Source organism: Rousettus aegyptiacus, unplaced genomic scaffold, assembly GCF_014176215.1.
Source record: "Rousettus aegyptiacus isolate mRouAeg1 unplaced genomic scaffold, mRouAeg1.p scaffold_m13_p_9, whole genome shotgun sequence".
Classification (NCBI taxonomy): domain Eukaryota; kingdom Metazoa; phylum Chordata; class Mammalia; order Chiroptera; family Pteropodidae; genus Rousettus; species Rousettus aegyptiacus.
This window is the reverse complement of record NW_023416312.1, coordinates 44,970,658-45,114,836: the sequence shown is the minus strand read 5'-3', so window position 1 is coordinate 45,114,836 and position 144,179 is coordinate 44,970,658. Positions and strand designations below refer to the sequence as shown.

Sequence of the window (144,179 nt, the reverse complement as noted above, 5' to 3'; positions counted from 1 at the left end):
GCAAGACCTTCCATCAGACAAAATATTACAATTTAGTGAAGGCTCAGATAATGGTTAGTATTTTTAGCAATAAAATATTTTAATTAAGGTATCAACATTGATTTTTTTATATATAATGTTATCGTATACTTAATATACTACAGTATAGTGTAGGCATAACTTTTATGCACTAGAAAACCAAAAAAATAATGTGGCTTACTTTATTTATGTTGATATTTGCTTTACTGATGTCGTCTGGAACAGAACGTTCAATATCTTTGAAATATGCCTGTAATAAGTATAAATATGCTGCAATCAATGAAGAGTTTATCTAAATTTTACCTATTAACATTGAAAATTCAGCAATTAGGTGATAATCCCTCAATGGGAATTCAAAGGAATTTTTAAAATATAAGGCATTCAGGCTGTTTCTGAAAGACAAAGGGAGTTATGATGTTAAAAATTAGACATTCATGTTCTAGGGTGAAGGCATGGTTTATATAAAAGAAAAGAATTATAGAAAAACAAAATAACAATAAAAATTGAAGCTATTCCTTCCTTTTTATGCAAATTCAATTAAAAATACGTTTTTTAAAAGTTGCACGACCTTTCTATTTGTTTTTAAGTAATATAGTGTGACTGAAAATTATTACTTTACAAATACTTTGCACAAGAAAGCTTAGTACCTAATTAAAGCTCAATTATTATTTTTATGAAGTAAAAATAATTTTGTAATTTGATATTTTCATAAGGTGAATTATTCATTCTTATTTCATCCACTTTAAAATTTGAAAGTTCAATGTATTAAGTATTCATGCATTAGAAGACATTGTAAATATGACTAGAAATATTTTCTTCTCTGCAGTTGCATAATTTTGTTATCACAGAATCGGAATAAATATCTTGTATAGTCCAGCAAAATAATTTAATAACTAGTTTACATAAGAGATTAAAGAGAAATTCAGAGCACTTAACCAGAGTTAGCAGTAGGTAAAAATACATGGAAAAAATTTGGCATAATCATTTTAGAATTAGAAATTTGGTGATTTTTATGCCATGGAAATTCAGCTATAACTCTCTTGTTTTCACTAAAGTGAATATATAATGATTTTGACATTCACATTTTAATCTCATCAATTGTAAATGTATGAAAACTGCCGGGCTACCCTGACTCATATTTTCTTACCAATATTTCTTTTTAACTTTTCTATTGTATTGGATGATTAAGAAAGTGTAAATATCAATATTCATAAATAACAAAAATTTTACTTTATAGGAAACCATACTTTGTTGGAGTAAATAAAGAATGATTCTGTTGATATTTAGGTTATAAATAAAACCTTAGTACAGAGGTTCCACAATTGATTGTTTACTCATTTATAAATCTTTGATCAAGTTGAACTTCACTCTAGTTGAACTTGATTTAGAGTTTGGAGTTTCCTTAAATAACTGAGCCAAGAGAGATCTTTTCAACCATAGATTGCTTCTAATCTTTGGTATTATAATATGTGTCTAGCATAGAAAGAATAAGTTTGTTATATTTTTAGGTACATATTCTCACTTAATCCTACTGATGGCATAAAATGGAAAAAAGCAAATCAAAGTTGGAGTATACAATGAGGTAAGAGGTCATCTCTCTCTGTGTTTGTGTGGGTCACTTGAGTCTAACACTTAGGGAATATTTGTAAAGACCTTGTCTATTAGTATTGCCAATGTAAACTATGTAATTCCATTCCCTTTTATATATTTAAATACAGTCAAATAAAACAAGATATGCTTTGAGAAAGGTAATAGTCTGTCACCTGACTGCTTTCAAGCCCTATTCTCGCTCTTATCCATCTACTGAAATCTCCACCTTAACCTCAGCCTCTAACCACCAGAAAAGACAAGCTAATCTCCTTTTTCCTTCTCTCTCAAGCTATTTTTAGATCAGCTTAGGATGCCTGTCCTGATCTCTCTAGAAAATCTCATTATGCAAATAATAAACTTTTACATATTCTCTGAGTGAGTGTGTGTGCACGTTTGCACATGTGTGTGGTGTTATCAGTCTTGACATCAGAACCAGATTCGGAAGTGGGGACAGGGAACTCGTCCTGTCTCTATGGGGTGAGCAAAATAAGAAGAAACCCTGATTTAAAAGGACATAGTTCTGATCAATATAAAGAAATATAGTGCTACAAGTGATTTACCAAGTTCTGATAATATTTTGATTTATGTTTTCCAAAACCAAAAGAGTAAGTAAAAAATACACTAAAAATAATCTGTGGTATCCACTAGATGGCAGAAGCCAACTTTTATAACTAGGAATAGAACCGAAAGTTTCCAGTTCAAGGAGCTTTTAATTAATATATAGGGGATTTAAGAAATGTGATTTCTATGATTGCTTATTTTTTTATCGATTAGTAAATTACCCCTAGTGACAAGTGACTTGGGCTTTTGAGTGGCTTAACTCTCTTCCACTTTGAAAGTAAGACTAGATTTCTGTCCTCGTCCCTGTTGCTGTTAGATAAATCACTCCTCTACATCATAGGCTAGATGTGAAAAAATTATGCCTTCTTCCACAGCAATATCTGACACTCAGATGAGTACTGCCTAGACACATTTTCAAGTCCATGCCAAAAAAGAAAAAAAATACTGTTATCTTATAATTGCATAGGTTACTTAAGAGAACAATTTGTTTCTACTTTTTACTTTCAGGCTTGAATGTTTAAAGGCTCCAAGGGAGAGTTTAAGATATTAAAAGGTGGAAACTATATCACCTTCCTCAATAGCCAATTCTGATCATGTTCCACTTTATAGATAAGTCAAGCTTTCCTGTTTCAACCTAAACCCATTTGTTTGCATTTTTCTTTTCAACTGTTCGAATGTCATTTTATATAAATTTTAAAACTTCTACATTATATAATTATATTACTCTCTCTACCACAAAACCATACCAATTTATTTAACCCTTCTTCATGAAATCTATTATTACAGATTGTATTTTTTTTATTTTCCCTACATCTTCTTGTTTCATTATATGTTTTCTGAAATGTAATAAAAAAGATATGTAATAATAAGTGACTAACACAATAGAGGAAGCATAACATTCATTAACTTATATATACATATCTTTTCAATATATTCTAGTTTTATACTGGCATTCCTCGAACATCTTAATTTTACAGCACTAGTAAAACAGCCTAAATAAACAACTTTGGCTTCCAGAAGATTTTCCATTATTTTAATGGTGGTGGTTTTGTCCTTAAATTCTTAAATAGGCCTAATTTCTCCAAAATTTGGTAGAACATTTGAAGCATTAACTGAATTATTGAATGTCTTCTAGGATATCAGCCAGAGCAGAAGCAGGAGTCATTATATTTCTTTTTTTATCCTTTTTTTATCCTGAATTTCTGTAAGCCCATGATTGATAAAAGTAAGTGCATGTAGGTGACTTTATTAAGCCATAAAAAATAAACAAAAGGAAAGAGATCAACTTGATGCTGATTGATTCACCTCCTCTCAAGCCTGATAATGATTTTATGTATATCTTTTTAATTATAGAAATCAGACTACAGGAAAGATGATGTACCTCTTGAAGAACGTTGCACAATAGTAGGTATTGTAATATAGTAAGTTAGAGAGAGAAAGGCTAAATGAAAACTTTATAAGTATATGATTCTTTCTCCGAAGGAAAGTAACAGATATTTTAGATATTTTGAAAATAAAGTAAAAGAAGGTGAAAAAATAAACTATAGTAGTATGCAAATTTGAAGGTAATAGAACCAATATGTTAACCTTATGGAATCTGTTGACTATAAATTCTAATCACCATAATGCTGGGATGCCAGTGTTCTGAAGGACCAGGAATATGATTACTAGAAAATTTAAAATTATATGTGTGGCTCACATTATATTTCTATTGTATAATGCTGATCTGGACCTTGGACTTAAGGATCTACTACGACTTACTTGTTTCTTCTACAATGTGGAGCCAAGTCAATTCAGAATTCAGATAGATATATAAAACAATCAGCCTTGGTATCCTACAAAAAAAATTGAAAAAAAGGAAAGAATAAGAGACTGTAAAAAAATGACTTAACAGAGAGAATTAGATCTTGAAATAAAAAGCCAAAGACCAGCTCACCAGGGTGGTAATGAACACAATTTTCTAGACTGCTTACTGAAGAATGTAGTTTGCTTAGCATGTGCCTAAATAGCTTTCTGCAAAGCAAATGGACCAGTGCTTTTATTAAACCAGTGATGGTAACAACAAACTCTTCTGTTAATAATTATATAGAGTTACTTCGAAATATGCAAACAGCTTTCAACACCATTAGGGCATTCAAAGCAGACAAATAATGTATCAACAAAGACCAGCAAAGGCAGTGTTTGTAGCAACATTTAATATATTTCTAAACCTTAAGTCATCTAATATGAACAACAATCACACATACCTATTATTTTCATTTTCAAAGCTCTTCAAAAATATCTAATAATAAATTTTTAAGCATTAAATTATTCAATGTATGGGCATCAGAGACCAGTATTTAGAATATGGATATTACACTTATGTCTTTCTTATTCTATTTTTTCCTCTCCTTGTCTTTGCTATTACAGGCAACCCATTAAATTTCTAAGAAATTGTCATGAAATGACACAAAGGTTAATAACATCTTCCAACTTATTTATAGAGCTTCGTAAAGTCTGGTCATTGTAATTTTAGCAATGCCTACCAAATCACTTATTCTTTCTGAGTCACAATTTCTTCAAGGATAAGAAAGAGGAACAGAGTGTCGGTACGTTGTAATGATTATAACATGCACTGAAATCCCTAAGGGAAAAGTTCTATAGTAATATTGGAGTTATATGCAAATATAGTTAGCAATCACTGAATTAAAAAAATCAAAAGTTTATATACGTTTAATAACATCCTAATAAAAATTTACTTGAAAAAATATTCACAAAAGTGGATCCATTAAAAAAGGAACTTTGATTCAGCTTGTAGTAAACTAGTTAATTGTAAGAATATTAAATAAAAACATGGTGGATAGAATTTACTGTTTTTTTTTCTGTTTAATTTAGACAAGGATGAGATAAATGGTATTCATCATTTGAGGCTATGAAAACAATTTAAAATGATTTGATATTTCAAAATTGCACTTACAATTTTTCATACTTGAAATAGAACATTGTTTGGGGAAGAGGGAATAGAAGAATATGAGAAGTAATATTTATTGAGGACCTATTATGCAATAGGCACTGTCCAAAGGTACTTTATATACATTAATTCATTTAATCTTCACAACCGTTCATTAATTTGACTAATATTTATTGAGCACATACATTGTGCCATGTGCTGGATACATTGCTGATCTATTGGGGAAGGGAACGAGAGGGAGAGAGAGAGAGAGAGAGAGAGAGAGAGAGAGAGAGAGAGAGAGAACTTGTGAAAACTTATGATCCATAGGGATACATACAGACATTATTACAATGATCACAAACAAAAATGTAAAATTACAAGTGTAACAAATTCTATGAAGGAGTACATGATGCTATGAGAGCTGATAAGAATTGATTAAATTAGGGTGAAGAGATCAGTGAAGGCTCTCCTAAAATAATGATGTACAGGATGAAGGAAGGACATATACAGAGGTCCTGTAGATGGATGAAGCATAGCATATTATAGAAACTAAAAGAAGGTTAGTGTGGCTGGAGTGTAAAAACCACAAGGGCGTATGTTATAAGATGTGACTTGAAAGTTATGAGATCCATATGGAGCATGGTAGTCCATATTAAGGAATTTATTCTAAGAGTAATGGGAAGTTATTGATGATTTTTAGCAAGTGAGAGAGATGGGAGAATGGAGTGAAGTAGTGCTAATATGATCAAATTTTCATTTTTAATAAAAGATCATTCTTAGAGTGGTAGACCGATTAGAAGGAAGCAAAAGTGGATGTGGAAAGATAGGTTAAAAGGTTATTAAAAATGTTCGGGTGGAAGTTGATAATAGCTTAGACTTGGGTGGAGGCAGCGGCAATGGAGAGAAATTAATAAATTTATTATTATTATTATTATTATTATTATTTATGCCTATAGCACCTGGTCTTCCTAAGTGTTCTTCCATCCAAGTACTAACCAGGCCCAACCCTGCTTAGCTTCTGAGATCAGACAGCAGGCTTGTTCAGGGTGGCATGGCCTTAGACCATGGACTGTGGCTCTCCACTGAGGTGTGAACCCAGGACTTTCTGCATGTAAAACAGATGTCCTAACTGCTATACTATGGAACTATGTCCAAGAAATTAATAAATTTAAGAGATATTTAGGAGATAATATTGGCCAGACTTGATATGAGTAACTATAGGAGTTGAGAGAGCGTAAGTTTGAGGATGACTCCTTAGAGGGAAATCACTGGAAGGCGACACAGTTTTGAGGATGGCAAGATCATAATTTTTGTTTTGTACACATTGAATGAGAAGTGCTTTTGAGATATCACAGTGGAGAGATCAATTGAATTTATGGATCTTCGAACTCAGAAGAGAATTTGGGGGTGTAGACATAAATATGTTACTTGAAGCCATTGACACAGGTAAAACAATCTAGAATAAGAGTATAGAATGAGAAGAAAGCCTAGAGCTGATCCCTGAAGAACTCCAACTTTTAATGATCTAGGAGAGTAGGAAAATCTTGTAAAAGAGCAGGAGTGGCACAAGTGGTAGGATATGTGAGAGGACAACGAGGAGAGATCAAATAAGATAAGGTTTGAAAATATCTGTTGGATTTAGTCACACGGAAGCTCATGGTAAACTTATTAAAGTTTTTTCCAATGGAGAAAGGAAGGTGGGAGAGAGTTTGGAGATACAGAGGAGTGAGATAATGGAGACAGTAAGTATAATGAACACTATCAAGAATTTTGGCTATGAAAGACTTAAAGAGTTAGGGTCAAAGCTAAAGATTTCTTTTGAGCTCCAGACTTGCTCTCTCCATTGGGATAAATTAATGACACCTCACATTTAACATATCCAACAACAAACTTGTGTTCTGATTCCTCCTCCACAAAAACAAAACAAATCAAAACCAAACACCCCTAAACAACAACAAACAACAACAAAAACAACAACTAGTCTTATCTGCCTTTTATTTAAATGGAAAGACTTCAGCACATTTAAGTCTATGAAATGAATCTAATTGAGAGGGAGAGGATCAATATATAAGAGAGAGAAGGATGAAAACATTTGACAAATATTATTACCCACCTTGAGAAAATGAAAAAAATGAGTCTAAGAGAAATTAAGTAATTCGCCCAGTCTCTTGAAGCTAATAACTTAAAAGACTCTGGATTACAAACCGTGTATTTTTGGTTTCAAAACCATTAATTACGATGTCATTTCTGTAAATTATTTTTTAGCAAAACATACCATCCAGTGGTCTATTTCCTAACATTAGATATTGTGAACATCCCTTTATTTGTCAGAAATTCACTCCCTAATACTAATATGAAGATTAAGGACTATTTTAACTTAATGATAATAGATTGATATTCTTTCCTTCCTGGTATACTTATATTAAGGTGTGAAAACCAGTAGAGAGTTGGCTGTTTTAAAACAAACCAGTATCTTTTCCAATTAAAAAAGGAGAGTCCTCTAGAGTGTCTTTTTTTCCCACAGCCATCCCTTGTGTTTCCCATGGCCCAATTCAGTACAGGCCATTGCACAAAATCGAATTCTAGACCAAATAAATTGGTTTTCCTCAGAGAAAAATGAGGGGAAGACCCTTCTAAACATAGGCACTGCAAAAACAAACATAGCAATAAAAAGTTAATTTGGATACCATAGCAATTTAGGTTTTAAATGATCATAACATTTCACAAGTTTACAATAATTCAACGATCCCTCAACATTCAAAAAAAATTTTTCTTCTCACTATGAATGGCAATATCTTTACCTATTATTTGCTGTGGCCATTTGTATTGCTTATTTTAATGATCTTCTAGCCATTTATTTCCTATTGGTCTTTTAATCTTTATCTAACTGATATATTAAGGATATTAACCTTTTGTCTGTCATATATATTGCAGATACTTTCCCCCAAATATCTTCTCTTTTACTTTTATTGATGATATTTTGTATGTACATAAGTTTTAAGTATTTAGTTACAAGTATTAGTATTTTATGTTTTCTACTCTTAGCAGCATCATACTTAAAAGCATTTATTTTTTTTCATTTGAATCTTTAGTACATCTGAAATTATTTTTATATGTGATATAATATGGTGATCTAGGCATATTTCTCCTTTCCAAATTTTTTCATGGTTGCCCCAAATTATCTATTAAATAATCTATATTTTCCCTATTAATTTTAAATATAACCTTTATTATATGCTAAATTATTTTTATAGTAGTTTGTTTATGGATTTTCTAATTTATATCATTTAAATATTCATATATTTTTGTTTTTGCTAGTACACAATAATATGCTAATTATTATACATTTAGAGTATATTTTAGGATTTATTAGGTTAGATTCCCTTCTAATTAACTTTAGAATTTTTTATAGACATTTCTGATGCTTCCCCCTCCTCAATTCTAAATAAACCTTTAGCATTAGATTCAACTTCCAAACAAATCCTATTAAACTTTTAATTGACATAGTATTATATTTTACATTAATTTGAGGAAATTTGTCATATTTAAAATATAGAGTATGCTAAGGCAAGCACATGGCCATGCAACATTTCACAGACTTCCTTTGTTCCTCTCTGATAAACTTTGCATTTCCCCCAGGTATGACTTACACAATTCATATTAAGTTTATTCTTATGTATTTTATAATTCTTGGTATTTTAGAAAAAAAATTATATTTACTGGCTATTATTTTATTATTATTATATAATAAATACCATAAGTGGTTTTAATCCAAATACTTTGGGGTCTCTTATTGTATGTATAGGTAAATAGCTTATAACCACAAAGCTCTACTTAAAATTTAAATGATGTGATTTAAGTGAAAATAATAGCTATTGGATACAAATCAACTTTAATCTGTGAACAAGAGGTAAACAATATTTTAATAACATGTTGAGAGCAAAGTTAGGCTCCTTTTTCATCCTTTCAAAACATCCCAATCTAATAAACATGAAAATTTTGTCTCAAAGAACTTATATGTACTGAGTTGCTCCCAATGCATATATTACTTTTCTTTAAAATTTCAAGGTAAATTTATTTATAATATTACACATTTTCATTTAAAAATCAGTTTATATTATTGTAGTAATTATAATTGCCTTACAGCTGTATAGCATTCCCTCAAGTCATTTTTATTTGAAGAGTTTATGCTCAAAGTATGCCTCTTCATAAAGCCAAATAAAGCTATAAATTTTTTTCTATAGTAAGCTACTTCTTAAGAATGTATTACAAAAGCAAATATTTTTTCTTAGAATTTTAAAACCATGGTATTACTTGCACGTAGATCACTCTTCCCTTGTGTGAGTTCATGCAAATATAAATATGTGAAGAGTGTATGGCCTCTAAGATTGTAGTAATTTTGCAAAATTACGTCCTCAAATTATGGTCACTATCACTTCTTTCTACTGCAGAAAAAAAGGTTTTTGTAGATAAACTCTTCTTCAGAATGTTAGAACTACAGAAATTTTAAGCTAGAAGAGATTTTAGAGATCATTTAGCTCCATTCTTTGAATTACTTATAGAAAAAATAAAGCCAACAGAAGTCAAGTGACATGTGCAATGTCATCATTAGTTGGTGATAGAGCTTGACAGAGAATTTAGCTCTTCCATTATATTAGCTGCCTATCCCCAGTGAGATTGCTTAGAATTCTCTTTAAGAATTAGTATTGGTTTCAAATTAAAGATGAACATTCTAAAGGTTTATTAAAATGTCACCTTTAAAATCCAGGTCTTGTTCACTTAAGGCATGTTGCTTAAAATTATCATGAAAGTAAAAATATGTTTAAAAAATAAGATTTATCAGAAAGTAGGATTTTTATAAGGATGATCTCATCACAATGTCAAAAAAACTGTCTGAAAAAGAGGCCTCTAATGGAATGAGAGAAAGCACAGTGGGTTCTCTATGTGTGATGGTTGCTCTGTGTTTTACAAAAGGTGAAAATTAATGGATTATAAAAAAAATACGTAGGCACCTAACATGTAGTCCTGTTAGATCTTTTATTTTTTCTCTACTTTTTTTTAAAAAAACTTAATAGCGGTCAAATTATTTTATTTATCTTTATTTTTTAAACCTAATTTATTGGACCACGTAATTTACTCAGATTTATAATCTAATTAGCTGACACAAATGAATCAGTAAAGCCAAATCATTTATCTGATACTATCACTATAGATGAGTAAGGCCAGGCAGAAAACATAACAGCAGGTATGGATAAGTGGATAGTTGTAGTTGATAGTAATTCTTTAAAAAATTATTTATTTATCTATTTATTTATATTTCTAGGTGAGGCAACCCTTGGTTGACCTCACAAATTGCAAGGACCTTGTCAGCTTACGATCTCTTATTTTTTTTTATTTTTTATGCTTACAGCACCTGGTCTTCCTGAGTGGTTTTCCATCCAAATACTAACCAGGCCCAACCCTGCTTAGCTTCTGAGATCAGAAGGGATCAGGCTTGTTCAGGGTGGCATGGCCGCGATAGTAATTATTATATAATTTTAAATGTTCAACTTTAATTCCAGTAAAATTATGTTATGAAACTGGGATAATTTGAAAAATGACTGACAAAAGGAAAATATATGCACTAGACTAAAGTTGGAGTTATGTCTAATTTTTAGACCCCAGGTGTATACGTTCCTTTGGATGAACCATTGTTAACGGGAAAGTTTTACATGGCATGCAAATGTATAAATAAACATCTGCTCATGAAACTGTTTAACAAATTCTAAAACATCTCTGAGATATAAAATCAAATAATGTTATGCCTTAGCTCCTGAATTTAAGCAGCAGTTGAGAAAAAAACAGATTTATACAAACAGAAGGGAACAAAGCCAACAACAGAAACTTACAATTGAGCCAGTTTTGGGCTTTTGCCTCCATGAAAAAATGTATAAAAGCCTATAAAAAAAGGACATGCAAATTAACTAATTAGTTCATCAGGTTGAGTGTGTTTATCATAATTTTGTTGCTATCTCTGATAGACCAGGCAACGATAATATTTTAACTTCATTTAAAGTAATAGAAGTAATACATGAAAGAATAAAACTAAAAAGAATACAGAAGTTTTTTTTAAATTTAAATTAGGAGTTACTAATAACTGTGTCAAATTTTCTGTCTGTATAGAGTTGTAAATATATGAATTTTCTTCTTTAATCTTAATATGATGAATGAGATTAATAGACTTAAATCTATTAAATTTTTGAATTTCTGCACTAAATCTTATATTGGTATGCTGTGTTCTTTTAATATACTACTGGAATCAATTTGCTATGATGTATTTCAAAATTTTACATTTATATTTATAATTGACCATGCTGGTAGTTTCTGTCTTGTTTTATTTTTGGTCGCAAGGTTGTGCTAGTTTAAAAATAAAAGTTTATACAGCATTAGAATAACATATTAAAATGTGAGAAAATATGATTCATAAAAACTTTGTGCCAGCCTCTTTTTTAGGAGACATTTGTGGTCTTTTATATTTTTCACGAAAACTTTCTATTTTATTGTATTTGAAATTTTTATTAAGAACGACATGAAAAATAAACATGCTAGCAATAAAATCTAAAATTTTTTCTGCCATATACTCATCACCAGTAGCCACATTACACATAAGTAAGCATTATTAACTGTTTCTGCTTTTAGCTCTTTTTGTGGTTGTCTTCATACTCTAGTATGCTTTGTCTCTAGCCTTTATCTATCAGCTTCATACATGAACAATTGATTTCTAATTTTGCTAAAAGAATATCATAACACTTGCATTACTTTCTCTCCCTTTGCCACTTCTCCCAATTTTTGTTAGAGGTTGCTTTTTCTCCTAAATACATGGTTTTTAGACAGTCATCTATTCCTACCTTCAAGTTTTGTAAACTTTTGGTAAGTTCAGGATATACATTGAACCAACAATTTAACCATTAACGGTAAAATAATAAAAAAAATAAAACTATGGTTTAAATTTCATCATCATCATCATCATCTTCATCATCATACTTTTTTATCCAGACTAGTGAGAGGGTATATTTGACTTGTAATATTTGACCAAAACACTTACATATAGCTTAATAACTCATGTTATTAATCAGCCACATGTCAAGTTACACATATAGTTTACTGGATAAAGTGAAAATCTTGTTTGTGAACATGAAATTAGATCTACTTATATTTAAATAAATTAATAGGATATTTAGCTATATAGCTCTTAATATCACATAAAATTTTGGTGGCTAAAATAAATTTCATATTTGAATTTAAGGTTTTACCATTTTTAAAGAACTATAAGAAAGTGCAATTTTAAAAAATGAAATGGAGATAATTTTTGCATTATGATATCTACTTTCATTTTTCCAGATATTTCTGCATGTCAATGTTAGCAGTCCCATTTTAATTACTTTTGGAAAGATCAAATTTATTGATATAAAATTTTAAATTAGCAATTATTAATAATATTTATAAAGTTTTCATAGTTTGTCATACATTACACTTTCATATTCATTGTCTTATCTGATCATCCAAAAATCTTACAAAGTAGGTATAACAGATAATTAATCCCACTTTATAGATGAGAAAATAACTTCAGAATGATGTAGTAATTTGTCCAAGATTGCAAAGCAGAGAAAGCTATGTCTTAGATCAATATTTCTTGGTCTTTTGTTCAGTGATCTTTCCAGGTTAATGTACTATAGGAAACAATATTCATAATGCATCTAGTATTATACCTGACTCAGAATTGATGCTCAACAAATGATAGCAATTATATTTATTATTATATAAAACTATAGCAGTCAATAATAATAATAATAATAATAATAAATAAAGTCAAAACATGTCTCCATGTATCAAGATAAAAAGCCCAAATATGGAATTGATATTTTAAGTGATTATTGAATCTTTAAACAATATATATGCATAGATTTCAGTATATCATTATTCTGACGTTTTGAGAGCTCTCAGTCAGACTAAGTGGCTGTTCCTTGTCCCTTCTGGAATGTCTAAATCAGGATATTTGTGTCATGGAACTCTTCAAAGTCTGTTCAAGTTTGTGAACTCATTTTCAGAATAATTATTTTTAAAATACATAAAATAAAATACATAGGACTACAAAGGAAATTAGTTATATTGAAATACACTTTTCAGAATAATGAAAAAAGAATTTACAATTAACTAAAATAGAAGCAGGTTTAGTAATTACTGTAAATTTTAAGTAGCTATTAGTATAAATTATTTGGTTCCAGTGTGGTAAGCATCTCACGGGGAGGGAGTACAAAGCCTCATATAGGCCTCCAGTGCTAAGTTAAGTACTCCAGCACAGTTTACCAGTGGAAATAAATGTATGAAGTTGGAGATATACTGGGGACTTGCCCATTGTTAATAAAGTAGTGCTTTTCTCCCGCTTGGTTTTTTTTTCTTCTGTACATCGAGCTTCTTTAATCCCATGGTTCTCAGTCAGGAGTGATTTTTTTCCCTCCAGCGGCATTTGGAAATATCTGGAGACATGTTTGGTTATCATTACTTGAGTGGCACTTAGGTAGAGGACAAGGATGTTGCTAAAACACTTCATGATACACAGGACAGTACCTCACAACAAATAATTATTTGGCCTAAAATGTCAATAGTGTCAAGGTTGAGAAATTTCACTTTAGTTGAGGACTATAAAGGTGAGGACAGAGTGATAGAATTGCACAAGTACATTCGAGCCCTCAATAGCAGCCATTTTTCATTTTGTAGTTAGCTTAAAATAGAGACATCTATTTCTGGTTCCGATTCTGTGAGAAATTATATAATTTATTTTTAATGTTGTAGACTGTACATAATTACTTCTATGAGAGATTTAAAAATATCATGGATGTTTATCACCCCCAATTGTACAGGCTGTCTATGAGGTACCAAAGAAATTGATCGATTGGATTTTTCATTATATGGGTAGACTGTTTTGACATTTTATAGAGACAAGGACAAACTGAGAATGTGACAAAAGACTTCAGAAGCAAAAAGAAATATTGATTTTAGTTTCTACTTTTATTTATTTTTTTATTAAATTTCTTAGGGTAACAGTTAATCATATTATATGTTTCAAATGTATGATACTATAATACATCATCTGTATATTGCTTTGTGTGTTCACTACCCAAAGTCAAATCTCTTCTGTGACTATATATTTGACCCCTCCGCCTTTCCCCTCTGGTAGCAACTATTCTGTTGTCTGTGTCTATGAGGTTTTGTCTGACCTAAAAATAAGACCCGAAACAATAAAATTCCTAGAGGAAAACATAGTTACTGAATTTATAGACCTTAGCCTTAGAGAAGATTTTATGTATTTGATCCCAAAGGCAGGGGAAGTAAAAGCAAAAATAAATTAATGAGACTATATCAAACTAAAAAGCTTCTGCACCGCAAAAGAAACTATCAACAAAACAAAAAGGGAGCCAACTGAATAGGAGAAGGTATTCGCAAACAAAACCTACAATAAGGAATTGGGGGGATCATTTTATGAACATTATAAATGTCTAACCAATGTACTGTATACTTGAAACTAATTTAAATAAATAAATTTACAAGTAAATAAATAAACAAAAGCTTAAACAAGTGAAAAATTAAAAAAAATCTCCAATAAGAAGTTAATATCCAAAATATATAAAGAACTCATATAACTCAACAATTTTAAAAAATCCAATTAAAAAAATGAGCAGAGCTCCTGAACAGATGCTTCTCCCAAAAATATATACAAATGGCCAATGGACAAATAAAAAGACACTCAACTTCATTAGCTATTAGAGAAAGGCAAATCAAAACCACAGTGAGATACTACTTCACACATGTTAGAATGGCTGTCATCAACAGTACAAGTAACAAGTGTTGGAAAGGTTGTGGGGATAAAGGAACCATCACATACTCCTGGTAGAAATGTAAATTGGTACACCCACCATGGAAAACAGTATGGAGGTTCCTCAAAAATCTAAGAATAGAATTATCATATGACCCATCAATCCCTCCTCTGGGTATTTACCCCCCAAAAAACTTGAAAATATTTATGTGTAAAGGTATATGCACCCCAATGTTCATTGCAGCATTATTATTCATGGAAACAAAGAAAAAGTCATAGACACAGACAACAGTTTAGTGGTTACCATAGCAAAAAGGGAGGAGAGGTAGATTAGGGTAAAGGGGGTCAAATATATGGTGACAGAAGATTTAACTTTGGATGATGAACATACAATGCAATATTAGTTGATGTATTATCAAATTGTACATTTTAAACCTATATAATTTTATTAACTAATGTCACCCCAATAGATTTAACAAAAAATAAAAAATAAAAAACAAACAATGAAAAAACAAAATACAGTTTCTACTTTTAGAGTACAAGACTTTTCTTTTGACATATTAAAGAAAAAAAATGAAGATATCTCATTTGGATATTTGAGTCATTTAATTGATCAAAACATTTAATTTATTTTAAAATAATTTCACTAGACGACACCCAGAGAGGTTTAATTTGCAATTATAAAATTAAAATGGAGACCACTTACATTTTAGAAACTAAGTCTATTAAAATGTTTAATGGAAGCATGACTTAAATAAATTATTTTAGGAGTTAGATTTACTATTTCTCTTTAATTTTTAAAAGTATAATATAATTGGCTAGATATATTATACCAAGGCAGGGACAACCTAAAATACTATATATACATTTTAAACTGAGAGATTCAAAGAGTTTCATTGAAATTTTCACGTCTGATGTTGCTCTTTCATTAGATGTAATACATTTCTACAGCAATCTCAATTAGTATTAAAAATAAATGATTTAAGGAAAATTTATAAGTCCTGAGACTAAAAAACATCTATAAGAGGTCAGGCTTTAAATAGTTAGAAGCATCATTTTGAATTTTGCTAATATGATAATAGTATGAACAGTGGTTCAAGAAAAGTGCTTCATCTGGAATTTAAAAGATTCTGGTTTTAGTACTAGTATTATTTCTACCTTGCTGTGTGAGCTTCCATATAGCTCATAACTTTCTTTGTACATACTCAAGTTGCTCCTCTGTAGGGAGTGAGTTTTAATTATAATATTAAGGACCTAGAATATAATCTCTGGCAAAGTAGATTTTTGTTTAAGCAATGTTGTAGAACAGTTACTAAAACAGGACAGAAAAAATAGGTTTACTTACCTCTTGGGTTAGTTTTAGATAAAAATGTGAAGGAGATTTTCCATTCTTTGTCTTCCTTTCACTCCCGATAAATCATCTTTCTCTCCATCTGTAGTATTCATGATCCTACTTCTTTATTTTTTATTCTCTGCTCAAACACACACCAGGTCTGTTCTAACACTGTACCTTTATAAAATGTTCTTTCTCATAGGACAATAGCATCCCCTGGCATTTTTCAAAAGCTAACATAACTCAATTAAGTTCAACTGAAAAGTCATCTCTTTTCTTAACTTTAATCTTGACTTGGATATAGGGCTGGGGACATTTTTTGAAAACTCCAAGTGTCACATTTAAGTCTCCTCTAAATTCTGGTGGCAGCATTTTAAAAACAGAGCATGCTGACTTCTTGGCATCCCAACAATTTTAATATGTAAACCAGGTGCTGGCTTTAAGGATAATCCCCTTTTACTTCATGGACCTGATATGTCAATAAGAATGAAATTCAGTGGATTTAAAAGTGCTTTGAAAATTTAAATGCTTTAATAAATCCAAATTTGTATCATGCCCATGTTCCTGAGCCTGTCATATTTAGACTTCTATAACACAGCCCTTCTCCAGCCAATCCTGGTTCCCTTTACATATCAGTGGAAAAGTGGCATTCTTATTTGGACAGTTTCCTTATTGTCATCCCATCCACTAACTCTACTATAGCATGCTCATTTCTACTTCTCTGCCTCCTGAGATCCCTTATTGCCACTGTACTTCCTCCCAAATCCTATTAGTTAAAGGGTTTTTGTTTAGTTTTGTTTTGTTTTCAGCCTCAAGCCTATATCAAATTGCATCCTTTAATCTCTGTAATATCCACTTTAACTCTAAGTTTGGATTTCTAAAGTTAGGACTCCTGAAGAAGATGTTTTCCTTTTGTTATGCCAATAAGTGCATGAGAGTAGTAGGCTATGGCTGTTAAACAAATAAATAGACTTTTAATAGGCACGACTAACATATAAACATAGATTAGCATGCTTTTAAGGTAGTTTTTTTTACAGTCTCCATTCCTGCCTAACATTAATGGCTCTACCATAGAGAGTAGAGTAAACATATTTTTTTCTTAATGCTTAGCACATAGTGGTACTCAGTGTTTCTTTCATTGAATTTATTCCACAAGATGAGTTTTGTATATTCATAAAAGAATAATATATACAGAATTGCCATCCTTCTGTGTTTAGAAAAGTAGATACTATTGTATTTTCATTCTGAGAAACTTCAATTGATGTTAATCAATATTTATTGAATATCTATGGACAAACAATGCAGTGGTTATAAAGATCAATAATGTTTATTTATGTTGCCAATATCTATATTTTGATACATCAAATCTGAGATCTATTTGGATGTCTGAAACTATTTAGTTCAATCACCTCATTGCATATGTAGAAACTAAGGTTTGGAGAGATCGATTGCTTTGTCCAAGGTAATATACTTTATTGGCAACAAAATCAGCTCTAGAACCTGTGTCCCCTGAATCCAGGTCAGTATTCTTTCTCCTGTACCATGCTATTGCTTGATATTGGGGTTAGATGTGACAAAGGCAAACAATTATCAATGACACATTTTTCCTGGATATTTTGAGGCTTAGCTAGAGACTTATCTAGGTGCTAAATATCAAGACTTACTTGGGCTAATGTGTATAAGGAGGGTTTCTACAGGATAAAGGGGAATTGTTTGTGTAAAATGTATGAATGTGTGTGACCTCACACACAATGTTCTACCTCTTCCCATATAATCTGTGGAAAATATATTTCAGCAAGAGGAAGATGCCTTCTCAGTTTCATAATTTAAAACAAAAGTAAAAAAATACTTTAATACTTCACACCATGTTCAGAAGAGAATATACAGTTATCCTGTTTTCATTTCTTCTATACCTCTTCATCAAAGATATGTTTACAAACTTAATAGGAAACAGTATATTCAATGGTTTTAGATAGAGTATAGTGAATATATCGTTAGGAAAATTACCACTAAGATCACTACTTACCCAAGAGGACTAGAAGAACAATTACTGAATTCATTGAATATTAAACAAAATTTATCGGTACTGTGGAGGGAACTAAAATGAGGTCTCCTTTAAAGTATCAGATTATACCTTCCACATATCACAAAAACAAAATGCAATGCATCTTTTGGATGGGCAGAGTGAGTTTCATTAAACAGTAAAAATTCTTAGAGCTCCTAAATGTGATCTTGGCTAAAAACAGTTATTTGGATTTCCTTTATCTCTTTCCATTTGTGTTGCTGTGTGTTTGGAGAAAAATATGAGATTACTGCATATTTAATTTTCATTGATTTATTCTAATATCACATTTTACACATGCAAAATTGGATTAACTATGTAAATCTCTAGTATCTTACATTCCTGACTTATTAATTACATAAAAACAAATATGTTTTTAGTTAACTCTCTTTGGAATTTACATTTAAGAAAATACTTTTTGTGTTCCTGTTTTATAAATACAGTTCCTAAACATTTGGTAAAGTAAATTGATAAATATTTTCTACTAGCTGAATTATTATTTTTTAAAGCCCTGATACTCTCCTCTCTCCAATTAATCTACGATAAGAACTATACCGCAGGCAGAGATGTTTAAAGACAGAAGGCCATGGTTTCACTAAAACAAAGACTGAGATGTAGAAATTTATTTTGGCATATAAGATATACATAAAAGAGAGATTTAAACAGTTTTCAAATCACATACAAAAAGTTACATTAAGTTAGAAGAGAATTTGAGATATAGTTTGACTTTATTAATTAATCGAACAAATATTTTTCAATGTATAAATGTGCCAGACACTATGTGAAGTGCTGGAGACACAGTGGCAAACAAAACAATGCTTCTGCTCTCATGCTTTTAAGTTTAAGAGGAAAGAGACAATAAACAAGTAAATATGTATGGTTTCAGGTCATGATAAATATTGACTTTTTTATCTGGTGCTTTTCTTCCTAAATTAGATAGTCTGGTGCTAGTAGTCTTCACATTGAACATTTCCAATGGAAAGAAGTCATCTCATTAAACTATTCAGAATTCCTTCATCTTATTCATAGCTAATACTCAAAATGATGTTCCATCCGAAGTACCATGTCCAGTCAGTGCCCCAAATTCTGTCCTCAGAATTTTCCACTAAATAAAGTATGATCGACTAATTAATATCTGTTGATAGCAGGTAATGGATGTGTATGTTACCCTTTCCAAAGTTTAGTTAATGTGTCTAGTGTCTTAACCCCAGTGAATAAAGTTTTCAGGTGCTTTCTCTCCTCTTTCCCCATACCTCTCTCTTTTTTCTCTCTTCTTATTCTTTCCTTTGAGCTCACCTTAAAAAAAAAACATTTATTGAAGGCCAGCCTCATACAATGAAGGATAAAGGTATAACGAACTTGTTATTACTGATTTCTATCATTCATATTTATTCAAATTATTATTCAGTTCTCACTATATGAGACTGATAGTATGTGATACAGAAAGTTTGTCAGTCTCTCATGCAAATATATTTTGCTGAAATATTTTACATAGAAGCTCTATCCTTTATCAATATTTGCTTGTTGACTAATATATTTTTAGTTATCTTGGTACCATGATGATATTTAATTTTAAAAAAAGAACAAACATTTCTTAACTCACAATAGTGTTATATGTAGTATAGTTTATTTTTGTTGCATTAGGGAGTTACAAATTAAATTAGGTTTAAGAAAAATTAAAATTCAGACCATTTACTTTAGTTAAAATAAGGCTAAATTTTCCAGAGACATCAGTAAGATTCTACATGATAAATAAATATATTTATATACACTCAAGTAGAAAATAGCAAATATATACTTTTTCAGTTTATAATTCCATTGCTGGTGTTGGAAATGCTGTCTCTAAGGTCTTTAAGTGTTGAACAGGTTCATTCTTAGCTAAGCTTTATTTGCCTAACTTCCTTGGCCTCTTCATTGTTGAGATATAAAAGTGAATAAGTTAACTGGAAGAATGTTTATGGACAGCCAAATATATCTAAAACAACTGACTTTAAAGTGGCAACATTTGTTTTAATGCTGTGTTCCTTTAATTTAAAAAGTGGTTTATCTAAAAATTGTTGCTAATGCTAAATGCATTAGGTTGAGCATTTTTTCCTTCATATTAAATGAATCCAAAAAAAACATTAATTATTTGTGAAAATTCTTTCCTGAAAAAGATTAAAATGAAATCAGAATTTGAGCCATCTGTTGGAAATAGTTGAAAAACTTGTGAAAGAATATTAGAATGAGAAACCACCAAAGTCAAAATTAAAGTTATATTAAGAAAATTTTAAAAATTAGCTTTTCCTAGTATAGATACTTTTTTAGTAAAATGGGAAGTTGGTGATTGTATATTTAGTATGTAAGCATTGGAAAATTTTACTCCTTGGTTACAAATCATCTTCCCACTCCCTTCAGGTTTTCTTAGAGTACTCATGATATCATCTTATTCTAATTAAAACCTAATCTCAGGAAAAGATCTGATAGGTTCACCAAACATAAGTATAACTGGAAGAAGTTTAATTTACCATTTAGTGGGTTTATTTTCATTTGTATTGAAAGACAAAATCTCAAACTTAAGGAGAGAATTTGAATTAGAAATAAAACGGTTAGTATCAAGAAACCATTAGGGAAAGTATTTGGGGGGACCAGTATGTAAAGTCAGTTATTTTTACTTTAGAATCTGTAAATAATGAATATACAAATGGACACTGGCAAAAGCTATATATAAAAACCGAACTCCGATCCACAACCTCAGCAGCAATTGGCCCAGGAAGCCAAACTACAATCTCTAAGCAATTGGCACTTGGTCAATTATTGCACATAGTAAACATCACAGAATCATTTCATGAGATGAATTGTTCCTTCCATGTAGTTTCTTTTGTGTTTTCAGTACACACACACACACGTATATGTATCTATATACATATATCTATATGTGTGTGTGTGTGTGTGTGTGTATGTATAAATTTCTCACATTCTTTTATTTTGCTTTCTGAGAAACAAACTAATGAAAAACTCTCATCTCTTGATAAAAATAAGATTAACAATTAACAAAAAATAAGAGTAACAATTACAAATCAAAATTCAAATTATCACTGGTTAACCAAGTTTCTTATATTTCTGAAAACAAAGGGACAGAATATTCTTTGTGATTATAGTCTGAATACTAAGTACACTATTTGGGGGCAGTTAGAGACGTATAGAAATACTGGGGAAGTTTTAACCTTTCTCTGAATACTTCTGGCCTTGAAAATATTGCCTTCTTTTCTCTCATATCTAGTAGTTTCAACACTTATGTGTCTATTTTAAAAACATAATAACAAAAATTCACTCAAGGTTCTCTTCAGCTCATATTCAGCTGATAGGTTGGAAATTGATTTTCAAAGGACTGTACAATGATATTCAATATTAGAGCGATCTGAGAAAATGTTGATTTGTTTATTAATATTTTAATGCTTATATGTATGGCCTGAATTTGGACACCAAGATTCCCAGGGTTTAAAGTCCCTTATCTTTTTAGTTCATATTTTAGCTATTAAAATATTTTCATATTTCTGATAGATTTTATTCTACATGTCCAAATTTACATCTTTTTATTCTCATTGAAATCAAGAACAAACTTTTTATTAAACTTAGAACTTGATGTGGTAGATTGCATTAGGATTATATATTATAGTGCAAATGGCCACCAAAGACAAAATACTTTAAATGTTTTGCCAATAGATTATCTTTATTGAGTAAGAAATATACTGAATATATTGAGCTAAAGTTCATGTTGAAAGATTCAGTCTGATAAAAAGAGGCATTAACCCTTAGTAATCCCTTAGGGAAGATCTGTGTGACAAACAGCAAGCTTTAAAAATAAATATTAAAGGTTAATTTTGAGCTCAATATATTTATCTTTAGAAATTTGCCTGAATATTTTTTTGTAGGCTCACTCTTTCAGACCATTTATATATTTGTTTTCTCAGTATAAGGGGCTTGCTCCTATTTTCAAAATAAAATTTTTGTTCTTTTAAGCTGCTGGAAAACATGTGCGAATCTATACTACCTTGTTTGATTCATTCACTTTTATTCATATCACAGTGATTTTAACTGAAATTAGTCACAATAAGTTGATCTGAAAACATGATCACACAGAACCCATTTGAACTTGTTATTAGTGAAAGACAATGTTGTTCAAGTTGTCCAGTCTCAGTTTAGACCTAGTATCACCTTTCACATGTCATTTCATATCCCAGAAGGAACTGAAATAAATCACACAAGTCTTTCATTTTGATTTTTTAAATTATTAAAAATTTGCAATTCCAAAAAACAAGGTTCCCAAGAAAATGTATTTCTTTACTTGAGGCATGTAGTACAAATTGGTCATGTGAAATGTTATATGACCCCAGTAGTCAGATATCAGAGTGGTGAAATGGTCACTGCTTCTGAGGCATGTGATTATCATCATGTCATTATGTATGTTAACATCTGAATTTTAATTGCTTGCAGAGCTAAGGTAAGTACTTCGTGTATATTTAAGCACAGTTCATTGCTTCGAAAAAATACTAAAGAAAAATATTCTCAACTAACTTAACTAAGTGGCAGAGGATAAAACATTGAAAAAGCGGTGCATATTTTAGGACTGGGTATGAAACTGTATCATTGAAGAATGAGTTGAATTTAAGCATTGAGAGTTTGGTATTTAATTATTCTCTTCTGCTAATGATAACCTAAATATTGAGTATGAGGTCACATAAATATATTATAAAAATGGAGTGCTCTACTCTTCATAATAATTTAAATAAAATATAAATAAGTTTTAATTTTTTAAAAGAGCATAATTATTTTCCAGGTAGGCTTTCATTTACTTTGACTTGATTATTTGCACTAAAAGTTCGAAATGGCTTACTAGGCACATGAATCCCATATGTTCCAGAAGTGAAGATATGTCCAGATGTTTTAAGGCTATCAGAAGGAAGGAGCCCAAATATCCAGAAGATAAATTACCTGGGTAACACGCTAGTCTAAATGTCCTACATTGTGCTGGTCAAACAATATTAGTGGCTCTTGAGCTGAGCTACTAGTATGTTAACATTAACCTAAACACTTATAAATGAAAATGTCTATAAGTAGGTACAAGCATCAAAAAAATCAAGGAAAAACAACACCAAAATCCAGAAGTAATTCCTAAAAGAAAAAAAAATTACTTATAAAGTAAAAGGAAAACTAGTTCAAAATCAATTTAATTAATGTTCTCAGAGAGATTTAAGAGGATTTTGTATCCATTAAATTGCCTTTTCCTGACCATCAAAGTCCAGAATGCTATGAAATTGTACTTGAAAATTAAAAATACGATCATTAAAATGAAAATTTATATATGTGGGATATAAATAGCAAAATGTGTAGATTAGATAATCAAATTAGTATGGTAGAAGTTCAAGCCAAAGGATTTTCCCAAAATAATACCAAAGAAAAAGCTAAGGGAATCAAGTGACGTCAGAAACATGGTGGCGTGAGGGAAGTCCCCAGATCTCTCCCCTTGAAACAATAATAAGCTGAACATCTAAAATTTAACAAAAAATACCCAAATGCACACCATCACATCTGAGTGTGGAATCTGTGTATAAGAGCTACCATAGGTCAGAACCCCAGGAATCGAGCAGTTTCTCTTGGGAGTTGGGAGAAACAAAGAAGCTGCCTCTCACAGCTGGAGCTCCCTGTATGAGGAGGGGAGAAAGTGTGGTGAGTTCTCTGAACAGTCCTTCATGGGAGAGCCGTGAGCTCCACGCAGCTGGTGGCAGTGCCCAGGCATCAGGGAAGAAAGCAGAGAAGCTGGGATGGCAGAGAAACACCAGCTGATTATTACCAGCTGCGGTTGCAAAATGTGAGGCTGAGCCACAGCCTTCATTTCCCAATCCAGAGGGCCCATCCCCACATGTGTTCTGAGACCGAACACTGTGGAGCTCCAGGGGAATCTAAGAAAATGCTACTGAAAATGTCACTAACACTGACAGGGACTGAGACTGAGGATAGCGAGTGTGATTGAATGTCTATAAGAAAAAAAAAAACATTATCAAGACTTTAAATAAAGCAAGGATCCAAGAGGCTTAGATGCCACCTACTGGAAACCAAACGAAAACTTCCTTGTTTGCAAAAGCTAAAGAGAGCTCTTTATATAATGAATCTTCTTTAAAAAAAGAAAGAAAGAAAGAAAGAAATGGAAAAATACACTTCCATTACTTCCCAGGAAGAGAAATAGTCTATTAAACACCATGAACAACCAAGGTGACAGGCATCTCATAAAGAAAGAGAAAAATCTCCAGAAAATAACCTTATAGACCTAGACATATGTGACTTAAATGACGGAGAATTCAAGATGGTACTTCTGAGAAAACTCAATGAGATCCAAAACAATTCATATCAACAATTTTAGAATCTGAAAAAAAAAAACAACTAGATGAGCAAAATGAGTTCATTAGCAAAGAGATTGAAACCCTCAAAAAGAACCAAATAGAATTTCTGGAAATGGAGAACACAATGAAAGAGATGAAATATGAAATATCGAGCTTGGGAAATAGAGTCGACCAAATGGAGGAAAGAATCAGTGATATCGAAGATAGAAATCTAGAAATAAATCGGAAGGAAGAAGAGAGAAACCGAAGAATGAACGATAATGAAAGAGAAATACAAGAACAAGCTGATACAATCAGGAGAGGAAACAAGGATAACGGGCATTCTTCAAGGGAAGAAAAGGAACAACTTTAGAAAGCATTTTCAAACAAATAGTTGATGAAAATTTCCCAAATCTAAGGAATGAGCTAGTGCTTGGAATTCAAGAAGTCAATGGAATACTCAATTATCTCAACACAGAAAAAAGCTAAGGGAAAAATATTAAGAGATATGGACCCACAGGGCTAAACATAAAAGGAAACTGAAAAAACTTCCAGAAAGTAATAATAAGCTACTTTTAGAGAAATGAGAATGGTTATCCTTTTTGACATTTAGAGGATTTGGGAAGATGGCAGACTAGGTAAAAGGAGGGTGTGTCTCCTTCCAGATCTGCATTGAAATTACAACCAAATTATAAAATAATCAATGTGGAGAATCACCTGAAGTCCAGCTGATCATAACACGTACACTGATAATATAAAAAAGCCACATTGAAGCCATTAGTAGGGACAAAGTTGTGAGTCGGGCTCGGCCCGTACCCGTGGGTAGTGGAGAATCACTGGGAAGAGAGCAAGGCTGCAGAGGCTCTCTTGGAGATGGCGGGGGTCCTGGTCTAATCTCAGGATTCCTTAGTCCAGGGTCCAAGTCCAGAGAAGAGAAGATTCCAATAACTCTGATTGGAGAAACCAGAGGGGATTCCAGTTATCTAGGTGAGATGGAGTCCTATTGCCACTGAACTGCCACAACCCACTCCCTCCCCTGAACTCCTAATCCTCACAGGCAGCAAGCTTTGGCTAGCACAGGGCGGACACTGCAAGGAAATTAGTGGCAGGCAGACTTTTGCTGCCTGCAAGAGTTACAATATTGTGTCTGGGGAGAGCAGGGGTCTGTGGGACCACCCCAGATGGCAACTTGTTGCACTGTGATCTGTGACTACAGCAGGAATGCCCAGACAGAAGTTGCAGCAAAACATGCTGTGTTGGCCTGATGTACCGTGTCTCCCTGAGATCCTGCTTCACCCAACCCACAAAGTGCCTGTGGCCCATTGAAAAGCAGCTTCTTGTGCCCTGCTTGGCCCTGGAGTTGTGCAGCTAGTACAGGCAATAGAACTTGGCTAGCTCAGTGAGCCTACTTCAAGGTCAGTTGTGGACAGACCACTACTGCCTATATGAGCTGTAATATCTCTTGAGGGGATTGCAGGAGTCTGTACTGGCCTGAAGGGCCTTGACTCCCTAAACTCCTGCCCCATCCAATACACAAAGTGCCTGTTGCACATTGATAGGCAGCTTCTCCTGCTCTGGGATAGTGCATTTAGGCCCAGGGTGGGCAGCAGTTGACCTTACTATGAGTGGAAAATTGTACAGGGACCCACAGAGACAGCATGGGCACGTAAACTGACATTGCAATGGCAGGAGGAAATTTATTCACTAGACCCAGGAGACTCCCAGGGTCCATGCACCACCAAATATGCATATCACCTAGAGGCTCATTCAGTTTCAGAGACCTACAGGCAACTGATAGGCAGTGTCAGGTCTTGAGGATCACTGGTCCCTCTATTAAACTGAAGTTGCAGCAAAACATAGGTCAGGGGTGGGGGATAACTGAAAGCTGCCTAAAGTGTTGTCTCTTCCACTTACCTATAGATCCAGTATAGGCAACAACCATCTGCAGATCACTTTGTAGTTCTCATAGGGTAGCCCTGAGCAATCAAGAGCAGTGGCTGACCTTGGCCTACAAGGAGGCTCTCCCAATGGGTCATAGAACCAACGCATCTGGAGGCTGGCACTAGAAAACAATGGAGCAAATCCTGAATAGTTCCATTAGTGATACACACAAAAGGTGATTGCAACAAGTAAGCAAGCCTGCTAGGGAAAATCCACTCAGTGGGGTCAGCTCCCCCACAACAACTCTTACCCTGTGGGTGTAGCCAATTCCCACAATTGGTCAGCCTGAGTGTTAATCTCATCCACTGATCTACTAACAACAATAAAGGCTTGGAAACAATGGGAGATCACACACAACACACACAAAGATCACCTTTAGAACTCCTGGCATAAGGAATCAGTGAGAGTGTGCTATTGGGCCACACAGTACACCTTCCACATTAGGCCATTTGGCCAAGGCTGAGAGATGAAACATATATCGCTGACACACAGAAACACAGAGAGTCTAATAAAAATGAGAAAACAAAGAAACATGCCACAAATGAAACAACAGGAGAAAACTCCAGAAAATAAGTTAAATGAAATGGTGACAAACAATCTATCAGAGACAAAGTTCAAAATAATTGTTATAAGGATGCTCAATGAACTTATGGAGAGAATGGATGAGCACAATGAGAATCTCAACAGCATAAAAAAAACATAGAAACTATAAAGATGAACTAGATGGAAATGAGGAATACAATAACTGAAATGAAGAATACACTAGAAGGATTCGACAGTATATTAGATGAAGCAGAAGACTGAATAAGTGATTTGAAATACAAGAGAGCAGAATACACCAGATCAGAACAACAATAACAAAAAATAATTTAAAAATGAGGAAAGTTTAAAAGACCTCTGAGAGAACATGAAACATAAAAATATCAGGATCATAGGAGTACCTGAAGAGGAAGAGAGAGAGCAAGGGATTTAAAATCTATTTGAAGAAATAATGACAGAAAACTTCCCTAACCTGCCAAAGGAATTATACATACAAATTCAGGGAGCACAAAGAGTCTCAAACAAGAGAAATTCAAACAGACCTACACCAAGACACACCACAATTAAAATGCCAAAGGTCAAAGACAAAGAGAGAATCTTAAAGCAGTAAGAGAAAGAAAGCTAGTTAGTTACTAGGGGACCCCCATTAGAATGTCTGCTGACTTTTCAATGGAAACTTTGCAGGCCAGAAGGGAATGGCAAGAAATATTCAAAGTTATGAAAAACAGGAATCTACAACAACAAATACTTTATCGAGTAAAGCTTTCGATTAAAGCGAAAGGAGAGGTAAAGAGTTTTCCAGACAGAAAGAAGTTTAAGGAATTCATCTCCAACAAGTCAGCCAGCATTACAAGAAATGTTAAAAGGGTCTTCTGTAAAAAGAGAAGGGATAAAAAAGAAAATAGCAATAACAAATATGAATAATAAAATGGCAGTAACTATGTACCTTTCCATAATCACTTTACATGTATATGGATTAAATGCTCCAATCAAAAGTCACAGGATAGCTAAATGCATAAGAAAATAAGACCCGTGCATATGCTGTCTACAAGAGACCCTCTTCAATCAAATGACACTCATAGACTGAAAGTAAAGAGATAGAAAAAGATATTTCATGCAAATGCAAATGAAAAAAAAGCCAGGGTAGCAATACTTATATCAGATAAAATAGACTTTAAAACAAAGGCTATAAAAGGGGACAAAAAAGGGCATTACATAATGAGAAAGGTATCAATAAATCAAGAAGACATAACCCTAGTAAACATATATGTACCCAAAATAGGAGCACCTACATACATAAAGCAATTATTGACTGTCATAAAAAGAGAGATCAATAGTAATATACTCATAGTAGGAGACTTTAACACCCCATTGATACCAATGGACAGATCTTCCAGGCAAAGAATCACCAAGGAAACAACGGACCTAAAAGACACACTAGAACAGAGTACATCATAGATATTTTAACCCAAACCAGTAAAATATACATTCTTCTCAAGTGCACATGGAACATTTTCAAGAATAGACCACATATTAGGACAGAAATCAAGTCTCAATAAATTTAAGATTGAAATCATATCAACCATCTTCACTGATCAAAATGGTATGAAACTAAATATCAAATACAAGAAAAACTGGAAAATACACAAACACATGGAGGCTAAATAGTATGCTACTAAACAATGAATGGGTTATTAATGAGATCAAGGAAGAAATTAAAAGATACCTAGAGACAAATGAAAATGAAAACACAAAGACTGAAAAGTTATGGGACACAACAAAAGCAGTCCTAAGAGGGAAATTCATAGCAATATAGGCCTATCTCAAGAAACAAGAGACTCAAATGATCAATCTAACCTTACAATTAAAAGAACTAGAAACAAACAAACAAACAAACAAACAAACAAACAGCCAACAAAGCCCAAAGCGAATAGAAGGAAATAATAAAGATCAGAGTGGAAATGAATGAAATAGAATATAGAAAAACAATTCAAAAGATTAATGAAACCAAGAGATGGTTCTTTGAAAGGATAAACAAAATTGACAGATCCTTAGCCACACTCATCAAGAAAAAAAGAGAGAGGACTTAAATAAATAAAATCGGAAATGAAAGAGGAGAAATAACCATGGACTCCACAGAAGTACAATGAATCATAAGAAAACATTACGGGCAATTATATACCAACAAATTGGACAATCTGGAAGAAATGGACACATTCTTAGAAACATACAATCTCCCAAGCCTGAGTCAAGAAGAAACAGAAAATAGGAACTGACTGATTACCACCAATGAAATAGAATCAGTAATCAAAAACCTCCCAAAACACAAAAGTCATGAACCAGATGCCTTCATAGGCAAATTTTACCAAACATTCAAAGATGAATTAACACCTATTCTTCTCAAACTATTCCAAAAAATTCAAGAAGAGGGAAAGCTCCCTAACTCCTTTTATGAGGCCACCATTACCTTGATTCCAAAATCAAACAAAGACATTTAAAAAACCCAGAAAACTAAAGGCCAATATCTCTTATGAACATTGATGCAAAAATCCTCAACAAAATATTAGCAAACAGAATTCAACAATAATTAAAAATATCATACCCCATGATCAAGTTGGATTTATTCCTGGGATGCAAGTTTGGTTCAATATCTGCAAATCAATTAATGTGATACATCACATTAACAAATGAAAGATACATACCATATGATCTTATCAATAGTTGCAGAAAAAGCATTTGACAAAATCCAGCATTCATTTATGATAAAAATTTTCAGCAAAGTGGGAATAGAGAGAACATACATCAACATAATAAAGGCCATGTATAACAAACCTACAGCTAATATTATTCTTAATAGGGAAAGGTTAAAACCATTTTCCTTAAGACCAGGAACAGGACAAGGATGCCTACTTTTACCACTCCTCTACAACCTTGTATTGGAAGTCTTAGCCACAGCAATAAGACAAGAAAGAGAAATAAAAGGCATCTGAATTGGAAAGAAAGAAGTAAAACTCTCATTATTTGCTGATGACATGATGCTATCTTTGAGAACCCTAAAGATTCCACCAAAACACTGTTAGAATTGATCAATGAATTCAGTAAAGTAGCAGGTTACAAAAGAAATATTCAGAAGTCAGTGGCATTTTTATATACAAATGATAAACTTTCAGAGAGAAATTAAGAAAACAATCCCATTTACAATTGCATCGAAAACTATAAAATACTTGGTAATCAAATTAACCAAGAAGATAAAAGACCTGTTTTCAGAAAATTATAAGTCATTGAAAAAAGAAATTGAAGGAGATACAAATAATTAGAAGCATATACTGTGTTCATGAGTAGGAAGAATCAACAATGTTAAAATGGCTATACTACCCAAAGCAATCTGTAGTTTCAATGCAATCCTTATCAATATACTAATGGCATTTTTTTAGAGAGATAGAACTAATAATCCTAAAATTTATATGAAGCCATAAAAAAAATCCCAAATAGCCACAGCAATCTTGAAACAAAGTTGGAAGTATCATACCACCTGATATTAAACTATACTACAAGGCTACAGTAATCAAAACAGCATGGTACTGGCATAAAAAGAGATACATTGATCAATGGAACAGAATAGAGAGCCCAGAAATAAATCCGCTCCTACACGCTTACTTAATGTATGACAAAGGAGGTAAAAATATACAACGAGGTAAAGACAATCTCTTCAATAAATGGTGTTAGGAAAATTGGACAGATACATTCCAAAAAAAAAACTGGACCACCTTCCTACACCATATACAAGAATCGACTCAAAATGGATTAAAGACTTAAATGTAAGACCCAAAATCATAACACTTCTAGAAGAAAACATGGCCAGTAAACTCTGTGATATTACTAACAGGAATTTCTTTTCAGATATATTTCCTTGGGCAAGGGAAACAAAAGAAAAAAAGTAAACAAATGGGACTATATCAAGCTAAAAAGTTTTTGTACAGCAAAAGAAACCATCAACAAAACAAAAAGACAACCGACTTTTAGGGGGAAGATACTTGCTAATGATACATCTGATAAAGGATTAATATCCAAAATATATAAAGAACTTATACAACTAAAGAACAAAAAAACAAACAATCCAATTAAAAAAACGACAGAAAACCTGAACAGATACTTCTCCAAAGAGCAAATACAGATGGCTAATGGACATATGAAAAGATGCTGAAGGTCGCTAATCATCAGAGAAATGCAAAACCACAATGAGATATCACCTCACACCTAATAGAATGACTATCATCAATAAATCAAAAAACAACAAATGTTAGCAAAGATGCAGAGAAAAGGGAATTCTTGTACATTGTCAGAAGGATTTCAAATTGGTATAGCCACTATGGAAAACGGTATGGAGGTTTCTCAAAAAAAAATTAAAAATGGATATACCTTTTGGCCTAGCAATTGCACTTCTGAGTATTTATCCAGAGAAAACCAAAACAACAATTCAGAAAGATCTATGCACTCCTATATTCATGGTAGCACAATTTACAATAGCAAAGATATGGAAGCAATCTAAATGCCCATCAACAGACAATTGGATAAAGAAATTATGGTTCGTATCTACAATAAAATATTACTCAGCCATTAATAACAATGAAATCTTACCATTTGCAATGACATGGTGGACATAGAGGTTATTATGCTGAGTGAAATAAGTCAGACAGAAAAAGATAAATACCACATGATTTATGTGTATGCACAATCTAAGAAACAAAAAAACAAACTAATCAAAAACAGACTCAAATATAGTGGACAGTTTGGTGACGGACAGAGGGGGGTATTGAAGGCTGGAAAAATGGGCGGAAGGGTTAAAGAAGTACAAATTAGTAATTAGTATTTGGTAACAGGGATTGGAAACACTGCAGAGGGAATGCAGTCAGCATTAATATGATGGCTAGGTTGAGGGTCAGGGGAGGGAGGGAGCAATTTGGACGACTGTTTTTTGAACTATAGAGAAATCTAACCAATGCACTCTATACTTGAAACTTATTTAAATAAATAAACATTTTAAAATAAATACAAATAAATTAAAAATAAAATAAACATAATTATAGAGTACTATGAATAATTGTATACCAATATTGAGAAATTTCTAGAACCACGCAACCTACCATATTGAATCATGAAGAAACAGGACACCTGAAGAAGACCTATAACTAATGAAGATATCGAATCAGAAATGAAAGACCTCCCAACAGAGAATACCCAGGGCAAGATGGCTTCACTCTGAAATTCTATGAAACTTTTAAAGAATATCACTCCTTCTAAAACTCAAAAAAATAAAAAGTGGAGGGAACACTTCTAAATTCATTTTGTGAAGCCAAAATTACTTCAATACCAAAGCCGGAAAAAGATTCTACAAGAGAATATAACTACAATCTAATATCTCTTATGAATATCGATTCAAAACTTCTCAACAAAATACTAGCAAATGAAATTTAACAACACATTACAAGGATCATATACTATGACCAAGTGAGATTAATTTAGTGAATACATAGGTACTTCAACGTATGAAAATTAATGTAACACACTACATTAAGAGAATGAAAGACCAAAAATAAAAACACATGATCATTTCAATTGACGCATATAAGCATATGACAAAATTCAATACCCTTTCATGGTAAAGATACTGACACACTAGAAATAGATGGAAACCCCTTCAATGTAATAAAGACCATATGTGAAAAGTTCACAACTAACATTCATTCTTAATGGTGAAAGAGTGAAAGTTTTCTGTTCAAGATCAGAAACAAGACAAGGTTGTCCACTTTCACCACTTCTTTTCAATAAAGCATTGAAAGTTTGAATTATCTGGTTGCCAATTAAGCAAGAAAAAGAAGTGAAAGAAATACAAATTTGAAAGAAAGAAATAAAATTATCTGTTTAGAGACAACATGTTATAAAGAAAATTCCATAAACTATACACAAAACTGTTAGAACTAATGACTACATCTAGCAAATTGCAAGATACAAAATCAACACACATAAATCAATTATGCATTGACACACTGACAATGAACAATCAAACAAGAAACCTAACAGAACAATTCCAAGAAGAAAAAAGGTGAGATTAATTTATACGTGGGATATAAAACTGAAAGCAACAAACAAACACAAAAAACAAAGACTCATGGGCACGAACAACAGTTTAGTGGTTACCAGAGGGAAGTGGAGAGGGGAGCAGGTAGATAAAGGTAAAGGGGTCAAATATATGGCGATGGAAGGAAATTTAACTTTGGGTTGTGTACACAGAATACAAAATACATATGATGTACTATTGAATTGTACACTTGAAACTTATATAATTTTATTAACCATTGTCACCCCAATAAACAATAAAAATATAATTGGAACATTTTATTTCTTTAAAAATATCAAATAGAAATATTAATAAAGTGTTTGCATTGTAAAATAAAAAATAAAACAATTCCATTGATATTAGCATCAAAAAGACTAAAATACTTATAAATAAATTTAACAAAGGAGATGAGAGACTTGTTCACTGAAAACTACAAAATTTTACTGAAAGAAATTAAGGAAGACATAAATAAATGGGAAGGCATCCGTGTTCATTGACTAGCAGACTTGATATATAAGAGGTTAGTACTATCCAAAGTAATCTACAGCTTAGGTTACCTCTTTTCTTGTTTCACTGAGAAAACTATGAGTTTCACAAACTCCCCCCACCCCACCATATCTACACCACTACTAGTACCTGCATCCATCATACTATGTTTTTTTTACCTCATTATTACAGATGAACCGATCTGTGATCCCAACTAAAGCCAGCCCATCCTCTTGTGCAGAAATTCCCATAGTCCCTTTCCTCCTCAGGGACATTGCTCTAATTCTCTTCTCTTTCTCATACATTTTTAATGTTTCCTTCTCTTCTATATCATTTTCATCAACATACAAATAATATGCTATTACTCCAGTCTTAGAAAATGCTCTCTCTTGACCGCATTCCACTCTCAGATACTTATCTATTTATTTGCTACTCTTTTGCAGTAAGATCTCTCAATAGAGAAGCATATAATGAATAAGTGTAGCGTCCTAATTTCTCCTTCAATAGGAGCAGGTTTGAGGAGCAATAGTGAGAGTTTATTTTTGGACATGTTGAATTTGAAATGTCTATTAGACATACAAACTAGTACATCAAGTAAATGGAAATATCGCATAAGCAATAGATGTAACTAAAGATAAGAAGGTTAAGTAATTTTTCTTGGTCCCCAGAAGCTAATAATTAGCAGATCTGGAATTCAAATTTAGGTTGTCTGACTTCCAAGAGTATATTCTTAAACATTGTAACTTACTACTTCTCAGTCTAACTTATGAGATTTCATTCATCTGTTCAACAAATATTAAGCGTATATGTACTTAGCCCCATGCCCTTATTCAGGGGTTACAAAGTTATGCAGTTTTAAAAATATGATTTTGTTTAAAAAGTTATAATTTAGTTTTAACTATAGTGTATTTTCATTGAGAATACATAAAATACATAAAAAATTACAGCAGCTAGCAATTGTTATTGGCAGGGAAATGTTTAGAGCAAATTAATAAATCTAAGTCCTGTTCTCAGGCTTGGGAAAAGGTAGTTGCCAATTCCAGCTAACCAACACCATCATGCCACTTGATGATTCACTCTCTTTTACTTTTGACTGTGGGTGGAAAATGAAACTAGAAATAGAAAAGCCCAAAGAACAGTAAAATTGTATCTTTATTTAGATTTATTTACATGTGAAGGGAATGGTTGGCTTGTGGAGAAAGTTTTAAACAGCTAGAAATGTAAAGAGTAGATGAAACAATTCTTAATTATAATATAGTCTGAAGTGCAATAGCTACTTTGAATAGGGCCATCTTGATCTCTAATGTACAGGTTCTGGAAGAGTTACAATTATACCACTCTAAAGGGTAATAAATACCAGGTAGAGATTTGTAATAGTTTATATAGTAAAGAATAAAGTCTAAAATTTTACCTATGTATGGTATTTTAGAACTTCCTCTTTCAGATGTTAGAAAATGAAATGCTTATTTAGCTATTTTAGCAGTGTTTTTAATTCATACAAAAAGGAGATTAGAAAAACAAGTTTGCCTCTCTGTTAAATATGAGTACAGAAATTATGGTTAGTAAGAGTGGGTGGCCAATATCAAGCCACTGTCATTCATTGGTCACAACATGTTCTAATCATAGTAAGGGACCTTAAAAAGAAATAAACTCTGGGATTTGAGTTTGCAAACATTCCTTAGAAGGAATAGGTAATACCACCCTGATATCTAGACAAGAAAGAAGTTCTATTATTGTACTAATGAAGGGAATAATTGGTTTTAGTTTCGATATTCTCCAATCCTCCAGTAGAAAGCAGAGATTTTTAAAAGAGAGTTTCATGACACATTTTATTCTCTAAATTATTAATTTTTCTCTATAGTATGAGAAAATTAAAAATTTCAGTAAGTAAGGAGATTTGGCAAAATAAATGTTTCCAACAGAGTTCTTAGTGCTGGATTATATTTTATATACTTTCCTTGTGATGTGGTTCTATGTTACCTTAGGCACTTATACTAAGTATTTTCTTTTGTCTTATAAAATTTTGATAGAATGGTGATTCAAAAGTAGAAGCAAATACTATATTGTCTGATTTAGTGAAATGTTACATGGAATCACTAGATGGAGAAAAATAAATAAAAAACTTTAAAGAACTTGATATTTTTGGTGAATCCCAAAAGTTTATTATATTGCCAGAGTGGGAAAAAGCTTAGAGTATAACTCAATATTGCCACTTATATTGTCTGTACAGTCTCTTTCTCCTATAATTTTGCCTTTTTATTTATCATTTTTTGCCTCTTGAATGTTAAAAAGTATGATAAAAGTATCATATTTGGTGTTTTGAGGGAATATATATTTAAATAATGACTATCTGTAAGATGGCTATGTCATTTTTCAAGTCAGATCAGTTTACAGAAATACCAGACTTAATGTTCTCTTATTTTCATTTTTTTTCTCCAAATTGAGGAAAGGTGGGGCTAAACATGAAGCACTTTTTCTTTAAACTATACATTTTTACTAAGAGAAGATTCTGTAAAAGTCACAAGACAGAAGTTTCTTTCTTTAAATTCTTTAATATGATGCCTAAATGATGCTTTTTTGGCTTACACTTGGTGACAAGTGTGTGCATGTGAAAAATTCAATCTTATTTGAAAGAAATAATACATATTGTACCTGTTATATGAAATGATACATAAAAAGATCTAATCAGGGAGATCGATTTTCAGATATAGAATTTTCCCCAGCATATCCTTCTGCTGGTTTCACAGTAAGTTCTATCACAGGTCCTAGAACAATTTCCCCTGAAGGTCTCACAGTAATAAGTCTCCTTGCAGGACTCACCATACTTCTCCCTGCCAATGCAAGGGCAAGCTCATGCGCAGAATTCACAGCATATCTCCTTGAAGGACTCAAAACACATTGCCTTGCTTGTCTCTCAACACATCTTCTTGCACGACTCACAATATGTCTTCTCGTATGGCTCACAGAATGTCCTCTAGCATGTCTCAGTATGTCCTCCTGCAGGATTCATAGAATGGCCTCTTGTAGGACTCACAACATAGCCTCTTACAGGATTCATAGCAAGTCCTCTAGTAGGACTTATAGCATGTCCTTTAGCCTATCTCTCAGAATGCCCTCTCGCAAGACTCAGAGAATGGCTCCTTACAGTACTCACAGCATGTCTCCCTACAGATATCACAGGAAGTCGTATACCAGTTCCCATAAGAAATTCCTGTGCAGGTCCCACTGGGGATCCCCAGGGAGGTCCATCAGAAGATTTTTCAGTTGTTCCCTGCATAGCTCCTCTCAAGGATCCCCTTTCAGCGCTCAAAACACCACTGTAGTTGTCAAGTGACTGTAAAACAAAGAAAAAATAACAAAGGATTAGCTATTAAAACTGTGAAAGGTAGTAGACATATGTGAGATAAGTAAGAGTCTCTGAATAAAGAGAAATGTTGCACGGTAAGTTGTTTACATACATTTGGAGATTTATTTTCATAATTTATTTACATTTCAAATAAGTTGATGAGTAAAGGAAAACAAGATATGTTTATGCATACCTTGATTCTTCTAGTGAAAAAGCTATACATTTTTTTAAGATTGAAAATGAAAGGAATTTGGTAACTATTCTGGCACAAGTTATACAACGTAAATCTGAAATCTATCATGTTACAATTTGTTTTTCAAACACTTATACTAAATTATTTTCAAAAGGCAATTTTGAATATATGTGCATTTTTCTATATTTAAAAAAATGAGATGAAAGAAAAACCAGAAGTTGACTGAAAATAGATTTGTCCAGTGGATCAACTGTAATGAAGTAGTAGTGATAGTGATAAAATCGAGATTTATTTGAGTGAAGCATTTTTAACATAATTTTGACATTTTTTTGACCAAGCACATAGCTATATCTTCAAAAAATAAAATTAAATAAAAAGAATGAAAAAACCTTAAAATGGAATACAAACAGGAAAAGAACCAGATTAATAAGATAAGTACACAGGAATAATAATCGAAATAACTTTATTTATTTATTTATTTATTTTTATTGAAGAAATGTTTTTAATTAATTTTATTCTCAGTGTCTCTCCCCATTCTCCCCTCTTCCCCTTACCCTCTAGGAACCATTAGTCTATTGATCATGTCCATGATTCTCTGTCTTATTCTTCGTTGCTTTTAGGTTTATATCCTACAGATAAGTGATATAATGTAATTTTCAACGTTTTCTGTCTGACTTATTTCACTTAACATGATTATCTCTAGGTCCATCCATGTTGTCGCAAATGGCAGTATTTCATCTCTTCTTATGGATGAGTAATATTCCATTGTATATATGTACCACAGCTTCTTTAGCCAATCATCTATTGTAGGAAACTTCAGTTGCTTCCATGTCCTTGCCACTGTGAATAATGCTGCTATGAACATTGGAGTACAAATATTTTTTAGGATATGAGTTTTCAAGTTTTTGGGGTAAATACCCAGTAGATTAATACTTAGTTTTTTGAGGAACCTCCATACTGTTTTCCATAGTGGCTGTACCAACTTGCAGTCCCACCAGCAGTGTATGAGAGTTCCTTTTTCTCCACATCCTCTTCAACATTTCTTTTTACTTGTCCTGTTGATTATAGCTATTCTAACAGGTGTGAGATGGTATCTCATTGTGGTTTTGATTTGCATTTCCCTAATAGCTAGCAATGTTGAGCATCTATTCATGTGTTTGTAGCCATTTGGGTGTCCTTTAGGGAGAAGTGTTTGTTTAGGTTCTTTGCTCATTTTTTTATTGGGTCATTTGTTTTCTTGTTATTGAGTTGTATGAGTTGTTCGTGTATTTTAGATACTAGGCCCTTATTGGAGTTGTTGCTTGCAAATATATTTTCTCATTTGGATAGATTCCTCTTTACCTTGTTGACGGTTTCTTTTGCTGAGAAGAAGCTTTTTAGTTTTTTGTAGTTTTATTCATTTAGTTTAGCTTTTGATTCCCTTGGTTTTGAGGTCAAATTCATAAAATCCTCTAAGTGCAAGGTCCATGAGTTTAGTTCCTATGTTTTCTTCTACGCATTTTATTGTTTCAAGTCTTATATTCAGATACTTAATCCATTTTGAGTTAATTTTGGTGTGTGGTGAAAGACAACAGTCTAGTTTCATTCTTTTGCATGTGACTTTCCAGTTTTTCCAGCACCATTTATTGAAGAAGCTTTCTTTTCTCCGCTGTATGTTTTCAGCTTTTTTGTTGAAAATCATTTGCTCATATGAATATGGGTTTACTTCTGGACTCTCATTTCTGTCCCACTGGTCTGTGTGTCTGTTTTGCTGCCAAAACCATGCCATTTTTATTACTGTCACTTTATAGTATAATTTGAAGTCGGGCAGAGTGATGCCTCCAGCCTCATTCTTTTTTCTCAGGATGGCTTCGTCAATTCACGGTCTTTGGTGCTTCCATACAAATCTGATGATTTGTATTTAAATATGCCTATGAGATTTTGATTACATTAAATTTGTATAATGCTTTAAGTAATAAGGTCATTTTAACTATGTTGATTCTTCCAATCCAAGAACACAGAATATCTTTCAATTTCTTTTTTTGATTTCTTTTAATAGGGTCTTATAGTTTTCCTTATATAGGTCCTTCACTTGTTTAGTTAAATTTATTACTAGGTATTTTATTCTATTTGTTGCAATTGTAAAGGGAATTATTTTTTCCACTTTTTGTTTCTGAAACAGGTAGTGCAGGGACTCTCTCTCTCTCTCTCTCTCTCTCTCTCTCTCTCTCTCTCTCCAGAAAACGGCTTCAGAAATTTTTCGTTTCTTCAGACCTTACTCTGTTTTAGCCCTGGGTAGGGTGGGGATAAGCCAAAACCAGTTTTTTTTTTCCAGCCTAGATTCTATTTTTGGCTAAAGCATGACCTTTGGATAATTATATCATTAAAATCTCATCCACATTGCAAATAATGCAGCTCTCATCATGCACCTGATGCCATGACAGTTTCAGAAACACCATACAAGGAATAAAAAGCGGGAAACTGAACTCCTTGCCTACTGGAAGGAGACAAGAAAGCTATTTCAGCACCACATTTTCCTTGGCTCTGCCTCCAGGGAGAACAAAAAGTTCACAAACATCCATCTCTCTCTCTCTCTCTCTCTCTCTCTCTCTCTCTCTCTCTCTCTCTCTCTCTCTCTCTCATTCTCTCTCATAAGTTGTCACTCCCATCCCTTGAGTGTATACTTTTGTTTTAATAAACCTGTTTGTCTTGCCTTTGAATTCTTTCTCACAGAAGAAGACAAGAACTTGGTAATCAGAGCCCCTAACTTTCTGGCAACAAGACTATGAACCAAAGAAAGGAATAAAAGTTAGTACATAACCAGGTGCATAGGAAAGAAAACAAGAGACAAGGTAGGTCACTTTCACTTGGCGGTCTCTACTACTTTTTATGAAGAACTTGAGAATGTGTCAGCTGGTATGTTGGAGAACATTCACAAAACAGGCAGGGAACATTTCTTTGACTCAGACCTCTAGACAAAGCTTCTGTGAGTGCACAAATAAGTCCTGTTTATTTGCTGATTGATGGACCAGTGAAGTGTGAGAAACAGAGAAATATATTGAGAGAGAGAAGACATGAGTTTGGGAAATAGTTCCATGCATTATTAATTGGCAAGGCACTTAAACGCTCTTAGCATAAGTTATGGAATCCATAAATTGAGAATAATAATATAATCTTATTTTTGTTATGATTTAAAATTTTAATATATATGTAGAAGTAATTTATAAATTTTAAAGCAGTATAAATGTAGAAAATGTCTTAAAACATATGGCCAGTTTTTAATATAATTTTAAACTTCCTTACTATAATAGTTTGAAACCTGCATTTTGATCATGTATGGGTATATATGTATATGTAAATTTAATTCTGCATCTTCCTCCTTTGTACCCTCATTGTTTTCCTTTCCATGGTATTCATTCACATGCATGTACACCAAGCTCAGAGAAGTGAAAAAGATCTATAAAAACTGATTTAAACACACAATGAAATATACATATGAAATATTATTGAATTGTACACTTAAAGACTTGCATTATGTATTAATCTAAGGGTCAACTCTATTATCAGCATCCAGCCTGTAGCAGAAACTAGAAAGAAAAAATGCAAAAAAATAAGAAAAGCTTTAAATTTTAAGGGATTTTCCAATATTCTATCAAAAAATTAGAATGTAATATTCCTATTTTCTTAGAGTGTGCAGCTGTTGGAATTTTTAAAACAATAATCTTAAGGCAAAATTTATTTATGAGTAGGACCATTTGTAATTATAATGTAAAATTGAAATGAGATATACACAAAGCACTTTTACTGACAGTTAACCCAGTGTCATTTTAATTAATTAGTTATTATCATCAGTAGCTATGAGGGCTACATTTTAGCTGTGAATATTCACTCCTAAATTTTTCTAATACATGAACCAACATAATAGAATTAATGTGCCTCCTACTCGCTTTATCAGACATATTCCTTTTGTTTTTTTTTTTTTGAAAAATAAATCTATCACCTAATATCATGGTACTTAATTAGCAACAAATATCTGAGAGTCTTGTAAATTAATAGTAATTTATATACTTTATTATTCATTTATGCAACCTTTGCTTGTGTGAAAAATGCTCCACATGCTAGGGTAACATCTTCTATGAAGGCATCCCTGCTTTTGAATAGGGAAAGAATAGATGCTTCTGACATCAAGCCGGTAAAATCTAATTCAAAAAGAAGGATGAGGAGGAAGAGGAGAAGAATGAGTTCTGACTTGGAAGATGGTGTCTATTGGAACTATTTATTTCTTTTTAAAAATCATTATAATGAGAAATTTATTTGCAGGGACTCAGAATATAAATATGGAGATCTTCAGCAATACTTATGTACTATATGGAACTTTTTAAATGATAAACAATTAATTCAAATTCGAGCATACAAGTACTCTCCCTCTTTCTTGCTTTTAGTACTATTTTTCACAAGAAAAGTTTTATCTTCTATTAAAATTATTTGATATATTGGCAGTTTGTAAATTCCTCATTTATTCATAACAATTGTTTAAACACTGGCAACCTGATGTGATAAATAATAGCTAACATATTTTGTATGTTTTGACTCACAATCTATTTTATCAGAAATTTTCACCCTCAACCTAGAATTTTGGTAGTGGCTTAGGCTATACTGCCTGAAAGATACAGTGAGGTCAAATGAGAACAGTAATCCATAACTGGTTTATTAATAACTAACCAAATTAGTGCCATGAGATGATAGATAAAACTACCTATGTTAGTTTTGCTCATCTCTAGAATTATAAAGAGTTTTAAAATAAAATTATCACAATTATATAAATCAAATGAAAATAAATTGACAGTTGAAATTACGAGAATATTGCTTGATGTTTTCCCAATTCAATTCAAACTGATTAACACTGAGAATTGCACATATCTAACAGGTTTATAGTAATAGAAGACCTACTAATACAGTACTAAGTAATCTCTTGTAATTACAGTCACAAGCATACATATGGATTTATCTATTTCTATTTCTTCATATTTATTTTAGATAAAAATAAAGTAAAAGTTTAACCAACAACTATATATATTTTCTAATTCTGAATGTATTGGAAGCAGATGAACTTAATAGTACAACTGGGAGGTGAAAAAAAGTGGTTCTGGTGAAATGTCAGAGTTTTCATCAATCACTCCCTAGTCTATTGAGATAGATAATGACTACCATGGAAATACTCTGAAGAAAGAGACAATTTTCCCTTCATTTGATCAAGATCCAAATTTCTTCACTGGACATTAAATTCCTTGAAGATAATACTGTATCTAGTGTTTTATTTATATTTATTTATTTATATTTATTTTTCATTTTATTGCTAGGGCACCTAAAATGATGGTTGTTTAATAATTTTTGGTTGGTTGATAACGGGACATTTCACTTGTCACATTGCTTCTGATTTCAAAGCTCTGTGAGCCCTGAATAATAATACATATTCAATCACAAAACGATAAATAGCACAGTCAAGTGGTTTTAAGGGTTTTATTGAACATATGCACCTATTCCTTCAATACTGCAGGTCTAGGGCAACCTATCTTATTGAAGACTTTTGTCATCACAAACGCACCAAACAGCTTAATTTATTGCTATTCTTATCTAGGTTCACATCAGCTCATCCTTTATACTGTAGTTCAGTAGCCTACATATTGACAGAGGTAACCAGGTCTTCCTCATCCATCCTGCACACCAATGTTAATGTCTTTCTTATAAACACTGATTACCTCATACTTTTCCCTAACTTCTCTCTCTGTGGATGTTAAACAACTTCTAAGCTCTTGTTATAGAAAAATATAGGCTCTTAAGAGTCTCCTTTGAATTTTATTTAAGATATATGACCTAAATATCAAGATCTCTCTGGACTTATTCTCTCAGCAATAGCCACCCAAAAGGGACCATTATTATTTACCCTTCGATATACAGATTTTAGTTTTGGGTACCTTGAAATGAAGGCAGAATAGGGTAACACATCATTGAATATGATATGAAAGGAATGGAAAGACTTGCTTGGTAGGCATAATTCTTTTTGTTAACTTTCCAAGGTGCTTTAACTTTTACCATTAGAGATATGTTTAGTATAATATGAAATAATTTACTTAGAAGGGAGAATTTATTAGCAAAGATTAGCAATAATTCTCAAGACATTACTCCCAAATGAACAGCATCAGCATTACCTGGCAATTTTTTAGAAATGCAAATTCCAAACCTCACCCCAGAACTACTGAATCAGGTGCTCCAGAAGTAGGGCCCAGCAATAATTGTTTTAACAAGCTCTCCAGGTACTTTCAACATATGCTAAAGTTTGATAACCACTGGATTAAAGTATTAATTCCCTGGAAGAGAAAAGGGAACTAAATGAATGGGATATAGGTCAGGCAGATTTGGTGTAAAGGAAAAAGACAGAGTCACTGTGGAGAGGGAGGTTCTGAGTAGAACCTGAGCAGCTATAAGGCAACATGAAAACAATATAGCACCTAGGAATTCAGAGGAAGGATTTTAAAAAGGTAAGAGAGATGATGCCTCCCCACCTCCCCCAAAATTTCTTCACCTTGTCTAAGGTTGACCCTGGATACAAGTTAATTCTAAAAAGAACCTCTCTATAGAATTCTGAGGCTAGTTCTGCTTAGAAATATTACAGAGATTACAAAGTTAGAAATTACAGTTTTTAATTTTATGTTACTTTTACAACATTTTGAAGCTATTTGCCTTTATTCCTGAAATTGAACCCTTAGAGTTGTATAATTTTGAGAATGTACAAATATTTCTGCAAGATGACTAAGAGTCTAGTGACATTTTTGGATTTTTTCTTTGTCAAAGGAATATTTTAAAAATATTTTAAAAAACTTTTATACTTGGCATACATTATATTAGTTGCAGGTGTACAGCAAAGATATTAGACAATTATATAACTTACAAACTTATCACTAGAGAAATCTAGTACCCATCTGTCACTGTACATAGTTATTAAGATGTTATTGACTATATTCATTATGCTATAATTATATCCCCATGGGTATTTTGTAACTACCAATTTGTACTTAATTCCTTCACCCATCTCTCAAACTGCCTCCCATCTGGTAGCCCTCAAAATGTCTCGTATCTATGAGTTTGTTTTTGTTTTATTTTGTTCCTTAGATTCCATAGGTAGGTGAAATCATATGACATTTGTCTTTCTCTGTCTGACTTACCATACTCAGCACAATACCCTCTAGGTCCATCCATATTATTTCAGATGGAAAGATTGCATTTTTTATTTATTTATTTATTTGAATGGCTGAGTAATATTTCATTGTATATCTGTACCACCTCTTCTTTATCTATTCATCCTTCCACGGACACCTAGTTTGCCTTCATATCTTGGCTATTGTAAATAATGCTGCCATAAACATATGGATTCACATATCATGTCAAAGTAGTATTTTGGCTTTCTTCAGAAAAATACCCAGCAGTGGGATTACTGGGTCCTTCTTTGTCTGTTATTATAGCCTTTGTTTAAAAGTCTACTTTGTCTGGTATAGTATTGCTACTCCAGACTTTTTTTTTAATTTCTGTTTTCACAAAATCACTTTTTCCATTCCTTTACTTTAAGTCTGAGTATGTATTTTGATCTGAAGTGAGTCTCTTGTAGGCAGCATATGTAAAGGTCTTGTTTTCTTATCCATTTAACCACACCATCTTTTGATTGGGACATTTAATTCTTTTTTATTTAAGTAATAGTTGATAGAAATATAGTCATTGGCATGTTATTATTCATGTTTTTTTCACAATTTATTTTCTTTTTCCTTTTCATTATTTATTTATTAAATTTATTTATTTTTTGATGGATATTGGTTAGCAAAATCCAATAACTTTCATCTGTATACTTTAACTTTAAGGCATATATATATATATATATATATATATATATATACACACACACACACACATATACATATATATATGTATATATATATATTTACACTGTGTGTTCAGCTCCTATCACCACATATTTGACCTCATTTACCCTGTCTACCTCTCCCCTCCCCACAATCTCCTACCCTCTGGTAACCACTAGTCTATAGTCCATGTCCATGAATCTCTGTTTGTCCTGCTCATTTGTTACTTTTAGGTTTATATCCCACTTATGAGTGAAATGTGATTTTCAACTTTTTCTGTCTGGCTTATTTCACTTAGCATGACTATCTTGCAGTCCATCCATGTTGTCGCAAATGGTAGTATTTAACCTCTTCTTATGGCTGAGTAATATTCCATTGTATATATGCACTACAGCTTTTTTAGCCAATAATCTATCATAGGACACTTTGGTTGCTTCCATGTCCTGGCTACTGTGAATAGTGCTGCTATGAACATCGGTGTGCAAATATCTTTTCGTATATGGGTTTTCATGTCTTTGGGATAAATGCTCAGTACAAGGATTGCAGGATTATATGGTAGATCAATTCTTAGTTTTTTGAAGAACCTCCATACTATTTTCCATAATGGCTATACCAATTTGCAGTCCCACCAGCAGCGTATGAAGGTTCCTTTTTCTTCACATCCTCTCCAACATTTGTTATTACTTGTATTATTGATTATAACTATTCTAATAGGTGTGAGATGGAATCTCATTGTGGTTTTGATATGCATTTCCCTAATAGCTAGCAATGTTGAGCATCTATTCATGTGTTTGTTAGCCATTTGGGTGTCCTTTAGGGAGAAGTGTCTGTTTAAGTTCTCTACTCATTTTTTTTATTGGGTCATTTGTTTTCTTGTTATTGAGTTGTATGAGTTCTTTGTATATCTTAGATATTAGATCCTTATTGGAGATGTTGCTTGAAAATATATTTTCTCATTAGGATAGTTTCCTCTTTACCTTGTTGACGATTTCTTTTGCTGAGCAGAATATTTTTAGTTTGATGTAGTTTTATTTATTTAGTTTAGCTTTTACTTCCCTTACCTTTGAGGTCAAATTCATAGCATCCTCTTTAAGTCCAAGGTCCTTGAGTTTAGTTCCTATGTTCTCTTCTTTGTACTTTATTATTTCAGGTCTTATATTCAGGTCTTTAATCCATTTAGATTTAACTTTGGTGTGCGGTGATAGACAACAGTCTAGTTTCATTCTTTGGCAGGTGGCTTTCTAGTTTTCCCAGAACCATTTATAGAACAGGCTTTACTTTTTCCATTGTATGTTTTTGGATTTTGTTTTGTCAAAAATCATTTGCCCATATAAATATGGGTATACTTCTGTTCCACTGGTCTGTGTGTCTGTTTTGCTGCCAAAACCATGCCATTTTGATTACTGTCACTTTATAGTATAATTTGAAGTCGGGCAGAGTGATGCCTCCAGTCTCATTCTTTTTTCTCAGGATGGCTTTGCCAATTCACGGTCTTTGGTGCTTCCATATAAATCTGATGATTTTTTTTGTTCTATTTCTTTAAAAAAATGCCAATAGGATTTTGATGGGTATTGCATTAAATCTGTGTAATGCCTTAGGTAATAAGGTCATTTTAACTATGTTGATTCTTCCAATCCAAGAACACGGAAAATCTTTTCAGTTCTTTCACTTCTTAAATTTCTTTTAATAGGGCCCTGCAGTTTGTATTATATAGGTCCTTCACATGTTTTGTTAAATTTATTCCTGGTATTTTATTCTTTTTTGTTGCAATTACAAAAGAAATTATTTTTTCCACTTCTTTTTCTGACACTTCATTATTAGAGTATTGGAACGCTACGGATTTTTGAACATTGATTTTGTATCCAGAAACTTTACTGCATTTGCTTATTGTTTCTAGTAGTGTTCTTGTGGAATCTTTAGGGTTTTCTATATAGAGATTCATGTCACATGCAAATAGTGACTGACGTCTTCATTTCCTATTTAGATGCCTTTTATATCTTTCTCTTGCCTGATTGCACTCACTAGGACCTTCAATGATATATTGCATAACACTGGCAATAATGGTCAGTCTTTCCTTGTTCATGATCTTAGAGGGAAGGTTTTTAGTTTTTCACCATCAAGTATAATGTTGGCCGAGGAGTTGCCATAGATGGCTTTTATTATATTAAGGTACTTTTCTTCTATACCGATTTTGTTAAGTGTTTTGATCACAAATGGATGCTCTACCTTTCCAAAGGCCTTTTCTGCATCCATTGATATGATCACATGATTCTTATTTTTTAGTTTGTTTATTTGGTGTATCACATTGATTGATTTGCATGTGTTGAACCATCCCTGTGCCCCTGGAATGAAGTCCACTTGATCGTGGTGTATAACCTTTTTCCTATGTTGCTGTACTTCATTGGCTAGTACCTTATTTAAGATTTTTGCATTTACGTTCATGAGAGATATTGGTCTGTAGTTGTGTGTGTGTGTGTTATCTTTACCAGGTTTTGGTATCAGAGTAATATTGGTCTCATTAAATGAGTTTGGAAGTATTGCGTCCTCCTTGAATTTTTGAAAGAGTTTAAGGATAGTAGGCATTAAATCTTCATGGAATGTTTGGTAGAATTCATTGTTGAAATCATTTGTTCCTGGACTTTTACTTTTTGGCAGGTATGTGATAGTCGTTTCAATTTCCATGCTGTTGATCAGTCTATTTAGATGTTCCAGTTCTTCTTGATTTAATTTAAGAAGGTTGTATTATTTTAAATACTGGTCCATTTCTTCTAGGTTATTAAATTTGGCGTTATATGCTTTTTCATGGCATTTTCGTATGATCCTTTGTATTTCTGTGGTGTCTGTCATAATTTTCCCTCTTTCATTCCTGATTTTGTTTATTCGTGTCCTTTTTTTCTCCTTTTTCTTTAGTGAGTCTAAGCAGAGGTTTTGTCAGTTTTATTAACCTTCTCAGATCTTTGTTGAATTTATACTTTCTTTTTATTTTTGGTTTTGTTTTCAATTTCATTTGTTTCTGCTCTAATAATGATTATTTATTTCCTTCTGCTGATTTTAGTCTTCATTTGTTCTTCCTTTTCTATTTTCTTAAGATGAAGCATTAGGTTGTTTATTTGGGCTCATTCTTGTTTTTTGAATTGGGCCTGTAATGATATGAGCTTTTCTTTTATGAGTACTTTTGCCATGTCTCAAAACTTTGATATGTTGTACTATCATTATCATTCATTTCTATATATCACTTGATCTCTCTATTTCTTCTTTGTCTCAGTTATTCTTCAATGCCATGTTGTTTAATCTCCACATATTTTTGGTTCTTCTTGCTTTTTTTTTTTAAAGTTGATCTCTAGGTTCAAAGCACTATGATCAGAGAATATGGTTGGTATGATTTTAACCCTCTTATATTTGTTGAGGCTCTCACTGTGTCTCAGTATGTGGCCAATCTTTGAGAATATTCTGTGTGCAGTAGAGAAGAATGTATAAGCAGTTATTTTGGGGTGAAAGGCTCTGTAAATGTCAATTATGTCCAATTGGTCTAATGTGTCATTTAAATATGTTATTTCCTCATTGATTTTCTGTTTGGATGATGTGTCCATATCTGACAGTGGGGTATTTAATTTCCCCACAATGATAGTGTTTTGGTCTATTTTTTCCTTTATTTCTGTTAGTAATTGCTTTATATATTTTGGGGCTCTGTGATTGGGAGCATAGATATTAATAAGTGTTATGTCTTCTTGGTACATGATTCCCTTTATCATTATAAAGGGTCCCTCATTATTTTTCTGTAACTTGTTATTTTGAAGTTGATTTTGTCCAATATTAATACCACTAATCCTACTTTTCTCTGAATGTTATTTGTTTGAAATATCACTTTCCACACTTTCTCTTTGAGTCTATATTTGTCTTTGGAACTGAGATGTGTTTCCTGGAGGCAGCATATGGTTGGGTTTTGTTTTTTGATCCAATCTGCAATTCTGTGCTTTTTTATTGGTGAGTTCAGTCCATTTACATTTAGGGTCATTATTCAAATGTGAAGTTTTCTTAAAGTCATTTTATCATTTGCTTTTTGGTAGTTCTGTGTTTCTTCCTTCCTTGTCCTTTTGTGTCTGTTTTTCTGTATTTTTTTTTAAGTTGGATTGTGTTTTGTGGTCTTTTCCTCTGGTCTTCCTGTTTTATGTTATATACTTCAGTTCTGAATCTATGACGTGTCATTACTATTAAGAATATGTAGAGGATAGTTTTATATATATATATAACTATATAACTATATAACTATATAACTATATAACTATATATAGTTATATATATATACACACACACATATACATATATATACACACATATATATATATATATATACATTTTTTTTCTTATTCATGTGCTTTATCTCCATTCCTCTTTGTATATTTGGACTTTAGAATCCTCCCCTTTTCAGTCATTCTTGTCTCAATTTGTCCCTATGTATGCTGAATGTTCATTACTACATTGCTATAGGAAATCTCCTCTTATTGTTTAAGCTTATAATTTCCTGTTCTTAGTAAGGGTTGCACTTTTCTTCTTCTATCTGCCTTACTCCTAATTATGTTTTTTTTGTCATTTTCTTTTAGGTGAGCTGGGCCCTTTCAGTATTTCCTTTAATACAAGCTTCATAGTGGAGAATTCCTTCAATTTTTGTATATCTGGAAAAGTCTTTATTCCTCCTTCATATCTAAAGGAGAGTTTGGTGGATACGTTATTCTTGGCTGGTAGTTCCTTTCGTTTAATAGTTTGAATATTTGATTCCACTCATTTCCTGCTCATAAGGTCTGTGCTTAGAAGTCCAATGATAATCTAATGAATTTTCCTTTATAAGTTACTGTTTTTTCTCCCTGGCTTTCCTGAGAATTTTGTCTTTGTTGTTGATTTTTGATAATTTTAATACAATGCGTCTGGGAGAAGGCCTTTTTGGGTTGAGATAATTGGGTGTTCTGTTGACTTCTTGAATTCCAAGCTTCAGCTCAGCTCATTCCTTAGATTTGGAAAATCTTGATAACTATTTTTTTTCTGAAAATGCTTTCTAGTCCCTGCCTCTTTTCTTCTCCTTTGACAATGACCATTATTCTTATGTTTCCTCTCCTGGTGGTATCAGCTTGTTCTTGTATTTCTCTTTCATTATTTTCATTATTCAGTTTCTCTTTTCTTCCTTATGATTTATTTCTAGATTTTGGTGGTTGATATCACTGATGCTTTCCTCCATTTGGTTGACTCTATTTCCCAAGCTTGCCATTTCATTTTTCAGCTCTTGCAGTGTTTGTTTGTTTGTTTGTTTATTTGTTTGTTTTTTATCTCCAGAAGATCCATTCTGTTGGTTTTGAGGGTTTAAATCTCCTTGCTCTGCTCATCTAGGTGTTTGGTTGTTGTTGTTGTTGTTGTTTTTATTATTCTTGAAATTGTTGATATGACTAATTTTGGGCTCACTGAGTTTTTTCAGAAATACCATCCTGAATTCTCTGTCACTGAAGTCACACCTTCCTGTATCTGTAAGCTTATTTTTGGGAGATTTTTCTCTTTCTTTCTTTGATGCCTTGTCACCTTGTTCATTCATGGTGTTTAATGGACTGTTTCTCTGCCTGGGGATTAATGGCAGTGTATTCTGTGGTAGCTCTTATGTGCAGATCCCATACACAGAGGTGCTGGTGTATAGTTTGGGTGTTGTTTTGTTGAATTTTAGATGTTCAGCTTATTGTTGTTTTAAGGGGAGAGATCTGGAGACATCTCTCACTCCGCCATGTTTCTCCAAAATTTATTACTCCTAGATTTGATCTGTTTTCTTCTTCTTCTTAAAGAAGTCCTTCTAACATTTCCCATAAAACTGACTTGGTGGTGATGGACTCCTTTAGCTTTTTCTTGTCTGGGAAGTTCTTTATCTGTCCTTTGATTCTAAATGACAGCTTTGCTGTGTAGAGTAATCTCAGTTGTAGGTCCTAGCTTTTCATCACTTTGAATATTTTGTGTCAATCCCTTCTGGCCTGAAAAGTTTCTGTTGATAAATCAGCTGACAGCCTTATGGGAGCTCCCTTGTAGGTAACTAACTGGTTTTCCCCTGCTGCTTTTGAGATTCTCTCTTTGTCTTTAACCTTTGACATTTTAATTATGATGTATCTTGATGTGGTTTTCACAGCCAGAGAGTATAGGGACTTCTCTTTCTGGTACTGGACTCCTTGGCTGCAGAGGCCAGTGTGAGGCTGAGAACACCTGCATCTCCTGGGGGGCCTCTGTAGCCAAGATATCCCTCCAAGTTCTCAACCGCCACATGTAGTTGTGTGACCAGACCGTTCTGCATCTTCATGCCTCCTACTAGTCTTGAGGTTGACTCTTATATATATCTCTAGCTGTAGGATTTCTGTTTAGCCAGACCTTAGGTGACTTCTAATGATGGTTGTTCTGTCATTTTGTTGTAATTTTGATGTGGTTGTGAGAGGAGTTGAACACAGTGTCCACCTTCTACACTATCTTGACTGGAACTCAAAGATATTTTTAAAAATGTTTTCTTGCTTTCCTTGTTTTACATGTGAATGTGTATTACACAGACATCAGCTCTAATAGATACCTCCCATGCATGCATGTTTCTACTTAAAATGCTCTTTTATTTATTTGTTTTTATTAAATTGGTCAGTGACATTGGTTAATAAAATTATATGGGTTTCAATGTATAATTCAATAATACTTCATATGTATATTGCATTGTATGTTCACCACAGTCAAATCTCTTTTTTCACCACATATTTGTTCCCCTTTACCCTTATCTATTTCCCCTCCTTTCCCTGTTCCCTCCAATAACCACTAAACTATTGTCTGTGTCTATGAGTTTTGTTTGTTTAACTTGTCCAATTTTTGAAATGCTTTGAAAAATGAGCACTCTGTAGGCATGTACAAAGCAGAAACATAGTAAATTTTCCTTCTTCTTCTATTATCTGTAAAACTAAAGTGCATTTGGACATTCTAGTCTATTCTTTCCATCTTTTGCATTAAGATGTTTTATTATTATTTTTTTCAATTAGAGTTGATATTTAATATTATTTTATATTAGTTTCAGGTGTACATCACAGTGGTTAGACATTTATATAATTTATAAAGTGATCCCCCTGATTAGTCTAGTATCTACCTGGCACTATACATAGTGCTATCTATGTGAATATCAACTTAGTTAGAAACACTAAATTTTGAGTGACCTCCATACTTGCTAAGAAAAAGTAAGTTTTAAAGAAAAAAAGAGCCCAAATTATACAATGGAGGGCTTCAGTCTAAGCTGGAGCACTACCCAGGGTTATATCTGAGGACGACATACCCAAAGAGCAGATAGGGCGGGCATCAGAGCCCTGCTAAAGCAATATTTGATCTTTAGGGTCAGTCCCTGCACAACAGCTCCTCCACTGATCATGGCCAGCCCTCACAACCAATCAGCTCAAGGGTCAATCCTTCCCACTGACAAGCAAATAGCAACCAAGGCTCAACTACAACATGAGGGAACAGACAACCCATACAAGGGACATACCTGGGGCACCCAGTTCAGATGACCAAGGAAGACTGTGCCACTGGCCCCATGGCATATGGATTACATAAGGCCACTTTACTAAGACCAGGAGACATGTTCTTCCTAATACACAGAAATAAACACAAATAGGCAGCCAAAATGGGAAGACAAAGAAACATGTTCCAAATGAAAGAACACAAAAAAGCTCCAGAAAAAGAACTAAACAAAATGGAGACAAGGAATCTACCAGATGTAAAGGTCGAAAACTTGCTCAATGAATTTAGAGGAAGAGTAGAGGAACTCAGAACTTTAACAAAGAGATGGAAAACATTAAAAAGAACCAGTTAGAAATGAAGGATATAATAACTGAAATAAAGACTATATTAGAGGGAATTAATAGTAGATTAGATTAAGCAGAGAATCAAACCAGCGATTTAGAAAATAAGGTAACAAAAAACACCTAATCAGGTGTTTAGTAAAAAGAAAAAGGAAAAAAGAATTTAAAAAATTGAGGATAGCTTAAGGGGCCTCTGGGACAACATATAGCACATCAATATTCACATCATAGGGGTACCAGAAGAAGAGAGAGAGCAAGAAATTGAAAACCTATTTGAAGAATCAATGGTGGAAAACTTCCTTAACCTGGTGAAGGAAATAGACATACAACCTTAGGAAGCTCAGAGAGTCTCCAAAGAAGTGAACCCAAAGAGGCCCACACCAAGACACCTCAAAATTAAAATGTCAAAGGTTAAATAAGAAGAGAGAATCTTAAAAATAGCAAGAGATAAGCAGCTAGTTACGAACAAGGGAGCACCCATAAGGCTGTCAGCTGATATCTCAACAGAAACTTTTCAGGCCCAAAAAGATTGGCACAAAATATTCAAAGTGATGAAAAGCTAAGACCTATAACTGAGATTACTCTACCCAGCAAAGCTGTCACTTAGAATCAAAGGACAGATAAAGAGCTTCTCAGACAAGAAAAAGATTCATCACCACCAAGTCGGTTTTATGGGAAATGTTGGGAGGAGGAGGAGGAGGAGGAGGAGGAGGAGGAGGAGGAGGAGGAGGAGGAGGAGGAGGAAGAGGAGGAGGAGGAGGAGGAGACGAAGAAGAAGAAGAAGAAGAAGAAGAAGAAGAAGAAGAAGAAGAAGAAGAAGAAGAATCAAATATATGAATAATAAAATGCCATCAACTACATTTCTATCAATAATTACTTTAAATAAAAAAGAATTAAATGCCCCAATCAAAAGATGGTGTGGTTAAATGGATAAGAAAACAAGACCTTTACATATGCTACCTACAAGAGACTCACTTCAGATCAAAATACATACTCAGACTTAAAGTAAAGGAATGGAAAAAGTGATTTTGTGAAAACAGAAATTAAAAAAAAGTCTGGAGTAGCAATACTATACCAGACAAAGTAGACTTTTAAACAAAGGCTATAATAACAGACAAAGAAGGACCCAGTAATCCCACTGCTGGGTATTTTTCTGAAGAAAGCCAAAATACTACTTTGACATGATATGTGAATCCATATGTTTATGGCAGCATTATTTACAATAGCCAAGATATGAAGGCAAACTAGGTGTCCGTGGAAGGATGAATAGATAAAGAAGAGGTGGTACAGATATACAATGAAATATTACTCAGCCATTCAAATAAATAAATAAATAAATAAAAGAATGCAGTCTTTCCATCTGAAATAATATGGATGGACCTAGAGGGTATTGTGTTGAGTGTAGTAAGTCAGACAGAGAAAGACAAATGTCATATGATTTCACCTGCCTATGAAATCTAAGGAACAGAAACAAACTCATAGATACGAGAACATTTTGAGGGTCGCCAGATGGGAAGGGGGTTAGATCTTTGGTACACATTGGCTTTTTTAAAATAGTTATGGGGGTGTAAAATAATTGATAAGGAATATAGTCTACAACATTTTAATACACATGTATGTTGTCATATGGATATTAGATTTATTGAGGTAATCACTTTTAAGTTATGTAAATGTTGTAGAAATCACCATTTTGTACACCTGAGATGAATATAATGTTGTATGCCAACTATAATTAAAAATAAACAAAATTAAATCTAAAAATAATTAAAATTAAGGTTTTACTACTTAGCTTCTTCTTGAAGTAGTAGTTCTCAATCTTTTCCCCCTTTCTTCCACTGTATTGGATGGAAATGACTCACTTGTAACAGTAACAGTGGCTCATTAGTAGAAATTGAATATAATCTGGATGGGTGAGTATATGCAGTTGAAATAAGCTTCCCATGAAACATTCTTCTCATACTGAGAACCACTTTTATACAGTAATACAAACTGGCTTGTATAATTTGATGAAGCAGGTGTTATTGAGCTTTATCACTGAGAAGGATACTAGTGACCCAGGTGTCCAAGTAGCCTTGACAATTTCACATCTATAGCTTTTATGAATTTTTTAGAAAGTCACCAGATGAAACCATTTTACTGTACTCTCTAGACTCATATTATCTATACATGGATCACCTCTTGTTATTTCACATGCCCAAATTATAAGTAGTGTGTCAGTATATTGTTATATCTAATTATGAATTGGATCAATGTTTCTTCCCTTACAATTTTGTCTGTTTTCCCTCAAAGATAGGAACTGTATCCATGCAATATGCATTGCCTGTTACTAGATTTCCAATATTTTGATATTTCATTCTCTAGAATATCCATGAATCGTGATCATGACTTTCGTGTTCTATGGATTCCTGGTGACTTGCACACAAAAAAAAATTCTCTGAGAATAAGTAGGTATAATTTAATGGGTGCCTTCTATAGACCAGCTGCTGGTTATTTTACCCATTTGGAGAGTCATTGCAGGGGTGTGTCAAAAAATAAATAATCCATACAGTGAAATCTGAGAAGCTTTTAGAGCTAATATCCAAATTTGTTTCTCTAAGTGCTAGAATGATCTTCTGTGTTTTCTCTTTCCCTGGTTACCCTTTTGGTAGTAAGGAAACCTCAGGGACTCTCTGAAATTTCTGATGGGGAAGGGGATAAAACCTAGGTATTTTATGTATCTTTATCCATGAATTGATAAGGAATTAAAGGATATATTTAACTAATTGTAAGATATTTGGACTGGGTGGTTTCTTGAGAAGAAAGAAAGAAAGAAAAGAAAGAGAGAGAGAGAGAGAGAGAGAGAGAGAGAGAGAGAGAGAGAGAGAGAGAGAGAAAGAAAGAAAGAAAGAAAGAAAGAAAGAAAGAAAGAAAGAAAGAAAGAAAGAAAGAAACTTTCAAGCCTAGTAGAAAAAAGAAAGTCAGCTTTACATTGCTATCATATGAGAAACACATTTTTTTGGCAACCATCCTAGTTTAGGGCAGTGTTTTAAATGAAAGGTACATTTTAAATGCTTTTATCTCTACCATAACATTTTCAGAAAATTCCCAGAGAGTACTGAATGATTCCAACTTAGTTTATCACCTATTAGCAAGGAAGTATCAGTATTCTAAATCCCATATTGTGCAGACCATCAGCATTTCCATCCCAGTGAAAGACTAAACAAGTTGTTGTCTTCCATAGTTACACATTAGCTCATACAAATATGTACAATAGAAATTCTGGGTATATTTTAAAATAGTAAAGATATAGTTACTAGTTAGTTTTCTTGCTTTTAGACTTACTCTCTCTTTCTAAGCCTGTAAAATACCACTAGATAAATGTTCCTAAAACAGTGCTTACATCAAGCCATAGCCTTAATTTAAAAAGAAACAGTGACTCCAAATCAATCCCTAAGTAATTTGTGCATCAACCAACTGGTTCATTTATACATTCAATGCATTCAACAACTACCTTTAACAAGTACTACATGAGATAATGTTAGGCCCTATGACATGTATGTCTATGTGTGGTAAATCAGGGTAAGAGGGAGGAAGTGGAATATAGAAATTAAATAAGTTTGATTTCTGCTATCCAGGAGCTTACACTCAAGTAAAGGAAATAAACCATATGCACAAATTGCTACAGCACAGAGTGTTAGTATCCCTCAAGTGACATGACAAAGTACAATGATAATAATTCATTAGACTAGCATTTAAAGTTCTCCATAATTTGATCTTACCTTTATCTCTGCCTTAGTATTGGTAACTTCATTGGGTATCTTCTTTTCAGGGTAATATAGTCTCCTTAATACAAGCTATATAAATTCCTGCCATGCCGTTTTCCATGCTACATTCCTGTATAGATCATAATCCTCTATTCCTCTCTAGATATTTAAAGACTACTTTTATTTTTCTCCATGAAATCTAGAAAAAAGTCCAGTTCACATGTATTGCCCTTATTTTTGACTCCTGATGCCTCTAATAATGTTTGTACCAAAATATTAGTGCCCAATATATATTATCTAGTATTCTAATGGTTTCATTTATGTATATCTTACCTATTTAGGTAAACCAAATTCCTTTGGGTAGGAACCATGTCTTAACTTGCTTTTTCACCTTAAGTAGAAGGATAACTAACACAGTGTTTATTCAGTGCCAAACACTTCTAAGTGGTTTATGTGTGTTACCATTTAATACCATAATAGGTAGGTATCCTTATTATTGCCACTTTACAGATTAGAAAACTGAGTCACATAGATAAAAAGTAATTTGCATAAGGTCATGCAGATAGTATTAGGTAGATCAAGGTTTTAAACTCATTCTGTATTCAAACCCCATGTTCTCAATTACTACACAATAACACCTCTTTGGCACAGAACACAACACAAAATAGGCAAAGTACTCAGTTAAATACTGTTGATTGATGCTGAAACCTAGATGATTTAAAATGTTTTTTTCTCAGTAAGGTTGTTACTGTTTACTTGTTTACTATTTATAGACTTAGATGAAATATCCCTTTCATCTTAATTACTAAAAATTGGTCTACAGGTTTTTATGGAAAAATGCAAAGTTGATCTCTCAGACTCAGCTTACTACTGATAAAATATGTCCAAGTGTTAAAAAGAAATTAATATGATATTTATTTGGAGGAGATAAAAAAGAATATATGTTTTAGTAGATATTTATTTTGAAGATATTGAAGAAACCTGCACTGAAAAAGCTATAGTAAAAACAAGGGACAAAATGTTCTCTGTCATCAAAAGTAGAATATTTCTTTTGCTGAAGGTACAGAGGAACTTTGATTTATATATTTGCAAGAGTCACACAAAGAATTCATTTTTCTTGGTGACTAATTGCTAGAATCCATTCTCTCTCTCTCTCTCACACACACACACACACACACACATGCATGTGCACACACAGAGTTCAGCATGACTCATTCTGAACTAAATTAAAAGGGGTCAGAGGCTTGGAGAAATTTATAGATATAACAAAGGCATTACTAGAGTTTTCACAGAAATTAACCTCTGGCCATTTTGGCTGTTGAAAATGAGTAAAAGGCTTGCCTGTTAGTCTTTCCTTTCATGCTGTCTTTGGTAACACTGCATAATCATCTCTATCCACTTCCCTTTATAACATTTCTTCCTTTATTTGACTTTTGTTCTTGTATGTACCCTCTTCTCAGAAAACGAGCTTATGAAAGTGTAATGGCACCATTAGGCATAAACTGAGTGTAGTAGACTATTATGAAATGGAAGGCAATGAAGACAAATAAAAGTTAGTTTAGTTTTGATAAAATTTTACTTTCAGTTTACTACTAATTGTGGCACTACAACTATGTTGATTTTAATTTCCTCTTACAGTCTGCTCCATCTCTGCAATTTTTTTCTTTTCCATGTTGAAAAAATTTCTTTCAACTAGAGTTTAACTTCACAGTGTTTCCAGTAGTTTTTAGCTTTTTTCCCATATGATAACTCATCTACAGGGTCTTATATTCCATTGACTCCCCATCTCAAATTTCCACACAATTCTTTTTAAAAAATAAGAGTCTCAGGGTTTCTATTTGAATAAGAAGGAATATACCGTCTTACTTTTTCCATACACATTAGGGTTCCATGATAGATTCCTATTTTGGTGGGTTATAGTGCTCCACAATTACAGACCATTATAGCTGGATAGGAATTTAGAAAAAAATATAATTTTACAGATAAAGGAAATGGTGCCCAGAAAGGTTAAATCACTTTTTCTTCAAGCTCAGAAATTATTTACTTATCTACTTATTTTAACACAGAGAATGAGTGCTTACTAATATTATTCATAAAACAAGTTTTGGCGTGTGTGTGTGTATGCATGTGTGTATGTATTAGCTAATACATATATTAGTAATGGAATTCCTCGATTCTCAGATTTCCAAGAAGTTTCCCAGAATGAGTAGTAATGTTTTTCAACATGTTATTTTAAAGGAGCAACAATTTAATATTCTCACCTAAGTTGAAACATATGAAATGCAAATTATATTGTCTGAAGAAACTATTTTTCTTTGTATAAGAACAGAAAGTATAACTTCAACCAACAAGTAAAATGTTATGAAAGCATATCAACTTTGAAGTAGCTATATTTAAGTTTTATATTTAAGCAACCCTGCATACTTGTTCTTATATTCTGTGTTACTTTGAAGAAATAATAAAACCTTTTAAATATGGCATTAATTTAATAGTCATTAGTCTGAACTGTTAATATTTGTTGAGGAAGTCATGCAGAAGATTAGTGTTTACATCTTAAAGTTGTCTACAACATTTAAAGTTAATATAATTATTAAATGTGTGACTTGAAAAGGTCTATGCTTTATAAAGCACTGTCAAGAAAACTCCTTAAAACTGAACTAATCGAAGCTTTCACAATACGGTATAAATTATTGCATTTTACAACTACAAAAAAAATGTTAAATGCCAATTGATTGTTTGGTTATTTGATTATCTTTTTAAATAAAGATTTCATTTTTAACTTACAATAGCTTCTCAACTGTCTCTATGCTTCTATAATCTCTTTCAATTTAATTCATTGCCCTGGAGTAATTTTCCCCTAATAATGCTTTCAGTAGATATTTATTAACTCAGGAATCTACATTGCCTTTCTATTGTCTATTAGATCCAGTCCAATATTCTTACCCCAATAGTCAAGGACAATTTGGATATGACCTAAAAACATTATGTTATCAGATAGTACTCTCTTATGATTTTTCTACTGTATTCAGATCTGTCACCTCACTGTTCCAGGCCTATAGTGCTTAATACCCCTTCCTGTGTCCTTGCTATGACTGCTTTTTCTGTGGAAAGAATTTTTTTTCTGCCTAGTCACACCTTAACCAGAGACTTGTAGAACCATAGAATATTGGCACTATAAGGATCCTTTAAATTTATTTATCCAAGCTCCCTCTTTGTACTGAGATTCCAAAAAGCAAATCAATTTGCTCAAGGCCTGCACTTAATATGATTTACAGTCTGGACCAGAAGCTAGGTTGCCTTATGCCCCATCTAGTGCTCTTTCACTGCATCTCAGTGTACTGTCTTAAAACTCACACCAAAGCTCATTTCTTTATCCAGTGTGTGTGTGTGTGTGTGTGTGTGTGTGTACACACGCACACCTTTTAAGTACTCTTATTGCACTTATAATTAATACCATATAGTTTGGCATTCGTGTGAAACCAACATGATTTGAGGTCCTATTAGATGTAAGGCACTGGGATAACCACTCCACTTAATTTTCACATTACTTATGATAATCCCGTGAGGTAGGCAGTTTTGCTGAGAAGTAACCTAAAGCTCACAGAGACAAATTTTCTGAAATAAGTGATGGAACGGGGAACCAAATAATGTGCATAAAATTTGGTTCCAAAGTGCATGACATATTTTCCCCAACATTTTCAAAATATTCATCTTGGCTCTTTTCAAATGGAGTTTCAGTATTAAGTTTCCTCAAGGATGGAGAAGATCATGGAGTAATACTTCTTTAAATTTAGGTAGGGCTAATGGAGTTGATTACTGAAGAAGATGAATCTGAGGCAAAAAATCATATCTTTAAATTATACTGTTAAGTAAAAGATTTATATAAATTTTATTTGGATTTTATCAAACCAAATTATTACATTCAAGTATTTGAATAAAATATCATCGAATATTAGGATACAGATACCAAAGACTGTTAAAGTCATGGGAGATAGTTTTTTTTCTTGGATATTTAGAACTTTCCTGGTCCATTTCAAAGAAAAAAAAATTCAAGGAGACCAAGTGGAGTAACTTTTAAAACATACTTTGGTCAATAAAAAAGATTTTAAAACATTTCTAAATATTCTGCATGTGCTTTGCAACTATGGAGTCAAGGAAACACCCTTTGTATAAATCTGTTATTAAAACAGATTCATTAAAAGGAAATTTATTTTGGAAGGGGATTCTGGGAAGATGGAAAAGTAGGAAGCACCTAGAATCTGTCTCCCATCTAGACAACAATTGCACTATCAGAATCTGTCTGATGCAACTATCTTGAAACTCTGGAGTCTATCAAAGGCTTGCAACATTCATGGGAAAGATAGTAAATAGTGATTAATTTTGTCCACTTTTAGCTCTTAGCATAGTAGCAACTACCCTTCCTCCCCAGCCCCATGACAAGCAGCAGAGCATGTTTTCCTGGAACAACCTGCACACAGTTTACAGAACTCAGAGTGGGCAAAAATGACTCTGTCCTTCAGATATCAGGTATTTGCGCTTGGGTCTCTAATTGCTGCTTCTGATCACAGAGTTACAGATAGATGGGTGGCTATTTTTGTTGCACCTCCTCTCATTTTTGCAGGCCCCTCCTTCTCTGTTTGGGGCGAGGAAAATGAGCTGCCTGGTCTCAAACAACTGAATGAGATGAAGGCTGCAGCAGTGGCAGTGGCAGAAGCCTCTTAAAGGGGCCACATCTACAAGTGGACCTTTGCGGTGATGAACCTCCTCGCTCTGAACACCAGTGCTGATTTGGCTGCACGAAAGGGGCACCAGGAACCTACAAGGAAACATTGTCAGACTGAGGGCTGAGGTGAGATTCGCTCGGTACAGAAGTCCAACAATATCCATTGTTTCCTGTTGAACCTTCTCCTCTCCCAGTGCAACAGACACAGCACCGCCCGCCACGGCCGTGAGGTCATCAAACTGGATAACAGAGGTCACTCGGCCCAGAGGATTCCCTGAAACTCCTCCTCCCCTCAACTCATGGCCTCACCTAAGTCACATCCAGGTATATCCTCAGCGAGTCAAGTGCTCCTTGCTGAGACTCACACTGGAGGCAGCTAGCCTCGGTTTCTGATGTGGCCTTTTGAGGCAACTATAAGCACAGCATCTGTGGGTTGTTTGCTGAATCTTAACAGGTGGCTCCAGAGGGGTCGAGGCTTGAGCTAAATTTGGCCTGCAGCTGAACCCCTTTCAGGACTATGCCACTGGACATTTACTTTACAAATCCACACTAATAAGATGGGGAGACTTAGGAGCTTTGCTTAGTATATAGAAATAGACAAGGAAAGGCAGCCAAAATGAAAAGATAAAGAAGTAGAAACCATATGAGAGAACAGAACAGAGATCCAGATATAATGGAGTGAAGCAATCTAACAGATGCAGAGTTCAAAACACTGGTTATAAAGATGTTCAGTGAACTTTTGGGAAATGTAGAAAACTCCAACAAAGAGATAAAAAACATGAAAATGGAAATGGAAAATTTGAAAGAGAACCAGTCTGAAATGGAGAACACACTATCTGAGATGATAAATATATTAAATGGAATAAACAAAGTGAATAAAGGAAAGGATCAAATGCCTTATCTAAAGAATGAGAAAGCCAAGGACACACAATAAGAATGAAAAGAGAAAAGATACAAGACTATAAAAATAATTTAAGAAGAATACGGAACATTATTAAGGGCCCAAATATTCAACTGATCAGTGTAATGGAAGAAAATCAAGATGTTGGACATAAAACCCCAGGAAGCTTAGAGAATTCCAAAAATCAGGAATTCAAAGAGGCCCACACCAAGACACATCATAATTAAAATGCCAAAGGTTAAATACAAAGAAAGAATATTAAAATCAGCAAGAGAAAAACAGTTACTTATAAGGGGAATACCCTTAAGACTGGCAGCTCATTTCTCAAAAGAAATTATGCAGGACAGAAGGGCTTGGCAAAAAAATATTCGACAGAATGAAGACCTAAGATCCACAACCAAGGATAATTTACCCAGCATAGCTATTATTTAGAGTTGAAGGACAAATAAAGAGCCTCGCAGACAAAAATAAGCTAAAGTAATTTATCACCACCAAGCCAGCATTACAGGAAATGTTGGAGGGACTTCTTCAAGAAGAAAAAAAAACATGTATGAAAAACAGGAATAAAGGATGCTAACAACTACATTCCTATTAATAAGTACCTTAAATGGAAAAAAAAATAAGTGCTCTAATCAAAAGATAGAATGGCTGAAATGATAAGAAAACAAGACCCCTACATATGAAAAGGAAGAGATGAAAAGAGATTGCTTTGATGGACCTAGAAGGTATTTAAGTCAGATAGTGAAAGATAAACACTATATGATTCCACTTATATGTGGAATATACAGAATAAAAAGAACGTACTAATCAAAAACAGACTCACAAATATAGTGGACAATTTGGTTATGGACAGATGGGAGGGGAGTTTGGGGGAATGCGAGAATGGTTGAAGGGTTAAAGAAGCATAAATTAGTATCTGATGGATGGCCATGGGGATGGGGAGCACGGCATGTGGAATGCAGTTAGCATTAATACTTTGGCTAGGTGGAGGGTCAGGAGAGGAAGGGAGCAGTTGCGGGGGTCATTTTATGAACTATATAGATGTCTAATCAATATACTGTATACTTGAAACTAATTAAAAGTATTAACTGTAAATGGATTAAACTTTCCAATCAAAAGACTAAAATTGACAAAATGGATAAAAAATACAATATGATTCCAGTATATGCTGTCTACAAGAGATTCAGTTTAGGTCAAAAGAAACAGATTGCAAGTGTCAAGATAGAAAAAGATTTTCATGAAAACAGTAACAAAAAGAGAGCAGAAGTGGCTATACTATTATCAGACAAAATTCAGTTTAAATTTAAAAAGTTTTGAGACAAAGAAGGACATTATACATTAATAAAAAGTTCAGTACAGCAAGAAGATATAATAATTGTGAACATTTATATACCTAATAACAGACCATCAAGATGTATGAAGTGAAACCTGACAAGGATGAAGGAAGAAACAGTTCTTCAATTGTAGTTGCAGACTTTGATAATCTACTCACAATAATGGATAAAAAAATCAGAAAGGAAATAAGTAAGGAAATAGAGAACTTAACACAATAAGCCACAAATATCTAATAGACACAGAACACTCTATACAACAACAGCATTCACATTCTTCTTGAGTGTACACAGCCAATTTTTCAGGAGAGACCATATGTTAGGATACAAATTAAGCCTCAATAGGTTTTAACAGGTAGATATCATGCAAAGTATCTTCTCCAGACACAATGGGATAAAGTTAGAAATCAGTAACAGAAGTCAAACTGAAAAACACAAAAAGTTCTGGGAATTAAAAACACAATTTTAAGCAACAATGGATCAAAGAAGTTCACAATGGAAATTTTAAAAAATCCTTAAGACTAAAGAAAATGAAAACACAACATACCAAGACTTATGGGATGCAGAAAAATCAGTACCAAGGGAGGAATTTATAGCTACAGTTGCTTATGTTAAAAAAAAGAATATCTCAAATCAACAACCTAAATTTATAATGTAAAGTACCAAAAAAAGCACAAACTAAACAAAAAGCTCGCAGAAGGAAGGAACTGATAAAAATTAGGACAGAATAAGAGAAATAGAGAACAGAAAAAAACATAGAGAAAATCAATAAAGCTAGAGTTGGTTCTTTGAAAATATCAACAAAATTGACAAACCTTTTATCTAGATGGTCTAAGAAAAAAGAGAACTCAAATTACTAAAATTCAAAATTAAAAGTAGGGACATTACTACCAATTCTACAGAAATAAGGATTATAAGAGAATACTATGAATAACTATACACCAACAAATTGGATAACATAGATGAAATGAAAAAAATTTCTAACAACACAATACTTACCATGGATAAATCATGAAGTCATAGATCATCTGAATAAATGTATTTGTAAGGAGACTGAATCAATAATCAAAAATCTCTCTTTAAAGAAAAGCTATGGACCTGATGGTTTCACTTTTGAATTCTACCAAACATTTAAAGAAGAACTAATGCTAGTAGGGAAAGGTTAAGATGGTGGAGTAGGTAGATATTGAACTCACTTCCTCCCATGAACACACCAAAATCACATTTAAATATAGGGCAACCATTGTTTAGAACAACCTGTAAACTAGCTGAACAGAATTCCTATAAATAAAAATATAAAGAAGACATGTGGAGATGCATAAAAAGGGCATATACATAGTTTGATCAAGCTCCATATCTACTGGGTGGTGATTCACAAAAAGGAGGATATCAAAGCCACAGTGGTTCCCCCTGAGAAGAAGTTTGAGCCCCACACTAGCTGCACCCCCCCCCCCTCCAGCCTAGGGGACATGTGCAAAGACAAAGAGTCCCCACAATACCTAGTTTTGAAAAACAGCAGGGATTACATCTGAGAGAGGTTAAGGGCTGAGGGAGATAGAGATACTTCTCTTAAAAGGTTGGCACATAAACTCACTGGCTCCAAGCTCCATCATGCAGGTAGCAATTCAAGAATGCCTGGGTTATACAGGGAAGAATTTAATTGATTAACATGAGAGCTAGTGCTGGAGGGGCAGAGATTGAGGAAAACTCACTGGGAACAGAAGCATTGGTGGGCACATTTTTTTTTATTTGTTTGTTTGTTTTGCTTCACCTCCATCTGGCTGGTACAGTGCCAGAAGGTGCCAAATCTGTCACTCTGTATAAACCTGGCTAATACCATTTGCCCCACTCTGGCATTCACTTGAGATCCCACCCCACTCAACCCACTTGCCCCAGTTGGGGCCTCTTCCAAGATGCTCTGGACTTGGCCTTGGCTCACAAAACATAGAGGGCATAATTGGCATATTTGTCCCGAATCTGGCACAAGGGGTGACTAGCCTTGACTCACATCATAGAATTTCCAAAGTGGTCCCGAACTTGGCACAAGCAGCAGCCAGCATGAGCTCACATTGTAGCTCCTACCAAGTAGCCCCAAGCCCAACACAAGTAGTGGCTAGCTTTGGTTCACATTGTAGCATTTCCTAAGAAGCCTCAAACCTGGCACAAGCAGTGGCCAGCTCAGCTTGCATTGGAACAAGCAGTGGCAAGCCTCACCTCACATAATAGCCTTTCCAAAGCTATCTCAAGCATGGTACAAGTAAGTGGCCGGTTTCAGCTTTCACCTTAGTTCTTACCGAGAGCCTACAATCCCAGCACAGGTGGCAACTGGCCTCATCCTGCACCAGAACACTACAATGGACCCCACAACCAACATATCTGATGGGCAGTCTCAGAAGGTACCAGAGCCCCTCCAAAATGGCTCATGTTCTGTGGGGCCAGCCCCAGCACACCAAATTGTCCATAGTAGTCAAGGCCAGACCCTGTAGTCTCATGGCCTGAGGGTCAACTTCATACACTGGCATACCTGTAGCAATAATGACCCAACTACAACAGGATACAAACAACCCACATAGGGAACACATCTGGAAAACATGGCTCTGGTGACCAGGGAGATTGCACCACTATCCCACAGGACACTTTGTAGAAAAGGACACTCTTTCAAAACTGGGGAGATGTAGAAGGCATACTTAATAAGTAGAAACAAACACAGAGAGACAAAAAAATTATATGTTTCAAGTGAAAGAAGAGCAAAACCCGAGAAAAAAATTAATGAAATTGGAGACAAGAAATATATCATATAAAGAGTTCAAAACAATGATTGTAAAGATGCTCAAAAACCTGGGAGAAGAATGGATGAACTCAGTGAGAACTGCAACAAAGACACAGAAAATATATTAAAACCAATCAGAGCTGAAAATACAACAGCAACAAAATAAACTACAGGGAATTAACATCAGATTATATGATTTAGAAGAAACAGTTAGCAATCTTGAAGACAATGTAGTGAAAAATCACCCAATCAGAACAGCCAAAGAAAAAAGAAACAAACGAAAAATGAGGATAGTTTAAAGAATCTCTGGGACAACATCAAATGTAGTAACATTAGCATCATAGGGGTCCTAGGAAGAGAGAGAGAAAGAAAGGGACAGAAAACCAATTTGAAGAAATGATGACTAAAAACATCCCTAACCTGATGATGGATACAGACACATTAGTCCAGGAAGCACAGAGAATTCCAAAAAGTTGAACCCGAAGAGGCCTGCACGAAGACAAATCACAATTAAAATGCAAAAAAATAAAGTTAAAGAAAATCTTAAAAGCTCCAAGAGAAAAGCAATTAGTTATATACAAGGGAACCCAGGTAAGACTTGTTTGTTTTCAGAACAAACAAACAAACAAACATTCAGAGCAGAAAAGAATTGCATGATATATTCAAAGTGATGAAAGGAAAAACCTACCCAGCATATCTCAACTCAAAAAATCTTTCCCTAAGACACATTATACTAAAACTGTCAAAAAATAATGACAAAGAAAGAAATCTCAAGGCAACCATAAAAAAGAAGACAGTAACCTATAAAGAAAAACCCATTAGATTATCATTGGACTTCTCAGGGAAAATCTTACAAGCTAGGAGGGAGTGGAACCAAATATTCAAACCACTGAAAGAAAGAAATTACCAGCCAAGAATAATATATCCAGCAAAGCTCTCATTTAGATATAAAGAAGAAATAAAGACCTTTCTAAACATACAAAAGCTGAGGGAATTTTCCGCCAAAAGGCCTGCATTACAGGAATACTGAAGGTGGTCATTCTACCTGAAAGAGGACAAAGAAAGAAAACTATGAGTGAGTAGGATGACTAATAGCAGACAGGAGCAGGAAAGTGAAACCCTTATTCAAATAGAGAATTATAAACTTAAATATCACATAATGGTTAAAGGTCAAAAAACACTTTAAAAAGAGAAGACAACAGCTACTGCAACTTTGAAATGAATGTACATAATAAATAGTGATAATTTGAGATAACAAGAACAGAAAAGACCAGGGGGTAAAGATCCAAATCTGCAAAGGGTAATGGAGACAAGCTGCATGTAGAAGAAAAAATGTGTGTGTGTGTACACACACTTTCCTTTACATAAATTTAATGGTAACCACACACAGAATCCAGAATTGAGACACATAACATAAAACAAGGGGTGGGGGGCAGAAGGAAAAATCATAAACCACTACCAAATTAAAATAGCAGAAGAAACACAAGGACAAAAAAATGGAGACATTGAGATGCTCAAAAACAAAAGATAAAATGGCTATAGGAAAACCTCATAAGTCAAAAATTACTTTAAATGTAAATGTACTGAACTTACTAATAAAAACACACGCAATAGGAAATTGGATCAAAAAAACAAAACAAAACCATATGCTACCTTCAAGACATATTTTAGTTATAAGGACTAATAGAGATTCGAAGTGAAAGGGTGGAAAATGATACTCCGAGCAAATGGCATCCATAGAAAAATGGGTTTCACCATACTTATTTCTAACTAAATAGACTTCAAGATTAAAATAAAGGTAATGAGAGACAATGATGGACAGTTTATAATGATAAAGGAGACCATATGTCTAAAAGACATAACATATATCAATACATATGTTCCCAATAAGGGAGCATCAAAATATACGTAAAGCAAATACTAACAGAACTAAAAGGAGAAATTAACAAAAACACAATTAGAGTAGGGAACGGATATACCCCACTGTCAGCTATGAATAAATCATCCAAACATAAAATCAATAAGCAAATATAAGCCTTAAATGACACATTAAACCAGTAATTGACACTTAAAAACTTTCATCCTAAAACACCAGATTATACATTCTTCTCTAGTCCACATGGAACATTCTCAAATATAGACCATATGTTGTGACACAAATCTAGCCTCAACAAATTTAAGAAGATTAAAATTATACCAAGCATTTTCTCTGACCATAATGCTTTGAAACTAGAGATCAACTGCTAAAAGAAAGCAGGAGAAACCACAAATATGTGGAGATTAAACAACATGCTACTAAGGAGTGACTAGGTCAAAGAATAAATAAAAGGAGAGATCAAGAGATATATAGTAACAAATGAAAATAAAAATACAACATATCAAAAGTTTTGTGATGCAGTAAAAACAGATCTATCTCAAGAAAAAAGAAAAAAAATCCCAAGTAAAAAACCTAACATTACATCTTAAAAACCTGGAAAAAGAAGAATAATAAATCCTAAAGTCAGCAGAAGAAATGAAAAAAAAAAAGAACTCAATTAAGTGAAATTAAGAACAAAGGGACAATAGAAAAATTAATGCAAAAACACCTGGTACTTTGAAAAGATCAATAAAATTGTCAAACCCCTGGTAGACTCACTAAGGAAAAATTGGAAAGGATACAAATAAACAAAATCAGAAATGAAAGAGAATTACAGCAGGTACTACTGAAATATGAAGGATCATACAAGAATATTATGAAAAGCTATATACCACCAAATTCAATACCCTAGAAGAAATGAACAAGTTCTTAGAAATATACGGTCTTCCTAGACTGATTCATGAAGAACTGGAAAATCAAAATAGACCAATCAACAACAGTAAGGAGATTGAAACAATCATCAAAAACTTTCCAAAAAGAAAAAGTCCAGGACCAGATGGCTTCACCAGTGAATTCTAGCAAAGATTCAAAAATGATTTAATATTTGTTCTTCTCAAACTCATCCAAAAAATTGAAGAAGTGGCAATACTTCCTAACTCATTTTATGAGGCCAACATTACCCTGAAACCAAAACCTGGTAAGGCTAAAACAAACAAACAAACAAAAAAACAAAAACGAACAAACAAACAAAAAAGAAAGAAAGAAAAGTAATTATTATCTCTGATGAGTACAGTCAGAAAAACTTTAAAAATACTAGAAAGTTGAATACAGCAATGCATTAAAAAGATTATACACCTCAATTAAGTGGAAGTCATCCCAGAAACTCAAGGAAGTTCGACATATGCAAATTGATTAAGGTGATATACCACACAAACAAAATAAGGGATAAAAATCATATGATCATATCGCTAGATGAAGAAAAAGCATTCGACAGGATACAACATCCATTTATGATTTAAACACATAATAAAATGTGTATAGAAATAAAGTACAATATAATAATGGCCATATATGACAAATATTCAGCTAATAACATACTTAATGGTGAAAAACTGAAAACATTTCTTCTCAGGTCAGGAACAAGACTAGAATGCCTTCTCTTTTGAGATTGTTACTCAACATGGTATTGGAAGTACTAGCTAGAGCAATCAGGTAAGAGAGGGAAATAAAAGGTATCCAAATTGAGAATGAAGTCATATTGTCACTTTATGCAGATGACATAATTCTTTAAGTAGAAAACCCTAAAGACTCCACCAAAAAACTATTAGAAACAATAACAAATGCAGTAAAGTTACAGGATACAAAAATAAATATATAAAAATCCATTGTGTTCCTATATATTTACAAGGAAATATCAAAAGAAAAATAAAAAAAAAAACAATTCCTTTTACAATTGCAACAAAAAGAATAAAATACCTTGTAAGAAACCTATCAAATCATGTGAAAGGTCTATTTACTGAAAACTATAAGACATTATTAAAAGAAATTGAAGAAGACACAAAGAAATGGAAAGATATTCTGTGTCATGGATTGGAAAATCAACATAGTTAAAATGGTCATATTACCCATTTGTACCTATTAAATATGTACCCATACAAATTTAATGCAACTCCCATCAAAATCCCAAAGGCATTTTTTTTAAAGAAACAGAACAAAAAAATCCTTAGATTTGTATGGAAGCAGAAAAGACCCTAAAGAGCCAAAGCAATACTGAGGAAAAAAATAAAACAAGGCTGGAGGTATCACACTGCCTGACTTCTAATTATATTACAAAACAACACTAATCAAAACAGCATGGTATTGGCAGAAAAACAGATACGATGACCAAAAGAACAGAAGTGAGAGCCCAGAAATAAACCCTCATATATATGGGCAAATAATTTTTGACAAAAACAAAAACAATAACATACATTGTGAAAAAGAAAGCCTCTTCAATCAGTGATGCTGAAAATATGAAAAGTATGAAATTAAATATACCAAAATTATCTTAAAATGGATCGAAGACCTAAATATAAAATCTGAAACAATGAATGGCATAGAAAAAAAAACATAGATACTGGTATCGTAGACCTTGGATTTAGAGCAAATTTTATGAATTTGACCTCAAAGCCAAGGAAGGTCAAAGCAAAAACAAATGAATGGGATTACATCAAACTTAAAAGCTTCTGCACAGGAAAAGAAATCTTCAATAGGACAAAGAGGTAATCATCTAAATGGGATAATATATTTGCAAATGACACCTCCAATAAGGGTCTAATGTATAAAATAGACAAAGAACTCATACAATTCAACAACAAAAAGAAACAAGCCAATTAAAAAATGAGTAGAGGACCTGAATAGACACTACTCCCAAGAAGACATACAAATGGCCAACAGACATATGAAAAGATGCTCAACTTCACTAGCTATTAGGGAAATGCAAATCAAAATCACAATTAGATAACACCTCACATCTGTTAGAATGGCTATCATCAACATGACAAGTAATAACAAGTGTTGGAGGGGTTGTGGGGAACAAGGAACTCTTATTCACTGCTGGTGGGAATTTAAGTGTGTACATCCACTATGGAAAACAGTATGGAGGTTTCTCAAACAATTAAGAATAGAATTACCATAACACCCAGCAATCCCTCTTCTAGGTATCTATCCCTACAATTTTCAAACATGTATCCTTAAAGTTATATTCACTCCAGTGTTCATTGCAATATTATTCTGGTGGCCAATACATGGAAACAACCAAAATGCCCTTTGATAGATGACTGGATATAGATGATGTGGTGCATATATGTAATGGAATATTACTCAACCATAAAAAAAAGATGAGATATTGCCATTTGTGAAAACATGGATGGAGCTTGAGATTTTCATGCTAAGTGAAATACATCAGACAGAAAAAGTTGAGAACCATGTGATTCCGCTCATATGTGAAATATAGAAGTAGAAGTAACAAACATGACAAACAAACAAATGCTCATGGACATGAACAGTGGATTATTGATTACCAGAGGAAGGGGAAAAGGGGAGAGGTAGATAGGGGTAAAATGGGTCAAATACTTGTTGATGGAAAGTAATTTAACTCTGACAGGTAAACACACAATTCAATATACATATGATGTATTATTGAATTGTACACTTGAAACTTATTTGATTTTATTAACCAATGTCACTCCAATAATTTTAATAAAAATATAGTATTTTAAAGCAAAAAAAACTTGCTACAAAGTGACAGTAATCAAAACACTGTGATACTGAATAATAGACAGACATATAGACCAGTGGAAAGAATAGAGAGCAGCAAAATAACTTCTTGTATACATGGTGAAATGATTTTTGACAGGGGTGTTGAAAAAATTTAATGGTGTAAAGACTGTCTTTTCAAGAAATGAAGCTGGTCAAATTAAATATCCACATGTAAAAGGATGAAGTTGTACCTGTACCTAACATCATATATAATAATTAATTCAAAATGGATAAAAACCTAAATGTAAGACCTAAAGCAATAAAATTATTAAAGGAAAATAAGGCAAATTTTTCACAACATTGAATTGGATGGATATACTACTTAAGGCAAAGGCAACAGCAACAAAAAATTCCAGACAAATTAAACTTAATAATTTTTTAAAAAATTGTATATCAAAAGATAGTATCGACAGATTACAAAGGCAACAGAATGGGGGGAAATATTTCCAAATCATATATCTGACAAGGTATATCCAGAATATATAGAGATCTAACACTCAACAACAAAAAATCCAAATAAATTGATTTAAAATGGACAAGGGACTTGAAGAATCATTTCTCCAAAGAAGGCATAAAAATGACCAATAAGTGTATGAAAAACACTCAACATCACTAATTAGGGAAACGCAAATCAAAACTGCAATGAAATACCATGTCATACTCATTAGAATGCCAATTATCAAGACAAACAGACGAACAAAACAGAATATAACAATGCTGGCCACTATTTGGAGAAATTGGAAACCTTGTTCACCATTAGTGTGAATGTAAAATGCTACAGCCACTGTGGGAAAATGTAGCTGTTTCTCAAAAAATGAAAAGTGGAATTACCATATAATGAAGCAATTTTACTTTTGGATATATACTTAAAAAAATTGAAAGTTGTGTCTTGAAGAGATAATTGTACCTCTATGTTTATAGCAGCATTATTTATTAAGGCTCAAATTTGGAAGCAACTCAATTTTCAAATGTATATGCACAATAAAATATTATTGAGCTTTAGAAAGGAAGAACATTTTGACATATGCTTCGACATGGATGAATCTTAAGGATATTATGCTAAGTGAAAGTCAGTCATAAAGATAAATACTCTCCCATTCCATTATTTAAGATACTTTGAGTAATCAAAATCATAGATACAGAAAATGGAATGGTGGTTTCGAGGGGCTGGGGCAGAGGGAAAGAAAGTTATTGTTTACTGGATATAATTTCAGTTTTACAAATTACGTTACAGAGATGGATGCTGGTGGTGGTGGACAACATTATGAATGTATTTAATACCATTGACCTGTACACTTAAAAGTAGTTAAGAGGGTAAATTTTTGTTATGTTTTACCACAATAAAAAAAATGGGGGAAAAAAGAAATTTATATTTTTTGATAATTTTTGACTATGCAGACAAAGCCCAGAATCTATAAAGCTTAATTATATCCTTAGAGGTAGCTGTTTTATGTAAAAATACAATTTGTTATTTTTTTCTTGAGGTTTGTGTTATTTAACTTAACTTAAAGGAACACAGTATCAGGGTTCTGGAAATCAGGGAAATAGAATTTCTGTTACTAACATTTTCTCAGAGCCGTGGGTTACTTCTGGAACTCATCACAGCCATACAAGTGTTCCAGTTCAAAGTTCTTCAGTATTATTTCTGAAGTTTTAAACAACATGTTTTATCTTTTTTAGCTTATGTTTCCTTATTTATACCTACAATGAGGCTACTATTGCATGTGATGGCGACTTGAAAGGGTAATTATTAAGATCAAATATTGCTATCTCTGTAAATACAAGGAATTCTTAACATTGTGCATTGTTTTCTTCTACATCTGGGGAATATTAAAGGTCAGGTTTTATCTTAGATGAATTTTGGACATTATCACCTGAAAGTTACCCAGGAATCTCCATCTTAATTTTTCATAAACATATACTCCCTCACCTCCCACTTCTTAATGTTTCCCAATTTGGTTAAGGCATCACCATCTCCCCACATCAGAGAGCTGGGGGTAATATTATACTTTTCCTTCTTTATTTGTATTTCAATAATCCAGTAATTCCAGCAATTTTTGCCTTAATAGGTTTTGAATGTGTGCTTCTTCATTCTTACTACTCATTAATTTCAAGCCCTTTTGAATTAGAGTCCAGACTACCACAGCTGTGTCCTAACAGGTGTACTTCTACTATTCCTCCTCTACAGTTTTCCCTTAAATCCATCCTCCACGCTGCCAGAGTTATTTCCCTAAACTGCAATCATATCATATTGCCACTGTGCTTATAAACATTTAAAGGTTACTCATAACCTCTAGATGAAGCCTAAATTTCCTACTATGTCAGACAAAGTTCCTGCTTACTTTTCTAACCTTACTTCCCATCAGCCCCCAGTCCCACCATGTGCTATATGCATGCCAAGATATGGGTGATTCCCCAAATGTGCTATAATATCTCTCACTTAACCTTAAGAACATAAATTTGAGCATGGAAGAATATTAATCATAGAGGTCTGAAGTTTCATGAGTGAGGTAGCTCTTGAGTTAAGGGAAGGTGTGAAAAATAGAATATGGTGCCTGTATACACAAACACGTTGTAGGAGAAAAAGTGGGGAGACTCATCTAGATGGGGCAGAGGGTTGCATTAAGTATTAAAAAATAAGGCATAAAGGAAGACGGGTAACGAATTGCAAGGGTCTAATAAAAAGCTTTGTTAGGTCAGCACGGCTTGATTGCCTACATGTCCTGTAGTCCTCAAAGTCTCTCTTGTAAATATTAGTGACAAAGAGGTGTTATTTTAAGCATATCTAGCAGCTTAGCACATGTTTCTAACTGGAAAATAAAGAAATGCAGTTTTCTTTTAGTGATTTCACTATATAGTTTTCAGCTCTCTTGTTGTGAGCTATTAAAACTCATTAATTCCCTTTGTTGAGTTTCTTTCTGGGTGCTCCAGAGAAAGCTTCATTACATCCAATTCATTTATTTCTAAAACTTGGTAAAGAACATATATTATCAGTTTTCCTAGGTTAGCAAGGTTGAAAGAGATAAATAGGTTAAGCAAACATTGCACAGTACTGATGCATCTCAACTATTTTAATTTTGTGTATCACACTCATAAAACAATAAAAATTAACAATATAATACCAATTTATTATGGGTGATATTAAATCCATAGTGACTATCACAATATTAAAAGCATCTTTCATAAGATCTGTTAAAATTAAGACTATCTTCTAGAGAACGAGACTTAGACAAAATATGAAGATAATTTCTGGTTGAAAAATCTGACTGCAGTTTTGAGTCATGAACAATACAAAATAATTTTATAAGGTTGCCGAAAATAACTACAGTGTGTCCTTTTCCTAATTCTGGATTCTACCACAAGCAAATAATATGAATGGGGCAATTGTCACATGGCCAATATTGTTGGTCCCAATAGATAATAAAGGCATGGTCACATCATAGGGAGGGGATCTAATAATGAACATATAATAAACGTTGCTCAGGGATATCTGCAATTTTTTGAAGTTATTTGCTCGTATTCTCAAAACCTTCTTGATTGTGCCTTTGTCATTTCCATCTCAAGGTATTCTTTTTATTAACCAAGGGCCAAAATTTTGTCTGCTACCTGTCTGGAGGTTGAGCTGCAACAATAGGATAAAAAGAAACTTGGTCATTAAGAATGATAATAAAAGAAAAATATATTTTTATCCTTAAACTACTTTAAATAGATTATTTGATAGAAAATATTGGATAGCATGGCCCTTGAAAGCTTCAAACCCATGCCATATAAACTACTATAATCACCTTACAATCATTGGAATAATATTATCTCTTATAATACTACTGAGATAGAACCACAGTAATTCTCACTTTATAAACCAGGTGTCTGCTAATCCTTGGTTAAGACAATGTTTACTATACTTGGCACCTTTAATTTCATCTTACCTTCTCTAAATGTTTAATTATAGGTTCTGATTCTTTTTCACTTGGTAGCTGTGATCATAAAAAGGTTACTTGACTACATAATACTTCAGCTTCTCATTTGTAAGATAGGCATAATAAGGAAAATTAGTAACTTTATAGGATTGTTGAGAGGATTAAATGAGCTAATACATGTACAACTCAATAAAGCATGCCAGATAGTAAATGCTATTAAATGTTGGTTATTAAACAACTGCCTGAATATTTACCTCAAATTTTATGTATTTATATGTATTTTCCAATTCAACATAACTATCTCCCCAATCTTATGTCACATCATCTTCTATTTATAAACCATTTTCAATCAAGAGTAGTAAGAAGCCATTAAAATAATCATATTGAGAATTGAATTTTTATAACTTCTTGCTTAAAACTCTCACAATTAGCAGTATTAGTAATTTTTCTGATTCAGAGCCTTTTGCAACTGTTCACAAATGGTCTTTTTAGGGCCTAGGACAAAACTTTGCTAGCCTCATTACCTATCACTATGCAGTCAGATTGGATAAACTGTGCTTTTTGGCTGTGACTAGCATCTTTTGGTGGTATAGCATTTATGGGATAAAATAAAATAGTGTTGGTTCTTGTTTCTTCTGTTGTTTCCACTCCACTTACAACTTTACTAGCCATCTTTTTATTCACAAAGTGTCAAGATAGCATGTGTGAATAGGTGCAGATTGTTCTCATCTTATAAAAAAGCTGTGTTCTATAAATTAATTTATAATTCAGATGTTTGTAATAGAAATTATTTTGTTAAAATCATTGTAAAAATTCAATGATGCCTGTGGTCTCCAATGTACCCCAAAGTAGAGGAAACTATATGTGGGGTGTGTGTTTGTATATGCTCTCTGTAAGAGGGTAAAAAGAAGGTGGTAGGGTATATTATAAAATTAAGTTTCCAGAATCAGCAACCAGGTAGTACAGCTGGTTCAGAGCAGCTTAACAGCTTGGTTAGTTTCTGAATGGAGCAAGATTAGGGAGACAGAGTGACTTCAGAATGGGGAAAAAAAAACAGAAGCTGGTAGTAAACAAGTGAGATTTTGTTAACAGAGGGTGCTTATATTTTTGGTATTTGCAATTTTTGCAAAGTCTGTATGGAGTGTTTATATGTGCGTAAGTGTGTGTGTGTGTGTGAGTGACGAGATGGGGTAGGTCCGGAAATACAAAGGATGAAGAAAAATATTTCTCATACGAATGGAGTTAGACAAGCAAGAACATATTATGATTCAATAACATGATTAAAAAATTAAGATTATTGAAATCATGTTTATTATTTTGCAATAATCCCTCTTTCTTCATCTGACATTATTTTCTTTGCCTTCACCTCCAATACATTCTTTTTTTACTGCTACCTTCTTATCCTCACTCTTCATTTTATTGGGGAACTCTACTGGGTCAACAGTCTCTATCCAATAAACATTTCACTTAATGAATCTAGGTATCTTTAGAAGGGATTGGTTGACATGACTCAGAGGCAAAACTGAAATTTCATACTGTGCTTGCTTAATCATTTCACATTTATTGTATTTGACAACCAATATGTCTAAATTTAGACTAAAAAGATCTTCAAAAAATGTAGTCTATTACTTGTCCCTTTAATGGAAGATGGCATAAATTGAGACACAGCTGCCTCCATTTTTTCAAACCTGGAAAACATGGCAGATTACACAGATCCTATATCTGTCCAATGAACCATATCCACACTTGTGTCATTATAGCGAACATTTCTGGAATTTAAGATTCTAGTGAAATATTTTTGAGAATAAAATGCCTCTTTAGTTAATTGTTTATGGTTTATGATGTTTAACAGATAGATAGTCTTAAAGTTCTCCTAATTTAGCCTCTACCAATATTTGTACTCAAGTTAATTTGGTCTGTTTTTCTCTATCTGCCTAGAGATGATGCATCATTGATCCCATTACTACATTTTAGAGGACTAGGGAAAAGAACCTTGAGCCACCAGGAAAAATATGATTCTGAAATTCCTACAAAAAGATAATTGGCACAGATTTTCTGCAATAGGACAATAACAAAGTGTTCCTTATTTTGCACTTGGAATAACTGGTCCTCCTTTGGATTGCTCACCTGGGTAATTGTAGGTTTGTGGATGGCTCAAAAAATATACATAGTGTAGGGAAAAGGGAGAAGGCTGGATTCAAGCTGACACCTTGATCTTTCAGTAGATTAATGATTGTTTTCTCCCAAATTATTGAGAAAACAATGAGCAAATCACATTGTTAGCAGGAGGAACTTTTTGATTTGTTCAATATTATTTAGTTACATTCAATTTTAGATCTTTTATTAATTCATCCTAAAAGGAGATTTCAACTCAATTTATATTAACTGAAAACTTTCTGGACCTTGTCTTATTTAACAAGGAATCCAACAATAGAACACTATGGAAGTACTTTAGTATTATGAATAATGATGATCAAATTGATATACAAAGGATTGATTTTATGGAAAGGTTTGGTGCACAGATGGCCTCAGTAAAGCAGCTTAACAATGAACAAACCTTGAGCAAGTTGCCAGTATTTTGGGGTAGGAGATGGTTCTATTGTATCTTAGATTTAAAATCCCCAGAAAACATATCTTCCACTGTCTTTGATTATCTATAGTATGCAGGTAAACTACATCTGCCTGTCTAAAGGTTGAACTTAATTAAGATTTATTTCAATGAATATTGAACAGAAGAATTAAACTTAGCCATGTATCCCTATGGTTACTTGAGCAGGAAAGAAATTGTAAACTGGGTGGGCCATTTTGAAATGAAAGTATGAAAACGTTTGGCCACTTCAGTCAACCTTCCTTTTGAAGACATTATATTGCAAATTTAGCTTTTCTTGAGCCAAGATTTATCTTCCTCAAATGTTCAAGATACTTATAAACAAAAGAATCTTCGTTGGTTAATTCTTCAAGCAATTACTAGGGGTACTAATTAACTTTGATGTAAAAAGCATACCACATTTGATTAGTATGTTCAGGCATCTATCCCTAGAAATACCTATGTAACTCAATATTTAAAAAAACTCTGATTATAATAGGTTGTACTATATGAAAACTTTTATTCAGTGTCACTACTAAATCATCTTTATTCTTTACAAACCTACCAGAAATCATAAATACCCTATTACCTGAATGATCTTAATGCAATTGTTCTCAAGTCGTTTGGCATTTGTCACAAATTTTAATTAAATCCTTGAGTAAAATTTATAAATAAAAAGCTATCTTCACAGTTTAACTTTAATAAAGGTACACTTACTATTAATTTTATCTTTTATGTGGAATTGCATTGTTTCTGCAGAACTGTAAATAACTTTTAGATAACTTATTAAATAACACTAAAGTCTCAGTAACATAGTTTTAACACCACTATTCATGGAAGTCAATGTTAACCTTCACAAGAAGAAAGATAATTTCGGGAGTGACAACTTTGTTTTCTTCTGAAATGTACAACACACAACAATAATCCACATACACATATTTCCACAACTTTCATACATTTGTGACATGCTGTGATCTGAACATTCAAAATGTTTCTAACCATTCTGGAAGGTCATTGTGATGCCATTTTATTTGTCTTCATATAACTTTTACCCTCAAATAACCACTTGTTTACCTATTAAGATAAGTAGGCACTGATCACTTTAAATGGCACTATGTTTTCCCCTTAGTCTGTATATTTTGGGCACTGTTTAATTATTAAATTCCTATTGAAGGAATAAATTAAAATGATACAAATGACTTGACCATATGGTCCGATGTCGACTTAGTTGTTTCACTTATGGATGGTAGAAAAGTTTAATTTCTTTTTCAAGTGAGCTTTTCTCCCTTTGTAAATTGTTTGAATGGGGAAAACACTTCTTTTATCTCTGTAATAATTGTTTGGTTGTTTGTGATGGAAATATGGACAAGGATGTAATAAACTAGGAAAATGTAGAAATATCAAAGCTCTAGAGCTCTAAGGGAAGGCAATCATCGATTCTTCAGAAGAATGCTTTCCTAGTGAAGAATGCAAAATATCTAGTTTTGTAAACTACTGATAAATGTATTATGAAGTCAGTCCATCTTCAATGAAAATAAAATAGTTGCAATATATTGCCATTATCTAGTTATTGTCAAAAGGCTGGAATGTATGTACCCAGGGCATAGTATTTATATAACTAGATATTCTATTAGGAACTAATTGTTATTATTATATTTTTATGGAATCAAATACTCTCCATTTGAAAAATTTGGTTTTTGAAGGAAGTAAAAGTATCTGATTTTGCAGGTAATTTTCATCTAAAATCAACATAATATGTTTTACATGCCCCAACTTAGAAAATGTAGCTCTTAGACATGTAATTTGAACTGCAAAATGTTACCTATGATGTTCTTTAAGTAGTAAGTTGAAACTCATTATAACCATATTTTCATTCATCAAGAAAGATCTAAGCTATAAATTTAAAAAAATATTTTAAATGTTTCATATTAGGGCATAAGCTCATTTGTAAAAACAAACAAACAACAAACAAATAAACAAAAAACCTGGGGAAAACATCCATTTCTAATATTAAGGCTTGTATCTTAGCAATATTATTTTTATTACTTATAATTGGCCAATATTACCCTTAAATTTATATAAAGAGAAGTTATAAAACCGTATTATATAATTACAACTGTTTTCATGGAAGGGTGGTCTCTTGGGAATATCACAAAATTATTCTCTATTAAAGTAAAAGCATTAAGGTGATGTTAATTTTGTACTTTCAAAATTAGTTATAATTTTGGTTATAAGGATATATGCCTTTTTAATGTATAATTACATTCAATTATGTATTCTAGTAGAAAACAAAGTAATTATCTTAAGTTGTACATTTATACATGCAGATACTGCAATCCAAATTAGATGTATTTGTTAACTATGCCTAATGAGGTATAACAAGGCTAAAATTAAATGTGTACCAACTTAATTACGTTTCAAGATATGTTGCTGAAGTTTCATCAAAATAATATTACTTGCTGCTGTCAAAAACAGTTTTTCAAACAGTTAGCAATCTTAGTGTATGCATAGTTTAGAGTGCTAGAAGAAACATTTAATAAAGACACATTGATAACATAATTTTACTTATTTTCAGGAGAAATAAGATAAAGTGAATTTTAAATCAAAAGTAGCAAAGGTTTGGCATTCTTTACTCCCTAATATCACATCATCAATTTCAATTTTTTATTTATTTAAATGAAAGATTAGAATATCATTTGTCTTTCTGACAGCTTTCTGCATAAAATAATATATTTGAGAGGTAATATTTTTTAAATGTCTTGATCCATGTATTTAAGGTTCATTTAGTTTTCTCTCTGCACATAGAAAGAACCAGCATCAGGTCATATACAGGTCATATACAGGTTAACTTATGAGATTGTTTGTGATTAAGTTTACATTTATGAGCTATGCAACCATTAACAGAGTATTAGACAAGCCAGCCACAGTGTAATTAAGGCCATTGTTCTATTTTTCAGTTGTATAGCAGATGGATCTTTCAAATGTGAAACCCTGTTTCTGGCTACAGGGGTCAATAGAGAAGTAATACTGGACACCTTACTTAGCATAGCCAAGTAAGTAATTTTTTTTTTATTCTGTTCAATGACCTAGCACTCTGAATTATAGGAAATAGAGAAGGAATTTAAAATCCACATGTTTACAAACTTACCTTAAGAAAACTGATTCACAGCACCTGATGATGTAGCAAATTTCATGACGTCTGATAGTTCAGCTTCTGCTATAATATCAAAATTCAGGAACAGAATATTTGAATTGGAGTGAAAGTTTAACCTGGCACCCTTGATACCAATGAGATTATGGACCCTAGAAAAATATTTCAAAATCCCAGGTTCCTTGGCATCAAGGATATCCTTGGACTCAGTGGCATGCTTAAAGCTAGCAGAGCCCATAGAGCCAGCATTGTCTATGAGGCAGACACCAAATTTGTGGTCATCAACAATTATATAATTTCTACAAAGCTTAGATAGATCAGAAAATTCTATAGTGGTTAGATTTCCAGGAGTGGAAGTACAGTTAGTGCCAGCAGCAATAGCAGAGGAGTTACCATAAACAATATTAGGAATAAAAGAACTGGAACCAATTTCTAATTCAGGCTCAGAGAGATTATTAATATTTTTGGTACTAATAGAATTATGAACACTAAGAGTGTTTATGACATCATAATTGGGGTTAGTAACAAAATTGAAGCCAATGACATGTGTAAATCTAGTGTCATGGTTAGTGTCTGAGGCACAGTTAGTGCAAGTAATATAGCTAGGGCTAATAGCACCACCACAACTAGTGGTAGAGTTGGGTCTGGCAGAATAGTTATTTTTAGCAATATAGCTGGGGTTGACCACATAGCTAGAACTTACTGCAGGAGTAAATCTTGGAACACAGTCAATATCTGAGTCATAGTCTGAGACAGCTGCATAGCTGTGGCCAGCAGCACTGGTAGATTTTGTATCATAGCTAGAATCAGCATACTTGTTAGAACTAATAGTACTATTGTGACTAGTAACATTACTAGGTTTGGTATTATAGTTAGTATCAGGGCCTTTTTTAAGGCCAGGGATATTATTGTTGGGGACAGAGCTATTGTTGGGGATAGAGCTATTGCTGGAGGCAGGGCTATTGTTAGGGCCAAGACCACTGTTGCTGGAGCCAGAGATTATGGGACCCTATCTGTTATTTTGGGTGCTAAGATCACTGTTTTGGAGGCCAGATACATTTATGTTAGGTACTAATCTATTGTTGGGGCCAGTTTTATTGGTAGAGCCAGTGCCATTATTAGGAAAAATGCCATTGCCTAACCCAATGGCATTGCTGAGGCCAGAACAAGTTTTGGAACTAGAAGTGTAGTCTAGGCTAGTTCTATTTTGGAACACAGAGGTGAAGTTTGTATTAGTGCTATTGTTGGAGCCAGAAATACAGTCCTAATCAACATCATTGTCTAGGCCAGGGGCATTGACTGAATTGTTGGTATAGTTGTCCTCAGAATCAGTGCTTTATTTGTAGTTAGCATCATTGTTAGTGGCATTATCAGTGTTAGAATCAGGTTCATTGTTGGAGTCAGCCACATCATTAGAGTCACCATCACTGTTGGAATCAGCTCCACTTGCAGGGTCAGCATCACCATTGGGATCAGACCCATTGTTTTTGTCTGAATCATTTTCAGCATTACCATCTTTGGGATCAGTGTCATCAGGGTCAGACTTATCTTTGGGGCCTTTATTATCTTTGGGGTTGTTTTCATCTTCAGATCTTTCCCATCTTCAGAGTCTGTCTCATCTTCAGAGTCAATCATCTTTAACAAAAAAACTTATCTTTGTCATTGGCCTCATCTTTGAGGTTGCCAGCACTGACCAGTTTAGTCTCATTGTCAGGGTTGGCCTTGTTTTCAAGTTTGGTAGTAAGGTTAAATTTGCTCTAATTTTCAAGGCCAGCAACATTGCTGATGTCACTGATATTTTCTGGACCAGGGTTACTATGGTGGACCATGGTATTTTGAGGATTCATGGGAAATGTACGAGTAACAGTGGAACCTCTGAGATTTTGGAGAGCTGAGACACTTTTACAATATAAATAAGAAGTTGAACCCAAGAAATATTTAGAATCCCCCTCGTGTAAAGGACAGCGAATGCCCTCAGGATGCTTAGGATCCAGGGATTGAAATAAAGGGCTGTTCCAAGATATCTTGCAGTGTCTAATAGATTTGAGATTCAGGCAATATTTAGAATTCAAAGGAATTTGGAGTTGTAAAGGATATTTAGGGTCTGAATCATCATCAGAATCAATGAGACATTTATGAAAACAAAAATTATTGATTTCCATAAAACATTTGGAACATATTGTAGCTCCTGTATCCAAAGAATATGTGTTATTTATGTGAGTCTTGGAGCATACAGCAGACCAACAGCTCATTGAGGTTGGGTGGCAGACAGGTGCTGAAATGTCAGAGGCATAATCTTCGGCATTTAAGAGATTAATAGGATTAATTTGAGATCTAGAACTCTGAAGATTCTGTAGGTATCTATATTCTTTGCAATGACTCTCACAGACAGAAATTTTGTGGCTAGCATTTCTGTGATGCATGTTATCCACTAATGTGTTTGGATCTGGAGAAAGGTTGTGGCAATGTTTTTCTTTTAACTTTTGTTGTGAGTCTTGCTTGTCACTGAGAATTGGAGATACTTCTTTGAATTTCACAATTATTTCATCACTCAGGTATTTTACAAGTTGAATTATGGAAACTGCTAGAGACAGAAGAATAAAATACGAGTAAGAATAATACAAAAATAATGATGTTTAACTTTGACACTCACATTACAACACAAATATGTGCAAAGGGAACATCATTTTCTTTCATAGGCTATTGCAATTTTATATTTGAAAAAGAGACCATGATCCTAAATTTTCTACTCAAGCAATTGTCATCTTGAACTTATTAAGATGTAAAAAATGAGGCATGGTCATTTATCTCAGATTTTTATACTCTTCAGATTATAAGAGCTTATTCTTTAGAAAATAATTAAACAGAAATTCATGGGCTTGATATGGCCAAAATAAAACTTGTTTTACACAACTTGGTTACTATATATCTGTGTTTTTTTTTCATTTTGCTTCTAGAAATACTAGTAATTAATTATTTGTTGGAATATAATCCCTATAATTTATACAATCTCCATGTTTGGAGACAAAGATTTCCTTAGGCTCGATATGTTAAAATTGCAAAATTTTCTGACATTAATTTTGTTATAAAAGATCAATTTCTGTAGCTATCACTGGCACATGATTCTAAAAATTTAGACATTTACCAATGTTTTACTGTTAAATTGAACTACAACATTCAATAATGTTATTATGGGATAACTTGGTTTTCCAGGTAATTAGAAGAAATAAAATAAAGATTGACATGACTTAATTTTAAAAATAGAAAGCCTCCTTCCATCATTCCCTCAATATCCTGAGAACACTTTCCCCATGTTTTGGCATCAAGAACAAAATTATACTTGGGAAAGAGTCTAAGAATATTGGATGGTAAATTCCACTTAGAAATTGATAGTAACTTTTTATTTAAAGAGAGAGAGAGAGAGAGAGAGAGAGAGAGATCTTCTCATCCAATTTCCCTTAAGGTCATATAGAATCCTTAAGACAAAGTTTTAATTGCACACTAATAATCTTTAGGTACTTATAAAAGAGATAACTTTAAGTAGATCCATTCTAAAAAGCACTCAGTAGGGTATGGTATATATGACTTGGCCTATAGTGAATCTTTTTTTTTTTGTTGTATAGTCCTCATAGATATATTTCTAAGAACAAGAACTCATGTTCTTATAAATACATGATGTCATTATGTTGCCTCTGACAACATGGCAGCTTTCGATTCAATGGTGCGAAATATACAAAGGGAAAACAGTAAAAACAGAGTTCTTAAGTTGTTGCCCTCACAGAATAAAATCATTCATTTCCTGTGGATAAACCATAGGGAACATATGGATTAAAGACTTCGAACTGCCAGCAGGCCTTTTATGTTACACACTCTTCCCCCTCTCTTTAGTCATTATATGTCTACATAAAAGTAAATGGGTAAACAAAGTCTTTAAACTGTAACTCACAGGAACTAAAAAAGTGATATATAAACTGAATTCCCTAAACACCCAGGGTCCTTCTCAGTGTCTTTACTCTTAGGGCCTTTTCTCTGCCTCTCTCACTGTCCTAGTCTCTTTGCCCCTGTCCCTCTGAGTCTTTGTTAGGCTTTCCCTCTTTGCCTCTGAGAAGAGACCACACTCTGTGGGGAGTGTTACCCCTTTTTAAATAAACTTTCCTTTTGACTCTAACTTCGGTGCGTGTGTTGAATTCTTTCCACACTCTCCACCAAAACACCCTCTCCTTCTCTCAGTGCAGGGCTCAAGCTCCCCTCCACTAGGGGAAATTTGCCATCCTGCATCATTTATTCTGGCAATGACAAAGGGATCAAAGGACAAAAACTCATCCCACCCAAGTTCGCCATGCCTCTTCTCGGCTGAGTGGCTGGGGTTTCCCCCAAGCCACGTAGATCACTTGGCCTTTCTAGGGGGCAAGAGATCTGTTCTCTAATGGAACAATAGTCCACCAGTACTGCTTTTCCTACTTTTCTTCCTCTAACTTTACTAACTCAGTGTCACCAGTGGAATTGCACAGAAGACCTGCTGAGGGACTCTGTCCGAACTCCAAATTACAAGACTGTGCAGCACCTTTCAGCCACAACAGGATGACTAAGCCCCTGGGAAGTCTTCTAGTCCTTCCTCTCAGCTCCTTAGCCTTTTCCTTCTTCCCTTCCCTCTCCAGTGGAAACTCAATTGGGGAGGAGGTGGGGTCATGGTTGCAGCTCCACTGAACTCTCCTAACTCATCCTCTGTCTGTCCTGTTCTGATTTCTTAATTGGCTCTGGGATGCCAGAGCAATTTCAGAGATAGCCCAAATCTCTCAAAATCATACAACAGATTGGCCAGCCCTGATTGCATCAGGTCCCCTGACCTGCGTCCCATACAATGCAGGAATCCAAAGAAGATCTTCCCTTTTCTCTCCCTCCCTCTCTCCCTCCCCATAGGTAAACATCTACATTAGTGGGCCCAGAACCCTGATGCATTCGCTCCTTCTGGCAGCAGCGACTAATCCAGGCCCATGCTGCACATATGTTTTCCTATTTCCCTGCACCAGGAGGCAGGGGAAAAAAACCTGCCAGCACACATTTTCTTTTAGGGGAGGTAATCCTTTTTGGTTGCATCTGCAGCAGTTAGTGCACCTGCCACACCCTCAGTGGACTGGGGTCACACGCTCCCCCTCACTGGCTTGACTGGGGGTGCTCTCTCCTCCGTCCTTCCACTTTCTCAAGTGGTACCATCCTGAATGCATGCACATGCTTCTCAGCAGAGTAACACGCTTTCAGACACTGGCAGCAGGTTGGAATGCATTCCCTGGTTCTTTAGGGGTTAAAGTTCAGTGTTTTCTTTTTTACCCAAGGTGCCCAGGTTCACTCAGGTTCGATTCCTACTTAAGCAAGAATATGTTTCCTCCTTCCTCCCCAGTAGCATGTGCACTTTCCAGCTTGTACCCCTGGGGAAGGCAGGAACTGCTACCCTTCAGCCCAGTTGTCAGTGAAACAGGTGGCAGGAGTTCCTTGCAGCAAGGACCCCATAGGGGCCCTGCCTCTTCCCAAAGTAAGAAGTTTGGCTTGTAAATGGTTCTCTATAATATTATCTCATGATTAGATCTTTCTTTCTTTACCAAAGACAAGAAAAGTGGGAAGAAATCCCATATGTACAGACTTCTATGCTCCTTTACCAAGACCCAGACTTATTAGATGGTCCAATGTAGAAGCGTCTCTCCAGAGATCTGAAAATCATTAAGAATTTTATATCCTCTCCTTTCAATCTCACACTTTGAGGGGGTGCCGAGTTCTCTTGGGACCCCATCTGTTTTATCACTCACTCAGGAAACTAGATTTGCCCCTCAGGAAAGTTACAAATACTGATGATGGGGGAATAATAAAAGTGTGAGATGAAGACAGGGAAAAGCTTAGGGAATTCATCACCAAGAAGGCAGTATTATAGAAATGTTAAAGAGACTTCTGTAAAAAAAAAGAAGGGGGAAAACAAATAAATATGAATAACAAAATGGCAATAACTCTGTACTTATCAACAGTGGCTTTCAATGTAAATGGATTAAATGTTCCAATCAAAAGACATAGGGTAGCTGAATGTATAAAAAAACAAAACCCATGCATATGCTGTTTACAGAGACCCACTTCAAACCAAATGACACAGGCTGAAAGTAAAAGGATGCAAAAGATATTTCATGCAAAAGATATTTCAGACAAAATAGACTTTAAAACAAAGGCTATAATAAGAGACAAAGAATGACATTACATAATTATGAAAGAATCAATACATCAAGAGGACATAACTCTAGTAAACATGTATACACCCGACATAGGGGCACCTACATACATAAAGCAATTATTGACTGACATAAAAGGAGAGATCAAGAGTAATACACTCATAGTAAGGTACTTTAATACCACATTGACACTAACGGACATATCCTTCAGACAAAACAAAGTGAGCTTAAATGACATACTAGACTAAATGGATTTAATAGATGTTTTCAGAGCATTTCACCCCAAGGCGGCAAAATATACATTCTTCTCAAGTGCACATGAAACATTTTTTCAGGACAGACCACATGTGAAGCCATAAAACAAGTACCGATAAATTTAAGATTGAAATATATCAAACGTCTTCTCTGATCACAATGATATGAAACTAGAAATCAACTGTAAGAAAAGAACTGGAATGACTCAAACACATGGAGGCTAAATAATATGATACTAAACAATGAATGGGTTAACAATGAAATCAAAGAAGAAATCAAAAGATACCTAGAGACAAATGAAAATGAAAACACAACCACTCAAAATCTATGGGATACAGTGAAAGCAGTCCTAAGAGAGAAATTCATATCAATAAAAGCCTACCTAAAAAAAATAAGAAAATGCTCAAATAAACAATCTCACTTTACACTTAAAAGAACTAGAAAAAGAACAACAACAACAAAAAAAAAGCCAAAAGTAAATAGAAGAAAGGAAATAATAAAGATCAGAACAGAAATAGAGTTTAGAATAAACAAAATAGAGTCTAGAAAAACAATACAAAAGGTTAATAAAAACAAGAGCTGGTTTTTTGAAAGTATAAACAAATTTGACAAACCCTTAACCAGACTCATCAAGGGAAAAAGAGAGAAGACTCAAATAAAATCAGAAATGAAAGAGAAGTAGCTACTACTCCACAAAAATACAAAGAATTATAAGAAAATACTAGGAACAATTATGCATCAATAAATTAGACAATCTGGAAGAAATAGATATATTCCCAGAAACATGCAATCTTCCAAGACTATGACAAGAAGAAACAGAAAATATGAACTGACTGATTACCATCAACAAAATCAAATCAGTAATCAATAACTCCCCAAAAACAAAAGTCCTGGACAAGATGGCTTCATAACCAAATTTAGCCATTCAAAGAAAAATTAACACCTATTATCCTCAAACTATCACAAAAAATTCAAGAAGAGGGAAGGCTCCCTAATTCTTATTATGAGACGACCTAATTCTTATTATCTTTATTTCAAAAACATAAAAAGACATTAGAAAAAAAGGAAACTATAGGCTGATATATCTTATGAACATTGATGCAAAAATCCTCAACAAAATATTAGCAAACTGAATCCAGAAATACATTATAAATATCATACATCATGATCAAATTTGATTCATTCCTGGGGTGCAAGGTTGGTTCAATATCCACAAATCAATTAATGTACTACACCACATTAACAAATAAAAAAATAAAAATCATATGCTCATATCAATAGATGCAGAAAAAAAGCATTTGAAAAATCCAGCATCCATTTATGATAAAAACCTCAGCAAAATGGGAATAGAGGAAATATATCTAGGTTTAATAAAGGCCTTATATGACAAACTTACAGCTAACATTATACTCAATGGGGAAAGGCTAAAAGTATTTTCCTTAAGATAAGGAACAAGACAAGGATGCCCACTTTTAATATTTATTTGGATTTTCTTTCTTATCCTTTACTAGAGTTTAATAATTTTTTTAAAGTTCTTGTGCATTTTGTTAAATTAATTTAATGTATTATGGCATGTAATGGTATCTTATTTTTTATTATATTTTCTAATAGATTATTACTGGTATACAAGAATCTTACTACTTTTATATATTGATCATATACCAGGAAATCTTGCTGAACATTTTTATTGTTGGGGCTAATTTTCTTATTAATTATCTTGGATTTTAATGTACATGATAGTATCATCAGGAAATAATTACAATTATTCTCTATATCAATTTTTATTCTTTCCCTTTTTCATAAACATTTTTATTAGTAATTAATGTGTAAAAAATGAAATTAAGCAATTTTATAAGAATGTTTTAATAGTTTTTTATTTTCCAATTACAATCGACATTCAATATTATTTTATATGAGTTTCAGTTATACAGCATAGTGGTTAGACATGTGCAGATAGTTCCAAAAATACACGTGTTAGTTTATTATACCAAACATTAAAAAATTCCACCATATAAGAACAACTTCATTAATATTTGATATAATAAACTGTCATGCATATTTCTGGAACTATTTGCAAGAGGTTATACTAGAAAAGTAACATAAAAGATATCTAGTTATCTTATATATTTTCCCATCTTTATTGAAATATAATAGACAATTAGTTGCTTGCATTTCCATTGTATAATTTAATGAGTATTTTTAAAAAATTATAGTTGGCATATATTAACACACCAGTTTCAGTTGCATTGTATAGTGATCAGAGATCCACATAACTCACAAAGTGATCACCCCACTGAATCTAGTACCCCTCTTCCCCCTTATGTATTTATTACAACATTATTAACCATCTTTCCTATGCTACACTCTCCATCTCCATGTCTATTCTGCAGCTATCCATTTGTATCTCTTAATTCCTTTGCCTTTTCTTTGTCCACCCGACCTCCTTCCCATCTAGTATCCCTCCAAATATTCTGCTTTGTTGTTGATTTTGTTTTTTAGATTCCACATGTACATGAAATTATGTGATATTTGTCTTTTTCTACCTGACCCATTTCATTCGGCACTATATCCTCTACATCCATCAAGACTACATCTTTCTCCATCTCCTTCCTTTTAGCTTGTGTGTGTCTTTGAATCTGAAGTGAGTCTCTTGTAGGTAGCATATATAGGGGTCTTGTTTTCTTATCCATCAGCCACTCTATCTTTTGGTTAGAGAACTTACTTCTTTGCCATTTGAGGTACTTGTTGATAGGAATGTAGTTATTACCATTCTTTATGCCTGTTTTTGATACATGTTTTTCTTCTTAAAGAAGTTTCTGCAATTTTTCCTGTAACACTGGCTTTGTGACAATAAATTCCTTTAGCTTATTTATTTTTGTCTGGGAAGCTCGGTATCTGTCAGCTCTAAATGAGAGCTTTGATAGATAAAGCATTTTCTATTGTAGATCCTGGGTTTTCATTACATTGAATATTATGTGTCAATCCCTTTGGGCCTCTATAGTTTCTTTTAAGAAATCAGCTGCCAGTCTTATGGGTGATCCATTGTAGGTAACTAACTGCTTTTCTTTTGCTGCTTTTAAAATTCTCTCTTTGCACTTAACCTTTGGCATTTTAATTATGATATGTCTTGATGTGGGCCTCTTTGGGTTCCTGGTTTTCGGGACTCTCTGAGCTTCCTGGAGTTGTATGTCTATTTCTTTCACCAGGTAAGGGAAGTTTTCCATCATTATTTCTTTAAATATCTCTTCAACATATTGTTTTTGTTCCAGTACCCATATGACACAGATACTTTTACATTTAATAGTGTCCCATGAGCTCCTTAAATTATTATTATAGTCTTGGTTTCTTTTTTCTTGCTGTTCTTATTGAGTGTCCTTGGCTTTCCCATCCTCTATATAGGCCATTTATTCACTCTCTTTATTCCATTTAATATAAGTATCATCTCAGATAATATGTTCTTCATTTCCGACTGTTTCCCTTTTATAATTTCCATTTCAATTTTCATGTTTTTTAAATCTCTTTGTTAAAGTTCTCACTAAATTCATCTACACTTCTCCTAAGTTCATTGAGTATCTTTATAACCAGCATTCTGAACTCTGCATCTGTTAGATTGCTTGACTCCATTATTTCTGGATCTGTTTTTTTCTCTCAGATGGTTTCTGCTTCTTTGTCTTTCCATTTTGGCTGCCTTTCTATGTCTGTTTCTAGGTACTTAGCAAAGCTCTTAACTCTCATGGTCTTATTAGTGTGGCTTTGTGTGGTAGGTGTCCAGTGGCACAGTCCTGAGTGGGCCAAGTTTAGCCCCGTACTGTACTCCTCTAGGGCCATGTGTTAAGATTCAGTAAGCAATCCATAGATGTTATACTTACAGTTCCCTCAAAAGGCCACACTAGAAATTGAGGCCAAATGCCATCGGTGATTCTAGGCACTGCTCAGCCAGGGGCACCTGACTAAGCAAAGACACACCTTGATATGGCTTGGGGGCGGTGCTAGTTGGGAGAGGTGGAGTTTCAGGGAGTCCTCTGGGCAGAGCAACCTTTGTTATCCAGTTTGATGACTTTTCCACTATGGCTGCACTGATTCTGCACACTTCTGTAGTTGCAGGGTGATTTCTTAGTTCTCTCCCTAGCTGTATGGCTTGTTCATCTAGGACCCAGGCATTTTTTTTTGCTGTTTGCTTCTTGTCTCTGTCACAACTATGATTTGGTCGGCAAAGGGATGAACAGAGCCTCTATTGTCTATGCCATTTTTTCCTCTCTTATTTTCTTTCCTTTTGTACTGGCTAGACTAGTATTGACTGTGGTCATAAGTATCATTTATACAAAGCATAGGTATTTTGTTTATGACTTAAGAAGAAGTATCTTTCATTTATCCATTAAATATATGACTTGTTGGGGACTTCTATATAGGTTTTATTAGGTTATACGCTTTTTTATTTCTAGTTTTCTAAGAATTTTCATTATTTTCCATGTGTATTGAAATGACTCTGTTTTCCTTCTGTTGACCAATGTGATAGTGAATTCATAGATTTTTCTGAAATCTATAATCCTGGGGAAACTGTCACTTGGTAAAATTAGGTTGTTTTTTTTTAATACACTGAATTTCCTTGGATAATATTAAAAGATGTTTTTCTCTAAAAATTATATGATCAATGCCATAAATGAAGAAAAAAATTGACCAAATATAACTTTTTTTTCAGGATAAAAACCTTCATACTTTTTTGGTATAGAAGGAACATATTTTATCATAATAAAAGCCATGTATGACAAACCCACAGCTAACATTATGTTCAGAGTGACAAACTGAAAAGCTTTTTCTCTAAGATCAAGAACAAGAGAAGGATGTCCAATCTCACCACTCTTATTCAATATATTACTGGAAATCCTAGCTAGAGTATTTAGGCAAGACAAAGAAACAAAAGACATCTAAATGAGAAAGGAAGAAATAAAATGATCATTATTTGCAGTTGATATGATTTTATATGTAGAAAACCATAAAGATGACCCCCCAAAAAAGATTCACAGAAGTAATCAAAGGATTTAATAAAGTTGCAGGGTATCAAATCGACATATAGAAATCAGTTTCATTTCTAAACACTAACAATGACACCTCTGAGAAAGAAATAAAAAAACCTATCTCTTTAAGGATAGCTTAAGCAACAATAAAATACATAGGAATAAATTTAACCAAGAAGTGAATTATCTGTACAACAAAATTTATAAACTTTTTTAAAGCAATCAAAAAGACAGAAACAAATGGAAATACATCCCATGTTTCCATTTGTGTGTTTCCATGGATCAGAAGAATTAACATTGTTAAAATTTTCATACCACCCAAAGCCATCTATAGATTTAATGCAATCCCCATCAAAACTCCAATGGCATTTTTCACGGCAATATAAAAACAATCCTAAAATTTGTAAGGGATCATAAAAGATACTGGATAGCCTAAGTAATCGTAAGAAAAAAGAACAAAACTAGAGACATTATACTTTGTGAATTCAAACTATACTACAAAGGTATAGTAATTAAAACAATACTGTACTACTCGTAAAATTAGACACAGACTAGTGGAACAGAAGAAGGTGTCCATAATTAACTGACCACATATGGTCAACTTACAATCAACAAAGGAGCCAAAAACACCCAATGAGAACAGGACAAGTACCTGCACACGAGTACCTTTGAGCAAGTGATCTATACATAAAAGCTTCCAGGGGTCAGAAAGGCAAAAGTCTTGCAGCCAGAGATTGCTGCAGGGGGACAGGAAGGAGAGAAATTGTGGCTGGTTTCCCAAACAGCCCTGTTGGAGGGATCTGTGAACTCCACGCAGTGGAGCCCAGGGATCGGGGCAGAGAGCGCAGTGGGAACTAACTGCGGAGGGGCAACAGCTGAGTCTTAGCAGCCATGGGTGCAAAGTGTGAGACTGAAACAGGAAGACTAGCAGCAACCCCCACCCACCAACCAGGGTGCACCCTCCCTCCACTTCATATCCTCTAAGACCAAATACTATGGAGCCCCAGGAGAATTTGAGCAAAAGAAACCAAAACTGTCACTAACACTGACAGGGACTGATACTGAGGGTAGCGAGCATGACTGAATATCTATAAAGAAAAAAAAAGCATTATTAAGACTTTATATAAAGCAGAGATCCAAGAGGATTAGACTCCACCTACTGGAAACAAAAGAAAAACACCTCCATTAATGCCCAGGCGGAGAAACCGTCTATTAAACACCATGAACAACTAAGGTGATGAGGCATCTCATAAAGAAAGAGAAAAATCTCCCCAAAATATGCTTAAAAACATAGAAATATGTGACTTAAATGACAGGAATTGAAAAAAAAAACAACTAGATGAGCAGAATGAGTTCTTCACCAAGTAGACTGAAACCCACAATGGTATAAAACTAGAAATCAATTTAAAAAAACACACACATTGGAGGCTAAATAACATGCTACTAAGCAATAAATGGATTAACAATGAGATCAAGGAAGGAATAAAAAAACCCTCAAGACAAATGAAAATAAAAACACAACCAAAAATACTGTGAAAGAACTCCTATGAAAAAAAGTCATAGCAATACAGGCCTATCTCAAAAAAAAAAAAAAAAAAAAAAAAACAAGAAAAATCTCAAATAAATGATCTAACCTCACAGTTAAAGGAACTAGAAAAAAAAAAACAACAAACAAAGCCCAAAGTGAGCAGAAGAAAGGAAATCATAAAAATTGGAGTGGAAATAAATAGAGTCTAAAAAAACAATACAAAAGATCCATGAAACCAAGAGCTAGTTTTTTTTTGAAAAGATAAACAAAATAAATATTTAACCAGACCCACCAAGAAAAAAAGAGAGGGTCCAAATATCAAAAAGGAAAGAGAAGTGACAACTAACAACACAGAAATACAAGGAATTATAAGAAAACACTACTAACAGTTATATATCACAAATTTGACAATTTGGAAGAAATGGATAAATTCCTAGAAACATACAATTTTCCAAGACTGAATCAATAAGATATAGAAAATCTGAACAGACCACTTACTAACCATTTGTATTTGAATAAAGAAATATTAATATATACAACAAAATTATAGAGGGAGAGAAAAAAAGGTGGAATGGAGTAACTGACTAAGAATGAGACTTCTTAATGTATACATTTTATATGATTTTGATCTTTGAATAAAGCAAATGAAAAACTTATTAAAATAAAATAATCTTAAAAGAGGAAGAGACAAAAATGAGAGGAATTGAAGATAACTCGTGATTTATATCTCTTGACTTTTGTCTTAAATATAAGCAGAGAAATGGGAATTAAAGTTTGATGAGAAAAAACATGAAGATACTAGGGGTGATAAACAGAAAACACGGTAGGATCAATGTTATTTTAGTGTCCAGTGGGAGTGAAGGACTGTTGGTGTTAGGTAGCTGTAGGGGTATGTGGAGGTCAAATTTTTTCTATTAATGGAGTAGAAATAATAGAATATTTTCAACGGTGTACAGTTGTGTCATTTCTTAATTCTGTCTTACCGTCTCTGTAATTTAATTGCAGTTTTCTTAAAATTTAGTCCAATTTAATTTTATGTAATTGTTGATACATTTGAGTTTATGTTTACTATTTAACTACATGAATGTATGATCTATTTTGTCAGATGCTTTTAGTGCATCTATTTTGATGATCATATAATTTTATCTATCATTCTGTTAATATGGCATATCACATTTATTGACATATGTCTTGAACCATCTTGGTATCTAAGAGATAAATCCTAGATGGCCGTAATGTATAATACTTTTAATGTGTTGTTTAATTTTCACATCCATAGTCGTCAGGGTTTGTGGTCAGTAGTTTTCTTATAGTGTCTTTATCTGGCCTTGGTGTCAGTATAATGCTGTCTTTGTAAAACTAGTTTGGAAGTTTTTCATTCTCTTCAAAATTTTGGCAGCATTTGAGAAGGATTGGAGGTAATTCTTCTTTAAAATGTTTGGCATAATTTGCCAGTGAAGCCATCTGGTACTGTGGTTTTAGGTGTTGGGAGATTTTTGATTACTGATTCAATCTCCTTACTCATATTGGTATATGCATATTTTCTATTTCTTACTTATTCAGTTTTGGTAGATCGTATGCCTCTAGGAATGTATCCACTTTCTTTTACGTTATCCAATTTGTTGGCATATAATTGTTCATAGTTGCCTCTTATGATCCTATGTATTTCTGCAGTATCAGTTGTAATGTCTCCTGTTTCATTTCTGATTTTATCAGTCTTCTCTCTTTTTTAGTTTGTGAGTCTGGTGAAAGGTGTGTAAAATTGTTTTCCTAAAAAAACCAATTCTTTGTTTAGTCGATTTTTAAAAATCATTTTTCTTCTCTCCATTTCATTTATTTCTCCTGTGATATTTGTTATTTCTTTCCTTCTGCTAAGTTTGGGTTTAGTTTATTCTTTTACTAATTCCTTGAGTTGTAAATTTAGCTGTCTATTTGAGGTCTATCTATTAATATCTGCATTTATTGCTATAAAATTCCCTCGCAGAATTGCTTTAGAAGCATCCCACAGATTTTGTATGCTGTTTCCATTTTCTTTTGTTTCAAGATATATAAATATATATATATATATATATGTGTATATATATATATATATTTTATTTCACTTTAGATACTTTTTTGGACCATTGGTTGTTTATAAGTCTGTTGTGTAATTTCCGCACAAAGTGAATTTTCCAATTTTCCTCCTGTTATTGAATTCTAGTTTCGTACCACTGTATTCAAAATGATTCTTGGTACGATTTCATTCTTCTTAAATTAACTAAGACTTTTTGAGACCTAATATATGATCTATCCTGAGTAATGTTCCATGTACGTTAGAGAAGAATGTGCATTTTGCTGCTGTTTGATGGACTGTTCTGTATATGCCTGATAGTTTTATTTAGTCTAAAGGACAGTTCAAGTCCAATGTTTTCTTATTAATTTTCATCTGAATGATTTATCCACTATTGAAAGTGGAGTGCTAAAATCCCCTACTATATAGTATTGTTGCCTATATAAAGTTTATTTTGTCTGATATAAGTCTAGCTATCCTTGCTCTCTTTTGGTTTCCATTTGCATGGAATACCTTTATACATGACTTTACTTTCAGTCTTTGTGTGTCTTTAAAGCTAAAGTGAATCTCATTCAGGCAGCATAAGTTGGGTTTTGTTTTTTCACTCAATTCAGCCAGTTTATACCTCATGACCGGAAAATTTAATCATTTAATTTTAAAGTAATTATTGATATATATGTACTTACTAATAACATCTTTTGGTTTTCTGAATGTTTTATAGTTTCATCGTTTCTTTCTTCTTTTGCTGTCCTTTCTCTGTGAATTTATAATTTTCTGTAGTTGTACACTTTGACTCCCAATACTGGCAACATATCTTTATAGGTTTTGTATTCTAATTTCACTTAATATTTAGTTCGTGGAAGTTTATCTCTTCTTGTTACTCTCTATAGTTTCCCGGAGGAAAAGTGGAAAAATTTAGAACTAATTTACCACCATGTTTCTATGAATTCTTAAATTTCACTATAATCAAACTTCTGTCATCAATATTCGATTGACAATGTTTTATGATGTTCATCAGTGACCTTCATATTAATAAATCCAATGGTTAATGCTTATCCATTATCTTTTTACCTATCATTTATATAATACGGTTAATTACTTTGTTTTTCTTGAAATATTGTCTCCACTTGGCTTCCAGGGTACCATACACATGTGTATGAATTTTTTCCCCTTTCCCCCTGGCTACTCTTTTTACTCTCTGTTGTTGGTTCTTCCTTATCTCCCTGACATCTTAACCTTTCATTGCTCCATAAAGCAGCCTTTGAAATTCTTCTCTTCTCTACAATATATCCTTTGACACTATCATTTAGAGATAACTAAATATAAATCAATTAATCTATTATTAATTAATCTATTTTAATTAATCAATTAATATATTATTAATATCTACTGTAAATGTATTTTTACAGCCAAGACTGCTCTCCTTAATTTTAGAGTTATATATACCATTGCCTATTTGATACTTCTTGACTGTTTGATATCTCAGTATTAACATATCTAAACATAGTCTCTTAGTTTTCTCCCCCCATCCTGACCATAAATTTGCTTTTTAGTTTATCCCATGATAGTTAATGGCAAATATTTACTGTTGACTCTTGATATTATCCTTAGCCCTCATTTTTATTATACTCTATATCCAAATCTCAAAAAGATCCTGTTGCCTCTAATTTTAAAAACATATGACCAATCTGACCACTACTCACCACCTCCACTGCTATCAGTTTGGTACAAGCCCCTATCATTTCTTACCTAGATCATTAAAATTGCCTTCTAAACAGTCTACTTGGGACTATCGTTGTCCCTTTACAATCTATTTTCAACAGAGATCCAGGGTGATTCTATTGAAACACAAGTAAAATTATGTCATACCTCTGTAAAGACTTTCAATTGTTCACATCTCAGAGTGAAAGCCAAGACCTTGCAAAAGCCTACAATGACCCTACAATACCAAAATCCCCATCACCTGTAATTCTCCCTTCACGTACTCACTTTAGCATTTAATTTTCTGCTTTCTTGTCCTAGAGTGCCCTTTTCTCGGATATCTGCGTGGCTAGCTTCTTAACTTCTTTAAGAATTTCCTTAAATGTTATCTTTTCACTGAGGCCTTTCCTAATCACCTTGTTCAAAACTTCCAGCCTCCCTAGCACTTCTTGTCTTTCTCTCCTGCTTTCTTTTTATTCATAGCTTTTGATGTTTAATAAAATACTATTTATTAATATTATATTATTCAATGATAGGCATATTATCATATTATATATTAATATATTATATTATATCATATCATATTATATTATTAATATTTATTATGTTTAATTTCTCTCCTCATTAAAATATAAACTATATTAAGATAGGAATCTTTTCTTTTTTTCCCTATTTTGGTGACTATAGTATCCTAGAGTGTAGAACAGTGATCAACACTGATAAAGGCTCAAGAAATTTTTGTTGAGTGTATGCAGGTTAGTTACCTACTTTTCTCATTTAGCAGTGTATTGTGAATGCCTCTCGATTTTATGAATATATTATTACACTGTATGGATAGACCATAGTTTATTTAACCAATTAGGTTGGATTTAATTTAGATCACCTTAAGTAAATATTAAGTATATTAAATGTGTAGCAAATAAATCTAAGATACAGAAATCTTGAACAGAATCCTGAAACAAAGAAACTAAAATTCTGATAACACTTGTAATCTTTCCTCAGAAAAAATATATTTACATTTGCATTTTCCTAAATTCCTGAAGTTAATATTACATCAGATTACTAATATAAAGAAATCAAAATATAGATCTTACTCTATTTTCGTTCAGCCCTATCTAATTTACCACAAAATTTATGTCAAGTTAGGAAGTCTTTCCAGCTATATACTAGATATCTAGGTGTTCAGGATGTTGGGTGATGAGTGATATGGAAAACGCAAAGTGATGTCCTGAATTTATTTGGAGAGGGGTTCTAATTTGACTTCACTTAATGCATGAAATTTGCTTCATAATTCATTACCATTTCTCTTCATTAATGCCTTTATATTTACATCAATAAAATATGTATGTGTACTGTGTATGTGTGTATATATGAAAGAGACAGTGGGAGGGGAGAAAAGGAAGGGGATGAGATGAGAGATATGACGGTGGAGTTTATTTTGGAAATGAGAGCAGTTTAAGGGAGGAGACGAGAGTGAACCATTCTTGTCTCTTATTTTTACTCAGCTCTACTGTTATACCTAAACACAAAGGGTGTAAAATTTGTAGACACAAGACAAGTGTCCAGATAAGAGTTAACATAGCAGGCCTGATGCTACTATCTTTACAAAGGCCAGCTTGCAAGGTTGGACCTTTGTTGGCATCTAGGAATTTGGATTTGGGGAGGATACTCAATATTCCCAAAACTGACAGGAATGACTCATCGTGACTAAACTGTCTGTACAACTAATATGGTTTATACTGAGCACCTTCCTTCCAAGAGTCTGGAATTTTGGTATGTGCTAGGCAGAGAATACGCATATGACTAAATCTCAATAAAAAATCCTAGGCAATGAATCACTAATAAGCTTCCCTGGCAGACATTTCACAAATATTGTCATATTTGTTGTTGAAGGAATTACATGCATCCTTCGTGACTCCACTAGGAAAGGACTCTTGGAGCCTTGCATCTGGTTTCCTCTGGACTTTGCCCTATCCACTTTTGCTCTTTGCTGATTTTCACTGAAATACATCATAGCCAAGAACACAACAGCAAGGTGAGCCCTACAAGTCCTCCTGTGAATCATCAAACCTGAGGATTGACTTGGGAACCTCTGACACAATTTAAGTCAGAAGTGGGATTTACTAAAATAATGATGACTTATTAGAATACGAAAAAAAGCATTTTTTTGGCTAAAGAAAAAGTTAAAGTGCAGAAGATAACAAGACTTTCTTGTTTGGGTGGCTCTGGAATCATCCATAGTATGAAATAGCAAATAAGATACAGTCTGCTGTGAAAGGTAAAATTTACCTATGGAATTTAAACATTCTTGGGAGATTTGGCATGTTGGATTACCTGGCTGTTTATGGCCATGCTAGTTAAAGTTGGAGAAAAGTGTTCCCAAGTGATGTCTTTGGTTTTTGTTCTTTCCTCTATGTGAGAGGTGATAGGGCCCTCAAATTCCCAAATGTGAGCTTTGGATGGGCCAAAAATGTTTTTTTTTAAAGTTTATGTTGCTATTTCCTTTAAGCAAGAGAGAAAAAAAAGCTTAAATCAGTTTCAAGGGCTCCAGCAAAGTTTTACATAAATGTGAAAAGAGAGAGTGAGAAACACTCTAGTCATTTCCTCAGCCTAACTGCTGTTGTTTCAGTAGCTCTCATCTTGTTTTGCTTTCTAGCACCTATCTCCCTGCAGCTGTAATGTTAACTCTGTGAATTCTAAATTACTGCTAGGGGTTTGAGTAAACTCTATTGAAGGAAAAATAATTTTTAATTTTCCTTTTATTTTTTTGTTTATTGTATCTAGATATATGATAAAAGTGATATAAAATGTTAAATGTCTATAATATCATAAGTGTTAGAGGAATCGTCTCAATCAAAGAAAAGCATCGCAGAAAAACGTAATGGGACACAACTCCCTTGCTTTTGGTCACCGGTGAGCAGTTTGAAATTAAAATGCTTTGAGTATTTGAGATGGAACAAGTTCCTATAACTGATAATTTTAATTATTATTTTTGCCTATCAGAGGCTTTGGCAAAAGGGAAACAGCATAAAAAGTGATGAAGACAGAACTGAAGTTTTAAGAAACAGCTTTTAATTGTTAATAAATACTTGTTACTTTGGCTGTATGACCCTTGTGACTGATAATTTTATGACTTCATATGCATATTTTTGAACAGGCTAATTTGAGCTTTAACATTGACAAGATAACAAAGGGTTTAGGGAAGCCTTGCTTATCATTCAGACTTGAAATAGCTTTCTGTCCCTGTACAGTGTCTTGGCTTTGATGCTGCTGAAAGAAAACCACTTATTTTTAAAAATTATTGGGGTTACATTAGTTAATAACACAGATCCTTATTGTCTGGGCTTGACTCTAAGCTGAAACTTGATACTGTCTGCTGCGAAGCTGTTTTAGCCTCAACACCTCAACACTAGCTGTGCCAAACTGAAAGCTGGTGAAATCTCTCCAATCAATGAACTCAGATTGTGGGACTGTACCAGATTTATGACACCCCTCCATGTGGCTATAAACTATGAGATCATCATGGATGATGGCTGGACTGTCTGAGTCACATATACATGCCCACAGAAAAGAGCTTGTCTTCTAATGAGGTCATCTATAATTAAAGTGCTAATAACATCTGTATTTCTGATACAGAGACTAAATGCATTCTTAACTTGTGATTCCTGCCCAGACTGTAAATTAGGGGAGGCATAGGTATGTGTGGGTGGGGCATTCCTAATTTTTGTTTATCAAAACTTCCTGGAAGCTTTCTTTTCTTCCTGAAGGAAAACTCCCTGTACTGAATTTTTAAGCTGCTATGAGCTATTTGAATTCGAACTGACTGATGAGCCTAAGATCACACCTGACAGTGCTGATTATGAGACAGTCAGGGCTGGCCATAGTTCTTGCACTTTCTAGATGTCATATAGGCTCCTGAGGAAGGTGAACTGGGGTCATGAACAAGCAAAACTTTTCTGAATTGATTGACTTCAGGAAATTCTGAAACCAAAGACAGAACTGAACTGGACTGAACTGAAAATCCTAGGACAGAAGGCCCCATGGAGGGAGGCCATAGTACGGTTTCTGATGATCTGTAATGTTTGACTAATTTATGTCCCATTTAGGGTATGTTTCCATGTGCCCTCCATGACTATTTATCGTGTGTGTATCTCATTATGATACTGCCTCAGCTCTGCAAGTTTTTCAGGTCAGCTCCAACTTACCAGGCAGAGTTACATTATGCTTGAATTGATGCCTTGGACCAGATAAAAGTGGTTAACAAGGAAATTAAAGGAGAATGTAATCTAGCGTTCTTAGATGGATTTTTCTGATTAGTGGGATTTGTTTTATCTGGCTAAATCGAGTAAACCTAAAGGGCATAACAGGGATTAACACTGAAGGCTGATACCACTCTGTGTGGGGTCCCACTAGACACCCTGGCTAAGGGCCAAGGGAATAGACTATATAGAGAGGGGTTAACATAGAAGTCATGAGATTGTTATACTTAGAAAAGTCTGCTTGCAAGATTAGCCCTTGGCTGGCATCTAGGAACTTGAATGCTGGGAGAATTCCCAGTATTCCCAGAATGTATAAAAGTCATTCACTATGCCTAAATTATTTTCAAAAACAATGCAGTTATTGGTGAACACCTGATTTCTTTGTCTCTGTTCATTAGGCATTGGTTCCATGTCCAGAGAAGCAAGCCAAGGAAACCTGAGGCTACTGTCTACTTCCATTGATCGCTTAGGTCCTAAAGCATGGGTGCCACTCAGAGGTAAGTGCACCATTATCCTTACTCCCAGATCCAGAATTTTGTTTTAGAGATTTTACCTGGTGGGATAAATATACCGCAAAACAAACAGTTCATAATCTCTTCCTAAAGTAACTTCAATTACAACAAAGAATAGAGAAGTTCAAGACTAAGAGCTAAGAGAGTGCTCAAAAACAAAAGTTGTAGTATACTGCGGTTGAGAGAAGACTGGTAGAGCAAAGAAGATATAGGCTAAACTGTAGGCCAGATAGTTTAAGGAGAGAACTTGGGAAATTGACAGCTTTGGGGAGCACTCTTGGGGTCAGACAAATATCAAACACTCATCTAAGGACATATTTCTTCAAAGAAGTCTAAATTTAATTGGCTTAATCCTGCAGAGCAATGTATGCTCCAGGCATTGCTGAAAACAATAGAAAAATTAGCAATGAGTGAAGCTTAACAGCTGGATGTGACTGGGGAAAGAACAAAAAGTGAACCCTGACAGAAGCACTGTGATCACAGACTGACTGTGGGAAAAGTAAAACTGTGCTTCCCTGATACAACATCAGAAGCTTGACACTGAGGGAGGGATGGGGCAAAATAGACTTTGCAAAAATAATATAGCCAGGCAATAAACAAATAAGCATGCAAATAGCAAAAATCACCAAGTGCTAGGAATAGTTCCTAGAATTGTTACACTATATTAGATAAAATATCTAGTTTCCAACAAAAATTAGTGACATATACAAAAAAAATGTATGAACCATATACAGAAAAAAAGAGGCAAAAGAAATTGTCTATGAGAGCAGGTGTTGAATTTAATAGAAAGAAACACCAGAGTAGCCATTTATAAGGGCATTTAAAATAGTCACAAGGATATAAAGTACAGCATAGGGAATACAGTTAATAATAATGTAATACCTATGTATGCTGTTGGGAGTAGTACTAGACTTATCAGGGGGATCACTTCATAAATTTATATAAATGTCTAACCACTATGCTGTACACCTGAAACTTATAAAATATTGAATGTAAACCGAAATTGGAAAAAGAAATCTATAAAAACTAAAGGAAACTATGGTTAAAGAAGTAAAGGAAGGCATGATAACATTGTCATATTAAATAGAGAACATGATTAAAGAGAAAAAAAGTATAAACAACAAAATTGAAATTCTGAAATTTAAAAAATACAGTAACTGAAATAAAAACTCACTAGAAAGTCTCAACAATAGGTTTTAACTAGCTGAAGAAAGAATTAACAAACCTAAAGACAGATCAATAGAGAGTATGTAATCTAAGAACAAAGATAATAAATAATGAAAAGATGAATAGAGATTCATAAAATGGAGGACACCATTGAGCACATCAGTACTTGGGTGTACTAGTAGAGAAGAAAGGGAAAAGAGAAGAAAAAATATTTGAAGAAATAATGGTTGAAAACTTAAAGGAATTTATTGGAAACCACTAACTTACACATGCAAGAAGCTCATGAAAAAAAAGGAAAAAAGGAAATCCACAAAGGGACATGTTATAGTAAACACTCTGAAAAACAGACAAGGAGAAAATTATGAAAGCAGGAAGAGAAAAACACCTCATCCTGTACAAGAGATCCCTATAAAATTGATGACTGACTTTTAAGCAGAAACAATGGAGTCCAGAAGGAAGTGAGATAACATATTTAAAGTGCTCAAAGGAAATAATGGCAATCAAGGATATTATATTCAGAAAATCTACCTTTCAAAAATTAAGGGAACCACACATTCCTAGATTAACAAAACCTGAGATAATTTGTTGCTAGCAGACCCACCCTACAAGAAATGTAATGTGAGTTTTTCGGGCAGAAAGCAAGTGACTTCAGAAGGTAACTTCATTACTTATATTGAATATATACAATGAACTATTACTCAGCCACAAGGAAAGATGATATACTGCCGTTTGCAACAACATGAATCGATCTCGAGATTATCATGCTAAGCAAAAGAAGTCAGAAAAAGTTGAGAACCATATAATGTTACTCATATGTGGGATATAAAACTGAAAGTAACAAATGAACAAGACAGACAAAAACTCATAGACACAGACTACAGTTTAGTTGTTACCAGAGGGAAAGGGGTGAGGGGAGGAGGTAGATAAGGATAAAAGGGATCAAACATATGATGGTGGAAGGAAATTTGACTTTGGGTGGTGAACGCAGAATGCGATATACAGATGATGTATTATTCAATTGTGTATGTGAAACCTATATAATTTTATTAACCAATGTCATCCCAATAAATTTAATAAAAAATAAAATAAAATAAAAAAGAAGGCATCTTCAACCCACATGTAAAAACAAAGAAAACTAGTATAGGTAAGTATGTAATTATAAAAGTTATATCCCCATGACTATTTTGTAACTATCAATTTGTACTTCTTAATCCTTTCCCCTTTTCACCCACCCCCAAAACCCCCTCCATTGTGGAAACCATCAAAAATGTTCTAATATTGTAATAACAATGTATGGTATCAGATGAGTACTAGATTTATAGGGGTGATCACTTTGTAAGTTATATAAATGTCTAAATCACTATGCTGTACACTTGAAACCAATATCGTATGCCAACAGTAATTGAAAAATTAAAAAAAAGTATTATTAAGAAAAGTGTGGATAAATGTATATTTTTCTTTGTGCTCTTATTTATAATTTATTTTATAAAATAATATGTATATAATATATTGTAGAGCTATAACATATAGAAATGTAATATATGTGCCAATAACAGGACAAAGGAGGTGAGTTGAAGCAAAGTTTCACAGGCTAAGGAAATTACTCCAGATGATAAATCAAATCCAGAAAAACAAATGAAAAGAATCAGAAATGATAAATAAGAAAATTAATATAATAGCTATAAATATATCCTTGATCTCCCTTCTTGTTTCAAATACTTCAAAGGCATAAAATTATATAAAGTAATAATTATGAAAATTAATTGATTTGTTAACATGAATACATGTCATATGTATAATATTAATACCATAAAAATGGTAAAAGAGAATAAAGAATATGTAAGGGTAACAGTTCTATATCTCACTGGAATTAACTAAGTTAGCATAAATTGCAAGTAGACTGATAAGATGTACATAGTATGCTGTAGGACAACCACTAAGGAAATATCAGAAAATAGTGAGAAAAATATGACAAAAAATTGAATGCTTCATTAGAAAGTATTTATTTAAAGCAAACGAAAGCTGTAAAAGAGAAACAGAAGGACAAAAAAAATTAGACATATAAAATAAAAAATACAATGGCAGATATAAATCCAACTATAATGATAGTGACATTAAATTTGATTGAATTAAACAATCCAATTGAAAGGAAAATGTTGTTAGACTAGATAATAAAGTAAGATTCAACCACGTGTTAACTAGAGGCATAACTTTAAAAATCTAAAATACATATAGATTCAAAGTAAAAAGATGAAAAATATATATCATGCAAACAGCAATCACAGAAAATTGGAGTGTCTATACTAATATCAGAAAAAAAGGACTTTAAAACAAAAACTTTACTACAGATAAAGAGGGACATTTTAAACTTTCATCTTATCAGGAAGATATAATTTAAATATATATGCAATTAATAACAGAATATCAAAATACATGAAGGAAAAACTGGAAGAAATAAATGGAGAAATATACAATATATCAATAATGGTTGGAGACTTCAGTACCCCATATTCAGTGATGGATAGAACAATTAGGCATAAGATTAACAAGGAAATGGAAAATTTGAAAAATCCCATAAACCAACTAGATCTAATAGACATTGATACAATATTCCATCTTACAACAAAAGAATACGTATTATTCTCATGTGCCTATAGTAAATTCTCCAGGATAGACTATATGCTATGCTATAACAAACTTCAATAAATTTAACGGGATAAAATAATAGAATCTATTTTCTATAAATATATTGGAATTAAACTAGAAATCATTAACAGAAGGAAAACTGGAAAATTCACAAGTATACAGAGATGAATCAATACACTCTTTCAACAACCAATGGGGCTGAAAAGAAGAAACTACAAGGGAAATAAGAAAATGCTTTGAGATGCAAAAAACTTAAAATGCAACATAGCAAAAGTGAGAATAGTGATCAAAGGGAAATTTACAGTTGTTAATGCTTACATTATATAGGAAAAAATAATCCAAATCAATAACCTAGCTTTACACCTTAAAGAACTAGAAAAAAATCAAATTCAATCTAAAGCTACAAGGATATGTTATACAGATTAGAGTAGAGATAAATGAAACAGAGAATAGAAAACCAATAGAGACTCAATGAAACCAAAAATAACTTCTTTGAAAAAACAAAACTGGCAAGCTAGATTAACTAAGATAAAAAGAGATGACTAAAACTATTAAAAACAGAAATGAAAGCTAACTACTGCAGAACTTAAGGAAATAAAACGATTATAAAAGAATACTATGAAAAATTGCATGTCAACAAATTAGACAACCTAAGTGAAATGGACAAATTCCTAGAAAGTAGCTGCAGGAGAAGTAAAATTTTCAACAAATATTTGAAGAAACTGATTTAGTAATCAAAACCTCCCAACGAAGAAAAGAACAGGAGTAGGTGTTTTCACTGGTGAATTCTACTAAGATTTAAAGAAGAATTAATAACTATCTTTCTCAAATTCTTCATGAAATAGAATAAGAAGAAACACTTCCTAACACACCCCGTGAATCCAGAATTACCCTAATAACAAGCCAGATAAATACATCACAATAAATAAAACTATAGGCCAATACATCTTAAGAATATAGATGTAAAAATCTTCAACAGAATATTTGAAAACAGAATCCAGCAAGATATTAAGAGAATTATACATCATGAGCAACTGTGATTTATCCTTGGAAGGCAAAATTATTTTTAACAGAGGGAAATTAATAAACATAATGCACCATATCAATAGAATAAACAAAAATCACATTAACATATGAACAGATGCAGAAAACAATTTGACAACACCCTAAACCTTTTCATGATAAAAACACTCAACAAACTAGGAATAGGAGAAAATTTCCGCAGTCTGATCAAGGGCAACCATGAGAAACTTCCAGTTAACATTATATTTAATGGTGAAAGATTGGGTATCTTCATCCTAAGATGAAGAACAAGACAATGATTTTTGCTTTTCCCACTTCTCTTTAACATTGCAATGGAGGTTTTAGCTAGAGAAATTAGAGAAGAGAAAAAAATGTATCTAGATTGGAAAAAAAGAAGTAAAACTATCTATTTTCACAGATGATATCATATGATATGCAGAAAATATTAAGGAATCTAATAAAAACTATTGGTACTATTAAATGAGTTCATCAAGGTTTAGGATACTAGATCAATATAAGAAAATCAATTGTATTTCGGTACAGTTGCAATAAAGAATCCAAAATGAAATTAAGAAAATAACTCTATTGACAATAGCATCAAAAATCAAATATATTGTAGTGAATTTAACAAAATAAGTTCAAAAATTATACTTTGAAAACTATAAAATGTTGTTGAAAGAAATTTAAAAAGATAATATTGTATCAACTTTGTATGTTGACAGATGATAACTAGGCTTATTGTGGTGATCATTTTATAATGTATATAAATGTTGAATCCCTATGTTGTACACCTGACAACAAACATAATATTGAATGTCAATTATAGTTCAATAAAAACATAATAAATGAAATAAACACATCTAAATTAATGTAAAAATATCTCATGTTCATGTGTCAGAAGATTTAATATTGTTGAGATGGCAATATTTTACAAATTGATTCACATATTCAATGCAATCTTTATTAAAATCTCAGCTGATTTCTTTGTAGGAATTGACGAGCAGACTCTAAAATTCATATGGAATTGCAATTGACCTGAAACAGACAAAATAGATTTGAAAAAAAAACAAAAAGTAGGAGTACTGTACTTCAAGATTTCAACATTTACTAAAAAGCAGTGTAATTAAGGTAATGTGGTGCTGGCATATAGATCAATGGAATATAACTGAAGTCAAGAAATAAAACCATGGATTTCTGGTCAAATGATTTTTGACAATGGTGTCAAGACTATTCTGTGGGGAAAGAATAGTATTTTCGACAAGCAGTACTGGGTTCACTGGAGAGCCACAGGCAAAAGCATAAATTGTTTCTTCGCATCATACACACATGTGCGCACATACACACACAAAGCAAACAAACCTCAAAATAGATCAAACAATTAATGTAAGAAGAAAAAGTAAAACATTATTAGAAAATATAGGTGTAAATCTTCATAATCTTGGATTTGGCAAATAATTCTTAGATATGAAACCCATATTATGAACAAATAGGTGTAAATCTTCATAACCTTGGATTTGGCAAATGATTCTTAGATATGACACCCATATTATGAACAACAAAAGAAAAAAAATAGATAATTTAGAGTTCATCAAAATTTTTTAAAAATGTTGCTTCAAAGGACACCAACAAGAAAATTAAAAGACAAACCACATTAAGCTATTTACAAATCATATCAGATAAGAAAATACTCTTATAACTCAATAACAAAAATAGCAGGATATCAAAAAAGATCTAAAATACATTTATCACATAGAATATCACCAAATGAAAATAACAGTCAGAAACATAATGGCAAAGAAACAATGGAGACACTTCACTACTGGAAAACAAAAGATAAAATGGCGATAGAAAAACCTCATTTATCAATAATCACATTGAACGTAAATAGACTAAACTCACCAATAAAATGACACAGTGTAGCAGATTGGATCGAAAACTAAATCCGCCCATGTGATGCCTTTAAGAGACACATCTCAGCTGCAAGAACAAATAGAGATTCAAAGATAAAGGGTGGGAAATGACACTCCAAGCAAATGGCATCTTGAAAAAAGGCTTATAGCTGTACTAATATCTGACAAAATAGACTTCACGATAAAAAAGAGAGACAATTATGGACACTTCATAATAATAAGGGGCAATACATCAAGAAGATATAACACATTAATATCTATGCTGAAAATCAGGGAGCACCAAAATATATAAAGCAACTACTATCAGAACTACAGGGAGACACAGACAAAAAAATACATAATTAGAGTAGGGGACCTAAATATCCTACTGTAGGGCTAACTCAGAACATAGCCCTAAGAAGGGAGTACACAAAGAGTGTTCAGCAGTACCCACTCCCAAGGACATTTTCTGCCACTCTCATGGATGTCCACTGTTCTTGTAACCAAGCTCCACATCTTGCCCCCATCTCTCTGAGAAGACAGCAATTCCCTTAATGAGATAACCCCTTCCTCTGCTTGTGGGCATAAAATACTCTTCTTGCTCTTGGTCATCAGCTTTATTTCTACAGCTTTGACTGGCCGCTGCTGAAGCTTCCCTGCCTTGTGAGCGATAAATGGCATTTTTTCTCTCCTCTAGTCCTCCTGGTGGTTTTTGCAGAATATCCAAACCCAGGTGTAAGTTCCAGACCTGAGGCTCTTGTGTTACAGTAGGCATAGTTGGCAGGATATTCCAGAAAGAACTCCAGTTGAGTGAGAGGAGAACATGCTTGGTGGAGGTCCGCTAGGGGATATCTGAGGATGGGCCTCTGGGTCCATGTTGTTTGAGGTGGCAAGTCTTTTAGATTCTTGGGGCCCACCAAGGGAATGGAGGGATGTCCCTAACATGTGTATGGGACTCTTACGGGTTTTACTGAAAGTAGGGGAATTGTATTCTTTTAAAAAAAAAAAGAAGGACCTGTAGGCCGTAGCAACTGCAGTGGGCTGGCCCATTCTGCAGGCGCTGTCTAAAGCTACCACTAAACAGTTATGGGTTGAGGAAAGGGTGAAGAAAGTAGAAGGAGAAGTAAGGCTAGAAAGAGGTTAGCCAGTCACACAGGCCAATAGCAAGGATATTCTGGAGTGACAGAACAGAGTAGTGAACAATTGCAGGACCTAGCCTGCTGCTTTGCAAAAGTTTGGAGGTAAAAGCTAATGAGAGCTCGCATAAGGCAGTAATTGCAGTATGAATAGAATCCTAGTAAATGAGATCCCACAGAAGAAAGTGAGTCCGAGTTAGATAAGGAAATAGAGGCATCCCTCCCAGAGGAAGCCACATGTGTGTCTCAGCCTGTCCAGTAATTGTTCAGAAACTAAAGACTCAGCAAGAATGCCCTGAAGGAAAATATACAAGGAACTTACCTCCTGCCCTTAAACATGTACACACCTCTGCCAGGCCATATACATCCACAGTGTTGATAGAGCTGGCTGTCAAGTTCCGCCAGAAAGGATCAGGCTATTCCACCTCTGGGACACCAATGCTGATAGCATAATACTGTTTGGGGATGAAATAACCTATATGGCCTCTGTCACCACCACCTTTTTTTGTGCTAACACATACATGGAGCAATCCAATATGTAGAAAATGCATGGCTGCTGAATTGGCTCCTGGTGGGCCTGTCACGTGGCTTGGCCAAATGAAGGCAATTTGCTGAGGGCTCAGCTGTGCTAGATGTCAATGCTAAAACTGCAGGTGTTTCTCAGGGAGATGGGAATATGGCATGCTATTTATACTGAAACATTTGAGGGCTCTGATATTGTGCCATTTACTGCAGGTATGCAGGACCATGTCATCCAGACAGCCTCACTGGCCTATTATGGTACTTTGGTGCCCATATTGTCCACTCTACTGAGAAGGACAATCTAGGCGGCAGTACAGGCTGCTGCTGATTTGGGAGAAATTGAACTGACCAGGCAGAAACAAGGGGCACAAAGCGTCCACGGGAAAAAGAGAAAGTCAATTGTGAGTTTACAGGCAGAAAATAAAGATGGCCTGGTAAAAGCAACCAGAAGGCAACTATGAATGGATCTGATAAGGGCTGAAATTGACCCAAAAAAAGATTTATAGGCAATCCAATACAGTACTGGTAGCCTTATGAAAGCAGCTTTAATCAAAGCAATAATTCCAATCCCTGATCAACAGGTGGGCAGCTGTCCACACCTTGGAAGGGACCTCAAGTGTAGGGCACTCTTGACCCTCAGCTCCTTGCCTGACTGACTTTTTGTGGGACCAGGACACATCCAAAATATTTACTCAGACAGTTAAGGTCAATTCACCTTTACCTGGGAATGACAACAATGGATCTTCACTGTCCTGCCAATAGAATATTTCTATAGCCCCACTACTTGCCATAGATTTGTAGTTGAGGATGTGATTGGCTGGGCTAAACTCTCCAAAATACGATTGTACCATTATATTGATGATGTCATCTTAACCTTTGGCTCTGGAGTTTCCCTGGGTTGTGAGTAATAAATGACATTTCTATCCCCGCTAGTCCTCCTGGTGATTTTTCTGGAATATCCAAACCCAGGTGCAAGTTTCAGGCTTGGGCCTCCTATGTTACACCCCACTATCAACTATGAGTAGATCATCTGAATAGAAAATAAATAAGCAAATATAAACCTTAAATGACACATTAGGCTAATTGAACATAATCAACATTTATAGATCCTTTCATCCCAAAACATCAGATTATATATTTTTCTCTAGTGCACATGGACATTCTCAAGGATAGACCATATGTTGAGACACAAAACTAGCCTCAACCAATTTAAGAAGATTGAAATTATACCAAGCACATTCTCTAACCATAATGCTTTGAAACTGGAGATCAATTGAAAAAATAAAGTGAGAAAACCCACAAATATGTGGAGATTAGATAACATGCTACTGAAGAATGACTGGGTGAAAGAAAAAATAAAAAGAGAAATCAAGAGATAAATACATAGAAACACATGAGAAAGAAAATACAGCATATCAAAAATTTTTGGGATATAGCAAAAGCAGTAATAAGAGGAAAGTTTATATCATTATAGGCCTATCTCAAGAAACAAAAAAAGATCCCAAATAAACAACCTACCATCACATATTAAAAAAATAGAAAAAGAAGAACAAATAAAGCCCAATGTCAGTGGAAGGAAGGAAATAATAAAAATTAAGTAGAATTAAATGAAATTGAAAACAAAAAGGCAATAGAAAAATTAATGCAACAAAGAGCTGGTTCTTTGAAAAGATCAATAAATTTTTTCAACCCCCTGGCTAGATTGACTAAGGAAAACAGAGAAAAGACACACATAAACAAAATCAAAAATGGAAGAGAAGTTATAATGTATAACACGAAAATACAAAGGATCATACAAGAACACTATGAAAAAGTATATAACATCAAATTTAATAACCTAAAAGAAATGGACAAGTACTTAGAAAGATACAACCTTCCTAGACTGAATCACGAATAATTAGAAAATTTAAATAGACTGATCAACAGAAAGGAAATTGAAACAATCATTTTAAAAAACTCAAAAGTAAAAGTCTATGACCAGATGACTTCACTAAGGAATTCTACCAAACATTCAAAGATGATTTAATATCTATTCTTATCAACTTTTCCAAAAAATTAAAGAAGAGGCCATATTTACTAACTCATTTTCTGAGGCCAAAATTACCCTGATACCAAAACCTGGTAAAGGTAACACAAAAAAAGAATACTATAGATCAATATTTCTAATAAATACAGATGCAAAAATCTTAAACAAAATACTAGCAAATTGAACAGAACAATACATTAAAAAGATTATTCATCATGATCAAGTGGGGTTCATTCCAGGGACACAAATATGGTCCGACATACACAAATTAATGTGACACATCACATAAATAAAATAAAGGATAAAAATCATATGATCATATCAATAGATGCAGAAAAAGCATTTGACAATTTATAATTAAAACACTTAATAAAACGAGTATAGAAGAAACGTCCCTCATCATAATAGAGGCTATATATGACAAACCCTCAGTTAACATCATACTTAATGGTGAAAACCTAAAAATCTTCCGTCTGAGATCAGGAACAAGACAAGATGTCCACTATCACCACTCTTATTCAATATAGTGTTGGAAATCCTAGCTAGAGCAATAAGGCAAGAGAAAAAAATAAAAGGCATTCAAATAAAGAATGAAGATGTCAAATTGTCACTTTTTGCAGATGACATGATTCTCTATATAAAAAATTCTAGACTCCACCATAAAACTACTAGAAGCAATAATCAGATACCGTAAAGTTTAAGAATACAAAATAAACATAAAAAACCATGTGTTACACTAACAATGGTTTCAGAAAAAGAAATGAAAAAATCAATTCCTTTTGCAATTGCAACAAAAAGAATAAAATATCTAGGAATAAACTTAACAAAGCATGTGAAGGTCCTATACACTGAAAACTATAAGACATAATTAAAAGAAATTGAAGAAGAAACAAAATGCAAAGATATTCCATGTTCATGGATTGGAAGAATGAACATAGTTAAAATGGCCTTATTACCTAAAGCAATACACAAATTTAATGCAATGTTCATCAAAATCTCAATGGCACTTTTTAAAGAAATAGAACAAAAAATCTTCGGATTTGCATGGAATCACAGGAGACCCTGAACAGCCAAAGCAATCTTGAGAAAACAAGGCTGTCTGACTTCAAATTATACTGCAAAGTGACAGTAATCAAAACAGAATGGTATTCACAGAAAAACAGACACAGACTAATGAAACAGAATTGAGAATCCAAAATAAACCCCCAAATATATGAGCAAATAATTTTCAACAGAGGAGCCAAAAATATACAATAGAGAAAGAAAAGCCTCTTCAATATATGGTGTTGAGAAAATTGGAAAGTCACATGCAAAAAATAAAACCAGACTGTTATCTATTATTATATACCAAAATTAACTTAAAATTGATCAAAGACCTGAATATAAGATCTGAAACAATAAGTTTCATAGAAGAAAACACAGGTACTAAACTCATGGACCTCGGATTTAGAGAGGATTTTATTAATTTGACTTCAAAATAAATGAATAAGACTATATCAAACTAAAAAGCTTCTGCACAACAAAAGAAACTCAAAAAAGCAATGAGGCAACCGTCTGAATGGGAGAATATACTTGTGAACAATGTCTCTGATAAGGGCCTAATTTCCAAAATATTTAAAGAACTCATACGACTCAACAATAAAAAGCAAATAATCCAATTAAAAAATGGGCAGAGGACCTGAACAGACGCTTGTCCCAAGAAGACATACAAGTGGCCAATAGACATATGAAAAGATGTTCAACTTCAGTAGCTATTAGGGAAATGCAAATCAAAACCACAATAAGATATCACCTCACATCTGTTAGAATGTCTATCATCAACAGGACAAGTAGTAACAAGCATTGCAGAGGTGTGGGCAAAAAGGAACACTCATATACTGCTGGTGGGAATGTAAATTGGTACAGCCACTATGGAAAACAGTATAGAGGTTTCTCAAAAATTTAAGAATAGAGTTATTATATGACTCAGCAATTCTTCTGGGCATCTACCTCCACAATTTTCAAATATTTATCCTTAAAGTTATATGCGCAGTGATGTTCATTGCAGCATTATTCATCATAACCAAGACATAAAAAAACGATGAAATACTGCCATTCACAACAATGTGGATGGATCTTGAGATTATGTTTAATAAAAAGACTCTGGCAGTGAGAATCAAATGAGCTTCCTTGGTAGACAAAATGTCATTTATGTTATTATAACTTGTTGGTGGGTGAAACAAATGAGTTTTGTGGATTCAACTGGGAGAATCTTGTACCTAGTTTATACTAGACTTCTCTCCATATGCTTTTTTCCTTTATTGATTTAATTTTATTGTATCCTTTCCCTATAGTAAAATCATAGCCCTGAGTACTACTCTATGCTTATTCCAGTGAGTCCTTCTAGACAATCATTGTACCTGGATATTGTCTTGGGTATCCTGCTATCACAAGTTGTGGTTTAATTTTTTTCCAAATATTGACAGAATATCTAAAATTCTTAGGCAGTTTCTATTCAGTATACTCACCTCTGTTACCAGTTCGTTGCACAGAATATTTTTCTTCAGTTTTTTTACGTTGGCCAAATGGAGGTGACAGGAATACTGGCCTCCAAAAACCTATAAACATATTAAATGTACTAAATTACTTTGCAATTGCCAATGAAATAAGATTGTAGAAAAGAAAAAAATATATGATTCTTTAGTGGAAAACGTTTCTGATACTATTTTCCTCAAATATATCTATTAGTAATGATGATCTTCTTCCCAATATTCATGAAGTTTATTAAAGCAATATTGAAAACTAAGTTAAAAATATTTCACCATACGGGTAATGTATTTGTCTCATATAAGAATTCAGCAGGTTCTCAGTTAACTCTCCAAAAAATCTGTAGCCAGTTCTTATCCTAATACATGTACTGTTTAGTATAAAATTGGCTAAAAAGCACCTATTAGGATGACTACTATTAAAAACACACAAAATAAGAAGTTTTGGTGAAGATGCAGAGAAATTGGAACACTCGTACACTGTTGGTGGGAATATAAAATGGCACAGCCATTATAGAAAACAGTATGCCAGTTCTTCAAAAAATTAAAAAAGAATTATCATATTATCCAACAATTCTACTTCTGAGAATATATCTAAATTAATTTAAAGCAGAATCTCAAAAAGATATTTATACAATATTATTTTTAGCAGCATTATTCACAATAGCTAAAAGGTGGAAGCTACCCAAATGTCCATCATTGGATAAATGGATAAACAAATTGTGATATACCCATAAAATAAATTTTATTTAGCCTTAAAAGGCAAAGGAATTCAGATATATGCAACAACGTGGATTAACCTCAAGGACATTATAGTAATTGAAAAAAGGCAGGCACGAAAAGACAAATGCTATATCTGAGATACTTATATGAGATACTTAGTAAAAATCATAGACTAGAATGGTAGTTGACAGGAACTGAAGGAAGTGAGGAATGGAAAGTTATTGGGTTTAATGGGTATAGAATTTTATTCACAAGATTAAAAAATGTCCGGAGATTGGTTGCACAACAGTGTAAATGCATTTAACACTACACTGTATAATTAAAATAGTTATGAAGGGATAAAGAAGTTCAAATTAGTAGTTGATAGATGGTCACAGGAATGGGGAGCATTGTATAGGGAATGCAGTTAGCATTAATATACTGGCTAGGTGGAGAGCCAGAGGAGAGAAAGAACAATTAGAGAGATCATTTTATAAACTATATAAATATCTAACCAATGTACTGTATATTTGAAACTAATAAAATGAAATTAAAAATATATAATATATTTTATGTGATGTATATTTTACAACAATTTCTTAAAAAGAAAAAAAATATGATGAAGTATGAGGCTGAGGGGATATGGATATATGTTCATTCCAGACAGAATGGAGATAGTACTTGGTGTAAAAATTTTAAGTGCAACATAAATTCTAAATATCATTATGATTTATAAGGATAGAAGTTGAGAAAATTAGTTAATATCATCAATTATCTCTGGAATTTTCTCATAAAGGGATTTTGTAAAAAGTATAAAATAAAATTAAGGTGTTTTTGCAATGTTTTTGCAAACATTGACCCTATTATCATTTAGGGTCTATAGTCACAGGAGCAAAGAGATCTAATTCTGTCCTTGGAGATGTAGCAAAGCCACTTTTCCTCCCATCTATTTACTATAAGATGGCATAGAGAAGGGACAGATACAGTATAAGTTGACTTCGAGAGTACTATATTGCTCATTTGAGAGTAAACATGAGATAAGTGGCACAAATAGCACTTTTTTATACCCACAGTCTTTGGTTTAATTTCTAGGATTTAAATAGTCAGATTTGGCCTGGCAGTTTATTTATGATATGCAACAGCTGAGGGTGGGTGAAAGCAGCTACCAAATTTTGGTTTTATGTTTATAAAGTCATCCACCTGAGTACTGACTATCTACTAATGCATATTTTATAGTAATAATAATCCAAAAATTAGATAATTACAGTATAATTGCAAATATTTAAAATATGCCAAAGACTTTTATAAATAAAAGTATATCCAGAGATGTAATAATTTGACTAATTTCATGTGGAATATTATTTTCTCAATTAGATTATAAACTTCATGAAGTCACAGATGTAGTTGAGGTAACATTAGACTAAGTGTTTCTATGCTTCAATTTAGCCACTAATTATCTATTTAGTGAAGTAGTCTGCTTGAGTCTGTTTCCTCGTTTTTGAAGCAGGTACAATAATGCTATAATGTAGTAGTTCTTTTTATTTTAGAAGATCTTGAGGTTAGACAAGAGTTGAGATATAAGTAACATAATTAAAGTTCTTAATTAAGAACTCAGACTCTGGAGTCTGATAAACCTAGAGTCAAATTCCAGGACAAGCCACTTGAACATTTTTTCTCATTGTCCTCACTTATAAAATTGGGATAGTACATACCTTTGTTAGAGCTGAAAGGCAATCTGTCTTCCTGTCTAAAAGCACAGACTTTAGAGCATGGTTTCACATCCTGACTCTCATTTGTTGTGTTTTCTTGGTTAATTATATAATTTCTTTGTGCCTCATTTTAATCATTGGTAAATTAGAGGTAATAATAGTGCCTACCTCATAGGTTTGTTGTGAGATTTTAATGAATTCATCATACATGTAAAACTAATAAACTAATACTAATTAATTACTACTAGTGAATTGGTACTAACAAATTAGTAAATGTAAAATACTTAGAATGGTTCCTAACAGTGCTATATAAAGCTTAGCTATTATCAGTATAGGAAGATAACAACAGTGAATGAGATTAGATATAATAATGCATGTAATTTGTATATCATAGTGCTTGATAATATCAGAAGCTATTATTATTTTTACATTAATGGACTTCGAAAGGTTGAAAGGTACTATATATATTTAAGGTATTATACTTTTGTATATTTAGTATAATATATGTCAGCATATAGTGAGCATTCAATTGACAAAATTTTACAAAACATATCAATAACAGTGAAGTTGAGTTCCTGAGAAGTTAGTTAAATTATTTCATGGGACTTTCATCAGATGGTATTTGAAAATATTAAAAATTGAAGCTGGATGAGAATGTGAATCTCCATGCTGATGAATGAAACTCTACAGGATATTAATATTATCTTGTTATAACAGGACAATATTGAATTAAAGGAGAATTAACTTAGTGTTGCTAAGTTCAAAACCAGTGAAAAAAATTGTTTTAAGCTTTTTCTCCTCTCTTCATAAAGGTAACGTACATTTTTCACCACCTCATCAATGTATTGCTTTATAAGAGGATCTCAGAAACTAACTTCTCACATTACTTAAACCTTTCCAAAAGAATTACATTCCTAAATAGAAATTTAGATGGTTTTTCTGAGGGAATAAAAATAATCAGATGAATATTTTCCTTTGATTTTTCCGATAAAACATCACACAATTATTCCATCTGAATTAATGGCTCAAGGATAAATCTACATGTCTGACAACCAGGGCAACCTATAGATAACACTTTGTATTAATAAATGTAAAAAAACTATATAGTATACTTTATTTTTATTAATTCAATAGTTCAACCTACTTAAAAGCATACGACAAGGAAACGTCAGTATTGTATAGAACACATTTCAAGACTTGTGCAGAAATAGCATATGAAAATAGAAAATATTGATTGTACTTTTAATTTACATTATTTTACTGAAGCATAGAACTTCTTGTCATAATTTCCAAGGGAAAGTTTCTTACCAATGTTTGCAGAGCAAGTTCTTAGTTTTCTTTTTGTGCTTTGAGTTGTAAAAGGTTGTATGGAAAATGACTAACATGAGGAAAAACACTATGAGTTGATAATAGTTCCTTTATCATTATAAGCATGCCTTCATAAAATGGCTTAAGAAATGGAATTTCCTAGTATATTATTTACTATGATAAAGTAAATATGACTAACAAAGTAGATGCCAACTTTTTATTGAAAATCACGGAGATTTATAACTTTAAGAGAAGCAAGATAAGTTGAATGTTCATAAAGTTAGGCTTGGATACTTCATTTTGGAACAACTAATAATGAGGCAAAAGTTTATGAACAATCTTATTCACCTATTCCAGAATATAGGAGATAAATTCAACATGTTAATTAGGCCAGAATAACCATCTTTGTTAATAATTATTTAACTTTACTACTTTTATGATGAGGAGATAAAACAGATAACTAAAGAGAGGCAATTTGCCTAATTTTTAAAAGAGCATTGAAAATCTGGAATAAAAAAGTCATTTTTCCTTTTAATTTCTGATGAAACAATCTCAAGTCCAAATCTGTTAATGCTACTGCCATTCTGGAAGTGTCATCATGCCAATAATTAAACTTATAAACAAGGTATTTTCAAAAACCACACACATTTATGCTTACCCTGGGGACGATTATCCTTTCTGCGAGCACCAAGCCGTTGTGCTTCATTTTCTGAGTCAAGGTGGTGTCTTATGTTGTCTGTTACAATCCTGTTATCTTTTTCACCTTCAGACTCTATGGCATATTTTTCCTGCTTTTCATCCATTTTAAGTCTCTCATTTTCAAATTTTATCAGACGCTGTTCCCTCTCCATTTCCATCATGTGTCTTTCACTTTCAAACTCATTTGGATATCTTTCATTTTCAGAATTAGCTCGATATATTTTAGAATTAGAGTCTATGTGATGACATTCCAAATTATCCCAGTGTTTATGAAGGTCAGCCTGACATCTTCCAGAACTACCCTGAAGTCTCACAGACCTATGTTGATATCTTTTAGAGCTCTCCCAGAATCTAACATAGTTCAAGTCCGACTGTTGTCTTTCAGAGTCAGTCCAGAATCTTCCAGATTCAGACCTGAAGTCTATCCAAGATTTTTCCAAGTCAGAGGCACTTTGGCACCTTTCAGCCTTCATCATGTGTTTCACAGAATCAGAGGACATCCCTAGGCTTTCAGAATCTAAGTCCATTGTTTGTCTTTCAGACCAAGAATCCATCCAGCGCCCCTCAGTGTCAGTGTTCAACTCTAATGTTTTAGTATCTGTGAGACATTTCACAGCTGCTGAGGCTATCCCATATCTTTCTGAGTCTGAGTCAATTCCACATGGTTTAGAGTCAGAGTCTATTATTGTGTATCTCTTATATCTAGTCTTTTCCTGGTATTTTTCTTTCCCTAACAGATGTTCCCCAGATGCAGAAGCTGAGCCCATTTTATTTCTTTCCTTGTCTGAGTCTATCATATATATTTCAGAAGGAGAGAGCATCCAGTGTTGTTCACTATCCATCAATCTTTTTTCAGATTTCATCAGGCGTTTTATAGAATCTGAGGCCATTTGGCATTTTTCTGCCTTCAGCAGGTGTTTTATAGATGCAGAAGCCATGGGACATTTTTCTGAATCTGAGTCTATCTCAGGTCTTTCGTTGTCAGAGTCCATCACATATTTTTCAGAGTCAGAGTCTGTCAAGCATTTTTCTGAATCTGAGTCTATCCAGTATTTCAAAGAGTCAAAGTCCGCCTGGCATTGTTCACCTCCCAGTAGGTGTTGCTCTGACTCCATCAAGTCTTGCACAGAACCTGAAGCTATCTGGGATTTTTCTGATTCTAGCAGATGTTTCACAGAGACTGCGTCCATGGGACATTTTTCTGAGTCTGAGTCCATTCCCCAAAATACTGAGTCAGAGTCTTGTGAATGTTGTTCTAAGTCAGAGTCTAAACCAATGCCTCTATCAGAGTCAGAATCAATCACACATTTTTCAGAGCCAGAACCCAGCAGGGAGGTGTTACTTTCAATTATTAGTAAGTCTTGAAGACTTCTACAGTCCAAAGAACCAGCTGAAATTTCAGAACTTTTTGTACCAGAAAGTTCTGTTTCAGATTTGTTTCCTTCATCATGTGGCATCATAACTGCACCTTCATTACTTAAAGAAAAGACAGACATGAATACTTTTAAAATATTCATCAAACGTCAGCAAATACATCATTTCTATGTATTGGAAGAATATCAGTATAGGTAGATTTTATACTCACATTTACCCTGATAGTAACTGTCTTCCAACACACCTGAAAGTAATTGACTAGCTAGGACATTTACTAGCAATGTACTATCTTCTTGTCCATATCCAATCAATACATAATTATTTTGGAAATTAATATCATATTAAAATTTAGTGAAAAATAAAGCTATTTTTTTATATTCTACTCCAAGTTAAAATTGTATGTATGTAGACCTGATTATCAGTGAGGCTTACCTTGGAGTGCTGACCCTTTCTGGAGAAAAATTTTCAACTCTGTCAGGTACTCTTTTATTTGGAAAGGACATATCTTGAAATACAGGTTCATTTGAGGAACTAGTTATAGTTATTGGCTGCAAAGAAAAACAAATCACTAACAAAATCATAATTTCTCAGTCGCAGTTAATGTGAAACAGCACACTTAGGCATTTTGATTGAGGGGAGGATGTCACTTCATTAGCTGTACATCAGCACTGTATCTGTGCTTAAGGGAAAGCCATAGTGAGAATCTTTTCCAAAGTAAAACTTCAGAATGTATATTCAAGTATAAGGGCAGACATGACAGACATATTATGAGATGTCTTCCTAGCCTCTACTTTTCCATGAACTAATGACCATACACAAATGTTGCTTTGATACTATGTTACTCAGTCCTTTGCTTCTAGATAACTGTAATTTGACCTAAATTGGGGCAATCAGATTTTCTTCCTGGAGATTTAGAGTTCAGAAATTTTTTTCTGCTGGTTATTTGAAATCGGGACAGGTGAACTCTGCCACTATGGAAACCTAATGTCTGTCCTTTGCTTATAAAAGTAGAAAAGGGCCGATGCGCATACAGTGTGAAGAATAAAACAGCTATACATAAAGGAAGTAGAATGAGATCATATGTTCCTAGTAAAACAGATAGAAATTACGCGCGCACACACACACACACACATATGTATGTATGTGTGTGTATATATATATATATATATATATATATATATATATATATATATATATATATTTTAACCTGGGTTCCTGATTCCAGTTCTTCATAATTATTAGCTCTACTTTCTGTCCTTGAATTCTCCAAGGTAATCATGACCATTGACTTAAGTTTTTACCATTCATTTTTTCCTCACCTAATAGGAATGGGATTTTGCTCCTTTCAACCAAAAGGACTGTCACAAGACATTAGAATTATTATTAACCTCAAAGTGGAACATACATAACAAGCATGTCCTTTAGGCAATAAAGGAGTCCAAGGACAGAACAGGAAGTTATGAATGATCGAAATGAATATTACCTATGCAAAGAGATTTGTTCCATGTTCAATGAAACATGAACAAAAATAACAGACTTATACAGTAACATGTGGCCCAAAAACGAGATAAGAAAAAAATACTCCATGAGTTTTAATATACTGTCAAATTGACTATGATAAAAATTTTTGAATTTCCTTTCTCAGCAGATAATTTCTCTTAGCCCATTGTCTAAGAGAAAACACTCACTGTAAAAACTGGTAAAGACAAAAAATATAAATAATTGATGGATACAAAAGAGAAAGTTAATGTTGATTATATGGCAAAGCAACATGAGATATATTGAAACTTTCGCATCCTAGGGGAGATAGATAGCAAATAATTTTGATGTTCTTCTAAACATTGATCTGAAAAGTACAAATACTTAGAACTTTTTTGACTCCTATTCTAAAATAATAGTAATGGCTTTTTATAATTGCACCGTCACTAGTTTTCATTATTTTGAAAGTTGAAACAAAAAGTAATAGACGAGGAAAAATATAAGTAAATTTTATTTAACTAGACATATTCTACACTTCATCAAATACTATCTGCTTTCATAAATTGGTAACTAATATCCTTTCATGTATTTGATTTATCAGGATACCTGGTTTCCTGTGGAACTATACAGAAAATGTTTCTACTCTGCAAAAGAACCTAGGGCAGCTACACATTCTACTATAGTGAAAAAAAATCTAACAGAAAATACAACAAATATGAAAATTACATTGGTTATTTAAGATTGACATACTACCTGAAGCTTTGGGGATTTTGACTATATAAAAGCTTTATATTTGCCCTTTGGAAGAAAAAAGTAAATATCTTCCTCAGAAGGAATACTTACAAAGAGAGTTTCAAAAGGTTCCACAAGGTTTAAATGTTCTTCCTAGTAACACCTCTTTCCAGAGGTGAGGCTTTTGAAATAAACATATTTTTGTTAATTATGAAACTTTAATTAACATCAAATAAGGGAAATTATATTTATGAATTCATTAATCAGAACTGTTAAAACTAATTTCTCTTTATTTCTAAGACTATACTTTCCTGAGAATTGTAATTCTGTACAGTACTGAAAAGTTCTTATTGAGAGAAAAAAAAATTGATGTGAAAATCAAATTCAACTAGATTGTTAAATAAATGTCTCCACCTAATGAATCTGTAAAAAGTTGCTCTCCCTTTCTAGACAATTGGTCTTTTCCTCTAAAGAATCAATTTACAGTTTTACACTGTCCACTAAACTGATTTGCAGTTAATTCTGTAAAACTCTGTGCAAAGGTTTATATGTTCGCCTCTCCTTTATTTATATCTGATTTTTTATTGTATCTTATATAGAACTCAGTTATAATTTCATTTTATAATCTTAACAGATTACTTCAGTCATTAAGATGAAGAAATTCATTAGATAAATTCCTGATCTGATGATAACTATGATATACAATTATATCCTAAATAACCATTGTTCTGAAAGAAATAGACCCATGGAGTATATAGGCCTCAGAGTCTGACATAACACCAAGTGAACTCCAAGATTCATAAGGAATGTGAAGATAACAAAAAGGTTCCATTAATGACCTATATTATACTTTATAGAAAGTTTTTTCTCCATAATCTTTTTTTTTGAGTAAAACGTATCATTGTATTACTAATGTCAATCTTTAATGCAATTATGGGGAAAGAAAACAATAGCATGTGATTTGAAAAGTTTTAACAACTATAGGAATAAAATAGGCAGTTTAAGGGGAGTAGAGAAAGAATAGGGCAAGGAGCTCCTTTACTTTCTAAAGGAAGTAAGGCCCACTACTAATGGGATTTAGCTCTTTAATGGTCCTTGTTTTTGTAAACTATCCCTACCATTGTACATTAAACATTTCCCTAGAGGCTTACTTTGGGAAAGTATCACTCCTAAGAATGTCCATTTGCAATTTAATGTCAAGGAAAGAATTTAAAATATCCAAGTATTCTCAAAAAGCACCCTAAGAAAGTACAGTGCAGTTTAAGAAACAGTGAGCTAGATGAGGGGCTGGCAAATTCTGGGCTAAATCCAGCCAACCCAACTATTTTAGTATGACCCAAGAGCAAAGGAAGATTTTCACATTTGAAAAATGTAAAAAAAGTGAAGTGCCTGTCTTGGGAACATTGCCCCTCCTCCAACTCCCAATACTATAAAATCAAACCTATTGCTAACATTTTAATGAAAGCTATAGATAGTAATATAAGAACTAATGAAATTAAGGGAAAAGTTCATAAGAGAAATATTATCTTTGAATAGACTTTATGAAGTGATTTTATCTTTTTTACCTAATTGTATTATGGGTAAAAAAATTATCTGATTGAGGAACATTTCCCCTACTAAGTATTATAAAATGAAAGGCATATTAATACATCCTTCTAAGAATATTAACTGAACATGCTAAATAGAAATTAGTAAGGTTGTTTGAACCCACATAATCTGGAATAAAAACTAGAGGCTTCTATCAGGGGGTGACAGAAACAGATTAGTATTTTTAAAAGCTTATATTGCATCAAACAATAACTAAGAATAAATTTAAGCAAGGAAATAAAAGACAAGTACTTAGAAAATTATAAGACATTATAAGACATCGAAGAAGACAAAAATAAATAGAAGCAAATACCATGCTCATGGGTAGGAAGAATTAGCATCATTAAAATGTCCGCACTACCCAAAGCAAACTATAGATTCGATGCAACTCATATTAAAATACCAATGGCATTTTTCACAGAGCTCGAAACAAATAATCCTAAAATTTATATGGAACCATGAAAAATCCTGGATTAGCCACAGCAATCTTGAGAAAAAAGAACAAAGTTGGAGGTGCCATGCTACCTGATATCAAACTATATTGTAAAGCTATAGTAATTGAAATAGCATGGTACTGGCATAAAAACAGTCACATGCATCAATAGAATAGAATACAGAGCCCAAAAATAAACCTATGCCTATATGATTATTTAATCTACGACAAAGGAGGCAAGAATATACTATGGGTAAAGACAGTCTCTTCAATAAATGGTGTTGGGAAAACTGGACGGATACATGCAAAAAATGAAACTATATCACCTTTTTACACAATATATAAGAATAAACTCAAAATGGATTAAAGAATTAAATGTAAGACTCTTAACCATAAAACTAGAAAAAAATAAGCAGCAAACTCTCTGACATGACTCTCAGTAATATTTTTTTCTAATGCATCTCCTCAGGCAAGGGAAACTAAAGAAAAAATAAATGAATGGGACTATATGAAACTAATTTTTTTTCCTTAGCAAAGAAAACCATCAACAAAACGAAAAGATAATTTACTGAATGAAATGTTCTCCAATGACACACATCTGATAAGATGTTAATAGCCAAAATATATTAAGAACTCATGTGACTTAACACACAAACGCAAAATAATCCAATTTAAAAATAGGCAAAGGACCTGAATAGACGTTTCTCCAAAGAGGAATGGCCTACGCATGGCCAATAGATATATGAAAAGATGCTCAATATCACTAATCATCAGAGAAATGTAAATTAAAACCACAATGAGACATTACCTCACACCTGTCAGAATAGCCAACATCAATAAATCAATAAACAACACGTGTTGAGAAAAGGGAACCCTCATGTACTGTTGGTAGGATTGCAAAGTGGTGCAGCTACTATGGAAAACAGTTTGGAGGTTCCTCAAAAAATTAAAATGAGAACTACCTTATGACCTAGCAATTCCACTTCTGTGTATTTACCTAAGGAAATTCAAAACACTCATTCAAAAAGATATATGAACCCCTATGTTCACTGTAGCAGTATTTACAATGGCCAAGATATGGAAGCAACCTAAGTGTCCATGAATAGACAGTTGGATAAATAAGTGGTGGTACATATATAAAATGAAATATTATTTAGCCATAAAAATGAAATCTTACCATTTGTGGCAACATAGATCAATCTAGAGGGTATTATGCCAAGTGAAATAACTCAGAGAAAGACAAATATCATATGATCTCACTTATATTTAGAATCTAAAGAACAAAATAAATAAAAACAAAACAAAACAGAAACAGACTCACAGATACTGAGAACAAACTGATAGTTGCCAGATGGGAGGTCTGGGTGAAAAAGGTGAAGGAATTAAGCACAAATTGGTATTAACAAAACAGTCATGGGGATATAAAGTATAGCATAGGGAATATAGCCAATAATATTGTAATAAATATGTATAGGGACAGGTGGGTACTAATCTAATAGGGAAATCACGTCATAAATTATATAAATGTCTAACCACTATGCCGTATACCTGAAACTAATATAAAATATTATTGAACATCAACTGTAATTGGAAAAAAATAGTATACCATGTCACATGGAAAAAAAAGAGATTGGACAGATAATATTTTATGTAGTTTAGTATTAAGGATTATGATAATAGAGGGCATAATTTTTCAATTAGCTTTGCATTAAAGTAGCAAAAAAAAACTAGAGCACAAGAATAAAGAAAGAAAATAAGGAGAACAGACAAGGAAACTTCACAAATTGGTTGTTTTTATGGTTAATATAACATTTTAGAAAGATGTCTAAAAGGAGAGCAAACTATTAGGCCGGAGGTCCATGATTAGAGGAGATAATTTACAGGAAAAGTGATTAAGGGAAAGGAAAGCATCAATGTTAGCTAGTGGATGAGAAAATACAGCAATAAATCCAAGAAAAATTAAATCAGCTGGACAATGCAGAGAGAGCCACAATACAAAAAAAAAGGTAGAATGGGAGAAAGGATTGCATTGTTTTGACTATAAAAATGAGAGGATCTAAGAATATAAGAGAAAAACTAGAAGTAGGTTCCAGTCAGTAGGCACAATGCTTATGTTGCTTCTGGTTGCCCAGGCAATAGGAGTCTTTTACTCATGTTAATAACAGTATAATGTGGAAAAACCACATGGCAAATATAGTCACGAGTAATTAGAGATGGAGTCACCCCTTCCAGGGAGTTTCCTTGAGGAAAGGATAGGTAGAAACTGAAGTGGATATATGTGAGAGGTTGTAAAGAAAGCGGACTTGATTTACATGTGAAAGCAGGAAGCTGGGGACCTCTGTAGAGTGTCTGGTAAAGTAAATGTAACCAGTTAGTTGCTTCTGCATGTTGCCTCTGGATGCACCCTGCAAGTTCATCTGGGAATGCAGAATCCAGACAGCCAGGCCTTGGCTAGTTCGCTACTCAGAAAGTGCAAACATTGATTTTTGATATAGAAGGAAAAATCACAATTTATCAAATTCACCCTGCTTTTCTTAAAATATGTAAATGGCATTTTTGTTTTCTTTTTACTGTTGCTCTGTCTCCCTAGTTACTTAAAAATTCTATTTATATATTTAACTTTTTTAATTTAGTGAACAGATTGACATCAGAAATTTTCTTTGTTATTTGAAGATACTTTCAACTACTTTTCACATATTATGAAATACATTTAAATGAAATGTTTTACTATAAAAATAAAAATGAAAGATAAATAGCTTATAACTTGGATATTTTCTGTGCTTTTATGTTGTATATTTTGTACCCCATCTTCTCTAGGACCTGAGAGCCATTTCTTAAAATGCAAATGGTGCTTGCAGTTTGGATAAATGAAATATCTTGTTTGTGATTTCTGTTTGTGAGATCTGTTTGTTTGTATATTTTATGTATAATCTGGTATTCTCTACCTCCTTATGGTATTACTAATTTGTAAAAATAATACTATGCTTAATTGGATTAAAGGAATTAAGCACTTACCTTAACTTTAAAAAAACTATAATAGAAACCAACTCAAATGTTTTTCAGGATCATGTGATTTGGAAAAATATTTAACATTAATGCTGGTTTGAGTGTGGTTAGATTAGACCGGTACATCTTTAGAGTTGTCAATTTTAAATATAATATTTTACCTGGATTTATAGAAATAAGTTCATGTAATCTCTGTTGAAAAATCTGTCAGCAGAAAAGTAGCATGGGAAAATAGTTTTCATGAGTAATCTAAACATAATTGTTAAGGGCTAATTTAATAGATGTAAGTATAATAAAAGGATTTTTAGCTGAAATTTTAGCAAAAATTATATAGTATATATACTTAAAAATAGTTTCCAGTATTTTTTGGTAATATGAAACTTTAGTTTTACTAAGTTAAAGTAAACGATATAAATTATTAAATATTTAGATTATTTCCAAATAATATAAAAAATTGAAATAATTAAGTGCTAAATTAATTTAAGTTCGCTTACTTTTGGCTTTATATTATAGAAGAATTAAGATAAATTTTGATCTGTTAATAAATATGTGTTGCGGTTTTTTGAAGAAGTATGTTTCTAAAATTGTGAACTATATTTGCCAATAAAAGTGTCTGTGTTTCTAGAGGTTATAAAATGTATTAATAAATTTGCTAATATAAATAATATTAATTGATTATTTTTATTTTCACTAGAAATTAAAGTTTGTAAGGGTTAAGATGTCTAAGATAAAAGAAAATAAATATATGTTTTTAGTAATAGAAAGTATATAGTATGAAGATACATTTTGAGGGAATCAGAGTGGTTTGTCCTAAGCTTGTTATTTATGAATAAGTAATAAAAGACAAATTCAATTGGACAAGGAAAGTTATAGAAGGTTAATGAAAAGGAAGTCCTGAGAGGAAATATTATATGTGATTAAGCTGAATAAGACTGGAATGAAGATAATTAAGTGAATTTAAATATCAAAAGTAAGCTGATGCAGAATTAAAGTTTGGTTCTCTTTCACTTACAAGGAAAAAGTATTCTTGTATTATTGGCCTGCTTGTGATAATATATTGTGAAGTTTTCTGCCTAGAAAGCAGAGTCTGTGTTTTTTCAAGATACTTTCCTGTGCTTATGTTATCTTGCCCTTGATTACTTAAGAAAACAATCGTCTCAATAATAAGAATTAAAGTTTTGCTAACAATTAGGTAACATATATTTGTGCTTAATATCTTTTATTGTTACTTTGGTTAAATGAACAATTTATAATTGATTGACAGTAATCTGTGATCTTTTTGGTAAAGTGTCTAACCTTCGATTTGTCTGACAAACTTCCCAGGGTACAGGTTTTAATTGGAGACTTTTTTCTTAATCTTGAAATGGCTTTGGGGTGTTCCAGAGGGCCTCTGGAATACCTGGAAAAAAATTGTTCTCTGTCTTTATAAAAGAGAAATATGAAACTAACTAGGCTTATTCAGTATGTTAAATTGCATGGGAAACATTATAAATTACATGATCATAAACTTCTAGAGTATATTGTATGGGTAAATATTGTTAGTATAAATGTTCCAAAATTGTATGAACTTTCCAAAATTATTATCAGTCCTGATATAATGTTATTATTTTTAATTCTAGTTGCTATCTTAAAATGTTGTGTGTTACAGAGAAAAGCAAACTTCTTTATAAATTTCATTGTAGAAGATCTTTAACCATGTCATTTTAATTCTTTTGTCATTTATTGACAGTTATTATTTTGCTCTGTTACTTTTACAAAAATGTTTCATCTTCAGAAAGATCCATAGAGTGGGCTCTATGATAAAATATAGGTTTCAGAGAATAGATTTTGAAATCATACCTTGAAAATGAAGGAAGGTTTATAAAACTCTAAGGAAAGACTGGATTCATAAAAATGCTAACAAATGATCAAGATAAACAAGAATTAATTACATGGGACTAAATGACCTGAAAATCATTATCATTTTTACGATATTGTGCTTGAAATATTGCTGATTTTTTAAGTTTTTTCCCAGATATAAGGAAACTTGTTTCTGTTAAATATCTCAAATTTAGAGCAATTTGGTGAATTATACCTCTGTAAGCAGAATTGAGACACCTATCTTTTTGCTCCCTTTCTTATCCCCCCAGAATTTGGAAACTCTTAGTGAGTTTTCTAATTTTTATGGCAATATGGTTTGCATAAGTTCAATAAGAATCAATTCTATTTGTAGTAGGACACAATTAGAAGTTGGTTTTTATTACCAAGGATTTGACTGCAATATCATGTTTTAGGCACACATACATAGACTCAGATATGACTAGACAGTTTTAAGAAATTAAGATTGACATTAGAAGTTAATAAAAGCCCCTTGGGAAAACAGTCCGATACCTTGTTTATAGGGTTCCCAAGAGCCTTAACAGGTATATAAGGAAGGTCACTTTCTGGCAGATGCAGAGAACCTCAGGATATTTCGGGGATCTCAAAAAAGAGGAATTAACTCATATCTAAAGGTATTATAAGCACTGTTTGGTGGCAAGTTTGAAGCTTGACCTCTTAGCCTCAAGAGATTGTTAAAATTCAATCTGTAGATCCCTTATAAAAAAAATCCAGCAAAGCATATTTGAAAGACCCCATATGTATGATCGATTGCTATTCTTGTTATATTTATATAAATAATCATGCCAAATTTATTGTAACTAGACTTATATTGCAAATAAATGAGTCTTAATTTGTTTATCTTTAGTAAAAATGAGGGTAGTTTTATAGAGAAAAAATTATGTTTCAGTAGAAACTATAACAAACACTTGTGGATATTAAATTTTAGTCCTATTAACTTCTTCAAGGATCTTGTTGTTTAGCTGTAAACTGAACTGTATCCTGAAGTTTTTAGTTTCCTCAAGTATTTGGCTGAATCTCTCTGAGTTAATGTTTTCGTTTTTTGATTTGGAACTTTTGGGAATGAAAACTGCCTTTTTCCATGAGCCTTGTAACTGCAAAGTGCAGCTAGATGATTTGATATAAACTTCAGAGAAATCATCACAACCCATGTTTAAACAATCTCCTTGACTGATGTGTAAGCCACTGAAAGTTTGTCTGGACACCTGATAACATCACCAGAGACATTTCAAACTACAAAAGATACCTCAAGCCTGGCAACTACAAATCTTGACTAGTAGCTCTCCAGGCTCAGAAAACCATTATACTGGTTTATAATTTGTTCTAATCATTAATCTTTTTTTTTCTTTTGTTTCCATAGAATATACCTCTTTTTAGATACCTAACTGCTCGCAGTGATCTTTTTAGTTGGTTGCCAGCATGGATAAGTTTGTTAATTAGAAAAAAAAATATTACAAGTTGGTGTAGTAATTCTACTTTTGTCTCTTTCTTAGATTACTTTTATAATCTTTAAATGTCGTACCTGTTGCTTCTCTGAATTATGTAAACCCATAATCCAAGCCCTAGCTAACATTATGCTTGCACAACAGATTGAAATAGATACCTATACATTTCCAGAAAAAGTTACTCTTCAAGAAAATTAAAGATCCCCATCAATGGTTAACCAATGATTCTTCCTCTTTTTCCCCCTTCTCCCTCTCTCTCACTCCCTCTTCCCCTCTGCCTTGCTTGCTCACTCAAGCATGCTTGCACTTTCTCTCTCTCTCTCCCTCTTGTTACCCATAATTGGCTTAATATATATCTCATCACCTGAGGTGATTCTTGGACTTCCCTCCTCTGTGGGACATGACCTCATAGAAATAAGCCTTCCTAAAGTAAGCAGCAATATCCTGAACATAAAAGGGCCACTTGAGCATAATTAAAATCATGCGGATGTTCATTAGTGATACTCTCTATGAAATATCTTGACAATGTTGTCATCATCCCTATTAAACTCTTTTTTATTCACACATATTTTATTAAACTATTCTAAAATATATGGGAGATTAGTACTACTTAAAATGATCACAGATGTAAGTCTACAGCCATACCACCCTGAACAATCCAGATCCCATCTGATCTCAAAAGCTAAGCAGGGTTGGGCCTGGTTAGTCCTTCGATGGAAGACCACCTAGGAAGACCAGGTACTGTAAGCATAAAAAATAAAGGATTGTAAGCTGACAATGTCCTTACAATCTGTAAGGTCAACTAAGGGCTGCCTTGCCTAAAAAATAGTTATCAGATCTAAAAATGTAAGTAATTTTTTAAAGTTGCACTCCAAAGAAGAATAAACATTACAATGAGATAATTACTTTCTCTTGGTATAATTTTTTCATATTCTTTATATATATATAATTATTTTCTCTGGTTATGTATGACAATATGATTGAACTCTAAGTTCTATATAAAATGAGTAAGATTTTATTAAGCAAATATAACTCATTGAACTAACAATTCTCAAGTTTCCATCAGTAATACAATTTTTCAAACCTTCATAGTGAATCATGTTGCACTTTTACAAAATGTCTAGGAAAGGATACTCCAGAGGAAAAAATGAATTTATAATAGATGCCAAATGATCTCTGAGCAAGATTTATCTTAATAATTAGAGTACTATTCAATATTTGAGAATGTGAAGTACAAGTTTATGAATCGAAAAAAAAAATTATTTAATATAAAACATATTTATTCTCTATAAAAATTAAAGAGAAGCATCCTGATATTCAGGTTGGAAATTAAATTTTAAAATATAAGAAATCCATTAGAGTAGGAAGAACTGATAAAAAATTTCACATTACACTTTCACCTTGGGTTGTCTTCCAGCTCTGTCCCATTTTATTTATAACAGGATTCAACCACAGAGTTATGATTAAGAGCATGGGCTTTCAAATTAGACTGCCCTGGGTTTGAATCTGGACTCTGCTACTTATTACTGTATGAACATTGGCAAGTTACTTACCCTCTTTATACCTGTTTGCTTTTCTATAAAATTGGGATAAAAGAATTGATGAAGATTGTATGAGATAATGAATATAACTATTTAATACAATGTTTAGTAAATAACTAAGAACTTAATATGTACCCATTATTCTTATTAATCATGAAGTACCAAATTAAATTTAAATAATAATGTGTTTGAGACAATTTTTCTCTATGATAGTTTGATTGACTATTTACTAGTATTTTATTGAGTTAAATAATTAGTTTATTATTGGAAATAATAGGTTTAAAACTCTTAGTGGCATAAAGCATTCAGTTTTTGTTGCTATATTCCACTCAAGCAGATAATAGGCTATGTGACTCATGATTTGTCTGATATTATTCAGTATAACTTTTGCTTTTTCCAGTTAATTTCATTTACATTTATTTTGATGGGTTGTTATAATAATTATATAAATAACCGTCATCCACAAAATCAGACTTCACATTCTAGTTACTTCCTAAGAGCAGCTTTGTATTTTGATATAGTTAATAGATAGCAAATAGCAAGTATGACATACCATATGTTATTTCTTTAAGGCTCAGATGACTATGTTTTCCAAAATATAAATGAAAAAAAATCCTTTTCCACTCAAATGAGGCAATTCCAAATGAAAAGTATAATGCAGTAGTTAGAGTTCATAGATGCTATATTGGTGGTCTGATGTCACACGCATTAGTTCAACATACTTAACATAAGAGTTGTTCAATTGTACCATGCCACAGGTGTTCATGCTTTCTGGGACAGTTATTTGGTCCCATATTTCTCAGATGTACTCTTAAGAATTTAAGACTGATACACAAGTAACCTCTCCTACTGATATGTATGGCATGCTTTCAATTATATAATAACACTAGAATATGAGTAGCTAAAGACAAAAGATGTCTCATTTCCAGAAGTACAAAAGTGTAATTATCAGTTATGTATTGCAGTTGTGTTGATTCCATTGTTCAAAATTATGAGATTGTTATCCTAAGTATTTCATATTATGACTTTATTACAAATGCTGGTATATGTGCTGATTGAATTTGACTCCCTAAAATGAAATGTAATGTTTGTGATCACCTAATTAATAATTCACTCAATATGGAAATTACCATCTAAATTAAGGTAGAATCACTTAAAGCAAACGAATAGTTTTTTTTTTTTTTTTGGAGAAGAAAAGTTAAGCAGTAATAATTGGTAAATTTTCTATTTTTTTCCTCCATATGTTATAAATCCTGTAGTATCTCTGATAGAACTCTTTGTAGATTATAGAATAAGTTTATAAAATTTATAAAATCAGGCTTAACTTATTAACATAATATAGTTTTGCTACTTATCTCCTCATCCCTTTCTGTTGGTTCTTCTCTATTATTGGTTAGTAACAAGAAAGGCTACAGGGTAAGAGGATGACATTGAATGTAAGTCCAATATATTAAGGCTTGATATTTTGTAGAATATATAGGCATTAGGGAGCCACTAATCCTTCCTTCTACAACATATTACTTAAACTACACATATGAAAATCACTGTGCTGGATGCTGCAAATACACACAAAGATAAATCAAGCATGGGCCTACCATACATTTGCTATCACACAGGGTTATTGGAAGAACTAATATATTACTAGAAATAATAAATATCATAAAGAAGCTACAGAGAGGTGCAGCAGGGACAGCAAGAACAGATGGTTACTTGGGTAGGTATATTTTGTGTATGTTTAATGTAAGAAGTGATATTTAAGCTGGACATTAAAAATGGGTAGAATCTGAATAGACTTAAATGAGAGAGAATTAGCATAACAAGCACGAAGCATGAGGAAAGTCACAGAAGTGGCAAAGCACAGAGCATATAGTGTTAAACTGGCACTAGCAAAAGATGAGTGGAAGCCAGATGTGGGAAAGAGGTTTGGAAAGTTAAGTTGACAATTGTGGAAATCCTTAAAAGTCGTTCTAAAGAATTTTGACTTTGTTGACAATTAGGAACACTTTGAAGGTTGAGAAGCAATGACATTACACTTTTGAGAAGATTAACTCAGCACCAGAGTACAAAATATATTGATGAGGTATAGAAAGAGGAAGAAAACACAAGCAAATGTTAACAACAGATTATAGTAGTATGAAAAGTTTGGCAATAACTCTCTGCAAAGTGAAAGTTCTAAAGTGGGCAAAGCTATGGGAAATGCAAATTAAAACCACAATGAGTTATCACCTTACACCTGTCAGAATGGCTATCATCAATAAATCAACAGACAAGTGTTGGTGAAGATGTGGAGAAAAGGGAAATATTTAGCATGATTACCGGGATTGTAAATTGGTTCAAACACTATGCAAAAGATTTGGAGTTCTTCAAAAAATTATTGTTTTTCTCTTTTTGTTTATTTTTATTTTTAAATTCAATTTATAGAAGTGATACTGGTTAATTAAATTACATAGGTTTCAAGTATACAACTCAATAATACATCATACATCTAAAAAATAATTATCATATGCTCAAATGAGTCCATTTCTGAGTACATCCAAAGAAAATGAAAACAGGATGTCAAAACGATATATTTACTCCATGTTCACTGCAACATTATTCACAATAGATAAGATATGGAAACAAATCGGTTTCTGTCTATCAAAGAATGAATGTATAAGTAAGGTAATATCTGTATATATGTGTGTATACAGATAAACAAAATACTCGAATCTACGAAAGAAGGAAATCCTATAATTTGCAACTACATGTATAGATCTTGAGAACATTATTTAAGTGAAATAAGCCAGGTATCAAAAGACAAAATTTGCATGGAGTGGCTCTATGTGGAATCTAAATGAAATTCAAACTAACAGAAAAAAATGGCGTAGATGATAGAGGCTTTGTTCATCGCTCTTGTGACCAAATCAAAGTTATGACAGAAACATGGAGCCAATAGCAAGGAAAGCCACCTGAAATCAAGATGAACAAATCCTACAACTAGGAAAAGAAATAAATCACCCTGCAACAGAAGAAGCTAGATGAGTTGAGGACCCCAGGCTGCCCAGTCCGGAGCAGCTGAGTGGGACAGAGGCTACAGGAGTGGCAGCTGGCAGCTGCACATGCCTCTTTTTAAATTAAATTAAAACAAAATATATTATGGCAACATTGGATAATGAAATCCAGTAAGGTTCAGGTTTACAATTTAACAGGAAGGCATATGTATACTGTATTGTGTGTTCACCACCCATAGTTAGATTTCTGTCACCACACATTTGACCCTTTTCACCCCATCTACCTTTCTCTTCCACCCTCCTCTCTGGTAACCACTAGTCTATTGTTCATGTCCGTGAGTCTCTGTTTGTTTGTCCTGTTTGTTTGCCGCTTTTAGGTTTATATCCCACATATAAGTGATATCATGTGGTTTTCAACTTTTTCTGTCTAGCTTATTTTGCTTAGCATGATTATCTCAAAGTCCATCCGTATTGTTGCAAAAGACAGTATTTCATCTCTTCTTATGGCTGGGTAATATTCCATTGTATATATGTACCACAGTTTCTTTATCCAATCAACTGCAGTAGGACACTTTGGTTGTTTCCTTGCCCTGGCTACTGTGAGTAATGCTGCTATGAACATCGGTGTGCAAACATCTTTTTGGATATCAGTTTTTAAGTCTTTGGGGTAAATACCCAGTAGAGGGATTACTGAATCATATAGTAGATCAATGTTTAGTTTTTTGAGGAACCTCCATTCTGTCTTCCATTGTGGCTATACCAATTTGCAGTCCTACGAGCAGTGTATCAGGGTTTCTCATTCTCTGCATCCTCTCCAACATTTATTATTACTTGTCTTGTTGATTATAGCTATTCTATCAGGAGTGAGATGGTATCTATCTCATTGTGGTTTTGATTTGCATTTCCCTAATAGCTAGCAATGTTGAGTATCCTTTCATGTGCCTGTTGGCCATTTGTATGTCTTCTTGGCAGAAGAGTTTGTTCAGGTCCTCTGCCCATTTTTTAAAATTGTATTATATTTTGTTGTTGTTGATGCTATTGAGTTATATGAGTTCTTTGTATATGTTGGATATTAGCCCCTTATCATAGGCAATGTTTGCAAATATAGTCTCCAATTCAGATGGTTGCCTCTTTGTCTTGCTGATGGTTTCTTTGCTGTGCAGAAGCTTTTTAGTTTGGTACAGTCCTATTTATTGGTCTTTGCTTTGACTTCCCTTGCTTTTAGGTCAAATTCATAAAATCCTCTCTAAATTTAAGGTCCATGAGTTTAATACCTATGTTTTATTCAATGCAGTTTATTGTTTCAGGTTTTACATTTAGCCCTTTGATCCATTTTCAGTTAATTTTGGTGTATGGTGACAGCAGTCTAGTTTCACTTGTTTGCATGTGGCTTTCCAATGTTCCCAGCGCCATTTATTGAAGAGACTTTCCTTTCTCTATTGTATGTTTTTGGTTTCTTTGCTAAAAATTATTTGCCCATATATATGGAAGCTTTATTTCTTGAGTTTTAACTCTGTTCCATTGGTTTGTGTTTCCATTTTTCCACAAATACCATGCTGCTTTGTTTATTGTTGCTTTGTAGTATAATTTGAAGTCAAGCAAAGTGATACCTCTGGCCTTGTTCTTTTTTCTCTGAATTGCTTTGGCTCTTCTGGGTCTTTCATGATTCTAGATACACTTGATGATTTTTTGTTCTAGTTCTTTAAAAAACATCATTGAGGTTTTGATGGGGATTGCATTAAATCTGCATGTTGCTTTGGGTAATATGCCTGTTTTAAGTATGCTGATTCTTCCAATTCATGAACATGCAATATCTTTCCATTTCTTTATATCTTCTTCAATTTCTTCTACTGTCTTATAGTTTTCAGTGTATAGGCCCTTCACATGTTTTGTTAGGTTTATCCCTAGGAATTTTATTCTTTTTGTTGTAATTGCTAAAGGAATTGTTTTTTTTTTCTTTTTTCATTTTTTTTTTCTGAAATTTCATTGTTAGTTATATAGGAATACAATGGATTTTTCTACATTGATTTTTGTGTCTTGCGATTTTACTCGTATGTTTATCATTTTGAATAGTTTTTTATTGTTTGTTTTTGGTGTAATCTTTAGGGTTTCCTATATAAAGAATCATGTCTTCTACAAAAAGTGACAATTTGACTTCTTCATTCTTAATTTGGATGCATTGATTTCATTTTCTTGTCTGACTGCTCTGGTGAGTACTTCCTAAACCATGTCGAATAACATTACTAAGAGAGAGCATTCTTGTCTCATTCCTGATCTTAGAAGAAAAGTTTTCAGTTTTTACCACTAAGTATGATATTAGCTGAGGCTTTTTCATATATGGCCTTTATTATGTTGAGGTACTTTCTATGACTATTCTATTAAATGTTTTAATCATAAATGGATGTTGTATCTTGTCCAATGCTTTTTATACATTTCTTTATATGATTATGTGATTGTTACCACACAAAGAATTGAAAAGTACCATGTATGATGGAAGTGTTACCTAATGGTATAATAATCACATTCCTATACACACACACACATATGTATATATATATATATTCCAATATATATATATGTATCCCTATATATATATTCCTATATATATTCCAATATACATATATATTCCTATATATATTCCAATATATATATATTCATAAAATCAACATGTAGTACACCTTAAACTTACACAATTTTATGTCAATTATATCTTAATAAAATGTCAGAAAAATAACTATACCCTTTTCAACCATGAAATACATTAATTATATAATGTTTCTCACTCATGCTTGTATTCCCTGCTTACATCCTTCTCCATATTTCAATATTGATGGTATCTCACTGACATTCCTACATTTCTAAAATTTTGCTCTGGTTTCTTATTTTGCCAAAGTCCATTTTGTCAGGGAAAAGCAATTAAGAAAATCATCCAAGTTAAGGTATTATGGACTCCCTGTATTATGTAGACATCCAAAGGTATATGCATCTTAATAGACAAAGCAAGAAGACATTATTTATTCCAAAGTAGCAGATTCATAATATAAGATACTAAAATCTCTGGGACAGTGTTTTTACAATGCATCTGCCTTCTTGACAGATCTGTAAGTCTAACATAAGACAACAGATGATTTAAAAAATCCAAAAAATCATTGCATTTCTTCTTCAATGAATTTATCCATAGCAAGTACAAGAGGAGAGATTGTGGTTTTAGGACTTTCCAATATAAAAACACATTACCTACAATATAGAAGTAGAATAAAAATAGAGTATCATATACCATTCCAATCATAACTTGTTTGTGACAAATTATAATATAAAGCTTGCAGCTTCTTAGTGCAAAATAACTATATATTCTATATATTTTGATACAATATCACAAAGTCTAATTTATACACTGCATTATATAATGAGTTTTACAGCCCTATGCACCCCATAATAGAATTTAACAACAAAAATATCCTAACATTATATATGTGTGTGTGTGTGTGTGTATTATATAGCCACATTTTACCAGAATAGAAACCTTTCCCCTTTACCTCTCTTCTAAATGTTTATAATACAATTAAAACATTTTTCCCTCTGTCTCTATATATTGATAACATTAGACAGTACTATATATTTTGCTTCAGCAATCATACATAATTTAGGAAATTCAAGAGAAGAAGAGTTGATTGTATTTATCCATACTTTTAAACCTTCTATCCTTCCTTTCTGATGTTCCAACATCACTTATATTATTTACTTCCTTCTTAGAAAAAATATCCTTACATATTCTTTTAGGTTGGGTCTGTTGGCAGCGAATTCTTTTCATTTCCCTTCACCTGAGAATGTCTTGATTTCTCCTTTATTAATAAAATATATTTTCTCTAGATATAGAAATATGGGTTTACAGTTTTCTTTCATTACTTGAAAAATATTTTGTGACTTTCTTCTGGCCCGCATGGTTTCTGATGAGAAATCTTTTGTCATTCAAAATGTTTTTCCCTTATAGGTGACTTGCCATTTTGTTCTGGCTGCTCTCAAAATTACTTTATTTGTTTTAGTTTTTAAAAGCTTAATTATGATATATCTTGATGTTCATTTCTTCAGGTTTACCTGTATGCAGTTCATTCAGCATCTTGAATCTGTAGGTTTGTATCTTGACAAATTTGGAGATTTTTCAGATCTCCCCTGTTTCTCTTCTCCTTCTAGACCTCAACTAACATGAATATTATATGTTTTGTAATAATCTTACAGGTCTCTGTTGTTCTGTTTATTAGGTTTTTCAGTTTATTTTCTCTCTATTTTTCAGGATGGATAATTTCTATTGTTCCATCTTCAAGTTCACTGATCTTTCCTGTCATCCTTTTCATTTCGTTATCGAGTATATCCACTTAGCTTTCTATTTCGGTTATTGTATTTTTCAGCTTCAAAATTTCCATTCGGTTCTTCTTTATATCTTCTATTTCTTTCATAAAGAAATTATTTCATTTCTATTTTTTCATTTGTTTTCCAACATGTTTGTAATGATTTGTCAAAACATTTGTATGCTGGCTCTTTAAAAACCTTTGACGGATAATTTTAACACCTCTTGTCATCTTGGTGTTGCTGTTTTTGATATATTTTATCATTCAAGCAAAAGTTTCCTCATTCTCCATATGAGTGATTTTTTATTTACACCTTGACATTTTGGGTATTATAAGATTCCATATCTTATTCAAAACTTTTGTTTAATCTGCCTTTCACTGATACCTTTACCACAGAAGAAGGAAAAATGCAGACTCACCACTACTGACTCAAATGCTGATTCATTAGTGGGTAGAAATAAGGGTTTCCCTCTAGGCATTTATTTGCATATGAGGTGGGCGGAACTCTTTATAATTGTCAAACAGGAATGGGAATTCCGTGTCTCTACTAGGCTTCTGCTAATAACTCTCCAGCTGTGAGCAGTAAGAGTTCTTCATTACTGCTTCACAGCTAGCCTCTCCATTTGCACTGGGGAGGAATGGCGGGTTGCCTCATCTTTCTTTAGAAAGTGCTGAAAGTCCTGGCTCTCCATTAGGCTACACCTGACATCACCCCAGTGGGGAGGAAAAAGAGTACCTAGTTAATGCTGAATGAGGACAAAGATCCGGGCTCCATATGTAGTCTCCACTGATACTGTGGAAGGGGAGGTCTTTTTAGAGCCTGGCAAGAATGAAAATCCAAGAGTCCCACTTGGCCTTGTCTGAATCTACCCATGTGAAGTTATTGGGGTGCCTTACTACACAGCCTGTTAAAAGTGAAGTTCTAGCCTTTCCAATTGGCCTTTATTGGCCTGGATGGGGGTGAAGCTATAATATTTTCTGTAATGTTTGGTGGGAGTAGAGCAATTATAGTATAAAAGTATAAAAGTTTTCTGTCTTGTTAGGTTGCCCTTTTCATGGTACTTTGGCTAGAGGGAACAAAATTTTGTTGGGGCTTTTTTTTCCCCAGTGTCATTTCTGGGTTTGTAGCATCTTCTGCTCCAAGTACATCCAAGTATAGGATATATGCAATTAAAATAAGCCCAGAGAATTCATCAACCTTTCACTTGTTAGGTCTTGAAATCTCTAGCTAGTTTTCTTTCTTTTCCCCATCCTTCAGAGTCTTCTTTTATATAATCTTATAATGCCCAGGGTACATCTACTTCCAATCTTCTTCCAAGAAAGAAAGCCTTTTGCTTATTTTTATATGTTATTAGATGTTATTAAAACAAAATCATCAAGAGTTAACATGTGTACATGTTAAATCTGTGTGTTTTCTGAGGCATTCCCAAATTTTCAGATCCTAAAATGGCATTTTGTTTGTTTGTTTTAAATTTGGAACTTATTGCTCAGTGTAGCTATATATACTGTACCTAAAATATATGTCACTGATTGGGTTAGAAAGAAATGACATAAAAATCTATGGAGTGGCATTATTGTTTGTAGAAGGTTTTGGAGATAAGAATACTTTGTCTTACCTAACACCATGAGATAACCTTTCCATTTCTCTTATGAAGAAATTTCAGCCAGAAATTTTCAGCCAGAATTTACATCAAAATATTGGTTAAGACCTAACTTCTACTTTGGCACCACATTTGGCCCAAAAGTCAAGGACTTGATGGAAGTCAAACAAATGTAGTAACCATCTGCTCAAAGTAGACTGGAGAATTCTTCCTTAATTCAAGGTCATAGCTCTTGGTAGGAAAGTACTTAGTGTTCCAACACTTTCAACCTATCTAATTGTATCCCATCTTGGAAATGCAATCTCATTTACTATCTATGATTTTCCTATGTTTGGAGATTGTGATTATGGGTTGTGCCTTAATTATAATGATGTCAGCCATGTCAAATCAGCAGGAAAACCTAAAAAAATCCTTGAGATAAAATTAGGTAGGTTCTGGAGATGTAGGGCCTATGGAGCCCATTTACTTTCAATTCTCACATTACATCAGGCTCAAGGGTTTGACAAACAGAAGGTGAAATTTTTCATACAAAGAAATGTAAATATTTTTTTGTCTCTAGTGTGAAGCACAGATTACTCTTTGATTCAGAAAAAAGCACAGCATATATTTCTAAAGGTAGGACAAATGTGTAAATTTAACCCCAAGATGACAGAATATCGGCAGATAGAGGTGCCTTACTAACTGGATCCAGAAAAAGGGCTACTTGAAACTTTCCACAAGGAAAATTCAACTTTCACAAGAAAGAAATTGTGCTAGAATTCCTCCATTCAAACAGTTACAATTAATTAAAAATCACATCTAGATGTAAATAAATTTTAGATAGTTTTTTTTATTGTTTTGGTCCAAAATATTGAGACATTTGAAAACTGTATTTGAAACATATTACTCATTCCAATATCATTCAATAAAATTTAATGAGTTGTTTCCTCCCATATTTTTTTAGGGATCTGGAGTTCAGAAACATGAAATGGAGTTATGAGATATTCTAAACAACTACTATATGAAAATAATTTCTTCACCTTGATTATCTTATAACATAAAA

General features: G+C 33.1%; 2 protein-coding genes and 2 pseudogenes across 2 annotated transcripts; 1 reads left to right on the top strand and 3 right to left on the bottom strand.

Moving 5' to 3' along the window:
- Positions 1-10,502: 10,502 nt before the first annotated feature.
- On the bottom strand, positions 10,503-10,621 carry LOC118608339 (annotated as a pseudogene).
- A 25,080-nt stretch (positions 10,622-35,701) lies between these two features.
- Positions 35,702-122,629, bottom strand: LOC118607837. Its single transcript, XM_036227200.1, has 5 exons — positions 122,532-122,629; positions 120,685-122,201; positions 116,290-116,379; positions 110,109-110,186; positions 35,702-37,127 (listed from the first exon to the last, which is right to left on the bottom strand). The coding sequence occupies exons 1-4, from the start codon at positions 122,600-122,602 to the stop codon at positions 110,146-110,148; spliced, it is 1,719 nt and encodes a 572-aa protein (XP_036083093.1). The 5' UTR covers positions 122,603-122,629; the 3' UTR covers positions 35,702-37,127; positions 110,109-110,145.
- LOC107519748 lies at positions 82,835-84,294 on the bottom strand. The gene has a single exon (XM_016162727.2). It carries the CDS (start codon positions 84,265-84,267, stop codon positions 83,602-83,604), a length of 666 nt encoding a protein of 221 aa, XP_016018213.2. The 5' UTR covers positions 84,268-84,294; the 3' UTR covers positions 82,835-83,601.
- A 10,661-nt stretch (positions 122,630-133,290) lies between the features above and the next one.
- LOC118608231 lies at positions 133,291-133,409 on the top strand (annotated as a pseudogene).
- Positions 133,410-144,179: the final 10,770 nt, after the last annotated feature.

Coding starts and splice junctions, on each gene's coding strand:
- LOC107519748 (XM_016162727.2), bottom strand. CDS start 84,267: ATGCATCACAGAAATGCTAGCCACAAAATTTCTGTCTGTGAGAGTCAT.
- LOC118607837 (XM_036227200.1), bottom strand. CDS start 122,602: ATGTCCTTTCCAAATAAAAGAGTACCTGACAGAGTTGAAAATTTTTCT. Junction 122,202..122,531: donor GAAAGGGTCAGCACTCCAAG/GTAAGCCTCACT, acceptor CTTTTCTTTAAG/TAATGAAGGTGCAGTTATGA. Junction 110,187..116,289: donor GCAACGAACTGGTAACAGAG/GTGAGTATACTG, acceptor TTGTTCTTGCAG/CTGAGATGTGTCTCTTAAAG.